Genomic DNA, 125550 nt, shown 5'->3' with positions numbered 1-125550 from the left:
TTTGGATAATTTTGTGTACTGTGAAAATCAGGTAATATTTAACTAACAAGGAAGGTTTCTTAACCTTTTTTTGTTATGCTTTCAAGGAACCTGAAATTTTAAGGAAAACCCAGCAGTATTTAATTGGCTGCCTTTTTGGTTGCAATCGAGAGCAACTACAAGCCATCCATTTCACTGGTGATCTACAATCATCCAAAGATTTATGGCAAGAAAAATTATGCAGCCCATGTTTTGTTCCATTTATCCATTAGATCAGAGCTGATATGTTAATGTATTCAATATATTTAGCTTTGACATATCAATTTATACATTCTGTTAGCGTTAGATTCAAAATTAGCAAATGATGTTGCATTGATTGTCTTTTTTTAGAAGAGGATTGATCACACTGAACTTGCAACATTGAAAGATATTCAGCCTTCCAAGCCCATGCTAGCTCTTGGATTTATCCCATCAATCCCATTCTCTGCTTATTCATGCTTACATCCATCAAATTGTGCCAGCTATCTATTCAAAGTAGCCAGTTAATTTACCAACCTGCATAGGGACACAGGGAGAGCATTCAACCTCCACACAGAAAGAACAAGAGGAGAGGGTTGAATCCGAGTCCCCTGGGACTGTGATGCCACTTTGCTTTCCAAAGCTAAATGTCTTGCACCTGCCACATGTATAAATGTTTCAAACTTTCACTCCTGAAAGGGCTTTAAAAGAAATCTAATTAAACCATCTATGTGCAACCAACCTCAAGAAGGCAACCAACATGACAAATAATCCCCATCTCCCTGGTGTCAAAAACTTCTAGAGGTGTACCGTGGAGAGCATTCTGGCTGGTTGCATCATTGTCTGGTTTGGAGGCACTAATTCTCAGACCAAGAATAAACTCCAGAGGGTTGTTAACTCAGCTTGAGACATCAAAGGTACCACATCATCAAGGACATCCACATGAGGCAGTGACTTAAAAAAGCAACCTTTATCCTCAAAGACCCCCACCACCCAGGCCATGCCCTCTTCACTCTGCTGCCATTGGGGAAAAGGTACAGGAGCCTAAAGATGAGCACTTAATAGCACAAGGACAGCTTCTCCACTGACATCAGATTCCTGAATGATCAATGAACCAAAGACACAGCCTTATTTCTTGTGCACTATTATTTTTGTTATATATTAGATGGTCATAATATGAAGGTTTGCCCTGAGATGCCTGCTGCAAAAACATCGAATTTCGTAACTTGTTCATGACAATAAATTCTGATTCTGACAAACTGTTCTCACTGGTACAGAAGCCGAAGCCCAACACTTCCAGGTTCAAGAACAGTTTAGTTGTCCTATAGCCATCAAATTCTTGAACCTTCTTGTAGTTCCCTAATCCTCATCACAAACTACTCTGGGATCACTTAAAGATTTGTCTGCACTACTGAAAGGACATATTCTTTTCGTGCACCAAATGCAGCTGTGAATATTAATTTATATAATTTTAAATTTAAATTTAGACATACGACATGGTGACAAGCCCTTCTGGCCCTTGGGACCATGCCGGGCAATTACACCCAATTAACCTACAACCCCGCAATACGTTTTGAATATCAGTCGTTAAAATTTATTATTTATTTATTTTTCTTACCCTCTTGTGATCATTTAAATTGATTCTATTTTCATCAGTGTTCCTTGTCTGTCTGTGTGGTTGCAGGAAGATAGAATTTCAGTGGATTTGTTTATTGTAATTATGCATATGACAATAAACTCTCACCTCAAACCTTGCAGATATAAAGGTGAGATTGTAACATGGTAAAATGGTCAAGTAATTTTCTAACCAGTAAGTAGCAGAAAAATAGAATGACAGCCACTACAGCCAATGTAGTGTCAATACATTCCTCAGGATTTCTATCTTCAGCTAAGTCTCAGCTAATCTCTTTCTCTCTCTCCCTCTCTCTCTCTCTCTTTCGCTTTGTCGTTCTGAATCTCCCCCTCCCCCCACCCTCCCCAGCAAGCAGGATGCAAAGTACAATAGCCATCTGAGTATGCTCAGTGTTGTGCACCCTTTCTGGATTATTGTGAGCTGGAAGAACATTGAATATGAAATTACCTTCAAGTTGTCTAGTTAGTTCGATAATACATCATTTTTTTTGCAGAATGTACTTTATGGACTTACATAAACACTTCTGATGGTCACTCACGTGAAATGTTTGGTTTTAAGTACATGTAACCAAACAATTTTATACATGAAGACACTAATATCAAGATTAAGGTTTGGGTATATTCTGAGAGGAACCAAACAGCTATTGATTCTTTGAACTAAGGAAGTCTGTTTTATGTATGTGACAACATCATTTGCTTGAAATCGTCTTTGAAGCCTTGAGATTCGATAACAATGTAATGTTTGAATCTTATCTGCATCTCATCATGGATTATAAAGTATCCTATTTTCAAGAATACTTATCACAGTGACATTGTTTAGTTGCTCTACATCTTTTGCTTTTTTCCTTAACCACTTCTTTAAATTAATTGTTTCCCCATCTGTATTGAAGTATATTCTTTACTAAACAATAGTGGTGTTTGGCATTTAAGAGAGAATTAATATCCTATCGAGCTCTCCACTGGCCACCGTGACAGAGGTGCACCAAGGAAAAGGTACAAGGACTGCCTAAAGAAATCTCTTGGTGCCTGCCACATTGACCACCGCCAGTGGGCTGATATCGCCTCAAACCGTGCATCTTGGCGCCTCACAGTTTGGCGGGCAGCAACCTCCTTTGAAGAAGACCACAGAGCCCACCTCACTGACAAAAGACAAAGGAGGAAAAACCCAACACCCAACCCCAACCAACCATTTTTCCCCTGCAGCCGCTGCAACCGTGTCTGCCTGTCCCGCATCGGACTTGTCAGCCACAAACGAGCCTGCAGCTGACGTGGACTTTTACCCCCTCCATAAATCTTCATCCGCGAAGTCAAGCCAAAGAAGAAAAAGAAGAATATCCTATCATGGATATTTGTTGTCTATATTTGTGATTGTAAATTGGATTATCTGCAGAAAAATTATAACATTCTGCAGTCCCTAAAGATCAATCATGTAACAGAAATAATTCTCCTTTTTAATTTTTTTTTGCCTTTGGAATCTGGACAGCTTGGGGATTGGGACAGTCAGATTTTTGGATTTTCCAGATTCTCGGGGAATAATTTTAAAATTCAAGTTTAAGGAGGAATAAAGAAGAGATGATCAGGTCAATTTTGATGGAAACATTAAAGTCTGCAGATGGTGCGATTGCAGTAAAACCACACTGAAATATTAGAGGAACTCAGCTGATCTTTTTGGCCACCATAAAAAGCAAAGTTATACTGCTGACATTTTGGGCCTGAGCCCTTCTCAAGGAATAAACAGAATGAGCCAGAAGCAGGAAATCTCAGAATTCAGACAGTGCTGGCTGGGGGAGGAATCCCGACTAACAAAAGGTGTTAATTGGATAGGATAAGGTGAGGTGTAATAATTGATCATGTTTGTGTGAAAGGAGACTGGGAAAAGGGAGAGACAGAGTTGGGGGAAGATGAGGGGTGGGGGGGAAAGAAGCTGGGCGGGGGGCAGGGTTTAACAGAAGCCAGAGAAGTCAATCAGTGGGAAGATGATGTGTTGTTCCTCCAATCTGCAGGTGGTCTCAATCTTGCAGGCATGTCAGCAAGGGAATGGGATGGGGAACTGAAATGGGTCACCACTGGGAGATACATGCTATTGTGGCGAGGTGTTCATCAAAATGATCTCCCTGTCTGCATCCAGTCTCTCTGATGTAGAAAAGACTACAATGGTAGAACCAGATGACCACCCCCCCACCCCCCGCAGATTCACTTGGAAGGACAGTTTGAGCCCCAAATGGTGGTGAGGGAGTAGGTGGGCAAAAGTGGAGTGTCTAGTGCAGTCACAGGGGTAGGTATCAAGGGTTCGATTGGTGGCGAAGGATGAATGGACAAGGGAGTCACGGTGGGAGTGGTACCTGCGGAAGGCAGAGAAGGGAGGCGAGGGGAATATGTGTCTAGTGGTGGGATCACAGAGTAAGTGCCAGAAATAGCGGAGGAGCATGTGTTTGATGTGGAGAACGATAGAGTGGTAGGTGAATTTATCAAAATGAGCAGTTTTTAAAAAGTTAAGAATGATGTTGTGCATCTGTGGCACTTACACATGCATACAAAAGCCCACTACATTAAAAAGTCTGAGAGTTTTTGAAAAGTTTGGATTCTCAGGTGGTCCAGATTTCTGCCATCCGGATTTATTTAATATATTTTAGAAATATTTTCACTCAAACTCTCTATAGGTTTAATGAAACAAAACAAATTTTGAAATTAACATGAATTGTGTTTCAGCTTTTATGCCAATGTTTCTAAAGGTAAATGCAAATAAACTCCCTGAAATAAAATTCTTGTTTAGAAGGAGACTAATTTTATTTTCTTTTTGATCGAGGGACTACCAGAAAGATATCTCTAAATTCTGAAAGAATTTCAAAATTAAACTACTTAAAAATTAGAACTTAGACAATTTCTGTTTTACTGATGTTTTTCAGACATACAGCCCAGCAACGGACACCCATGTTGCCCAATTACATCCAATTGTCCTACACCCCCAGGAAGTTTTGGAATGGCGGGAAGAAACCGGAGCACCTGGAGAAAACTCACACTGACACTGGGAGAACGTACAAACTCCTTACATAAGGAGCCAAATTTGAACTCACGTTGCTGCCGCTGTGACAGGGTTGTGTTAACAGTTACACTAGCTGTGCTTCTCTCAAGGATCCCTCCAAGCTTTGGTCTTCCCAATGTACAGTACATATGAAGAGCAAAATAATGTTGATACTGGAAATCTGGAATTAAAACAGAAAAAAAAAACCAATGGAATCATTCTTCAATGGAGATGCACAGGAGACTTGCAGATGCTGGATTCTCAAGCTGAATACAGTCTGCTGGAGGAGCATGGCAGATGGGAGAACTAGAATGGTCGGTGTTTCAGGCCGAAACCCTTGATCAGGACTCTGTGCCTCCAGATGGGCTATGATCCAGGGAGCAGATCTTCAGTTGCAGGGTGAAGTTGATTGAGCAGATCCCATGTGAAATCTCATCGCTTCAGAAATGATTTTCAGAGAAAGGATTCGTACTCAATCTGATCAATTCCAGTTCACGTGAAGGTAGTTCATTCTTAGAACCTTGCTCTGAAGTGAAGCCGAAGCCATTCAGTGTCTTCCATCACATCATGCCCTGTTCTAACTCTCTGACACTCTGTGGTGTGCACTGTGCGATGCACGAGTTGACTAGCTGGGTGCACACAAAACAGTTGATTTCACTGCACATTGGTACACACGACAAAAACTTGCCCTTGAAGTCGCACTCTCTCTGCACTGCAGCGCCAGTGATAACAAATCCCAAGAAAGAATTGTTTTGACTGCCCTCCCCTTCTTAAGGCAAAGTTTCAATTTTAATTTCCCTGGCACATATACCTCCTTCCTGAAGGCAGCAGCGAGAACAGAGTAGGGCCTAGCTGATGTAGATCCTTGATATAATTGATGCTGCTCTCCAACAGTAATGTTCCTTGCGGATGTTCTTGATGGTGGGGAGAGTTTTTCCTGTGATGTACTGGGCTGTGGATACCACCTGTAATGGTTCTTCTCGTGGTATTTGTACTCAGTAATGGCCTGATTAATAGTTAGGCTTAGTTATACTTACATTGGTGAGATCTATTCATGTGGATGTCAGCAATGTGAGTCACGGCTATAAAAGATAACAGTAATACTGATGGTTGAGAGCAAAGTGAAAGTGGGAGAATAATGCAAAAAGTGTGGCCTGATATTGGGAATGACTTTTGGAATGATGTTAATGAATAAATATTATAGTTTGGATTCAAAATTCTGAGGGAGGATCTCATATCTTCTGACCAATCAGGAATGCATTGCAAGGAGTAAATACACAGCAGGTCGAACAGCATACTTTATCTAGCAAAGATCAAGATACAGACAGTTCCCCGGGTTAAAAACGAGTTCCGTTACCTAGGTCTGTCCTTAATTTGAATTTGTATTTAAGTCAGTCCTTATTTAGCGTCAATTAGTCAAATGTTTACCTTAGTATATAGTATATATTTTACCTTTCTATGCATGAAAAACACTTAAGAAAGACTTCCAAATGCACGACAACATCTTAAACATAATAATACAGTACATAATTGGATGATGTAGGAGAAGATGGAGAGATGGCTACTGTTGGAGAGGATGGACCTGGCCTGGTGCTGGAGAGTCAGAGTTTGATTTTTGCCACATGAAACTTGGAGGTGGAATCAGTTGCAAAGAAGCATCTGTTCATTTCTAGCTGCCTTTAACCCAAGGAGGCAGTAAAAGTTACCAAACTGTTCGTTCACGAGTCACTTGTAAACCTGACACAAGAATTCAACACGGTTAATGCATTCTAAGCAAGTTCAGTGCTAATGAAAGCCACACTGTATAAAGTATTATTTCAATGCACTTTAACGTAATACATTCCAGTCCTAGAAAAGGGATATATAAAACTGATCTTTATTGGCAATGTGAATATCGATTATTTAAGAAAATATTTGTCTAATGTAGTCTACCGCTAACCCTAACTCTAATGCATTGTACAGTAGTTTGGAAACTTGCTGGTCTGCCGCATCAGAGGAGAGATGACGAGAAAATGGATTCTCATCAGGAGTAAAGAAACGTGCTGTGGAATAGTGCAGGGAGCCTGATCACAGTGGGGACACAGCCACTTAACTCCCTCTATTCCACAGCTCAGTGCTGATATTTCAAATATTTTAAACTAGAGTCTTGCAAAGTATTATAGCAACAACAATAAAACTTTAACCATATATAACCATATAACCGTCGGCCCTTCAAGTCCGTACCGTCATTGCAAGTTTAAAACTGCGGGTAAAAAAGGGTATCGTACAGCCTACTCTCTCATGATGATGACTCAACCACGTTGACGGCATTTTATGTCTGGTTGGCTTGTTGGTTCGTAAGTACGAATTGTTTGTAAATCGGATGTTTTTAACCAACATTTTGGACTTGAGCCCTTCATCAAGGTATGATAAAAATGCATTGTATGATTTCTCTTGGTCTCTTTCCATCTCTACTTGCCTCACAACAACAGCAGGGTTCTTCCACCCCATCGTTTCCCACATTTATTTACCTAATAATCCCCAGACATTTATATTGTGTTCTCACAATCAAGTATATGAGTAATTTCCACCCTTAATTTGGGGAGTAACCTGGCAGGGTGAAATCAGGAAACGCTTCTTCATTATCATTGATCTGTTTCTCTCCTTGGTGGTCCTGCTTGTACAAGTACAACCTGATGAAAGAATGTTCTCCGGTGCTCGGTGCAAAACTCACAACCAGATATAACACACATACAGACAAACAATACATATGCAGGACGAGTATTCATATATACAAATAAGTAAATAGATATTGTTTCGTAAACATAGAGTCTCGGAGGGTTCGTGTGAGCAGTTCCTTTGGTCGTTCAGCGTTCTCACTGCCCGTGGGAAGAAGCTGTTCCTCAGCCTGGTAGTGCTGGCTATGATACCCCTGTATCTCTTCCCTGAGGGGAGCAGCTGAAAGATGCTGTGTTCAGGGTGGAAGGGGTCCTCAGTGATTTAACATGCCCTTTTCAGACAACGATCCCGGTAGATCATGGTGATCCTCTCTGCCACTCTTATGGTCCTGTGGATTGACCTTTGATCCATTTCTCTATAGCAACTGTATCACACTGTGATGCAACCAATAGGCCAGCAACCTTATCCACTTCAGTCTTCTTCTAACGCCTTCCTGACAAGTGAGGAGATGTTGTGTGTCTGCCTTGGATCACTAATTAAGAGGACTCTAAGGAACTTGGTGCTCTCTACTCTCTCTCTTCTTTGGCTTGGCTTCGCGGACGAAGATTTATGGAGGGGGTAAATGTCCATGTCAGCTGCAGGCTCGTTTGTGGCTGACAAGTCCGATGCGGGACAGGCAGACACGGTTGCAGCGGTTGCAGTGGAAAATTGGTTGGTTGGGGTTGGGTGTTGGGTTTTTCCTCCTTTGTCTTTTGTCAGTGAGGTGGGCTCTGCGGTCTTCTTCAAAGGAGGTTGCTGCCCGCCGAACTGTGAGGCGCCAAGATGTACGGTTTGAGGCGATATCAGCCCACTGGCGGTGGTCAATGGGGCAGGCACCAAGAGATATCTTTAGGCAGTCCTTGTACCTCTTCTTTGGTGCACCTCTGTCACGGTGGCCAGTGGAGAGCTCGCCATATAGCACGATCTTGGGAAGGCGATGGTCCTCCATTCTGGAGACGTGACCCACCCAGCGCAGCTGGATCTTCAACAGCGTGGACTCGATGCTGTCGGCCTCTGCCATCTCGAGTACTTCGATGTTAGGGATGAAGGCACTCCAATGAATGTTAAGGATGGAGTGGAGACAACGCTGGTGGAAGCGTTAGGAGCCGTAGGTGATGCCGGTAGAGGACCCATGATTCGGAGCCGAACAGGAGTGTGGGTATGACAACGGCTCTGTATACGCTTATCTTTGTGTGGTTTTTCAGTTTTTCCAGACACTTTTGTGTAGTCTTCCAAAGGCGCTATTTGCCTTGGCGAGTCTGTTGTCTATCTCGTTGTCGATCCTTGCATCTGATGAAATGGTGCAGCCGAGATAGGTAAACTGGTTGACCGTTTTGAGTTTTGTGTGCCCGATGGAGATGTGGGGGGGCTGGTAGTCAAGGTGGGGAGCTGGCTGATGGAGGACCTCCATTTTCTTCAGGCTGACTTCCAGGCCAAACATTTTGGCAGTTTCCGCAAAACAGGACGTCAAGCGTTGAAGAGCTGGCTCTGAATGGGCAACTAAAGCAGCATCGTCTGCAAAGAGTAGTTCACGGACAAGTTTCTCTTGTGTCTTGGTGTGAGCTTGCAGGCGCCTCAGATTGAAGAGACTGCCATCTGTGCGGTACCGGATGTAAACAGTGTCTTCATTATTGAGGTCTTTCATGGCTTGGTTCAGCATCATGCTGAAGAAGACTGAAAAGAGGGTTGGTGCGAGAACGCAGCCTTGCTTCACGCCATTGTTGTTAACTAACCATATAACTGTTTACGGCGTGGAAACAGGCCTTCAAGTCCACGCCGGTTCACTTGAAAAATGCAACAGATTCACGTCAGCAGGATTTGGAAGTGACTGAGAATTACATTTTATATATTTTTTTAAAATTTTAGACATGCAGCAATAGTAACATTTGATGTGTAGTTGAGGGTGGTTATTCCTGGTCCTCCCGAAGTCCACGATCATCTCCTTCATCTTGTCCATGTTGAGACTTATGTTGTTATTCTTGCACCAGATTTTCCACCTCTCCTCTGCTGTGTGACTTATTGTTGTTGCTGATGAGGCCAACGACTGCTGTGTCATCTACACTGTTGGTGCTGGATCTGGCTATGTACTTATGCCCTCATAACTGTTCCCTTAAATAAGATTGGCATGAATGGAAATATACATGTGGTTATAAATCACAAGGATTCCCCATGGACAATGCCAAGTTTCTGGAAAGCACTCATGTCTCCTTAATCCTGAGGGAATCTGCTCCTCCAGTTACTTTTAGCAACCAGTTCTGACTGGGGATATCGATCCCAGGAGGAAAGGCGCTCCAAGAATAAAAGAGAGTTAGCCTTGTATAGTTTATAGAGTAAAAAAACTGTAATGATTTAGATACAACTTTACAGATCATTAATGAGACCATGTAGGGAGTAAAGTATGTAGTTTTGGTCTCCAAGAAAATTTGACATGTCATCTGTGTCCCTCAAAAGCTTCCACAGATGCACCGTCAAATGTATTCTGTCAGATGCATCATTGCGGGGTGCAGGAACTTCTCCACCCTGGACTGCAAGAGAAATGCAGAGAGTTGTGAATGCAGTTCAGACCTCCCTCCTTTCTGTTGACCCCCAAATACACCCTGAGAATAGCAGCCAACATATCAAAAGACTCATTTCACCTCTGTCCTCTCTCCCCAGCATTAGGGTAAAGATTCATGAATAAGAGATTATGCGCAGCCAGATTCAAGGACATTTTCTTTCCCCATTATTATCAGATACCTGAACACACTCGGAAAAAATGTTGGCTTTAACCAATCTCACTCTATAACTCTGCACTTTGCACTATTTTTAATTACTGTAAAATGCATGGGCTGACTTGCTAGATAGGATGCTAAGCAAAGTTTCTCACTGGAAGGTGGTGTTGTGCTCAAGACTGGATCAGTTAGGATCTCATTTAATGACAGAGCATGTTCAAGTGGCTAAATGACTGACTCCTTCTCCTGTTACAATGTTCATCTGTTCTCTGACTCCTCGTCAGTGGTCTCACCAACAAAAGCAACTAAACGCAGACATGCTAATGGTAAGGCAGACACCAGGATACCAGAGGGGAACATTAGGAGAGATTTCATAGCCTTCACCAGTCCCATGACAGGCTGCAATCAGAATCTAGCAAACCAAAGGCAGCAGACAGTGTCAGGGCAAGACCAGCAATGAGATGCAGAGGCGGAGACCCACCAGAGGGAAAATGAAGGTCAGCAGGAGGATCAGAAGGGAGAAATTCGTAACCGGGGAGACATTGTTGTCCGCCACCCTCATGCTCCTCTCCATGCTGGAGATCCCGGAGTATAGAGTATATATGATAACATTTCCCAATGCAAAATAAATGATCTCTCCCCACTGTAATTCTTAACACCAATGATGGTCTGGGGAACTGCATGTCCATGTGCACTGAATATAGTACTTGAATGAGTCAAATCACCCCAACGACTGGCTACACTTGTCCGTATTTCCTGATGGTACTTAAATACAATTTGCATTAAAACATTTTCTGTGAAAATCCCCATTTTTCTGATGTAAATGTTGATATAGAGCAATCATTCTCAACCTTTTATTTGGCTCTGGGTTCCTTAAGTCTCAGCTCAAAGTTTATGCCCCCTTCCCTGTGAAGCAGTCAGGTTTAGTTGGTTTCTTCCATACTTCTCTCCTACCGACAACATCAAAAACATAAAAAATATTTTATTATTTGATTCCTTGCTTCCCCCTCTTAAATGTCCCCATAGCCCCCGTTGAGAATGGCTGGTATTGAACGTCCTACATACTTGGAAAGGTTGTGGGACTTCTCTCACTGTTTGATCTTGATGGTGCAGATATTCTAACTTCAGGAGGGAAATATCAAACACTCCCAATGCAACCCTCTCCTTATGATGGCTCTGATGGATTCTGGAGCTGCTCGTTAACCAGAACGTGTTTGTCCCTTTGAGTGAATGTGGAAGCTGGTTTGGAGCCTCAAGTTTTCTCGGCCTGTGTGATAATCTGGCTGACGTTAATGGATATTTCTACATAATTGTGTCAGAATCTTTGTAAATTAAGCAATGTATCAGAATTGAGTGCAAAACTTCTGGGGCAGCGAGCAACATATGAATATTTGTGAGGTTGTGGAATTATTTGCAGGATGAATTGTCAGACCAGGAACTTTGTTAGTGTTCAAGATTGGATTCATAATTCAGCAGAGGTGAATGGGTCAAAAGAAATTAGGAAAGAGTGAGGAAATGTGATTGGAAGGCAAACATCAAAGGAGCTGGTTTGGCTAAAACAGTGGCTCTCAACCTTTTTTTCTGCACTTACATACCATCTTAAATAATCCCTTACTAACCACAGAGCACCTACTGTAGGGTATAGTTGCTCTGTGGTTAGTAAGGGATTGCTTAAGTTGGTACGTAAGTGGAAAAACAAGGTCGAGAACCACTGGGCTAAAGGGATTCATAGAGAAAAATCTATCTGCAGTGAACTGGGATTCACTGGTAGGGTTTTGTGCTGATGGCTGGCCCCGCCTCCTGGCTCCGCCCCCATGTGCTCACATATAACTCTGGTTTTCCGCCTAAACCCAGAACCTTTCTGAAGACTATTGTTGAACCCTACCCTTAGTTATAAGCTAATAAAAGCATTTGTTCTCCCTCCAGTTGTGAGAGCTTTTATTCACGCTACACTACCTAAAGAACAACATTATGCATTTTTTGAAGATGCACTCTTCAAGTGACTTTATGCAGTCACTTCATTCTGTGGAAAAAATAAATTCCTACTGCTCTTCTTCTCACATCCTTTGCATTCTATCTTCTCTTTAATGCAGATCACCTAACTGTTGCAAAGTCTGTTCTTCCTAAGCTGATCAGCAGAAAGTGCGACGGCAAAGGTTACAGGAATGCTGGAGGCGGAAATATCGGAGGAGATACATGGCCACTCCATGTCTCTGAGGGGATGCTCTTTTGCTTCCTTTTCTTGTTTGAATAATGGCACCGGACTAGTTGGCAACTTCAGTTTGCCTTTGCAGGGTGAAGGAAAGACTTTTGTGTGCACGACAATAAATGGAGTCCTGAATCTTGCATTTACACCACTGATGCATCACCTGGTAATTTCCTCTATCCTAACATAAGCAGCTTTGCCAATTTTTTTGGGTCTGTCTCTATTTTAGAGACATACTTCCTCACATACTATGCAACATTCTATTGACTGAAGCATTGCTTTCTTTATTCTCTTTATTGCCTCTCCAGCCTTCTGATGGCTTAGAGTTGAGCAACATACACTCTTGTCTTCTAGTCAGAACAGCAAAATTCATTTATGTATTTAATCACTGAGGCTGTAATTTTGTCAGATGTCAAGACTCAGTTCCCAAGGTTATCAAAGAATAGGGGGGGCAAAGCAAACTGAAAAACAGGCAGCTGAGAACTTTTTTTGCAGGAGATGATTTGATGATGACGTTACGTTTACTGTCATATACATTGTACAATGCACGCATACATGATAATTCGTACTTTCTGCAGCTGAACAGATACTTCATAAAAAAACAACCAACTACATCTGGTTGGCAAGGTTAATTTAACAGTTAGTGCAACACTGTTACTGCACCAGCGACATAGGCTTGAATCCAACACTGTCATGCAGAAGTCTGTACGTTCTCTCTGTCTTTGCGTAGTTTCTTCCAAGTGCTACAGTTTCCTCCCATCCTTCAAAATGTATCAGGGATTGTAGGTCAATTGGGTGTAATTGGGTGGCACGGGCTGGTGGGCTGGAAGGGCCTGTTACCGTGCTATAAGGTTAAATTTAAATGTAAATAGTAAGCATTAAATTAAAATGAAAAAGGGATAATAAATACAAAAAAATAGAGGATACTCACTGAATTAATGAATCATTGAAGTAGAAGAATTGCCAACTTTCAGGACTACATTTTCAGGGCAGCACAAATAAGTTGAAAAAGGACATTGGAAAAGGGCAGGTAAATCTGATTGGACTTATTTTCAAAGTAAGGGTGCAGGGTTGGCTAATTGGTTTATATTAGGTATTCTAACTCAGTGGTTTTCAAACTTTTTCTTTCCACTTAAGGTGAGATGTGAGTGGGAAGGAAAGATTGAGAATCCCTGCTCTAGACCCAATTGTTACTGAAATATTTTGCTTGAGAAAAATTGTCACTGACCCATTTCCTTTGGAGTGATGAAACCATGCACATAATGAGTCAATGAGGTACGATTAAAACAGTGGTTTTCAAACTTTTTCTTTCCGCTCACATCCCATCTTAAGTTATCCCTATGCCATCGGTGCTCTGTGATTAGTAAGGAATCACTTAAGGTGGGATGTGAGTGGGAAGGAAAGGTTGAGAATCCCTGCTCTAGACCCAATTGTTACTGAAATATTTGGCTTGAGAAAAATGGTCATTGACCCATTTCCTTTGGAGTTCTGAATCTGTGCACATAACAAGTCAATGAGGGACGATTAAAACAGTGGTTTTCAAACTTTTTCTTTCCACTCACATACCACCTTAAGTAATCCCTTACTAATTACAGGGCATCTATGGCATAGGGATTACTTAAAGTGGTATGTGAATGGAAAGAAAAGGTTTGAAAACTACTGTCTAACTGAAGAAGGTTTTCCACTATTGTTTGAATAAAAATGTTAGATTGCACAGCTTCACTTTGTTCTGTGGAAGTTAAGGATTCTCCTATTTTCAGGCTTGACTCACATTTTAAATCACATTATACAGAAAGGAACTGAAATGTCTTTTTATGCCAAGTACAATGAGACTGTAGAGCAATGAGGCTGGAGTTAGCCATTAAAGCAGCAACATGCTAACACATAATGGGTCAGATTGGTATTTAAGGCAAAAAAAAAGGTTTGGGGATTTGGATGACAGTTTGTAGGGGGATGAACACTAATCTGGACTGGTTGCGCCAGATACCTTTTTCCTTGTATTATTTATGTAATTCTGTGGCCATTATCTGAGTCTGAGCTGAGATTACAGCCTTGAAGACTCATTCCTTGTTCACATTCTGTTTAAACTGCTCAGAACATTAAGTTCTGCCATAGTTTCATTCATTTTTCTTTCCCGTTTCTTCCTATTTCTACATATTCCCAGCTCTAAGTCTAAGGTTGTCTCCTTTGTTATTTTAATTGCCTCGCCAAAGACGACACAAGTAATTCTCAAAGCGAATGGTAGATGAATGGGAATATTGATAAAACGGTGGAATGACATAATGTTGACAGAACGAGTGCAATGTTTCAATTGTGGAGTGGTGCATTTCACAGTACATTTTGAAAGGGGAAAATGCTTTTCCTAATCATTTGTTCCTGGGATGTGAGTGCCTGTGGCATGACTGGTAATTGTGGTCATCCTTGAGGAGAAGGAGGAAGCACTCTTTTTGAACCATACACTGAGCAGTTTGGTACAAGCAAGTAGCTTGGTGGTGTCTTCTGAGAACATTGAGCACCAGCTGTGGTGGATGTAAAGAGAGAGGGATTTGACTCTTTGATTTTTCTCTTTTGGGTGGATGGGGCCATAAAGAAAGTCATGGAATACTAGGTTTTATAGCAGGAGATATATAGAATACAAGCGTAAGGATAGAGTTCAAGGAGGAATATGTGGGGAAAAAAACAGTGAGGGCATGGAGGGACTCAAAAGGTCAGGCAGAAGGAACGGAGGGAAAAGGACAATCAATATTTCAGAGTGGGACCCTTTCTCGAACCTTATTTTTTAACATCGGGCTGCACCTCACCGAATGGATGTGAAAGCAGTAGGAGAGAATTTATCATTTTGTCTGGTGTGAAGAAAAGGTAGAAACTGTAGAAAAAAAAATCTGTGATTTGCTTGAGGTGCTAACATTGTGAAGGCTCCCAGAGCAGAATGTGATCAAGGAGTAATAGATGCAACATGAAATAGAAGAGATTTCAGACAAACAGCAACTGAAATCTTCTTAAAACAAATTAAAATGAGGCTGTTGTACACACAACTAGAATTAATAATTCAAGCAATAATGCAGCAGTATTAGATGGATTAGACAAGTGGTTGAAGGATATTGGAACAGTATTTTATATTAGAACAAGAATTGGTGTGGGGGTTAACACAACCTGGTTGAGCCAAGCCACCTTATCCTATGTTGTAATGTTAGTGTAATTCTGTCACTACCATCTGAACCTGAGCCATTATTCCTGCCTTGTAATCTTCCTATGTCTCCTTCCTAGTTTACATTCTGCCCAGCTGCTCTGTGGGTTTTTCTTTTCTCTGTTACAGATTTATTTCAGAGATGGTTCTGGCAAGCTCGTATCGCTGGAAGCCTTAAAGTCTGATGATGGGTGCTGTGAGCACACAGTAATTAACCACTATGATGTAAGAAAAATAACCAGCTACAGCTGACTTCTCAGAGCTGCACGGCTAATGCAAGCGCATGCGGGCACATAGTAGACTACTGTTTGCTGCACTCCTGTCTCCAGAAATCTGGTGGGTGGGCCGAGAATGTTGATCTGAGAAATTGTTTTGTTCAATGCCTGGTCTCTGTCTATAACTATAACCCGTTCAGCTGTCCAAAATGCTCTAAATCCTCAAAACATTCCTGTCCACGTACTTGCCTAAATGGCTCTCCAATGCCATGATTGTTACCACATCTACCATTGCCACTGGCAGCTTGTTTCAAATGCCTACCGCCCACTGTGTGAAAATGTATCCGCTCAGGTCCTGTTTAAGTATTTCCCCCTCTCACAAATCTATTCCCTCCTAGTCTTAGACTCCTCCTGATCTAGGAGAGAGACTGTGACTATTTACTTTGTCCATGCCCTTACTGATTTTGTAAACCTCTATCAGGCCTCCTGCACTCCAAGGTAAAAACTCCAAATTTATCCAGCCAAGATGGAGGCATCTTTGCATCCTTTCCAGTTTAATGGCATCCTTCCTATCACAAGGCGACCAGAACTGCACACTGTATAAATGTGACCTTAGAAACATCTTGTACATGTTATCTCTACTGAATGTCCTGAACAGGGTGTAAAGAGCTTTCTTCACCCTGTCTACTTATGTCACCACTTTCATGTCCCCAATTCATGGCTTTATTGGTGAGCAGGTGTTGGTCACCAAGTTGGATGAATGTTTCAATCTTTTTAAAAGTAAATTAATTTTAAAAAAAAATGTAAATTTTCGACATACAGCACAGAAACAGGCCCTTTCCGCCCACAAGCCCGTGCCGCCTAATTACACAAAATTGGACCTACAATCCTCGGTATATTTTGAACAGTGGGAGGAAACTGGAGCCCCCAGACATGGGGAGAATATAAGAACTGCTTACAGAAAGCGCGGGATTCAAATCCCCGTCGCTAGTGCTATAGCTGTGTTGCGTTAGCCAGCCTGCATTTGAATGGAGGATCATAACATAAACCCTTTAATTAAATTATAAACAGCAAAACCCAACCAACATTACTGATGGTCAGTGGTGCTCTTCCATCTCTGTGCTCCGCACTGGATGCTGGAGGCATTATGTTTGCTGGTGGTCCCTCTCCAGGGACATACAATCTCCGATTTAGCTCTGGACAAGGAGTGAACGGAAGAACAAGCATGCCCTTTGGTGGCTCATCATTCACTGTTTCTTGCTGGAAAGAAGCCAATATCTGTGCAGAGGTGTGGGTGAACTCCACAGTGATTCACACACCTGTCCCATTTGGTTTGGTCTGTCTAACAATGGGACTGAGCTTTGCTCCTTCTAATCCACAGTTATGAATAAAGACGTCAGCAAGAAGATAAAATGGGACATTTTGGAGACACCAGCGATTGGACTTCACTTGAAGTCTGTAAATTTAACATCCTAATAATTTAACATCCTAATAATTTCTGTGATCTGCAAAAGGTCTGTGATGTGTTTGGCTGTCAAGCTTGCATCAGGTATTAGAGGGCGCTGTTGTTCAGAGAAAAGGGTCTGCAATTTCTATTAAATTTATGAATTTTACTCCAGACAACAGGGGAAAGCAGTGAGTCATGTGTCTCCACTTATTGAATTTAATTTACACATACAGCAATATAACAGGCCATTTCGGCCCACAAGCCCAATTTACGCCCAATTAACCTGCAACCCCTGTACGTTTTGGAAGAGTGGGAGGAAACCGCAGCCCCTGGGGGAAACCCATGGGGAGAACGTACAAACTTCTTACAGACCCTAGTTCCAATCACTGGTGCTCTAACAGCATTGCGCTAACCACTATACCAACCATGCCACCCTACATTAATGATTTTTGTAAGCTGAGCACAAAGCTACATTTTGGGAAAGACCAGGTTTTCATATTGAAAGGCACATGTTGGAAGTGACCAAAGTAGCTGCTCACACTCTTCATCTGAGACTGTCATATTCTTGAAACAATATTTATTTGTATCTATGAATACTTGTCCTGCTATGTATGGTTGTACGTCCGGATGTTTGCACTGAGGATCGGAGAACGCCGTATTGTCAGGCTGTTCCTCTGCAATCAGACGACAATAAACTTTACTTGCCTTGATTTGATGTTTTGATGAGAGATCGTCAATCTGAGACATTAACTCTGTTTCTCTCTCCTTCGCTGCTATCTGTCTTCTTATATCCAATCACATTTGTTCTTATTTCAGATCTCCATCATCGATTACCATAGTTATATAGCTCCTTTCACCGCCAAAGACTTTGAGATCCAGTCAAATACACCCAGTGACCTGAAAGTGAATATCCCACCATAGCAGTCAGTTGCCTGACAAGATCATAGAGACAGGAGGCTATTTGGCCCTTCATTCATGGCACAGATTGTATCATAGACTGTATTTGCCTGCCTTGACATTCAAGTCAAAAATCTATCAATCTCAGAATTCATTTATGTTTCTAAGAATTGGACTTTGAGAGAGATTGCAGTACATTTCTATCTCCCTTTACTGGCTGACAGTTCCAATCTCTCCACATGACCTCGGTCCGATATTTAGAACTTTGGCATCTTGCATATACATGTCTCACTTTTGCTAGATCCCATATTGCACTGCTGGTCGGATCTGTGTCTGGACAGCATGGCAGCAGTTATTATGCCAGATACAGGTTGGTTCAATACAATTTCCTGTATCAACTGTACGTCTCACCACAAAAATTATATAAATCTAAAATAGAAATCTCGGATATGTGCTTTAGGTGTGGTGTGGCGATTAGAACCTTTATCCATTCAACCTGGCTCTGCACAGGTGCCCGATGCACAGATAACTATCTTTTGAGACAGTTTGTGCGAACCCTTTCTATTAGGATGTGTCCCCATGTTATCTCTCTTGTGGTTTCACCTCCTGATCGGACAAGAATGTTCAATGACTTGTGTTGACTCCTCTAAATAGCTATTCTTCACAAATAAATTTAGTTAATGAGTTCACAAGGCCAATTTAATAATGGGAGAACCTATTTGATATTCATTCAGTGCCTACAAATCATGTTTCGCAGGAGGAGCATTAAGAACATTTACGAGAGGCGGTGTCTCAAGAAAGCTGCCTCTATCCTTAAGGGCCCTCATCACCCAGGCCATGCCACCTTCTCACTGTTACCTTCAGGAAGGAGGTACAGGAGCCTGAAGACGAACACCCAGCGGCACATAAATGGCTTCTTCCCCTCCGCCATCAGATTTCTGAATGGACAATGATCCACAGACTCTATCTCACTATTTCTTCTTTTGCACTAATTTTTTAATTAAATGTAATTTGTAGCAATTTTGCCCCTGTGACGCTGATATGTTCATGACGATAAATTCTGATTCTGGACACTGACGAACAATGGCTGATTAATTCCCACTCCTTGCTGAGGTAAAGGTCTGTTAACTGCACTTGTTAAAATCAACAAATGCAGTACATAATGAACTCTGCATGCTCTAGCCCCTCTATAAACATTGACCCACCCACTGAGGGAGCTAACCTTAATTTGTAAAGTGAATAAATGCAAGATTAAGGGTGGCCTGGTTAGCGTAAGGGTGCCACAATTAGCGTTGGGTGGAAAGGTTGGTGTAGCGGCTAGCGCAACACTGTCACAGTCCTAATGACCAAGGATTGAATCCAGCACAGTCTATAAGGAGTTTGCACATTCTCCCCGTGTCTGCAAAGGTTTCCTCTGGGTGCTCCGGTTTCCTCCCACCCTTCAAAATGTACCGGGCGGTGATTGGGTGTAATTGGGCGGCAAGGGGTCATGGGCTGAAAGGGTCTGTTCCTGTGCTGTTATGTCTAAATTTAAATTTTAAAATGAATTGCTTCTCCAGATTTTGCAGGCTTCACTAGTACACTTATTTGTAAATTGGAATATTCAGTATGGCTGTCGGCAGCAGGGAAAGGAAAGGAAGGATTATCAGTAACTAATCTGAAACTTCCCACAATTCAATGTACAGAGGCCCCGAAATTCCTATTTGCTGCAGCCAAACACTTGCATAGATTCACCAGAGAATGACATAATACAGTAAAAGTCCCAAAATCCGGACTGCTCGGGATTGGGTTGGTCTGGATTTTTGGATTTTCTGGATTCTCGAGCAGTACTTTTAAAATTCAAATTTAAGGAGATTAATGAAGAGATGAACAGGTAAATTTTGATAGTTTATTAATGAATTTTTTTTCATATAAAACACAAAGTACAAAAATGCAAATAAATATTTATTCATCATTTCTGTGGCATGCGCATATGTACACAAAAGCCAACTAAATTTTAAAAGTTTGAGAGTTTTCGACAAGTCCGGATTCTTGGGTGGCCCAGATTTCTGGCATTCAGATTTTTTTGACTTTTACTGTAAATATCAAAGGATGGATATATATGTGTTCCCTGTTGGAGGAGGGTGAGACAAAAACATTAATGTTTCAGTCGGGAGTCAGATTTTTTTGGGTGTTCCAACTGTAGCTTATAGTTAGGGTTCGAGAAGTATGGGGAGATTGAAAAATGTGTTAGCTGTTGGATAAAGGCTGCTCTTGAACCTGGAGGTGCCCGAAGAGAAGCAAGAAGAGGTTGCGACCGGGGAGGTGGGGGTCTTTTATGCAGTTAGCTGTCCTCTTGAGGCCGTGCCTTGCATCGATTAAGTCTTAATGGAGGGTTCTGATCCAAAACGGCAACCATTCTTTTTTACCCACTGATGGTGCTTGAGAGTGGCACAATTAGCGTTGGGTGGAAAGGTTGGTGTAGCGGCTAGCACAACACTGTCACAGTCCTAATGACCAAGGATTGAATCCAGCACAGTCTATAAGGAGTTTGCGACCCTCCTGCAGATTAGTTTTATGCTCCAGGCACCAGCATCTGTAATCTTTTCTTTGAACCCAGCACACAGCACGCTTAGAGCAAAAAACAGGTGGTGAAGCCTGTTCCCGATGAATCGGGCAAAGAGGACACAAATCTCATTCCTTCTATTACATAGTCTTCTATCTCTGAAAATGAACAGTGAATGATATTTTTTTCAAATTTCACTGAGTCGGTGATGCATTCTAGATTGCGGCATCAGAACTTGGGGGTGGGGGTAGGAAGTTATTTCTTTAGAGATCAACTCCCTTTCCAGTGGTTAAAGGAACAGGCAGAAAGAGAGTCCTCAAAGATATGTTGTGGGAGCCTTTAGGGGCAAACAGACCACGACTGCAGGAAGAAGAATAGAGACAACGAAAGGTAATGTATCCACTAACAAGCAAATTTAAAAAGTGCGACGTAATTTAATTAATTTGGTTTCCTCTTAAAAGTGATGTTCAGCAACTGTATACAGCTGTGGAGAATGTTCAAAATGTAATGTGATAAACACAGAAAAATGATCAAAAGAGCATAATAATGGGACTGAACACAACGGAATATGGCCTCATGTTCTGCATCTGCTACTGTGGAGCAAAGTTAGAGAAACAGATGTTGGCAAATGCATTCTTAGACCACAAGCTCAAGAGCAGAAATAGGTTATTCAGCCGAACGAGTCTGCCCTGCTCTTCTGGGCAATCAAAGGACATTCAGATTTTAGCCTGACTGTGCATGAGCATAGGATGTGACTACCACACTTTTCTTTCTTTTTGAAGTGGAAGAAATTTGATCTGTCAAGATCGGAGGTCAGTGATAAAGGCACTACCGAGAACGGTTGATTTGACCACAGCAATCTTAAGTTTGCTTCCCAGCAAGAAATCTAATCATTTAAACATGTATGCAATGCTTTTCAAGATCTAATAAATCACATGATAATCGATGCAGGGTATTGCAAATAAGACCAGAAAGTGCTGGTATACTCAGTAGGTCAGGTAGCATCCGTAGAGAAAGAGAATTAACATTTGGGTCAATGACCTTTCACTGGAGCGGCAGAGTAAGTTAAATGGAAATTGGTTCCAATTGAAAAGCAAGTTGCAGTGTTTGCAATAAGATCAATGTTTCTTTGACTTTTTTTCCCCAAAATAATGCCATGTAATCAGTCACATACACTTAAGCAGGGTGGACAGAACATTTTATCTGAAAGCTGGCATGTCTGACAGTGAAGTGCCCCTCCAGCTTCATTTTAACAAGATTCAAGATTCCTTTATTGTCATGTAATAAAGTAAGTGTAAATATTACGCACAATTTGCAGATTCACCATCAACAGAGATTTTCCAGTGTTTCTTACAGTCAGAGAAGGAGAAGCAAAAGTGTGGGTTCTCCGCCAGCACTGCCACATCCTCCTGCAACCACATAGACTTCAGTCAAACCATCGGCAACCCAAGCTCCAGATCTAAACCTCCGATTTGATCAGGAAGCCTTCAGTGCCCCTGGCACCCTCTCTCATCCAATACCTGCCACCTCTTGAGCCAGTATCCAGCAGTCTGCAGCTTGCCATGAGTCCCCTGACTGCAGTCTCCAGCATTCCGCAGCCTGGTGGGTTCCTCTCCTTGAGTCACCAACAGCTTGCCATACAGCTGCAGAGCCCCTCTCTGGTCTGCTGCTGAGGTCACCTCCCAGTGGCCAACCATTTTAATTCTGTGTCCCATTCCCATATTCACATGTCTGTCCATGGCCTTATGGGCGATCCCACTGAGACCACCTGTAAATTGGAGGAACAACACCTGATTTTCCAGCTGGGCCCTCTCCAACCAGATGGCATTAACATCGATTTCTCCATTTTCTGCTAACCTGCTGTCCTTAACCCCTTCCTTCCCTTCCCCCTGTCAGCTCTCTTTACACTCAGCCATCCCTCCTCCCCTTGATCGCTGCTGTCCCTCCCTCCCTTCTCCACCTGTTACCCCTCGACCTATTACCTCCCTTCTCCACCTGTTACCTCCTGCCTTTGTGAACATGCTCCCCACCGGACCTTTCAATTCGGACCCCTGCCGACATTTTTCCATACCTTGATGAAGAGCACAAGCCTGAATTGTTGGCTACGTATTTTTTTTAATCTTTGCTATATAAAGTGCACTGTTTGACCTGCTGAGTTTCTCCAGCTGTGTTTTGACTGACCTGTAGGTTCATCTCCTTTTCTTTTCCTTTTCAAATGGGGGGATGTTTTCTCCATCCTCTGCTTTCCCAGAGCCTGCAATCCCTTGCAGCTGCTGCCAACACAGACACTCCCATCTTGGGGTCCAGAGCCCGTGGTTGTAGGATTTTAAAACAAAGCACCCTCAGCTCCTTTAACAGGGCCGTTTAAAGCCTGTATGGAGCCATCGGTAATTGGACTGGGCGGTAGAACCCTGCCAAACAGAGCGGTGTCTCCTCGCATCGCTCTCCGCGGTTCAGTATGATGAGCAGTGTAACGGTTACACCAGCTCCGGCAGCACCACCATTTTCTCTTTAATTACATGTTCAAGTCACTAACAAGGGGCAAAATCTTTCATATACTGTCCTAGTGCTCAGGGCTCAATTGACACCTTGATGGAGGAGGCGTGGAGAGAGCAGGCAAGGGATTTGTTTGGTGCCCTTTCTGACCCTGGATGACCATTGCTACAGGAACCTTGCTCAAGGCTACAACCGCGCTTGAGGAGAATTTCTCATGCCACGAAAGAGTCTTGTGACAGAGGGAAAATCTTGATTTTTAATCTTTGTTTTGAAATTCAAACACTAATAAATATGGTTAATGGTAACATCAGTGATGTAGAGACACAAACACACACTCCTAAAGGCATCATGCCTGCATTCAGCACTGCCTGGTTTTTCCTGCTGCCTTCGGACTTGAATGCATTTCTGCCAGATCAACATTCAAGTGAGTTTCAATGTCAGGTGTTCAGGATTAGCCCTGGGTCGAGTATTTTTTCTTCCTCCATGTATTTCCTTGGCCCAGAAAGCAGTAAAATAAACATATCATGATTTGGGACAGGATCTGTCATGTTCATTAAAAGAAAGATTGTCATAGAGCTACATCATAGAACCAAGATCCGTGGTTCCCATGTTTAGATATGCATGGAGCACCATTTCGACCCACGAGCCTGTGCCGCTCGATTAAACCCAATTAACCCAGTACGTTTTGAATGGTGGAAGGAAACCGAAGCCTTCAGCGAAAACCCATGCAGATACAGGGAGAGCGTACAAACTCCTTACAGACAGCATTCAAACCCCGTCCCGATCGTTGGCGCTGTAAAGACGTTGAGCTAACCACTGTTGTCAGGTGGTAAGTTTGTGTGAGTGTTATGTATGTTTCTAAATGATATCCTGCATACTTCTAGAAACTTACTCTGTGATGTCAAGTAAAGATCCTAAGCAGTCATAACTATCTCAAATCATTTATTAGCAGCAAGTAAGCCAAGTTATGTAGTTACAAACTGTTTTTAATATGTTCAGTAATTAAAACAGCATTCTCTAAATCACTCAATCTCAACTGTTTCCTGGCTATGGCCCCCCGAGGACTCTGCTCAAAGTTTTTGGACCCCCTCCCCCCCACCTTCCCTGTGAAACAGTCAAGTTTTGGTTTCTTCCTTACTTCTTTCTGTTTTGTTTGGTAATTTATCATTTTAAATATATTTAACAATCGACAATCATACCAAATACAAAGCGTCACGAGAACCCCTCCCTCCACCCCTTCTCCTCTATATAAGATCTATTAAATAGAGAAGGAATGAAGAAAAAGAAACAAAAAAAGATCATCCCATTGTCAGTGTGAACAGTAAAACGTGGAGACACGATAATACCATAATGTTAAAATCTTTGCAGAAGTCTACTGGGTAGCCAGTAGTGATTGTAACCCTATATCGGCCCCAGTGAGGTACCTATATGCTCTAAATGATGCTGCCAGATTTTTAGGAAGCTGTTATATCTCTTTGTGCAATTGTATGTGACCTTTTCAAGTGGGATGCACTTATTCATTTCTGAAGACCACCAATCCATGAGTAGATGGGAGTCAGGCTTCCATGTTACTTCTATGCATTTCCAGGCCACACATAAGGCAATTTCAATGAATTTAATTTGAGAACTAGTTAGTGATTTACCAACCGTGGTTCCATACTTCTTTCTGGCTGTAAGGGGTGCTGGGCAATGCTAATGGTGAATCTTTGTCTGTCTTATGGCAGTTTCGTGTAACATGGCATATAGTATCTGATTTGATTTCTTCTACTGACTACATAAAAAAAAAATTTATGATACATGAGGTGAAAAGAAAGCAAGGCTTTTACTTAAATGTGCTGTGGCTACCAGGGAGTCGTAGGGTCCCAATTGAGAATTGCTGCTCCAAATAAAGATGAAACATTGAATTTTGCTTCTCAATCAAAGCAAAATGAGATACCGCTAGACCACGACTTACAGCGGGGTTCGGTCCCGTGACTCAATTTTGTACTATTATACAATAACGGAATCTTGAATCAAGCCCAAAATGTTGGTAATCTATCTTTATCTTCGACACATAAAGAACACTGCATGACTTACTGAGTTTCTCCCGTGCTTTTGAGTAATTTACCTACTGTTTCCCAACGCTCTACTCCTGCCTACTGATCAGGTATGGTGTGATGCGCTGTGGTAGCAGCAAGCAGACACGAAACACAAAAGACTATACTATACGCTCTATTCTGCTAAAAGTCTGTACACACCAGTTTCAGCTGTGGTGGCTCCCAAGTGACTGGCTCAGGCTTATATTGGGGCCATTGACAGCTGGCCAGGTGGAGTCAGCCCCCAGGTGGTCCTTCCGCAGCTGCAGAGGTCGCCCCCTGCAGTAGGCTAGTGGTCGTATCACCACATATGGTTACCTATTTCAGATAGGAGATTGTCAGAATTCATAGCAATCAACCACAACTGTCAAATCTCGTAGGATTCATGCTGTTGAACATGGAAGGATTTTAATCCTTCCTCTACCCTTGCCTTTAGGCCACTGTCCATCCACTTAGCTCATTGCTGTATTTGGGAGCTGAGATAAAAAGAAAATCAATGGTTCATGGAATATTCTGAGATGCTATATAAATTAAGAAAAATTCTTCCTTTGAGACTATAGGCCAAGCTGAGTGCTGGTGAGGCCAAACTTCGTCCCATGTATAAATTAGTTTTCATATCCTTAAAAAGACTAACATTTCTTGTGTTTCTCTCCTAAGCTTCTTTCTTCAACAAAGTCTGTGCAAAAATTTTTATGGCACATTAAACAGTGCAGAAACAGGCAGTTTAATAAGCTCCAGATTCTATTCTACTTGATTAGTCAATTGCATGCAACTTACTGCACCAAACATAAAATGTTGACATTTTTTGTTTATCATGTCTACCTGAGAGCCTAGAAATAATTGTCAATATTTATGTTTTAAGACTGCAATGTCAGGAAAATCGCTGAAAAAAATTCACATAATTACTGCCCGCGTGGTCATTCACTCCGGGCGCCTTTTTAGACTGCAAGTGCCTGAGTGGTTGGACGTGCAGTAGAGAGGATGACCGTCAATGAATTCTTCCGGTACGATTTACACTGCAGGCTTCCTCCAAAAAAAGTTGTAGGGGTTCTGCAGGATAAATCGCGGGGCAGGAATTGACTCAATTCTTTTTAGACTGCCCGTGTAGCGGCAAAATTCCTTGATTGTGCCGTTACGTGCCTGCAGTCTAAACACCATAACTGATGTTTCCAGTGATAATTGTGATAGAACTTTGAGTGGTTCTCCTGCTAGGCCTTCTGAAGACATTCACTTTGGCCTTTTGAATGATGCCTTTGTTGGAACTTCCAGTGGTGATAATATTCACCTCTTCACTGGTGTTTCTGCTGAGGTTTTGAATGGGACTTCTTTCATGATTTTTAAAGCCAATCCTACTGGATTTTTGGAAAAGCATCCTTCTGTTTTTTTGAGTGATTTTCCTTCGGGGATATTGAATAGTAGTCATTTTGGATTTTTGATTAGGGCCTGAGTTGATGTTTCCACTGTAACTCCTGTTGGGTTTCAGAATTGCGTTCTTGTTGGGGTCCTGAATGGTGACAGTGTAATTGGTTTTAATAATGTCACTTTGGCTTCTGTTGGTAGAATTTTTAATGAGGAAAATTATTGGATTTTTCACGGCATTTGATGAGGAGTTGCTACTAACAGGCATCCATGGGTTTCTGGTGGCCATGCTCATAGGATGTTGATTGGTTGTTCTTGACATTGAAATGGAATTTTCCACAGGATTTATGGAGATAATTCTCCAAGGGTTCTTATTGACAATTGTTGAAAATCTCTTAGTGATGGTTAACCTCGGGTACTTAGCGACAGTTATTCGAGAACCATTAGCAGTCTTGGTCCACTTACTTCTTGTGGGAGGCACCGGAGAATTCCTAACAGTAGCCATCCTCAGCACCTCGTTGGTGTTTCTCATAATTGTTGCCCCAGGGTTATTTGTAATAATTGTTGAAATATTTCCAGTGATGCTTGATCTGTGCTTTTTCAGTACACTTCCCCACAGCTTTTTAGCAGCAGTGAGTAATTTATTTCCAACAAAGTGCCCAGGAAGCCTTTTAGGATGTTTATAAACATTAAAAGTGCTAGATAAATGCAAGTCATTATTTCTGGTGGTGAACATGGAAGGAAATTTCGTTGTTTTCATTCTAGGGCTTTTAGTGATTAGTACCCATTGTTTTAAAGGCATGGCTCTCCTAGATTTTCTAGCTGACATCCTAGAAATCCTGGCAATATTTCCTGTGCCTGTAAGTCCTTCAGTATTTGCACATAGCAATGTTTTTCTTTTGGTTGTTAAAGGATTCAAGTACTTTTGGTGATGTGTTCTCCATTCAGGCCGGATGCAGAAGGTCACTAGATCTTCTGGATCATGTTCAATCCCAATTATTTCACAAAGAGAGGATTTGATACCTGCATCAACTGAAGAGAGGCAGCAGAAAGATTTGTTAATTTCAGACAACCAAAGTAAGAATATTTTGCAAAAGAAACGTTTCATCCAGAAAGTCTATTGGCTGAACCAGAATCACTAAATGCCTTCAGTTCAGGTCTCTAAAAGAGGAAAACAGGCACTGAAAAAGTGCAAAAAGTGGGTGTAGGAGGCTGAGGGTTTACAGATGTACCTAAAATCATGAGTGGTGTAGATAAGGTGACAAGGTAACAGTACCTAAAACTAAAGGGATAGGTTTACGTTGGGGGGGGGGGGGGGGAGGGAGGAGAATTGAAAGGATTTTAAGGGGCTTCTTTTTCACATAGAAGGTATTTTGAATGAGTTGTCAGAGGAAAGTGTAGAAGATGAAAAACAAACAACATTGAAAAGACGTTTAGGGACATGAAAGGTATAAGTGTAGGGAGATATGGGGCAAAGACAGGCAGATGGGAGTAGCTCAGTTGGACAACTTGATTGGCATGGAGGAGTTGAGCTGTCGGCCTGTTTCTCGGCTGTTTAACTCTATGGATCATAAGGACTAAGAAGTCAGACTCATCAGGGGCATTTTCAAAAGGAGAAGGCTGCAGTGGAAGGTCTACATTGTGGAAGACTTTGATAGAATATTGCAGAGAAAATATAGGAGAATGGAGGAGAATAGAATTGTTTGCCAAAAACATAAGGAGGTCCCAAATAAGACAGAACTCAGGATAAACATTTTTCAATCAGAGAGTGGTGAGAACTTTCGACTTCGGGGAGTAGCTGAAACAGGTCTGAAAATACTCAGGCACAGCCAGGAAAACATAGAAGGTAAGGGATTAGAAATATATGCTGATAGGGCTGGATAAAAAGGCTGGGGAAAGGGATGTGGACAGAGTCAGTGGGGGAATCACGTGGAGCATAAAAACCAGAATGGATATTAAAAACAACTCGTACCAAATGTATTGGAAATGTTGCCCATCTGAATGTTGTGTTGGCTTAATCTCCTCCTTTCGTGAATAATTTCAGAACTCTAAGAAGGGAGAAAAAAATTTACAGTCGTAAATACCATGATGTCATTTTATTTTTTTAGTTTCCATTTATATTTCTGTTGCATTGTAAAGGTAGAAAATTATAAAGAGAATCTTTTTTGGGGGTATGATTTCCTCCATGTCTCCTGATATTCTTAGCCTGCAAACACCTATTGCCGAGCAATTACTTGAGGCTTGGAGCAGTTTGTGTGGCAGGCAAATTAATGTCTTCCAAGAGCCTTACCATGCACCACAAGGCCAAGCTGTAATGTGTAATGGAACCAATCTCCCTACTCAAGTCAAGTTTGTTGTCATCTGATTGCACAAGTATAATCTGACGAATTGCCATCAGTTGACAACAAGTGGCAGATGTGCACACAACCAGACCTAACCCACACACAAACAATATACTTGCAGGACAAGTATTCATATATACAAATAAATAAATCAATATTGTAGAGTGAGTATAAAAGGTTGCAAATTGCGGCATCATAAGCAAGGCCATTCTGGGATGAGCGTGGTGGTGACAGGCTCATGATTTACACCAGTGGTTTTCAAACTGCCTCTCTAACCTTACATTCCACTTCAAGTAATCCCTAGGCCATCGGTGCTCTGTGATTGGTAAGGGATGGCTTAAAGTGGGACATGAGTGGGAAGGGAAGGTTGAGAACCACTGCTCTAGACCCAATTGTTACTGAAATACTTTGCTTGAGAAAACTTGTCATTGGCCCATTTCCTTTGGAGTGATGAAACCGTGCACATAACGAGTCAATGAGGGACGATTAAAACAGGGGTTTTCAAGCTTTTTCTTTCCACTCACATCCCACCTTAAGCCATCCCTTACTAATCACAGAGCACCTCTGGCATAGGGATAACATAAGGTGGAATGTGATTTAGGGGGACAGTTTGAAAACCACTGATCTAGACGGTCATCTCAGGCAACCAATAGCAACCATCTAAAGGCACTGAAATAAAAACAATATTGTCTCTATAAAATACTCCAAATTTAACAACAAAATCAACAGCAGTATCCTAAGCCAACACCCCCAGTGTTGAGGCCCTCAGCTTTGTTGGCTGGATCACTTCCTTTGCATGCCAAACTCTTGATCCAAAACAGACATGCTATTCTGAGCTGTTGTCAAGGGAAGAGACGAGCAGGGGTACAGAGGGAAAGAGTCTAGGGTGCTCAAAGGTTCTCTGAAGAAATGCAACATTTTTACTGGCTGCTGGGAATCTCTGATGGAGAAGGAGCATTTGGTGTTGAGAACTCGAGGTTGTGCCTTTGGAGCCCACACAGGTTCTGAATAAAGGGGGGAAGGCGAGCATTAGGTTACAAGCTACCATCTGCCTGTCCCCTTCTGTGGAAAATTCTGCATGCTCTCCTTAGCCATTTCAGAACCCGCCAACAGAGGGTTAACTTAAAAGGGATCTGCCTTAGAAGTTTCCAAATTTTGGCAAGGCGTGGTTCTGCACGAATGGCCTGTGCCAACTACAGCAAATGCAGAATCTAATGAAGTTTATAGAATTAACATCCAATAAATTCCTTTAAATGCACTGTATAAATCAATTGCATCAACTTGAGAATACAACAATGGTACATAGAAATAAATAAATGTCTTCCATTAGAAAAAATAACATATAATTTAAAAAATAACATCACAATATTCGAACAAATATGGGAACCATACATGAAATACAATAGAGAAATCCTACCATGGACCTCCACCACCTAAAATGACAGAAGGAAAAGACAACAAAATGAACTGACTCAGTATATAAAAGAAAAAGACAAAAAAAATTCTTGTTTATTTTTATTAAGTGACGACATTGTTTAACGGGTTTAATGTATCTTATAGATTGAACTTCAAATAAATGGGAAAGGGGGTGAGGGAGGGAGGGAAGGGAGGAGGGAAAAAGGGGGAGAAAATGACACTGTTTTTATTCAAGAGAAAAATGTCTGTATGTATCTTGGTCAATATGGTTTATAATGTGAAAAATAAAAAATAAAAAATTTTTAAAAATGGGCAGCGAATTCTACAGATTTAATATCCTCTGGGAAAAGCAATTCCTCCTCATCCCTGTCCTAAACCTTGGACTCTGAGGCTATGTCCCCAAGTTCTGGTCTCCCCTACAAATGGAAACAACTTGCTTACCTATATGTTATCCATGCCTTTCATAATTTAATGTCTCTTTAAAATCCCCTCTCATTCTTCTAAATTCCAGCGAGAACAATCCTAGACGACTCAGTCTTTCACACTCATCATCCAACACACTGTTAACTAAAGATTTTCGCACCAGTTCCTTGTGATATTATCTTAACACACATGCCATAAACAGAACTGTACCTGTCAGAGTCACCATTAAGGGAGTCAGAAAGAGGTTCAGAATGTGGGTCACAGACAGAACACACTATTTGAAGAGAATATAGTTCCTCCCCCAAGCGATTGATTCACCACTTCAGCTTGCACTTTGTTACCAACCAGACACCCGGAATAATCTGTTAAACCTAATTTAGACACTTTGAAAATGATGCAATGTGTGGAATGGCGTTACTGTCACATATGCTCACTAATCACAAGCCGCATGAACAGAATGTTTTGGAATCAGTGATGGGAACATTCTTTGGGGAGGAATGCCAATGAGGCTTAGTCCATTAATTTTTACAACACATGCCTCTTTTAATTTTTGTTGTTTGAGTTGAAATGAAGCCTAGAGAGGGAGGTCTAAACTTTCAATGAAGACATCTTGATATTACTGCCTGGGTATCATTCAAGTGTCCGGAACTTCAACAGCAATATGTTACAGCAGCCATTCTCAACGGGATCTCCACGCAACCCCCCTCCCCCACCCAGTGGGAGACACAGCATATTTAAGTAAAAGCCTTGTTTTCTTTTAACTCCATGAGCATTTTTATATATGCTTTTTGTGTTGTAGGTAGAAGTACAGAAGAAACCAAAACTTGATTTCTTCACAGGGAAGGATCTCCATAAACTTTGAGCAGGGTCTTAAGTGGCGGAGGGGGTGGGGGGGGGGGGTGGTGGTAAGCAAAATAAAAGGTTCAGAATGGCTGTAGAGTATGAATGCTAGCCCTGACCTTGCTTCTTAGGTTAGAAGGTTGTGTTTCCACAGACTTGAGTACAACATCCTGGCTAATATTTCTGGCGATGGACTCAGCAGGTGCTGTTCACTGAGGGGTACAGTACTTGGATGACATTATACTTAATCCTTGCCTTTCAAGCTGATGCAAAGGTTTCCATTGCACCATTCTGGAAACCATTCTCTAGTTGGTCCACATGCGCCACTCAGCCAACTTCTTGTTGTTAACATTGTTGTTGGTGGGATGTTGTTAAGTCCAAATCTGACATTTATTTTTGGCAGAAGTACAGCTCGGTTACAGGCCCTTTCAGCCCACGAGCACCCGCTACTCATGTGTGATTAACCTGTTAACCCCATTTGTCTTTGGAAGGTGAGAGGAAACTGGAGCACCCTGAGGAAACCCACGCAGTCACAGAGAGAAGGCACCAACTGATCACAGACAGTGGGGGATTCCAACCCGGGGCACTGATGTTGTGCTAATTGCTACACTAACCGTGTCATCCACTTGCCTTTCCTTACTACATTGACCAAGCTTAAATTGATGGAAAGATCTTGGGAATAACCAAAATATCACACAAAAGCAGCTGAACAACACAATTTTTTTCATCTTCCAATATCATTATTTATTTTCAAGGTAAAAATTTGTGTTTTTAAATAATTACCAAAGAAGGCAGCATCGTGGAAAGTGAATGCATTTCACCAGAAATTATAACATGGCACAATAGGGACATTTAAAAGCTCTAAGAGAGGCAGATGGTGCTAAGAAAAGTAGAGGGTTAGGGGTGTGAGATAGGGAAGGATTAGATTTTTGTCAAGCAAGTTTACATAGGTCTGCACAACTTAAGGGCGTTCACTTAGAACAGAGAGGCAGAGGAATTTCAGGTAAATCTGTAGAATGTGTTGGCACAGGCAGTTATGGAGGCTAAGTCATTTGGGTGTATTTAGGGCAGAGATTGATAGGTTCTTGAGTAGTCAAAAGTTATGGGGAGAAGGCCGGGCAGTGGGAAAATGGATCGGCTCATGATTAAATGATGGGGCAGACTCAACGGGCTGAATAGCCTATTTCTGCTCCTATCTCTTTTGTGGTCAAGCTCGATGCTATGCTCTTTTGCATTGTGTGTTCGGTAAATAAATTTCACCTAGAACAGCAAGAATGTGTTTGCCTAATTTCAGTTTCATTATAAAACAAATGAGTGCTGGTGATCACTGACTAATACATTCATTCAAATGACTGAGCCCAACAACACCAGCTGGTTATTGAGACTGCACTAGACCAGCATAGCAAATCAGGAAGAGTCGCTTTAGTTGACTGAACTGATCTCCGCTAGTCTGCAGTGGTGCACTGTAACTGGTCAATGATGGAGGAATGTCTTCCCTTTCACATTTTCATATTTCATAGAATATTAAATAAAATTACAGAAAACAATATACCAAAGAATCCAGAGATCTTCCTCCTAAGTAACATAAAAAACAAAGAATTTGGACTTGATTTGGATGGTGCACAAAAAAGATTTGTTAAGATAGCTCTAGCCGTAGCAAAAAAATGTATTATGTCAACCTGGAAATTGGAAGATAATTTGAAAATACAACAATGGTATATAGAAATGAACAAATGTATTCCATTAGAAAAAATAACATATAGTTTAAGAAATAATATTGAAATATTTGAACAAATATGGGAGCCTTACATCAAACACAATAGAGAAAACCTACCGGGGACATTCACTACCTAAATTAACGAAAGGAGAAGGAAATGAAAAGAATTGACTCAGTGGAATTTCTTGTTTATATTTATTGAATGACAACATTGTTTGACTGGTTTAATGTATCTTAGATTTTGTACTTTAAATGGATGGGGGGGTGGTAGGGAGGGTGGGATGGGAGGAGGGAGGGGAGGGGAGAAAATGACACTATATATATTTGAAAAGGAAAATGTATGTTTCATGGTCAATGTGGTTTATGGTGTGAAAAATAAAAAAATTAAAAAAAAAAAGAATAGAGAAAAAGAAAACATCCAAGATTTGATCTCCCTACTTGGCATTCTTACAAATACCTAATAATATATTTTATCTGTTTCTTTGTCAAATAAAGAATTATTTTTAAATAAGGAACAATTGTAATTACAATTTTTACAATTCTTTCCTTCTATTTGGTATTTTTGATGTCCTTACATTATTAACATTGACTGTGCAGTAAAACCCCTGGTTTCCAGAATTTAAGACACTGGTTAAAAAAAAATCAAGGAAAATAAATTAAAAAAAGAATAAAATAATAGGATTAATTCTCTACAATGTCTTTCGGGCAGCTCTGTGGAAAGGGAGGAAACTTCATTTGCAGTGATGGCTTTCAAAGAATGTATCTGAAAATAAAGTAAAATACTTTAAGGCAAGAGAAGTTTGTTCAGTATATGTACAGCATAGTATTTTTGTCTTTGAACTGTTTATTCTTAATGCAGATGTATTAGTTAGGCATTGTCAGAGGAAGTCTCAAGTAACCGGAAAATGCACTTAACTGGCACCTACCATTTCCCCTAGGTACCAGATACCAGGGGTTTTACGGTACATCGTTTCAGTGACCACAAAGGAATAGATATTTTTTTGGGGGAATTTGAAATAATGCCAGATTAGGCAAAAGGACTGTTTCCTGTTCGCATCCCTTCTCCACACCAACGATCTCTCCACACACTTCATCCCAGACAGCTGGCAGCATCGCAGCATAAACAAACCATTCAGGAAATTGTTCGGATAAATTTATCGCAATTCTTTACTTTCGTTCTTCCAGAGCTTCGATCCTGAGACTCGCCCCAGTTCAATTGTGTGAGCTGTCCGGGATTCTGATGACCTTGGTAGTTTAACTGACAGTTTTAACTTGAAGGAGTTTCATTTCTGGGAACATCAACACAATGTCTGCTTTAAACTACAAGACATAATGCAATACTTGTCCCAAAAATGGCATATGTGTGAATCACCAAATACAGCATAGAGTTCGTCATCGTTTTTGTTTGGACGCTGGTCAATTTTAGTGACTTTTTTTGGCACCATCTAGAATTCCCTTTGGAACAAAAGAAATAACATTTCTACAGCACGTGTTCCACACAGTGGTGGTTCTCATTCTTTTCACACCGACAGAAGACTGTAATTATTCCTTCACTTACCGCAGACCACCTATAACAAACCCAGGGATCATTCATTGAGTTGGGTTGGAGGGAAGGAGGTCTGGCTGGCACACGAGTCTCTTTCCACAGCAATCACACAATTTTTGTTTTAATGGGACTTTTTTTGGAGAGTTTTTCATTTATCTGTTGACAAATTTGCAACCTTGATGTATGATTACCTGTTTATTATATCAGCAATATTTGTCTTTGCCATGAACCACCTAGAGTAAACTTATGGACCACTAGCCTTCTGTGCATCCCAGGTTGAGAACAACTGGGTTGTCAAAGGTGAGGCATCCAACCTCTAAGGTAGATGCTGCCTTGCCTTATGCAGATCATCATTGTTGTGTGGTTCGTGGAGGATCATGGGCCACTTCATCGGGAACCTTGTGAGAATGTGGATTGTGGAGGGTCATGTGGCCTCTACATCTAGAACCTGGTGAAACTATGGATTGCGGAGGGTCACGTGACCTCTGTCTGGAACCTAGTCGCAAGTCACATCACCTGCCAATCAAGGTTGGACTCCTGACCCTCTTTAAATCATATAATGATTTCCTGGGCCAGGATCCCCGTCTTACTGCATTATCATGTGCAGCCACTGATTCTCTTTGCTCCTTAGTCCTGACTACGAACGCTGTGGACGTCGCTGGAGGAGTCGTTGGTATGGTATGCACAACACGGAGAGTGGGGGCCATAGTATTGTGGGAGAATACTTACCATTGAGCCATACCCTGTTGGAAAAGGGAACCAGAAATACGCGTTGAAGACCCTGTATAGTTACTGCATGTGTCCGTGTGTGTGAGAGAGAGAGAGAGTAATGGAGATCGCTGTATCCGATGGGACTGCTTAATTTTTTTAAAGTACCAGGTGTTGTTTTGCGTCTTCTCCATTACTATTTCCCACTTTGTGCAATAAGGATTCATCCTTTGTTTAGCCTGTGTCTGGACTTGTTTCTGTGAACCCACTGAACCTGATTTAATCACGTAACCACTTCCTGACCAAAACCAAGCTGAGTGACTGGAGAGGCCGGGAGCATATAAATACTGTCATGGGCACTTTCTTTCATGTCATGAAGAGATGGGGTAAAAGTCAGAGGGGCGACATCTGGACAAGCTGCTCCCAAGCAGGAGGAACAATAACAAGGGATTAAATCACACACCAAGTTATGCAAATGGAAAATGAGAATCTTTTAATGATTTTAAGTAGGGGTAACCCTCCTTCTGCTCCTAGAAGAGCAGAAAGATTACAATAATCTTGTTACGGTGTATCAACACAATGTCATCTGCTGTAATTATTTTATATGGGGGGGGGCGGGGAGAGAGCAAATTTATCTTGAGAAAATAATGACGGGGCCCCAGTGTATTCTCTGCGAAATGGACCCCACTTGATATTTAATCTATTTTTGAATTGTAAACTATTTTTTTTATTACAGTACTGTGTTTTGGAATCACCATTTATCCAAGTGTAGGCCACTCATGTTATTTTCTTAATTGATGAATGGGTACAATTCAAAATTCCAATATATTTGGATATCTGTAAATACTTATCTCGGGATGGGAAGAGAGAGAGAGAGAGAGAGAGAGAGAGAGTGTTAGTGGTCCAGGCAATTACTTTTGAGAACTTTTATTCAGGATCCATTGGCAGTGCCCATTGCCATAGCGATATATCTTCCATGCTCAGCAGGGCTGTTCCTTGTTTTGATAGGCAGAGGAAATGTATAGGACCTACTATAATCCCTATTATAAGGTCATTTACTCCATTCAACCAAAACTTTCATTTGCCACTTTACAGTTTCCATTGTGGTTTGTAATTTACTGCATTTAAAATTTAGAAATTACTGCACTGCAGATTCTGACTGGAAGATCAATTCACTACAGCCAGAAGTGCAGAGTGAGGCCAGTTTGAGTATCCTTGACCTTGGTCTGTTGCCTGACAAACATTAACCACAGGAAACCACTTCCTTTAAAACAGAGACCGTCTGGAGTCATCCTGCTCCAGAACACTATACAATGAGGGAGGACTTGAATTTAGATACCACCTTCCATAAAACACAAGCACTACAAAGCCAATAAATTCCTTGTGGAATCCCCCCTTCTTGTTATAATATCGCATACTGTTCCGACAAATAACAATATCCTATAAACAATAGCGTGTTTGGTTTTAGTGATAAATACTGTCTGGGGAAGAAGAGGAATTCAATTTCCTGTCAGTAAAATAGTACCTTTGATATTTTACATTCACTTGAAATGGGAACCGGGACTTTGATTTAAAATCTCATCTGAAAGGCTGGTTCTTTCAACAGGGTTACAACCCGTTTTATATAGGATATTCAATAATCGCAGGAAAATAAGTGAATTATTTTCCAGCTTACATCAGAATAATTCAATATCAAAAATCTAATGTAGAGAGCAGGAAATCTGAAAAAAAAATGGTGCTGAGTTATTAGGAAAGGCCAATGGAGTGAATGAGAAATCAAGTGAGTGAGACGTCTGGAAGAGAGGGATTGGCAGGAATGGAGGGAGGCATGAAGACATGAAGGGACTGGTCCAAATCCTGAAAGGGAAGAGGAAGATGTGGTGGAATCTTGTTGGAGAAAGGATTGAGGAACATTAGAAACACTGCAAAGGAGAGTCACCAGCGTAATTCCTGGAATAAGAGGCTTGCACTATCAAGAGAGATTAGACTGTTTGGGTCTATTTTCTTGGCAGATTAGAAGGATCTAATCTGGATGAGGAGCCATCTTATATAAACATACATGGTTCTGAGGGATGTGAGACGTTTTCACACAAACCAAACTCCACCACCCCCACCCCTCCACTTGATTTGGGAAAGCTTAAAAAGGTTTAATATCCAAAAGTAATCAACCAAGTGAACCTCTGCACTCGAGGAACCAAGTGGAGACGGGTACTTTGAGAATACCTCCACTTAGTCTGAAAGGTGAACATTGCTGTCAGCCATTTTAAGTCTTCACCCCGCTCCACCTCTTATTATGGTCATAACAAAGAAACCAAATTCAAACTCTAGGATCCACTTTTGCATTGGAAGAATGATTGGGTGCTTGTCAATCATCTCTAGTAGATAGGTAACAATATTCTGTTTGACTTCCAAATCTTTTGTTGACTAGATAAAGTAAATAAGATGCAAGGCTTCACTGTACGAATCTTATTTTCTTTTATTATTGGTAATTACAATCAAATATGAACATATGCAATTCCTATGAATTCTTAAAATTTACAACATGCAGATTCAAAAGGCACTTAGAAGTTGCACTTTGAATTAGTTAAAATATCCCAGCAGTATAAACAAAGTCCTACTAGACAGCAGCTTTGGATTTAGAAGTTTGTCACTTCAATTCAAAAAGAATCATCCCTTTACATGCATTTCAGTTACACAGTACATTGAATGTCTGGGAACAAAATACAGATTCCATGGTATCAAAAACAGTTTTATAGCCTATAAATTATTAATATATAGTTATGAATGTTTTTAAAATCAGAATATTTATTGGTCCAATGAATCATGGTGTGAGATGCAAGCACTAGGCCGTGTTGCCCTCGTGTTACAATGAAGAAGGCAGCAACGTTAAAACACAATTTCAAAAGCCGATATAAAAGCCCAGTGATGCATATGAAGTGCAATCTGTACATTGGTTTATCATTGCCATACAGATGGACACATGGCCCACTTCCTTCTCCCAATCCCCGCCTCTCACGAGTATAATTTTTAGACTGATTTAATCAGTATCATGCCACATCATCCAAACTGGCTGGATGCTACAGACCAAATCCTATTGCAGTAATTGTCGAACACGTCGGATACTTAAATCCTGGCTGGTAACCTATTCTTTACGGAATTATTAGAAACTTGATCAATCAGATCATTTAGGGCAAGAGATAGGGATTCTTGGTCTCAGTTACTCTGGTCTTGACCAACTGTGCAAACATCTTGTGAGTTGGGTAGAGGAAAGCTGAGGTTAGTGATTCCTGAATGAAGCTGGTGGATGATCAGATTCACCCCTTTATTTAATACTCCCAAAAAACTTCCAATTTTTTGAATTATTCACAAACAATAATGCAAATAGTGAACACTACAGGGTCTTTAATCATCATTTCACAGATGCAGAAATTGATAAATATTAAGATTGTCAAGACCCTTACAGTGTTGCAAATAAACCTTGGCAATATCATTTAAAATGGAAAAGAGCAGAAAAAGATGAAGCACATTTCAAAAAAATACATATGCATCAAAAATTATTTCCTAAATCCATATGATTAACATATTACTTAGTAAATTAAGACTAAAAAATTGAATGCACGCCCCTCAAAGCAGGAGTAGTTCTAATTTACGAGAGCAAAGTAACTACTCCTAAAACAAATGCCCCAGCAGTTACAGTAGAAATCAAACACAAAGCAGCTAATATTAAATAAATGCATATGATAACGTTTCAGGTAGGATTCTGTGCTGTGGGTTTTGTATCAGTCTTGAATGCTGACGTGGTGCATACATCAATTAGCTGAGTTGTTTTGTGCCAGTAACAAATTTGATACAGAGGCCAAGATTAATCCACACAAGGGAAACCTACACAAGAGTATTTGGATGCAGTGTATATGATGCAGGTGTCAGTAAATTGGTGTATACATTTTTTTTTTGAGGTGGTACACACTACGTATCACAAAGAAACTGGCTTTTGTGGTGGGAACACAAAGGTTAGAACATTTCAAATAGTCATTTGTATTTATTTTTCTTTTAAAATAATATGTCAAACATGCCCATATGTCAATTGCTTGCTTTTTAATAAATGTATCAACTCACAAATACAAGATGCAGGAAATTGCAAAATCTCTTCTGCACTGTAGTTTTAACTTATCAAATGTGATTTTATTTCTGTCCATATATGAAACAATGACATACTCTTTAAAAAAAAAACTTTCATAATCTATTTTGGGAAGTACTGAGGTCAAAGAGGGGAACATTCTTTTCAATCTGGAGAATAATTATCAAAAGAACTTGGATAAACTTAGCTGACAAAGTGTAGGGGAGATAACATTGGAAGTTTTGTGTTTTCAGTGGGATGCGGTTGATGAGATAAACTGCAAGACTTGAAAATAACAGGTCAAGTTTAATCTGCTCTGATAGATTTTAAATCTAGTGTTGGGAGAAATAAGGAATCATGAATTAATATTAATTTTTTTTATTCAATTGAGCAGTCAATTTCTTCCTACTTATCAAAAATCAAGAATTATAATTCATGATTTATCTTAAATGAACTTCAAGCAATCTGTAATTATATGGTATTAATAAAGTAATTAGATTTACAAGAATCATAAAATCTTGCTACACAGATAGTGGAAGGAATTCACATTACCACCATAAACTTTACCCCTCAGAGTTGGATTTAATTAATTGGATGAATTAATTCAATTCATGAACCAACTTCACTGATTCATGTTAGCTCCTCATGTTCTGTTGCCCATGGACTTACCATAAATGAACGGCGGTCCTTTATGAATGACACGAGAATATTCAATTAACACAACACTGTTAATTTAACATTTAAAATGACTCAAAACAACAAGTAACAAGTCTCTGGCAAAACACAATCTGCTGGAGCAGACTCATTGGTCGAGCACATCGGTGGGAAGAAAAAGGTGGTCAGTGGTTTGGCTCACAACCCTTCATCCTGAAATGCTGATCATTCCTTTTCTCCCACTAATGCCTGCTGAACCTGTTGACTGCCTCCAACAGGTCTAGATTTCAGCATTTGCAGTCTCTCTCGTGTCCTCGAGTATCCTTTGCTTATTAAGTCCAAACTTTGAATAGTCCTAATATAATTGGGACAAGTCTCCCTATTGCAGAATTTTTAGCTGAATCGCATACTACTATTTAGCCAGCTTTCTGTCAATTGGTACAATTGTTTCTTTTGAATCATTATGAGTTCTCTTTCTCATTCTAATAAATGTGTGCATATAAATTGCTCTTTGTGAAAATCATTTGTTATAAAAAAGCTATAAATAACTATAAAGGATTATTATTTAAGCATAATGTTATGTAATTTATTGCAGAAAGCAACAAACACGTACATTATATCAGTCAAGATTCTTTCTTTCTCCCAAACCTACATTACTGCCAATACCACTCTTTCATTTACATCATGCCATCTGAATCTTTCCTCCCCCCCCCCCCCAAAAAATTCCTAAAGAGAAACAATTTCTTAACCACCGTAGGCACCTTTAAGGAAGCAATTAAAATAATTCCAAACACCTCCATAAACTGCACAATCTTTACCAGCTTGAAATATCAGAAGCATTCACTGTCCTGCAACTCATTTCCAGGCTCTACCTGTGAATAGACACATGGTTACTTTAGCCACTATATATACTATACTCAGAAATTAATTAACATTTCTATAAAATTAACATGATATTGCGGAAACAGCAGCACGTCCGCTGGTGCACACCTGGGAGAAACAGCGCTGGTCTGCAGTGTCCTATTGTTTGGTCCTGATCCTGACAGGATCAGAAATGGCCTGTTAAAGGAGTCGGTGTTTATTTAATTTTTTTTTGCCGCTGGGCCCAAAATGGTGGCGCCTGTACCATGAGGGGCTGAAGACTCTGGGGGAACAGCAGACTGGTGCAGGGGACCAGAAACGGGAAGAACATTCCCCCCCGTTGAAACGACCTCACAGGGTCATTGTCCACAGCAGCGATAGACTCAACAGCAGGCTGCTGGAGATTGGCTCATGGGAACTGTGATTTGAGAGGGTGCTGACAGTAAGAAGGGTTTCCAAAGGGCCTCAGGCACTGAAAGCGTCCTGATCATATTGGAGGTTTGGATCTGGAGCTTAGGTTGCTGATGGTTTGAACAGGAGTGTATGTGGCTGCAGGGGCTGTTGGGAGCACTAGAGGCGAACACTCAGTATATCTGAAGCAACTCTCTTTGCTTCTCTTTCTCCTATTGCTAGGTGTGCTGGGCAATGGACATGGTGACTGCCTTATGGCAGACAAAAGTTGAAGTATATTGTGTTTATTACATTTTCATTGTATTATTACATGACAAAATTTGAACTGTCAATTCTTCAATATGAAAACAAGCATGTATAACCTGCAGTTAACTAGTCTATAGTTCCTCAATCAATTATTTTCATTAAGACCTTAGTCCCAAGTATTCCTGAAATTGGTTCCAAATTTACTCAGCCTCTCTTTGTTCCACTATTAGTTAATATAGCTGAGATCTAGATTTACTGTTAATAGAATGTCTGCCTACCTAAAATCAGGCAAAACTTCAACCACTCCTTTGAAAGTTCCCTAACTTACAATTCATATACAAGATAAGTCAACTGTTTTAATTGGTGTTATTGACACTTCACAGTGATATCACCCTAATTTCACTATCATTATGTGACCACCACCCAACCTTTTGAAAAGAAGTACTTCAAAATTAATTTAAAAGGTGCCACTGAATTTTGAAAATACGCAACATATTGATATCTTAATGTTGACCATGCATTAAATAATAATGTGTTATTCGGTGACCTAAATCATCATTCAGGTGTAATTTACCTACAAAGCAGTTGTAGCACAGTTGCATGGTTGATGACCTGGAAGGGAGCAATTATGAGTGTAGTCAAATGGAAGTCACAAAAACACGATTCATTTAACATTGATTGAACTCATTCAAGAATGTTATTATAAAGTATTTATTTTCTCTCATTCACTTATCAATCCCTGAATTTGTCAACACGTCTCAGAAGCCGGCAAGTTAATTGAGAATATTAAGATACATCAAGCTTAGACCTAAGATGGTTCTGCAGCGAGGCAAGGCTGGAAGAACATGGATGTGGGTTTGGGATTTGGCTTTGTATCTCAATAGTGTTGATAAATGCTGCTATCAGAAGAGAGGCAGGGGGAAATCACCTACAATCCTTTCTTGTCCCCCACAAGTGTGCTAAGACGCTGGGGTCGAACTAATTAAGAAATGGTAGTTGCAGAACAGATTAAAAAAAAAGTCTTAGACTTTTGAAGAACTTATTCTTCTTTGGAAATATAATGTTTCGATGCTCGGATACGGGGAGAATGTACAAGCTCCTTACAGACAGGGTGGGATTAGAAGCCGGGCCTGCTGGTGCTGGAATAGTATTGTACTACCCACTACACTAACCATGTTGCTAGATGGTTAAAATGGATTAGTGAGTCTTCTGATAGTCTTATGTCCATAGCCTTTGCAATATTGAGTGTAGCAAATAATGCTATATCTGAAAATGTTAACAGAACATTTGTTTTACTACTGTCTGTGGGTCCCTGCTTTGCAAAATTAAAATGGTCATCATTTGCACCTTAATGACATTTATTGTATTTCAAGGTAATTCGATGCAGCTGAAGACCTTTGAGCAGTCTGCCAAAGATGTGAAAGGGACGCTGCACATTTTTCAAATATTCTATTTTAATAGCTGAACCAGACTGTTTCCCCTGAATTGCACATACTCAAGGAAGACTGGCAGGAAAAAGGAATGAGGAACAAAGATTGTGACTCAGAACTAGTTCAAAATATAAGTTCTCACTGGAATTTGTAAAGGCTCATCACATCTCTGTGCTGCAGCTTTCTAACCTATGGATTATCGAAGAGTACACAGGATGAAGATCAGGTAAAAATATAGGCAGAAGGCAGATGGAATTTAATCTGGACAAGTGCTCTTTGGGAGGTCAAACTTACACAGTTTATGGCAGGATTCTTAAAATCACTTATGTGCAGTAACATCTGAGGGTCCAGGTCCCAAGCTTGTTGAAACTGGCCAAGCAAAGTTTATAGTGTGGTAAAGAATGGGTATGGCATTCTTGTTTCCATTGGTTGGGGCACTGAGTTCAAGAATAAGGATGTTATGTTGCAGCTGTACAAGACTTTGGTGAGGCTGCACTTGGAGAATTCTGGTTACCTCATTACAGAAAATATATGGAGGCTTTGGAAAGGGGACAGAAAAAAATGACCATGATTATTCCTAAATTAGAGGGGATGAGGGAAAGGTTGGACAAACTTGGGGAGCTTTCTCTAAAATGTCAAAGGGAGGCCTAATAAGTTTGTCAAATTATGAAAGGCATTGATGGTGTAGTCAGAATTTTTCCCAGGGGAAAAATGTCAAGAGAGGGCATGCATTTAAGACAAGGATGGAAGTTTAAAGGAGATGTATAGGCCATATTTTTTATTACATAGAATGGTGGGTACTAGGAACAGGCTGCCAGAAGTAGAGGCACAAGCACATTTGATATTGGAACTTAAGGGCCTTCTAGATAAATACATAAATATGCTAATTGGGTATCATGTACAGCTCAGATATAGTGTGCTGAAGGGCCTAATCCTATTCTGTGCCCTATACATTCAAAATGACTGGATCTATTTATTTATTTATTTAGACATACAGCAGGGTAACAGGCCCTTTTGACCCACAAGCCTGTGCCTCTCAATTACACTCAATTGATCTACACCCTCCAGTACCTTTTGGAGGGTGGAAGGAAACTGGAGCACCCAGAGAAAACCAATGCAGTCATGGGGAGAACGTACAAACTCCTTACAGACAGCGCTGGATTCAAACCCGGGTCATTGGCGCTGTAATAATGTTGCACTAACCGCTGTGCCAACTGTGCCGCCCTATTGAATTTATAAATGGAACTAATTTCAGTAATCTAAATCAGCCATTCTCAACGGGGACCACAGCACATTTAAGTAAAAACCTTGTTTGCTTTTTGCCTCACTTAAAATACATTTTTTATGTAGCTTATGTAGGACTCGCTCCACCAGGTTCAGGAATAATTTATACCCCCTCCACCATCAGAATCCTCAACGACAAAGTCATTCAGAGACTCATTTAAGGACTCTATTGATTTTTGTTGTTCTCTCTGTATTCCACAGTTTGTTTACATTCATTATCTATTTACATGTTTATGCTGTGTAGTTTATTCTTTGCACTACCAATTAGTGGTAATTCTGCCGAGCCCGCAGGAAAAAGAATCTCGGGGTTTTCATGTATGTACTCTGACAATAAATCTGAAGTCTAATTTGGTAGGAGAGAAATATGGAAGAAAACATAACTTGACTGCTTCACAGGGAAGGGGGGGTGGGGGGGCATAAACTTTGAACAGAATCCTAAGAGGCCATAGCCAAAAAATGTTGAGAATAGGTGATCTAAATGACAGATTAAGTGTTAACACAGTCATTTTGAATGTATAGAACATGGAACAGGCCCTCCATCCATTAAACAACTTTCTGGACTGGGGTAATTTAACATGTACTATTAGGGATGTGTGTTTTTTTAAAAAACATAAATACTTGTTTTGCTGGAGCAAGAATTTAGGTGCATAGGTACATTGTATTACATGTATGAGAATAAACTCATTAGCATTATTTTATATTTACTGTCGAGTATGCCTAGTGTATACCATAGGTTTCACCTCACTATTGTACATTGGACATTGCTGTTTTCCAGCTGTATGGAACATTTATTTTAAACAAACCACTGGAATTTAGAAGCCTGTTATTACTGTGCAAAACTGCATATAATCTGTATGGCATAAAGTTTAATGATCCCTTAAAGCTTAGGCATACAACAGGACCATGTTGCTTTGATCACTGAGCAATCTATTTGACTGTGCTACTTGCAGCTCAAAGAAATATTTGAACCTATTGTTAAAAGTATTCACAACTCCCACTGACATGATATGCAGATACTGTACTTGACAATTAAGGAATCAAACAAGAGAAATAGAGCATTAAAATACATAAATCACCAATCTATTCTAGTAATTTAAATCCCAGATAAAATATAAAGACCAGTGACCTTTACAAATGCTCCTGAGGTCACTTGGGTAACTACAAAGATAATGTCGTATCATAAATATATAGTTTAATTGAAGTATTCACTAAACAGGTTATATTGCATTTAAAATGTACTCAATGCAGGAACAAAAATAGGACATTTCTTAATTACTAACACAGTAATTAATCAGAGCAATACAGTAATGAAGGCCCAAATAGTTTGTAATGCGACAAGAAACAAAGTTATCATAGGTTTCGCCCTATCCTCTACCATTACACATCCCATCCTGTTTACCATGATAACAACCGAAGTGGTTGTCAGAAAATGTTTCTCATGAACCAGTGGGAAACCCCACGACTCCTGGTGGATTTTTTTAAAAACACTGTCACCATTCCTGACATGCAAGCTGGCTAAAGCTAGAAAATGAATCTAAACAGATTTTCAAATTATAGACTTCTCAGATCAGCCATGATCGTATTGAATGGCGGAGCAGGCTCGATGGGCCATTTTTGGCCTATTCCTGTTCCTACTTCCTACGTTCCTATGTTTCTAGCCCCCTCCCATTTTAATTTCATCACATACAATTGCAACTTTGCAGGTTACAGATAGTGAAAACAAATACAAGTCATTGTCATTGGTTTATGGTGAATAGACAAAACACCATTTTAATATGAGGTGGAATTTCTCACCACTGTGGAATATCCATTTAATGTCTAATATTGAACATTATTTTATTAAATGGGATTAATTTAAAAAAAAATTCATTTAATTTCCCATTTAAGCAAAAATCAGTGTCTTTGACATAAGGACTGAAAGGTAAATATAAACACTAACTTGAAGTTAAAATTTACCATCTAAAGATTGTAAAATAATGCAGAGCCAAGTGGATATCATACTAGTACAAAATGCACTAAAAATAATAATTGCTGTTCAGAAACTGCAATTTTCTGGAATTAGAAGAAAAAGACATGAACTCACTTCTGATCTTTTCACAACTTAACTACTGGTTGGAAGAAGTATATCAATCTCTTTATTGGATGGTGCGATTAAACTGTTATCCATTCCACATGTGTTTGGCAGGTCGATTGTGGTGTTACAAACATCCGTGGAAACTGCTGAAAGCTTCATGGAGGCTGCAGGATTTGGTTCATTCAATTGTGTTGCCACTGGCCCAACAGGAACTGCACCCTCAGTATCATCCTCTGTGCTTACCACTGAACCATGGTCCAAAGGTGCTTTTGATGAAACATCCTCCTGATTCCCAGTTTCACGCCAGTTAAAGAAACGTTGAGGTTGTGGAGAGTTGGAGGCACTGGACTCATTTTTAGCAGCAAGCCCGATATGGGATGGTCCACCATCTGTGGATGGTCTCCCCAGAGGAGGTGGTGAAGCTGGAGATTGTGCAAGGCCAGGTTTTTTGGGAGGAATTGGTGGAGGATTTCCTCGATCCACCCTGGATGTCGTCGGCGATTTTATTCCAGGTATCAGTGGACTTTGTGGACTAGAGGCTTTGTTGGAGCTGGGTGAATGACTGGAATCACTGGTTGGAGTCTTTGTTGAAGTGCCCAATTGCCGATAGTCTGTTCCAAAGGGGGAATTATTTGTAGTTTTAAGAGTGGTGGTCTGGCTTGTAAACCTAGAAAGGACTTGGGTGACAGTGTTACGAGCCAACTGTTTGGCAGCTGAACTGTCCAAAGTAGTGGGTGATAGATCCCTTGGGGGGGGGCTCTGTAAGACACCAGTCTGTTGATCTTGCTCTACTTGAGTTTGGAATTTAAATCGAGCAGCATGAAATCTTTGATTTAGCCCAGCTTGGTAGGAGGACTGGAAACTGGTAGTAGGGGTTGCTGAACCAATTAGTCGTTTTGCTAACACAGGGGACGAGCACGGGGAGGAAGATACTGAGGAGGCGGCTGATGAGCTTACAGTGTTGCCCGGAGAAGGGGAATGCCCACCAGTAAAATGTGGTGCCAATCCAGTGGTCACGGCAGCAGTTCCATTTTCAACCACGTGATCTGGAGTGGGAGAAACAGGCTTGTTTTCATTTGAGGAAGGGACATCTGTTCCATTTTCATCAATAGATTGGTCATTATCATTATTACATTTAAGGGTCCCACAATGGCCATTGAGATGTGGAATAAGAGTTGATGATTTAGATGGTATGCCATGTCCTGATTTTGTATCACTTTTGTTTGTCACTTCCACATGGGGAAAATCTCCTTGGCTGGACTTGCTGTTATTAGACCCAGCCCCTAAGGATGAGCTGGCCAGGAAGCTTGCTTCATTCTCCACTGTTTTAAGCTCTTCAATAACTTGTTTCAAGCGTTCCACTTCTTCATTGAGAGCTTGCGTTTGGTTTTCTTCACGATTTAGTTTCGCCCTCAACTGCTCCTTCTCAATGTCCAACTCAGAGAGCTGTTTTTCCATTTGGGCTTCCTTCTGCAAGGCTCGTCTCTTCTCGGTGGCCAACTCCTCCTCCAATTTACTGTTCCTTGCCAACTCTTTCTCGAGCTTTAATTTTAGCTCTGCAACTTTCTGAACTTCCTCTACTGTCTTATTAGAGGCTTTTTTGCATTCCTTTACTAACACTGTGGTTAGCTGCTTGTGTCGCGATCGTTCTTCCTCCAATTGTGTGGACAGCCTCTTCTGCTCCTTTTCCACTTTCTTCACCTGTGATTTTTCAAATTCCAGCTACACAGGTTAGAGTAAGAAACAGAAGAAGAAAAATATTTTATGGCAATCATTTATTTCCCCCAATCTGAAGGCTAAATTATTAGTCAAATATCTGTAATTTAAAGTGAAGTTGCTTTCCTGTAACTTACCATGAGACTACAATTTAGCATCTAAAAAGATATGCAAGTCACAGCTGTTTCTGTTCATTTGCAATTGAGACAATTTCAGAGAAGTTTCAAATGTCGGTGGAAACAAAGTAAAACAAGGAGAGGGATAGGAACAGCTGGATTAGGAGTTTAGTAAAATGACAATAATAAAGTAGGATTTTCTAAATAAAAATAACTTATAAACTCAAGGATGTTACACATTTGCTTATTCGTATACAAAAGATACTTGCTGGTCTTTAAAAACAAAGCTGGATATCATAATTTTAAATTGAATACTTACAAGAAAGAAAAGTATGAAAATGAACAAGCTATAAAAGAGTTTTAACAGTGGGACATGTCCATACACTCTGTGACCAGGGTTCCTTTCAAGCATAGGACTGGAAGATTAGTTGTAGGATGCATGACAGATTATTATACATCTCAATGCATTATCGATAAAAGTTTTAAAACTTTATCAGATTCCTCCATTGCCCTTTTGCACTTCCATTAAATTATGCATTACTAAATATTTTTTTGGACATATGGGACGTTAACAGGCCCTTCTGGCCCATGAGCACATGCCATCCAACTAATCTACAACCTTCACATGTTTTAAAGGGTGGGAGGAAACCAGAGGAAACCCACTCAGACACAGAAAGAACATGCAAACTCTTTACAGACAGTGCTGGATTCGAACCCAGGTCACTAGTGTTGTCCAAACCACTAGACTAACCACCCTGCAGTTCTTTTGTATTCTCGGAGCTCATATTTTCTTATGGCCTAGAAGGAGGCCATATATTTCTCCAAAAATAGACTTCATCCACGATAAATTATTTACAAAAATAAAACAGTTCAAAGTTTCTTTGCACCCTTTAGTGTCGTATCCTTGTATTTCCAGCACTGTATATTGTTACATTAATTTTCTATTTAGCAGAATTGTGACACCTTGCCGACCATGCTGTCTGGTTTTTTAACAAAAGAGAAATCACTGCAATAATAAGTTCACCTGTAGTAGTATAGATAAAAACATGATTAGAATTTTGGAATCTTCATGAAAGTTATGTGATTTATTTCAAGTTAGAATGATGAAAAAAAATCAAGCCCACAGGTAAAGTTGCTTTGCTGGTACAGATTTTGAGTCTGTGCCATGCCAGCAGTTGGCTCCACATCAACCCAATTTATAAAAAATTGCCACAGATTCAGAGTTCCAGTTGCAGAGCAACCAATGAGATCCAAAACTATTAACTATGCTGGACAACGAAGATTTGGCTTCCTGAACACGTTTGGGTATATTTTATGGATTTTGCGCTGCTGATCACGTTAAATTTTTCTATCACATGCTGCCTTTTTTTTTAGATATAGTCTTTTTTTGTGATTTCCTGTCATATTTTTAACACGTTTCATGCATATGAAATCTTTAAATGTAGCATGTCATTGAAAACTCATTTTCTGCATTTGGACTTGGATGTCTTCCTGGCTGATCTTGGTGCAGTCAGAGACAAACGTGGTGAAAGGCTTCACCAGGACATGGAAAAGTGGTATCAGGGCAAACGGAATCCATCAGTGCTGGCTGACTATTGTTGGACCCTGACACGAGAGAGGTGTCAGATGCTGAGTACAAACGAAAAGCAGTGGCAAATATTTTTAGGTCGGTTGAACTAACACAATGTGCCAACATCATAATGCGATTAAACATGCTAAATTCAATTAAAGTTAATTTGCAGTTTCTCCAACTTTCTACGTGATTCAGTAAATCTGAATTATCTTTGTGTTCAGCTTGAAGTTGTCTTTCATAATCCCCATTTTTTTTAAAGGAAGCAAACCTTTTGAAAATATTTGTTGCCTAGAGCTATTAAATCAGGTTCATGAGAGTGAACCTACAAGTTATAACTACAAGTTTCCTCCAGGGGAATGAGTTTATTTTGAACAAAAGTACAATGTTTACCATCATGTGTTGTCATCCTTTATTTAAAGTGCTTTTCAAAGATCCGTGCCCTCTTCCTGTAATTATAAAGAGTCCAGGAGTTTAGACTCTCAAAGGATTTACTTGGCAGCGAGGGAGTGCAGTAAAAGGGAATGGCAGGTGATCCCAGAGCAACATTCAAAATTCTTGCATAGGCTTAACAACGTAGGTGCAGGAATCATATTTCCTGTTCCAACACTGATCCTGAGCCATTGAGTTTATTTAAAACAGAGATAGATAATTTTTTTTTGTATATTCAGGGAATGACAAGAGATGGGGTTAGTGTAGGAAAGAAAAATTCCTGGATCTGTTCTTGAGCCTGCCTCCATGTTGATGCAATCATAAAGAAGGCTCACCAGCAGCTATACTTTGTGAGGTATCTAAATTCCTGGATCTGTTCTTGAGCCTGCCTCCATGTTGATGCAATCATAAAGAAGGGTCACCAGCGGCTATACTTTGTGAGGTATTTGAGGAGATTCATAAACTTCTACAGGTGTATCATGGAGAGCCTCCTTGCTAGTTGTATCACCGTCTGGTATGGAGGCACCAACTCTCAGGACAAGAAAAAAAAACTCCAGAAGGTTGTTTACTTGGCCTGCGACATCACAGGCACCAGACTTCACTCCATCAAGGATACTACAAGAGGCAGTGTCTTAAAAAAGCAGCCTTTATCCTCAAAGACCCCCACCACCTAGGCCATGGCCTCTTCTCTCTGCGACCATTGGGAAAAAGGTACAGGAGCCTAAAGACGAGCACTCAGCAACACAAGGACGGCTTCTACTGCAATCAAATTCCTAAATAATCAATGAACCAAAGACACTGCCTTACTTTTTATGCATTTTAAAAAAATTATTGTTGTATGGTGGTTTATATGAATGTTTACATGGTGATGGTGCTACAAAACACTGAATTTCATGACTTGTTCATGACAATAAATTCTGATTCTGAAAGAGGCACACATGTTGGGAACATAAGATGCAGTGGTAATAGAAAATAAGGGGTGGGGGGAGGGGAAATGTGACTAATGGGATGGCTTTTGTTGGGAGTTAAAATGAACCAAATGCACCAAACAGCCTCTTGCGTTACATTGTTAGATGAGAATTTATACTTTCAAAGATGTCCTCTTGATAGCTCTACAGTCTTATTTGCCTTGTTAAGTAGCCATTTCTTTTTCTCTTGCCTCCCTCCACACTTCACACCTCTCCCATCTGATGGATTGTTATTAGCCTGATGCATTAAACATGTCTCTTTGCAGACACTGCCTGAGATAATAAATCTAGGAATTCCAGGACATCATAAATCAGCTGTTTGCAATGAATGGGAACACATACATTACTGGTTCAACAACAAAATACTAATTCTGTGAATTTTTGTTCGTAGAAATAAATGGGGATGTGTGTATTCAAAGGACTCAAAGGGGACAAAAAGGTTAAAATTTGTTGCACCTGTTGTGTGAGTCGCTCGCGTTCTTTCTCTAGCATATAGGTCACATCATCACCTTCTGCCGTGTCCTGGGCATGTCTTCGCCTCTCCTCTTCCAGGTCCAGGATAACCTAGAGAGAGAAAAAAAAGCATTTCAACTTTCAATTTTAATTCCTGCATTTTAGTCATTCCTTCTCGTCATGACAATAGATTCAACAGTTATTGTATGATCAATTCTGTACAGAAATCTCAAACAGTTATTGTATGATCAATTCTGTACAGAAATCTCAAACAGTTATTGTATGATCAATTCTGTACAGAAATCTCAAACAGTTATTGTATGATCAATTCTGTACAGAAATCTCAAACAGTTATTGTATGATCAATTCTGTACAGAAATCTCAAACAGTTATTGTATGATGAATTCTGTACAGAAATCTCAAACAGTTATTGTATGATCAATTCTGTACAGAAATCTCAAACAGTTATTGTATGATCAATTCTGTACAGAAATCTCAAACAGTTATTGTATGATCAATTCTGTACAGAAATCTCAAACAGTTATTGTATGATCAATTCTGTACAGAAATCTCAAACAGTTATTGTATGATCAATTCTGTACAGAAATCTCAAACAGTTATTGTATGATCAATTCTGTACAGAAATCTCAAACAGTTATTGTATGATCAATTCTGTACAGAAATCTCAAACAGTTATTGTATGATCAATTCTGTACAGAAATCTCAAACAGTTATTGTATGATCAATTCTGTACAGAAATCTCAAACAGTTATTGTATGATCAATTCTGTACAGAAATCTCAAACAGTTATTGTATGATCAATTCTGTACAGAAATCTCAAACAGTTATTGTATGATCAATTCTGTACAGAAATCTCAAACAGTTATTGTATGATCAATTCTGTACAGAAATCTCAAACAGTTATTGTATGATCAATTCTGTACAGAAATCTCAAACAGTTATTGTATGATCAATTCTGTACAGAAATCTCAAACAGTTATTGTATGATCAATTCTGTACAGAAATCTCAAACAGTTATTGTATGATCAATTCTGTACAGAAATCTCAAACAGTTATTGTATGATCAATTCTGTACAGAAATCTCAAACAGTTATTGTATGATCAATTCTGTACAGAAATCTCAAACAGTTATTGTATGATCAATTCTGTACAGAAATCTCAAACAGTTATTGTATGATCAATTCTGTACAGAAATCTCAAACAGTTATTGTATGATCAATTCTGTACAGAAATCTCAAACAGTTATTGTATGATCAATTCTGTACAGAAATCTCAAACAGTTATTGTATGATGAATTCTGTACAGAAATCTCAAACAGTTATTGTATGATCAATTCTGTACAGAAATCTCAAACAGTTATTGTATGATCAATTCTGTACAGAAATCTCAAACAGTTATTGTATGATCAATTCTGTACAGAAATCTCAAACAGTTATTGTATGATCAATTCTGTACAGAAATCTCAAACAGTTATTGTATGATCAATTCTGTACAGAAATCTCAAACAGTTATTGTATGATCAATTCTGTACAGAAATCTCAAACAGTTATTGTATGATCAATTCTGTACAGAAATCTCAAACAGTTATTGTATGATCAATTCTGTACAGAAATCTCAAACAGTTATTGTATGATCAATTCTGTACAGAAATCTCAAACAGTTATTGTATGATCAATTCTGTATAGAAATCTCGAACAGTGTAATTTGCCTTTGAGTACATTTTATAAAATTAAGCATTTAATCTCTAACTGTGATATGGCAGGGTGACTGTCAAATAGGATTTATATTCTTAAAGTGCCTTTCATGTCTTCAGGACTTTACAGTGCAGTACACTTTATAGTCAATTAAATGCCTTTGAAATTTTGGAAACATCAGCTAAATGCTTCGATCCAAATCCTACAGAGAATCTTGGCATAATTAGATATGTACTGGGCACTTTGATCCGGTTGGGTCAGGAATTGTGACTGCAATCATATTGAGTCCTATGGCTATGTCCAGTGAACAGTTAACAATCTCATAACCTGATCTTTTTCTTTTCAACTCCCTTCTATTGCTGAAAAAGTGGTTGAGGTTGCAGGGTATTTTTCTAAGTTTGTAAGAAGAAGCTGCCTTTATTCTGCTTCAGGTTTCAGTTGTCAGAGAGATACCTGCTGGTGCACCAGTGTGATATTTCACCTCACTGGATGCCATCACCATTCTGAGATAACGGACGTCACATCAAAATCAGGTAGATTTTTCACAGTTAAAAATATCTGTAGCAGATAAATTTCTACTCATTTGCTATTCCATTAGGGTTGCTTTCAGCATTGGTGGAACTGAGCAGAGTGTTTGTTTGGTCAGAAAAAATTGTTTCACAGATGTGGGACAGTGAATCTCACAATATTCTTATCCAATAGCTGTCAGACTCTAAAACTTCCCCTTTCTACACTAATCCTAAACCAGCCCAGGACCACCATAAGACTTATCTGCAGAATTGAAAGGCCACTAACTGCAAAAGTGAATGTTTATCTATCTTTTTATATTTATCATCGCTTTTTCTGTCTTGGCATAATGTGGTACTTTAATGTATAGTATTGAAGTGGGTGTACCTATGTACCTGTGTGGCTTCAGCAAGTAAGATTTTCTAATGTATTTATGGAGTTAACAATAAACTTATGCTACTCATTGGACTTGCTGCTGCTTTTGCTCATCCACTTGGGCTGAAGATTGTATCACCTCTGCTCAGTGAACATATCAAAATTCTATAATTATTATTGGCTATTTCAAATGATCTTCACAAATTTATGAATTGAGTGCAAGTATTGAAGAACAATGTGTTCAGTATTTATTCCATTGCAAATTCCAGCATTAAATGAACATTAAAATGCAAATCTAAAATAGAGTACTCTCAAAATATTACTGTCATATCTTATCTTCAGAACACATCAAATTAGCCGCTAACTTAATGTCAGATAAGGAGGCAGAATTTAAGTTTAGCAATAAAGTTACAAAAATTAAACCAGTTACTGTATCAGTTGATTGGCATTGGTCACTAAAAGACTCAATTAAAGTGTCACTAAAAGGCAAAATACAAAATTCTACTTGCCACAGAAATATCAGAACCTAATCAATAAAAAGTGAAAGCAACAATCAGATTTTACTTAACAGTCAGAGAAATATTGATACAATGGAGAAACACTAAAACTGCAGACGTTGGAATCTTGAGCAAGGCATGGGAGGTGGAGAGATAGGTAGAGGGAGAAACAAGTAGGAAGGGGGTGTTGACAAAAGTTAGAGAGAGAGAGAGAGAGAGAAAGAAAGAAGTAGAGGAGTCAGTAAAGAAGAGATGGAAACATTGGAATCAGATGGGGGTAGGGGTTACCTAAAATTAGAAATATCAATGTTCCTGCTGTTAGATTTCAGGCTGACCGAGTGGAATGAGCAAATGTCAATGAGAAAACGAATAGGGAAGGAGATAGATCAGTGGCGTCACATCAATAACCTTGTGCTAAACATTAACAAAACCAAGGAGATGATTGTCGACTTTAGGGATGAGTCAGGAGAACATGACCCAGTCCTCATCGAGGACTAGATGGCAAGAAGTGTGGCCAGAAGCCCTACACGCTATACGTTCTTTGTTGTGTACTGCCACTAACATGACCCTACATGACCGTATCTTTTCTTTCACAAGGAAAGCCACGACGGGCTCAGTGCTGCCTAAATGGATGATGACACTGGGACCTGTTCTCCTCCGGAAGCACTGCAGATCCCACAAAGCGGACCCGCTGGTGGATCAAGAGGAGTTGAGGCACGCGAACCCTCAGTATGCCTTCGCCACATTCCCAGATGGAAGAGAAGACGTGGTGCATAGTGGAGAGGGTCAAGAACTTCAAATTCCTGGGTGCCAACATCTCAGAGGATCTGTACTGTTCATGTTGATGTAATCACGAAGAAGATCCACCAGCAGCTATACTTTGTGAGGTGTAATACATCACTGAAGACTCTCGAAAACATCTATTGGTGTACAGTGGAGAGCATTCTGGCTGCTTGCATCACTGTCTGGTATGAATGCGCCAATTCTCAGGACAAGAAAAACACCCCAGTGGGTTGTTAACTCGGCCTGCAACATCATAGGCACTAGACTTCAGTCCATTGAGGACATCTACATGAGGTGATGTCTTACAAAAGCAGCCTCTATACCCAAAGATTCCCCCCCCACCCAGGCCACGGGAAGGAGGTTCAGGAGCTCAAAGACGAGCACTCAGCGGCACAGGGACAGCTTCTTCCCCGCTGCCATCAGATTCCTGAATGATCAATGAACCAAAGACATGGCCTTACTTTTTGTGCACTACTTTAAAAAAAATGAATGTAAATGTTTGCACTGTGTTGGTGCCGCAAAACATCGTAGTTCATGACTTATTCAGAATCACAAATTATTGTCGTGAACATGATGTGTTGTTCCTCAGGTTTACGATTTGCTTTGCCCTGACAATGGATGAGGCCGAGGGCAGACATGTCACACACAGCTTAAAATTCAGATATATTGTCAAAGTACGTACATGACATCACATGCAACCCTGAGATTCTTTTTCCTGCAGGCCAGACAGAATTACCACTTAATAGTAGTGCAAAAAAACTGTACACAGCGTACATGTAAACAAATGTACACAAACTGACTGTGCAATAGAGAGAAAGAAAATAAAGTGCGAAATTAAGAAAACTTAAATGATCCCTGATTGAGTTTGTTGTTGAGGAGTCTGATGGTGGAGGAGTAGCAGCTGTTCCTGAACCTGGTGATGCAAGTTTTGTGGCACCCATACTTCTTTCCTGATGGCAGCAGTGAGAACTATAGGGGAATGGGGAAGTTAAAATAGTTGGCTACAGGAACCTCAAGTTTAGACCCACAGAGAGTAGGTGTTCAGCGAAGCAGTCAGCCCATCTCTGTTTGTGCACTGAATGCAGTAGATCAGGCTGGGCAATACACATGTGAAGTTCTGCCTCACCTGGAAGGTCTATTTGTCATCCTGGATGGAAATGAGAGAGGAGATGTAGGGACAACCTTTGCACTCTGCAGTTACAGAGGGAAGTGGCTACAGGAATGTGAGGTTGGGTGAAGAGGGTATGATTCTCAAAGACAATGCAATACTATGCACAGATTTCTGAAATTAGTTACATTTATTTTTTTTACTTGTTGCAGACTAGGTTGTGTTTGGGCAAATAAAGAAGATTCTTTTTAAATGTAAAGAAAATGGGATGAAATAAATGTGTAACCACTAAGCAGGGATTTTTTTTAAACTAGAAAAAGATAGGAAATCTGAAGTAGCAGATAGTTTTAGGCATTTAAGTACAGAAGTGGACTGTAGAAGTTATGTAAAGTTGGTCCCTTATTTGAATCTTTTTCTATTTTGTAAGCTGTATAAAAGAATTGGTTAAGTTCCATTTAGAGTGCTCTGGGACAAAAGAATATCAAGACTTGGAAATCTGTGAAGTCTAAATGACTGCCCTAAACAAAAACTATTATAATAGGTCTCACAATGGGCTTGTATTTCAAGAGGATTAAAGGTTTAAGCAGAACGATTTAATGAGTTCATATGGGAGACAAAGATAAGTATTTTCCTGTGTTTGAAGACTCCAAATCAAAAATAAGCCATTACATATGAGAGGGGATGGCATACATTTCTTCAGACAGGGACAAACCTAAATACTACAAAAAAAAATTTAAACTGATGGCTGATAGATTTTATTTTAATTATGGAACCAGGCAGGAAGTGACATGCACAACTATAATCTAATTTAATTTTGGGCTGAATGGCCTACATCACATTTTTCTGTTTGAGCAAGCAGTTTTTTGGAGGGTAGAGAAGATTCTTCTATTGCTGCTAGACTGAAGAATATTTCATTCTGTTAGCCCTGGGCCAAACAGATGTCTTACGTTTCCTGACTATGCTTGAAAAAAAAATACACATCTTCACAAAATTACTTAAAAGAAAATGTGTCCACTGTTCTGCGATCATGATCTAGGACAGTTTTGCCTTGGAGCATATTGCGGCAAGTATTTAAACTTGAAATTCTATCTGGAGGTATTCTCCTTCGCATTAACAGTACCAACAGCTTGATTCCCAGATAACAGAATGCCTGATTATACATGAACGTGTGTACATTTTAGTGTTGCCTTCAGGATTAATCCACAACCTACAAATGCAATCTCCACCATCAATATTTTGCAGCAAATTGTGCCATTTTTGGGTTATGCTACTTACAGTAAATGTATGATGCACATAATTAAAGGAAAACAGCCATGAAAAATGAATTTTCAGTCTTAATAATTGAATGCAACTTTTTTCTCTTCCTTTGAACTTAAAATTATAGCAACATTCAAACTTATTATTAAGAGACTACCTACAGAAATCAGCATAGCTTACGCCACAGTAGGGGATTGCACAATTTGATTTAACTAGAGCTGGATGAATCTACATGTATAAAAGTTAGATAAAGTCCATGGATCCACAGGAGAAAATGTGAAGATAATGCTGGGAAGTTGTCCCAATGTTCCCAGCCAACTTTACTCTTTAATAATTCTAATTTAGAGTACAACATTACTGTCTGAAGAACATTGCTGGTGGCAAATTGGTTGATACCTTCCACTACAATGACTGCACTTCAAAAATACTTTCTTGTGCATTGCTTCAGTAAATTGCTAGGTCACAAAAAACTCAACATTCATCCTGCCAATTTTATACACGGAGAATTCAAGCTTTTTCCTTTATGACAGTCCAACTCTCCAGTGTGATTTCCTCCAGTTAGATATGACTGTGCATCTTTTTGCCAAGATGTTTTCAAAGGAAGAAGTTCAATGCACAAAAATTATTTGAGTTCTTTCAATTGCAATTTTATTTGTTTTGATTATGGTAACGATGTTCCAGTGCCAAATATATCAAGTGCCAATCCTGAATTAATACTGTCAAAACTGACAAGCCTCACTTAAGAAAACTATTTTCTGAAATTGCTTTTGTCTAATTTCTGCAACAGGAATAAGGAGGTTATTAGGGAGCAAATGTGCTAGCAATCAGGGATGTTACAAAAATAGCATACAAGAAGCACCATCCCCCATTATGCTATGCTTGCAGGCAAGTCTGCATGGAGTGATCAAGGCAAGCTGGGAGTAAGTTACTTGCTTACCAGAACGAAGACAAACCATGAAAATGCATGGTAAGAGGGTGGAAGAACATACATTTTATAGAAACATCGTTTCATGAGTAAAGGTCTTTTGTTAATTTTCATATGCATTTGACCTAGAATCAGATTCAATAAGATTAATTTCCATAAATAGGTGACAAAGAGATGCAGAAATCATAAATCATAATGATGTTACAACACTAATACAGTGCCAACGACCTTGGTTTGATTCCGGCACTGTCTGTAAGGAGTTTGCATGTTTTCCCTGCATCTACGTGGGTTTCCCCGGGTGCTCTGCTTCCCTCCCAGCCTTCAAAGAAAAACGTACGGGAATTGTAGGTTAATTGGTGTATTTGGGTATATGGGCTTGTGTGCCGGAAGGGCCCGTGGGCTCATAGTAGAAGAAGCTAATTCTGACTGTGCCAGCTCTTCAAAAAAGCAGTTGTGCTTGCTTAACACATCCTAATTTGTTTGTTGCACTAACCTGTGAAGTTTCTTGTACTGAGAATAACCTACAATATGCTGTAATACGTGACATAACAATTTGCAATACCTTCCTATGCCTGCTCTCTGCAGCAGCCAGCTGGGATAGCATTCGATCTTGCATCTTCTTACATTGTGCCATCACCACTTTGAGCACAGATAATGGATTTGTGCACACAGGCTGCTTATCAATAAGGTTTCCATCATGGATTGAATCACAGTCCCTTTGCAGAGCAAGGAATGGGTCACTGATGTCATATTTTCCATAGCGTTCTTGGATGAAACGATCTTTGTGTTGTGCCTATAAAAAAAGGAAAATACTTTAGTTAAACAACCACTTTAAACCCATTCCAAATATTTAGGATAATTACAAAAAAAACCTCCCTAAATAGGTTTCTACAAAATTTGTTTTCTGATCATTTACATCTAGTTTAAAGGACTCGAACTTCAGAGTAAACCACACTTTCTCTGATCAGCTGAACCCTATGTTCTCCCATTGGATTGTACATCAAGGGAAGAATGCCTGGACTGTAGTCATCTTGATCAGGTTGGCTACATATATATTTTGGCATATAAATTGAGTCTTGAAACCCTCAAAAATCTTTAAAAAAAATGGGGGTTGACTTATACGCTAAATATACTTGAGATCTTAATTTCAGCTAAAAAGAAAGCAGCTGGACGCTGACCCTTAAACCAAAAAAAACCCACAAATTTTCATTGAAAAACATTTAGAATCCTTCAAAATCACTATCACCGTCTGAGGCAAAGATGGCAGCTGGCATATCCATACTCTTGCTGTTTAAACAGTCAACATACGGGTCCCAGTCTGTATCTAATGAGGCAGCTTCAGCTTCGTTGTCAGTGTCCCACAATAAATCATCTTCCATACCATCAATTGCATAAGAGATACTACAACTTTTAAACAATTTTATTACAGTCTCTACTTACACTTTATTCCATGCTTTGAGCACAAAGTCACACAGCACATCAGGTGATGCAGTACATATTGTCCTGCCATTTTTAAACAATTTTTCTGCACTTGTCATCTATGGACAGATACTCCCCGACTTGCAACCTATGTGACTTACATCCATCAACACATACGACTGAAGTTAAAAAAAATATAATAAAATATAAAATTTACACAGTTTATGTAGTATTTGACAAACTAGAACAGGAATACAGGCCATGAAAGAGCCCAAATGTGCATACTTACTTTGTAAGTCGGCGTCCCAGGGTCCATAGAAGCCATCTTGATTCCTATGCGCACATTCGAGACTTTGGTTGATGAATGTGTGGTGGGTTCACGTATTGGAGTTTGGTTTAAGAGAGAATTAAGGGCTCGAAATCAATATCGTCAGGGCACTTAACTCTCACGCATACACCAAATGAACTCCAGTATGCCAACCCACCGTGCATGCGCCAACTGAAGACTCACGCATGTGCACAGATGTCAAAATGGCCACACACAGCCTAAAGACCCCGGGACACTGACTAGCAAAGTGTGCACATTTGGGCTCTTACATCCTCTGTATCCGTTATAGCTTGTCAAATACAACATTTGATTAAAAAGTTTGCTTTTGACTTGCGTCTATTTCGAGATATGACCAATCCTTCAGTCCCAAGTTGGGGAATACCTGTATTCCATTCTTCATGCACATGGTTTTTGAATGGCTTATTCAAGCAGGTGTCAAGAGTTTGCAATAAACACATCAAACCACCCGGGATTACAGCCATGTAAGAATTATTTAGTGCTAATCTACTTTTAGTCTTCTCAGATATGTGGCTATGCAACATATCCCAGACCAGCAAACTCCTTGCGTAAACCACCTGGCCAGCTGTTCCACCACCTGGTCTATCCATAGTTTTACACCATTTTCATCCATCCTTCCTTTTTCATGAAAATGTTCAAAAATACCTGCTAGGAATTTTATTTTAGGTTTAAGTTTGCATTTGAAGATTACCATGTGTTTTAACTTCGTCCTGTTGACCATGCACGATAACACCACAGTAAACCTGGTCCTTTCATGGCCTGTACTTGCAGTTTGCAGTTTTCATACCTTTACATTCCACTGTTCTACTGCCCATCATGTCAAAATTCATGGCTTTCGCCCATGTTTCCAATATTTGCCAATGCAAACTGGTGTTTCTGCTGGTTACGTATAATAAACTGGTGAAAAGTTACAACTTTATGATCAAGATCTTTTGGTAGTTTCTCTGCAAATTTTTTTTTGTTGAAAGACCAGATTTTTCCTGTTCGTGAAACATTTGCACCAGCCTACTGTAGCTTCAAAATCTTTACTGTGTTCCGGGTGCAACTTTGCTCACTTCAGAGCAAATGCTCTTATTTTATTTCATGTGATTGTTTTCAATATTGCCTCTGTTCAGGTACCCATGCTGCAACATGATTTTCCAACTCTGGCCAATGAGTGACTCCTTTTTTCAGCGAACATTGGCTTTCTGGTATTTTTCTTAGAGTCTCTTCCATCTTTCTCCAATCTCTTACCAACTTCTCGTATACATCAAATTTTCTTGCAGCAGTAAACTTGTTGGCTTTTTTGGCCATTTTTATTCTAGCTGAAATCTTGCTTCATATTTTCATCATTTCACTGGAGCCTCCACGATAACAAGCACCTTCAGCCAACACCCAACAGCTCAGTCATTGGGATTCTTGGGGGTTAACCTATACAACCGGCCAATGCCCAGCAGCTCAGTCAATGCTACTTTTAGGGGGTCGATATACGCCTGATATATGATAAAACCATTAAAAATGAGGCTGAAAAAGGGGAGGGGGTCGACTTATTTGCCGAAATATATGGGAAGTATTATGGTGCTAACATTTCAAGTCAATCAAGTTCACAATCAGACAATATTGAGAAATAATGCATAAAAGAACAAATGAGACTTCACTGTGCCAAATGTCTATTTCGAAGTACATAATGGAAGCACAATGTTTCAATCAGGTTGAAATAAGTGGATTTGATCATTGCGGTCTCACAGTTCCTACACTAATGTGCTCTTGTCTATTTCTCTCACTTCCAACTTGCGTGCCTTTTCACTTTTATCATATAGAATTTTAAACATGACTGAATAAAGTATATGGGGTCACTGAAGAAAGGTTAGTGAAGAGCTAAAAGATGGGCTGTCATGAATTACTGGATGGCAGAGCTGGCCTAAATGGTGAAGTACCCTGCTTCCATTTTTTTTTACAACTTGCATCTTCTTAACATTTCTGTAGCATGGAAAGCAAAACTTGGCAACAATTTTGCATGCAAATGATCCAAAAATCAGTGGGAAGGAAGTAGAAGTGACACAAGCAGAATGACAATGCTGCTAGTCCCATTAACAATTGGTATATTTTATTTCTGACCATATTTAGTAGAGAAGTAACGACATTACTACCAGCACTAATCATACAAACCTTTCAAACATCCAGAAAATTCCAAAGAAACTTGATAAAGAAAGTACAATAGCATATCTTTCAAAATATCAGATCATCCAAAAGTGCTTTAACGTCAGTCATCTTGACTCTGATAGATGCACAAAGAATGTTCTAAACAGCATCATAGATTTAACTCTATTCAAGATTCTATTTATTGTCATGTAATAAAGACTGCAATGTTACACGGAATTGGTACGGCAGGAGTTCCCTCAGAGACACCAAGTGGCCGTGGATTCACTTCCAGCGCTTTCGCAGCCCCCACGGCCATGCAAGAGTCCAGTCCAAGCCATCATCAGCTCAAGCCTCCCACATGATGAGGAAACCTTCCACACACACCCTTGGTACCCTCTCTGATTCTTGTTCCAACATCTTCAGCCAGTCTCCAACAGTCCACAACCCAGTTCTCTCTACCAGCTGAGGTGACCACATGTCTAAGAAATGACTTTAAACTCCTATTTTAAGCAACTTTATATTAGTGGATGCAATGCCGGAGTTTGAGCTATTGATTGCACATAACAGTGGACTGTAAAGAAGGAACTGAAGTTGGAACAAAATTTGTGAGGGATTACATGTTAGGCTGGAGGAGGCAACATCACTGAGGGCTTCTGATACAAGGGGAGGAGTTATACATTTAACCCACAGGAGCCATTGCAGGTCAACAACAGGGTTGGCCAGTGAGAAATGGAACGCAATAGAATACAGCAATAACCTTAATTGACTGAAACTTGTGAAAAATCAGAAGTGGAATATGTGATGTATAATCATTTGGGCTTCAAATCGAGTGATTGGGATGTGGGCAATATTATCATGGTAAAGGTGGCTTCTTTGCTGATGAAGGGGATTTGAAGAACATGGGAATTTTTCCTGGTCATCTGATCAAATTCCTATTTTATTGTGATGTTTTACTGGCTTCCCAAAGGTAACTGACTCAAATGATCTTCGAAAAAAAACTTAACAGGCTACACAGTTGTACCAAACCACATTGACAAAGACAGACGAACAGATTAAAAAACATGTCAATTCACATAAACCTAACTGGCCTTCAGGAGTCTTCTGTCTGGCCCAGAGGAAAAAGAAACTCCGGGTTGTATGTGATGTTGTGCATGCACTCCGACAATAAATCCAAACTTTGATTTCTTTTTCTCTTTACAGAGGTACATTTAAATTGGAAGAACAGTAAAGTAAACCTCACAAACCCATATAGGTGAAGTCCCAAATTCTTTCATCACTTTTGAGAAAAAGGTCTCGATTAGAAATAGAACAGTTGAGAAGAAATAGGTCCAGATCATGAAGTCTTGAGGACCCGAGGACAATAACTTTCCCCACGATCTCCATGCCTACACCTTCATTCTATACAACTCAATTTCAGATCAATACAGAGAACATATTGGGTTTCAGCCATAAAAACTGTACAGCTAGCTGAAATACAAGGTGTCATGGACAAATATACAAATTTATAAATATACTAAGTTGTGGCAGATGATGTTTGTGCTCATACCACCATCATGCTGAAATCATGAGACCACACCTGAAGTTGTCAGCCAGCAAAGAGAGAAGTGTTTCTTCTTTCTTTGGCTTGGCTTCGCAGATGAAGATTTATGGAGGGGTAATGTTCACGTCAGCTACAGGCTCGTTTGTGGCTGACAAGTCCGATGCGGGACAGGCAGACATGGTTGCAGCGGTTGCAAGGGAAAATTGGTTGGTTGGGGTTGGGTGTTGGGTTTTTCCTCCTTTGTCTTTTGACAGTGAGGTGGGCTCTGCGGTCTTCTTCAAAGGAGGTTGCTGCCCGCCGAACTGTGAGGCGCCAAGATGCACGGTTTGAGGCAACATCAGCCCTCTGGCGGTGGTCAATGTGGCAGGCACCGAGATTTCATTAGGCAGACCTTGTACCTCTTCTTTGGTGCACCTCTGTCTCAGTGGCCAGTGGAGAGCACGCCATATAACACGATCTTGGGAAGGCGATGGTCCTCCATTCTGGAGACGTGACCTACCCAGCGCAGTTTGATCTTCAGCAGCGTGGATTCGATGCTGTCGGCCTCTGCCATCTCAAGTACTTCGATGTTGGAGATGAAGTCGCTCCAATGAATGTTGAGGATGGAGCGGAGACAACGCTGGTGGAAATGTTCTAGATGCCGTAGGTGATGCCGGTAAAGGACCCATGATTCGGAGCCGAACAGGAGTGTGGGTATGACAACGGCTCAGTATACACTAATCTTTGTGAGGTTTTTCAGTTGGTTGTTTTTCCAGGCTCTTTTGTGTAGTCTTCCAAAGGTGCTATTTGCCTTGGCGAGTCTGTTGTCTATCTCGTTCTCGATCCTTGCATCCGATGAAATGGTGCAGCCGAGATAGGTAAACTGGTTGACCGTTTTGAGTTTTGTGTGCCCGATGGAGATGTGGGGGGGCTGGTAGTCATGGTGGGGAGCTGGCTGATGGAGGACCTCAGTTTTCTTCAGGCTGACTTCCAGGCCAAACATTTTGGCAGTCTCCACAAAACAGGACGTCAAGCGCTGAAGAGCTGGCTCTGAATGGGCAACTAAAGCGGCATCGTCTGCAAAGAGTAGTTCACGGACAAGTTGCTCTTGTGTCTTGGTGTGAGCTTGCAGGCGCCTCAGATTGAAGAGACTGCCATCCATGTTGTACCGGATGCAAACAGCGTCTTCATTGTTGAGGTCTTTCATGGCTTGTTTCAGCATCACGCTGAAGAAGATTGAAAATAGGGTTGGTGCGAGAACGCAGCCTTGCTTCACGCCATTGTTGATGGAGAAGGGTTCAGAGAGCTCATTGCTGTATATGACCCGGCCTTGTTGGTTTTCGTGCAGTTGGATAACCATGTTGAGGAACTTTGGGGGGCATCCGAGGCACTCTAGTATTTGCCAAAGCCCTTTCCTACTCACGGTGTCGAAGGCTTTGGAAGTGCTTATTACTGTGTTATCAGGCTTAAAACAGACTCACAACATTGACCTGGCATCATTGCAGTGCTATGTTGAGTAGGCCAGGGCTTCTGAGTAGACCTACAGGTGCTGCTGAGTCACTAGGCCTTGTGGCTGTGGTGGCTAGTTGCCAGCAGATAGGAGACTGTTGTGTCTAGCTGTCACAAGACAGGAGCTGCTAGCGCTGGTTCTGCCCACTCCCTCCAAGTGTACCGCTACAAAGTCACTATTTACGATTAAAAGGATGCTGCACCTTCTCGTATGCGATGAAAGAAATTTAGCAATAGGGAGAACATTTAATTACTTTCCCCATTGAAGGCAAAATATTGTAAATGTTAGTAAATTAGGGTAAAACAATGCAACAACTGTAAAAGGGGACAAATTCTGGGCAGAATTCTTTGCCAAAATGAGGTTTAAGGTTACACTTTCTGATAACACCGGACAACAAATGTTTTCAAAAGATTTGCTACCTGAAAAGAAAATTGGGATTATGATAGACAATGTCAAGCTGAACACACAGAATTTCCGATTTGCTGCATCACGTAGGAAGTTGGAAAAACATTAAATTAATGCTTATTGAAATGATCATGTTTAATCGTATAATGACGCTGACACATTGCATTAGTTCAACTGACCTAATAATGTTTTGCTGCTGATTTTCAGTTGTACTCAGCATCTGATGCCTCTCACATCAGTATCCAAAAACAGTTGGCAAGCATTGATGGATTCCAGTAGCCCGGATACCACTTTTCCATGCTCACAATGTCCTGGTGAAATCACTGATGGCACCAAGATCAGCCAGGAAAAAGTCCAAGTTCAATGCAGAAAATGAATTTTCAACGACATATGGCACATCCTGGTTTCGCATGCTTGAAGTACACTTAAAATATGACAGGAAATCACAAAAAAAGTTATATATAAAGGTGTGTGAGAGGAACATTTCAAAGCAATTTTAATGATCAACAGCCCAAAATCCACCCAAAAGTTTACAGGAAGAAAAATCTTCGTTGTCCAGTGTAATTGCATCACTCCAGAGAATAATGAGAGGAAGCGTCTTCACAGAAACAAGTGCATTTGGCCAAGGTTACTTCAGTGGGGAAAAGAAAGGTAAAATGGGGGCAACTACAATTATCCCACAATGCAAAGAGTACCTTCACAGCACGTGAATTAGAGTAAACTTTTCATTAAATTGATAAACCAGTGCAGTCCTGCGCAATATCATTATGTAAATAACTCAAAAATACCTGGTCGCGAGTGATCAGAATTGTGCTTTTGATTCAGTACTGTAGTTTCCTACTAAATAATTGTTGGATGACAAGTGGAAACATTCCTAAAACTTTAGGCAATGCAGTTTAAAACAAAGTAACAGGCTATTGGAATTTGACGATGGGAAATAATTCAACGCCTTGGCTGTATTTATCAGATTATAGCTTTTTAAAAAAGTATTCTTGCAGGAGCCAAATGATTAAATGTGTCGCGATTGGTCTTGGAATAATAAATCAACAAAAAATTCCAATGGGGCATAGACACAGAACTGTAATTATTGCGAAATTAATGAACCAAAAATTTCACATCAAAGTGAGTTTCAGCCTGCAATGGACACTTTTGCCCCAGCTAATCACCATCTGGAATACTGTTCCCAGTGAGGAAATAAATCTCACATTGGCCATCATGATCACCTGTTGGTCAGTTTGGTGCTTTGAGGCAATTTTTGTACATTTCCAAATTTATTATTCAACTTGCAGGCATTTAATTATAAAAGTACTGCACAATTTTTAACAAACATTTTTAACTCGCAGTATAGGATTAACATCCTCTTGCCATTTTATGAAAGTAGTTTTGATTTCACTTTTGAACACAATCAAGCTATTGAAATATATATGCATACATATATATATATTTCTCAAATAATTTTTTACAGGACTCTGTTATGGAAACATTCAGCAATGCCAACAACCTGCTGGCTATTAAGGAACCCCACAATATTTGCCAGATGTCTCACATTTCTATATGCTCCCAATGAATCAAGGTTGGTTTTCCAACTTGACAATTATGCAGGAGTAAAAGACAGAACGCAATATTAAATGGCAATAACATATCAATTTGATGCTGTTGGTGGTATTTTGCCCCTTCTTTGATTTTTAACATCAATTCATTCTTTGAAAGTGACGTATGAGGTTTCATTAGCTTGATTGATGCAAACCCAGCAGATTTATCCAATTCAGGGTTGTGATGACCAGCCAACCTTCAGAATCAGAATTTATTCCCATGGACACCACTACAGGTCCAACATTTTCTATAAATTACATTTAAAAAATTAGTTCAAAAGAAGAGAAAAAGTGAGGTAGGGAGCTATGAACCATGACAATTTGTGTATTTGGATACAAGAACCTGGAAGTAACCTAAAACACCCCTGGTTCAAAATATGTTAATTCCATTGATGAGTTTTTAATAAAATCCTGGACACTTGGTCATAGAGAGGGTCCAGGTATTATGAGCGGGGACAATTCATGACATTTGAGCAAATTAGGAATAAATATGGAGTTTTAAATACATATTTTTTTCTCCCATCTTCAGTTAAGATTTTATTTAAGAGAAAAATTAGGTCCAGCACTAATCTTACCCCTAGTGAAAGGGAAGCACAAAAAAATTCTTTCAAAAATATATTCTTTACTTCAGACGGGAACCCCTAAACAAGGGCTTGATTAATCTTTTTGATTGTTCTTCGCTTTGATTGAAACTTCTCACAATAAAATATTCAAAGAAAAAAATAGAACCTAGAAGTCTAATCGTAAAATCTGCCATAATTTTGTCAATCATGTCCATTCAGAAATGTGATGGCAGAGGGGAAGAAGCTGGTTTTCATCTTCAGGCTCCTGTACCTTCTTCCTGATGATAGCAGTGAGAAGAGGGCATGGCCTGGGTGGTAATAACAGAGGCTGATTTTTGAGACACCGCCTCTTTAGATGACCTTAATGGAGTGAAGACTAATAGCATTGGCTGAGTTCACGACTCTGCAGCCTTTTCCTATCCTGTGAACTGGCACCTCCAGACCAGACAGTTATGTTCTCCGCAGTAGACCTGCAGAAATTTGCAAGTCTTCGATGACGTACCAAATCTTCTCAAACTCCTAGCAAAGTATATGCTAATGAGCCTTCTTCGTGATTGTATGGGTGAATGAATGGATCTTCAGAGATGAGGACACCCAGGAATTTGAAATTACCCTTTACCAAACTGAACATAATCAAATCCCACTTCTGGACAATCTATTCTGCCAATAAGCTACATGCACTCAAAAATGGTGAAGGGGGGCCTGGGATAAAGATAATTCAGGATAAATTTGTGGTTTTGCAGCTCATTGGATTAATTCTCCGACCTTGCACATCTTTATCCAGGATGTAGAATCAACTGCTCCGCACAGCAGAGTTCTGAACTGATCCATTCGCATTTCCTTTAAATTCTGATCTGTCACTCAGTCATTTGCCAGAGGCCAAAGAAACTAAATCACAATAGCACTCAAGTCACATGCATGCAAGATTGCATTGAACCTGGTTGACTTCAGAGTTGACAAAATTATTGCAGCTTTTATTCGACTCCCAGGTTCTTGAATCCAAATACACAAATTGTCATGGTTCATAGGTTGGGGCTGAGGTGGTGGTTGGGTACGGGGAGGTCAATTGTCTAGCCCCAAAACAACTATTGCAGCATAATTGTCCTTTTGTTTGGGCCTTGGTCTCCTTTAGTGTGATTTTCGAAGTTTTGATAACATTAAATCATGGCTCTTCTCTCTGACTTTACATGACAGATATTTCCTTTGATCAGAAAGTCTAAATACATGATAGGAACTGATAACCACTTTTGTCTGTGCTAAGCCATAGAATGCTATTAGAAAACTAATTACTGAGTAAGTCGGTTTTGAAAGTAGGTTTTGGAAATGTATTGCTATATGCATGGCCAGTGGATGGACTTGGGCTCTATACCGAGATGGAACTGGTGAAATCCCACATGCGCGCCATCCGTTCCGTCCTTGGAATCCGCATCTACAACCTGTAGGTCTTAGGTCGTGTGAAGTCCACTAGTTTTGAGCCCAGATGTGGTTGGCGGGACACATCATCAGAATAGACGACCACCATATTCCTTGTCAGCTGCTCCATAGTGAACTGAAGACCAGAGGGAGACGTCATCCATGCAAGCGCTATAAAGATGCTGTTAAGGAAACCCTAAGCTACTGTGGCACCCTGCCAAGAGAACTAGAAGTTGCAGCTGCTGACAGGTCCTATCGGTGAGCCCTGTACGAAGAAACCTACACCAGTTTTGAAGACAGGCATTGCCAATAACTGGTGGGAGGCTGTGAACGACGTCGCAGAGCAGCAGGCACAGTTATTACAACAATGGACCTCCAGTGCCCCGACTGTGCTAGACTTTGCGCTTCCAGACTGGGACTGCAAAGCCACCTTCATGTCCACAGATGTACTGCACAACAATATGACTTCCTCAAACTGAAGGATGACCAATAAGCTTTATAATGAATCTGGTCATGTCCCAAACCTTGTCCTCAAACTGCTCTCTAACCACAAAATCTTGGCTTTCCTTGCTTCATATCCCTACAAGTATAATCTCAATTTACACAACCAAATCCTCACAATGATAATCCAGGTCTTTTGCCATTCTGCTGCTCCGATCTGATCAAAGCATTGGTAAGTGATCCATTAAAGTTCAGTGGTAACTATATTTCCGGTCTCCTTCCAATATCAGTCTGAATCAGATGAAGAATTGCAATTTGACTTGCCTTTCCATCTTCTGCCTTTCCCCAGCAGACAAGATGAGTGGAAGGGCCCGTTTATGTGCTAGGTAGTCTTCTATGGTTCTACATATCCATCACAATTTTGGCATGTGCTAACTGCAATTAATTGACCAGGTTTCTCTTGATTCACCAGAGCATACATCGATAAATTTACTGTATTTTATTTTGGTTTTTTGAATCATAAAAAATGAACTTTATTGTCACTTTTCAACAAAACTAATTTATCAAGAGACTTAAAAAGATATGAAATTGAAAAAAAAAACTTAAAAATTCATTTTTGTTGCTCAGTATCTACAGGCTTTTGGAAAAAATATCTGGTTAGACAGGAGACTAGTTTTAAAGATTTCACAATTGATTTTTAAGGCTTTTTTGACTGCGTAGAATTCTAAACATTTAATTTCCATTCCTCGGTTTCAACTGATTTAGCTATTCAGTGACTCATTTCCATGCAAAATGTGTAGATTATTTCTTAGTTATTTAGTTTTGATTATTATAGAATGCAGTCTGATGTTAATTATCCCTTAAATAGAATCTAATTTGATATACAAAACAGGGATTGTTTCAATCAAGTCTGTAAATATTCTAGAGACCACGGTACTAAATCCAATATAGTCTTCTTCACCATAGAAACTCAGAATTAAGGTAAGTGTATCATGTCATGCAGGTTTTTACAATTGTATCAATTGCCAACATCTCGAGATGGCAGAGGTCGACAGCATCGAGTCCACGCTGCTGAAGATCCAGCTGCGCTGGATGGGTCACGTCTCCAGAATGGAGGACCATCGCCTTCCCAAGATCGTATTATATGGCGAGCTCTCCACTGGCCACCGTGACAGAGGTGCACCAAAGAAAAGGTACAAGGACTGCCTAAAGAAATCTCTTGGTGCCTGCCACATTGACCACCGCCAGTGGGCTGATAACGCCTCAAACCGTGCATCTTGGCGCCTCACAGTTTGGCGGGCAGCAGCCTCCTTTGAAGAAGACCGCAGAGCCCACCTCACTGACAAAAGGCAAAGGAGGAAAAACCCAACACCCAACCCCAACCAACCAATTTTCCCTTGCAACCGCTGCAATCGTGTCTGCCTGTCCCGCATCGGACTGGTCAGCCACAAACGAGCCTGCAGCTGACGTGGACTTTTTACCCCCTCCATAAATCTTCGTCCGCGAAGCCAAGCCAAAGAAAGAAAGAATTGCCAACAGGTATGAAATAATTCTTTGAGAATGTGTGCTGTTGAACTAAAGTCATTTTAGATTTTTCTTCACATTGATATTCTGAAAAGCATTAAATAACAAAGAAAATGTGCACTTCGGTGTATAAATAAGCTACCATAGATCAATATATTTTAGTCTTTGTTTAAAACTCGTCAGAACTGCATTTTCACTGTTCATTGCAACTCAGAGAATGCACTCCTTACTAAGTCAAGTTATATATAAAAAATGTAAAACATTTATTATGTGCCTGCTAACGTTTTAATGGATGCCTCTTTAAGGACTGAAAATCCAAATCCTACTGCATAAACACTTGCTGAGTTCATACCTCGGTCAATCAACAAGCTAACTTCTGGCACTGTAACTTGGGAATTACTTTACTGATAAACCAAATTAGGAACAGAATTCTGCCCTTCAGTGCTAATCAACATTCGATTGAATCATGGTTGATTTAAAAAAAAAATCAACTGCTCCAACGTGCACGTGAAAGGGAAGGCAGTGGGTGGAATGAGTAGGGATGGAAGGGGATAGAGACAGTGGGCAGTGTTACAGATTTGTACCACCTTTTCTAATAAAAAGGCCCTTGTTGATGTCACCAATTTTAATTTTAACATTATGCCAAGGCCCCAGAGTCCATCAATGGAGGAAATAATTCATCTTTCGTGGCTCCGATAAATTCCTTTATAATTAAAAAAAACCCACAAACCCAAAAGGACCAACAAAAATAAATTTATTCTAACTGCCTACACAATACAACTCTGCTGAGTTCTTCAAAACTGTCCACATCTTCACAGAGGTATGCTTACAGACGAAGGTAGTTGACCAGATGGAGCCTGATTAATGTTTGGGACAAGAACACTTTTTTTCCCTTTACTTGCCCAAGCTCCAGAGTTTTAAATTTATAATCAAACAATTCAACTGTAATTAAAATGCTCATTTCAGATTTAATTCAAGGTTATTTACATACATTTTGGTTTTACCATGTCGAAATTACAACACTTTTTATACATCATCCCCTCAGTTCAGGGCACAGTTGGCTTCAGAAGTGTTTGTGAGCATGCCTAATTGCTTGATTGATGCAGGTATAAGAGAGCTAGACTTCCTTCTAACGAGGACCAGAATTGTGCCAAGCATGAGCTGTCTCAGACAAGTTCTCACCGGAGGCCACCTCTGTGGAAGCAATGCCCAGAGCATTGCCATGTGCCAAAGTATTAACTGGAAATGAAGAGTTCTTCATCAAGGTATGAGAAAAGGGCTCGTCCCAAACATTGGTTCTGTATCTTTATCTTTGCTGTATAAAGGACACTATCTGATCTGCTGAATTTCTCCAGCATGGTGTTTTTCCTTCAAACCAGGGTGACTTTCATGTTTTAGGGTTGTATGTAATGTCATGCATGTACTCAGACAATAAATCTGATCTTTGAACTTTGGCCCATTCTTGTGGCACAGTATTTTTGATTTTTTCTCCCAATCAAACCCAAGGACATTGCGAGCCATGGTAATTCCACTGAATGTTTTAGCCTGTCGAAGACACTCAATGACCAATACCTGCATGGCACCCATTCATGGTGTGCAGCCATGAATTGATTAATCTTCTCAACAGCTGTGTATGGAAATTGATATCATGCAGTAATCAGGAAACAGTTCCACTTCTGACCTGATGATAAAGATCAGTCATTAATAAATCAGTTAATTATTGTTTCATTCTAAGAGAAATATCTTGAAATTAGAATAACTAGTCTTCAGCAAGTAAAATTGGCTTCTTTGTGTGACACATATACCTGGAAGCATCTAATATTTGCTGGGCCAAGTTCTTGGAACCTAATTTTCCAATTGTTTACCACCAGCCAAGACTTGATGTGGGAACGTTTGCAGCAAAAGCAAATGAACATTTACTTGACAAAATTTTCATGTGTCCTGTCTCTTACACCCTTGTATTAGTGTTCAAATGACTTGCCAAACTTGGCAATTTATCAGTGACTATGGGTCTGATCACAGTATATCAAATGACACCAAGATATTAAACCCAATATCAGATGAGCTTCACAGATGTATTCTCGTAATTTAAGTGCCAGATCAAGTATACAGATCAAGTGGAGACAAAGTATTTTCTTGAAGCGGAGTCAAATTAATCATATTGGAGATTAGATCGAAAGGAACTGTATGGAGAGCAACAATCACTTTGAATATACAATTTTGACTAGGGAGTTATTCATGGAGTTCATGTTGAGTATCTTTGGCTTGGCTTCGCGGACGAAGATTTATGGAGGGGGTAAAAAGTCCACGTCAGCTGCAGGCTCGTTTGTGGCTGACCAGTCCGATGCGGGACAGGCAGACACGATTGCAGCGGTTGCAAGGGAAAATTGGTGGGTTGGGGTTGGGTGTTGGGTTTTTCCTCCTTTGCCTTTTGTCAGTGAGGTGGGCTCTGCGGTCTTCTTCAAAGGAGGCTGCTGCCCGCCAAACTGTGAGGCGCCAAGATGCACGGTTTGAGGCGTTATCAGCCCACTGGCGGTGGTCAATGTGGCAGGCACCAAGAGATTTCTTTAGGCAGTCCTTGTACCTTTTCTTTGGTGCACCTCTGTCACGGTGGCCAGTGGAGAGCTCGCCATATAATACGATCTTGGGAAGGCGATGGTCCTCCATTCTGGAGACGTGACCCATCCAGCGCAGCTGGATCTTCAGCAGCGTGGACTCGATGCTGTCGACCTCTGCCATCTCGAGTACCTCGACGTTAGGGGTGTGAGCGCTCCAATGGATGTTGAGGATGGAGCGGAGACAACGCTGGTGGAAGCGTTCTAGGAGCCGTAGGTGGTGCCGGTAAAGGACCTTGAGTAACATCTACATAACTCCTTGAAATATAAAATGCTAGAAAATTTCAGAATTTTTGGATTTTAGTTACAATATTGATTTAGATATGTAAAGAATCAAAATCCTGATTTTACAATCCAATGCAAAACTTATTCTGGGATTGGGGACATTAATGATGAAACAAAATGATGTGGAAATGGGAGCTATTGAGAAGGCCAAGAAGTACAACACGAGGATGATATCAATATGTCAGAGAGAATATTGGAAATACTAAAGATGGTAGTTACGAGGAGATTGTGGGAGGGAAGCTTAGAACAGAAGATTATGCAGTGCTGATGAGGTCCAAATTGCCACGCTGAACATCAACAGGTGTTGGAATAAAATGGGAATATCAAGAGATTGCTCATTTAAGATCATTATGCCAAGCCGGTTAATAGTGGATCAGAAAGTGCTAGTTCTTTAAGTGAAGCAGGATCAATTTTAAAAGCACCCATTGAAACCCACTTTTCAGTCAGATTTCAGATGTATTATCAGAATATATACATGGCATCACATACAACCCTAAGATCCTGTTTCCTGCGAGACAGAATTACCACTCATTGGTAGTTTGACAGGTTAAAACATATCTATTTACAAATAAAATATAACATAAAGGAGATAAATTGTGGCAGGTTTTAGCATAGGACATACAACAAAACAGATCTTATTTAAAATACTGGAGTTCTGCTCAAGCTTGACAGGCCGGCTCAGAATTCCTCTGCAAAAGCTTTGGAGAGTGACTATAGAGACTTCACTAATGGACTGTTGATTTGAAAAGCAATGGATGAAAGAACTCGGAGGATTAGGTTTGGAGCTACATGCTGTCTGAGTGCCGTTTTGGTGTTCTAAAAGAGTCATGTGGTTTTGCAAGCAGAGAAAGACAACCTTGTCAAAGTCTTTGTGGTCCATATAAGAGGAGAGGATTGCCTGCCTAATGTTTTACTTGAAATAAGAGAAAGAAAAAGGAACTCTGTGGTGACCTGAAAGATGTTATCATCTGGAAAACCCTGATGGGGCAAATTTCTTCTGACGTGGATGATTAGAAGGAATTAATTTGTGTCCAGCGAACAAATCTCTCTCTGAAAACTCGACAAGAACCTTCCTGAGCAGGAACCATTTATCTTTCAAGCAACCAGTGAACTTGGAGGAATGAGAAGTGAGATTGGAGTGTGAATTAAATAACTTTTCTGAACTTACTCACACATTACATACATGTGTGCTTAGAATTAGAAGGGGGTTAAGTTAATAGCAATAAGGTAAAGTTTGATCCTGTTTTCATGTTTAAAGATAATTAAAAGCAACTTTTCTTTAACTAACCATTTGTCTTGAATTTCTGTGGTTGCTGGGTTTTAGGGTCCTCTGGGCTCATAATAGTAGCGCAAAAAAAAAACCACAAGATACATATACATGTGAACAAATAAACAAACTGACTTTTTTTCTCTCTGTATTGCACAAATTGCAAAAGTAAGAGTCCTTAAACGAGTCCCTGATTGAGTTTATTGTTGAGGAGTCAGATGGTGGAGGAGTAGCAGCTATTCCTGAACCTGGTGGTGCATTCCTTTGGCAGCTATACCTTTTTCCTGATGGTAGCATTGAAAACAGAGCATGCGCTGGGTGGAATTGATCCTTGATGATTGTTGCTAATCTCCGATGGCAGCATTCCCTGTAGATGTTCTCGATGGTGGGGAGCATTTTGCCTGTGATGTCCTGGGCTGTGTCCACTACCTTTTGCAGGACTTTATGCTCAGGGGTGTTGGTCTCCCTATACCAGACTGTGATGGAGCTGGTCAGCACACTTTCGACCAAACATCTGTAGAAATTTGCAAGGGTTTCGAATGTCATAGCATACCACAAACTCCTGAGAAAGTAGAGGTGATAACGTGCTTTCTTCACAATGCCGCTAGTGTGCTGGATCAGGAAAGATCACATCTGAGTTTATTAATCCCAGTTTAAAAATATCAAGCAGGAATATCAACCATGCTTAATGTCATAATGGCAGGTACACAATGTTCTCTTTGTGTTTCTTTGTCATATGCATGGACAATTATTCTGCAGTTCAAAGAAGAAAACCACATAGATACAAGTTACCCAACTGTTGTGCTCTGTAATACAAATTCTAGGTCTCACCGGCCACACTTTCTGACAATTATTTGTCCAGATTGGGAGTCAAGTTTCTATTAAAACTTTACTCAAGTTCTGTTGGTCTCAGACTGGCTGAGATCTTCATTCAAATATTGCACAATGAAAATAAAATTGAAAGGATTTAGGTAGGGACAAGATCAATTAGAAGACTTATCCAGGAAGGTACCTATTGTACCTTGGAATAGTGAATTGTTCTACAAAAGGAGATATAAATGAATACATTTCTGATGAAAGAGATGAAAAATTCTTTTGATCTTTTCCATGGAAAATAAAATTAATCATAATCAATTATTAGTTTCATTGGGCCTTCCCATCATCCTTTAAGTCAAATGTTTTTATTTAGCACTTCTGAAAAAATGTTCACATGGTGCCAGTAGTAAAACAAAGAAAGCTCAGTGCAGAATTTCCTCCTATTTATTACACAGACAGTACAGCAGCAAGATATTTAGCCACTCCTTTTTGTGGCTCCACAGTAAATGACCTTTACAAGTTTGACTGAACCATTGGAATTCTACCACTCTAACCATCTCTTAACCTCTTGATTAAGCGTGTTCATGAAAATCCAAAGGAAGACAGAATGAAAAAAAAATCCACAAACAGAATTATTTTCAAGAGTCAAAACTTTTCATGTAGAATAGGAATAACATGCGGCTCCAGCATTTCCAAACGAGTCAGCTGATACAATACCATCATAGGAGTCGTGCAAAGAATTGCACAGCTCAACTATACTGGGCATATTTGTTGTATACTGCTTCGTGATATGGCTTTTTTAAAAAACATTTTAAAATGGTTTTGTTTTACACAAAATTTACTTCCATTAAAGGAGAACCTCATGGTAGAAAAAACATTTAGCAGGACAAGAGGCGAGGAAACAAAGGTCAACTTTGAAGAACATATTAAAAGCAAATCCAAGGAAAGTACAAATTCTCCAGGTGCAGAAATAGCAGGAGAGGCTTTGAGTCATCCCTAACCCTAATGCCTTCCAGTATCTTTCCCCCCCCTCCCCCCCCATTCCACTCTTACTTAGCCATCTGTGTTCCCCTGCACTACTTAGATGAAAACCAAGGCAAGCTTCAGAAATAACATTTGTCATCATTGTGTGTATTTTTCTCTTTCCTCTGATGTACTGTAGCCGGCTGGGCATTCCCCATAGCCTTACTATGAGCAATGAACAGCGACAAACAAGTAAATCTGATTTAACTGCTAAATTTACTTATCTGGTCTTACTCTATTAAATATATGGTTTTCGTTCTGCTCATTCCTTCCTCACCTTCTCCAATACTCAAAACTAACCAGTTTCCTCTCCCAGTTTTGATGAAAGGTATCGGACTTGGAACTTTTCTCTTTCAAAAATGATGCCTGGTATGCTGGATGTTTTTTTTTGCATTTGTTTTTATTGTATTAAATGTCTGCTCTCAACTTCATTGTCCTCTGATCAGGAGTCCATACCATTCATCTCTTTTGTGAAGAGAGGTTAAAGAGAACTTGTTCTGTAATTCAATACAACAGCAAAAGATTCAGCCATACCTATATGCTAACATCCAAAGAAAATGCTATTATTTGAAAACTTACTGAATATAGCAAGAAACTAAATTCCATGGTGGATGCCATTATTTCAAGCAAGCATTATCGTTCAAACAAAAATGATCCATTGATGGTTAAAACAAAAATTGTATGTTCTCCAGTGTCTGCATGGGGACTCCAGTTTCTTCACACTCTTCAAAAACGTACCAGGGTGTAAGTTAATTGGGTGTAAATTGGGCAGCATAGACTCGTGGGCCGAAATGACCTGTTACCGTGTTTGTATGTCCAAATTAACCACTAAATTAAATCAGCGCTTTGCCCTTTTCCTGGCCAGGTTATTTGTTACCCCCTGCCTGACAGATACAAATATCCATTAAACAAGTTTATGACAATCATCAATTCCATCAACCTGACACATGCCCCTTGAAACAATAAATATTATTGCTTTATCCACTGAGTCTACTAAAATGGAATATTTTTAAATCATTTTTGGGAATTCATATCCTCAAAAATCTTAAGCAGTTATCAGGCTCCTTTGATTTACTGTCGCTTAAATAGAGTCATCTCAAAAGCTCAAGATGAAGATTTGTTTCAGCTGAAATGCCTGAGGACAAGGCAAACTTTATAAAGCACGTCATCAGATCACATTGTACATTTAATTTATTATGCACTGATGTTCCCGGAAATACATCCTCAGAAATTTATCAATTCAGTTTTAGCACATACAATATCTTGAACTTAACTGCACAATATGCTGGCATTTAAATAAATGTATGGGCTTAAGTTTGACACAGCTCAAAAACGAAGTAACATTTTTAAATGGAAATGACTTTTCCAAAGTTTCAAGTGGCAGCACTGCAATTAAAACAAAGATGATTTATGAAAAAGATGGCATCTTTCCAGTACATATTAGGTACCGACCGGTACATTCATACTCCTTTATTTTACACTTGTTCTCAGGAGCCAAGCTTCCTGCTCATGTTAAGTGTGCATTTTTAGTCCTTCAATATTGAGCAAAGCAGAAAACACAAAAAAAAACCGCAGAACACGCATGGTCCATTAATTCCATCTCATATTTATTTCTTTGAAAATTTCATGACCCAAGGACACCCTGAAGCACTTTACAGCTGAAATACAGAAATGTAGGAAATGCACATGCTGGAAAATCTGTAGCTAATTTGCAAGAAGCAAACTCCTATAGACAGTCATGAGAAGAATGACAGGAAAATATTTTAGTGACATTCAATGAAAGATAAACACGCCAAGATACCAATCCTATTCTTCCTTTTTTTAAAATAGACACGAAATGGAGTTAGCAGGCAGCATAAAGGAAAATCCCAAGAGATGCCACAGGTATATTAAAAAGGTGCCCAGGAAGAGAAGGGATTCCATTAAAAATCAATAGGTTATCTTTGTGTGGAGTCATAGGAGATTTTTTTTTTAAAAAAAATCAGTCTTTATCACAATGATCATGGAAGCCAAAAAATTGACAGAAATGAATGGACTGTCAAAGGAGGATGTATTGATAGCCCTGGAGCATCTTAAAGTGGATACATTCCCAGAGCCTGATGAAGTGGATCCGTGCACCATGTGGAAAGGAATTGCAAGAGTTCCTTTCCAAGATATTTACATAACATTTGGCCTCAATCCAAGTGCCAGAAGAACAAAAATGCCAGAAGTGGAGATTCCAGCTGAAAATGGAAAAAAAAATCAGCTGTGGCAGGGCCAAAATGCCACAACCTGGTACAAGATCAAATCTGGTGAAGTAGCAGATGGGAAAGCTTGGCTCCCAAAGGAGTTCAATCCCTTCTACACCCGATTTGAAAGTAACAAAGAACGATCCCTCTGCATCCCCTGATGATCCCTTCTTGTCTGCATCTATGGATGACTTTAGGAGAGAGAATCCGAGGAAAACACCTGGCCCAGATGAAGTACCTGGCTGAGTATTAAAAATCTGTGCTGACCAATCTTCCACTCACTCCAGCAGAGCATGGCACCTACCGGTTTCCAACAGGCGTCAATCATACCAGTGCCCAAGAAGAGTGCAGTAACCTGCCTTAATGACTATTGACCAGTAGCACTTACATCAACAGTGATGAAGTGTTCTGAAAGGCTGGTGTTGAAGCTTATCAGCTCCTGTCTCAGCGGTGACATGGATCCGCTCCAGTTTGTCTATCATAGCAACAGAAATATGCCAGATACCATCTCACTGGCTCTACACAAAGCTCTGGAACTCCTGGACAGTAAAGATGCATACATCAGGTTGCTCTTTATCAGCTACAGTTCGGCATTTAACATCATCAGGCCCTCAAAACTGATCAGCAAATTCCAAGACCTGGGAGTCAACACCCCACTGTACAATATGATCATGGATTTCCACAACTCCAGACCATATCTCCTCCACAATCTCCATCAGTACCGGAGCACCACAGGGCTGCGTTCTTGGTCCCCTGCTCTGCTCACTTTACCCCTACGACTGTGTGGCTTGGTAAGACAATAACACCATCTACAAATCTGTCGACAATACCACGGTAGTGGAATGTATAAAGAAAGGTGATGACTCAGCATACAAGAGGGAGATTGAAAACTCGCTGAATGGTGCACCAACAACAACCTTGCACTCAATGTCACCAAAACCAATTAACTGATTGTTGACTTTAGGAAGGGAAAACCAGAGGATCAGAGGTGGAGAGGGTTAGCAAATTTAAGTTCTTGGGAGTCTGCCTTACCTGCAAAATAAAGAACCTCAGGGATATATGTATATGTCATATATGTACTTTGACAATAAATCAGAAACCTGAACAAAATGAAACCACTGTTGTGCTGTGATTTAATAGAAATGACATGGCAGGAAATCACAAGCCAATGAGCTTGATGTCAATGGTCAGAAATTTATTTATTGGAGGTGATGCTGGTGTATTCAGAGAACCAGAAACTGAGGGCAAGTAGTTGTAATGGAGGATTAAAACCATGTACCCAGATGCTTTTTGCTTATGTGGAACTGACGACACTGGGTCCACACGCAGGTCACCTTACTTTCAGAACTAGCAGATGTAATTAAACTCAGCCATGGGGACTTATCTGAAGATACACTTTGAAATGGAATTCCACTGTGAGGCCCAGGGAAAGCAGTTGTCAAATGCAACACTCTGAAATTGACGAATTGGTCACAACCTGTCTTGCTCGAGAAGTTTTAATAAGTCTTTGTATCTACGAGATAAACCAGGAAATTATAACATCCTGGTTCCATAATAATTAATCTTCTAAATTGTAGAATGTAATGTTCAGTTTTGATTTTGACTGACAAATATTAGGAGTAGGTGCATGATTAATTGTTTTTGGGGTATATAAGCCTGTGGTCCTGCTGCTGAAGTTTAGATTCTCCGAGGGGTGGGAACATCCCTTGTCAAGAAGGAAGAACAGCCAGAGTCCAAGCAACGTCCCGGTCGGGGGAGGTGGAGAAGCTGCTACCAGCGCCCTGACAACCTACTACAAGTGTGCAGTCGTTGCCTCGCTTCGGCAGTTGGGACCAGTCCAAGCGTTGATAAGTATAGTTGGGAAGGGCTTGCATATTGTAGTGTGAAATCAGCTTTTGAATTAGTAATAAACATTTGTATAAACTGAACTGCTCTCGGTGTGTGTGCCTATTTTCTTTCGGTAGCTCAAACACTGTGACCAATCTAAAATGAACAAAATGAGAGGTATAAGTTTACCCAAGACAATTGGCGCAGCGAGCAGGGTTGGTCTCAAGATGTTTCGCCGAAAGAAAGAGGTGAGCCCTGAGCAGTTCTTGATTCCTGGATGGACTTCCAAAGACGATGGGTTTGGCATGTTGGCCAATACCCTGTCTTTGTTGGGACCACCCATTAGTTGGGATGAGAAGTTAGACTCATCAAGTGCACCTCTGGGAGAGCGGGTTGCCACTCTCCTTCGAGAAAGTAAATTTCCTGATAAAAAGGGAATGCTGACGAATGGTTTTTGGTTGCTGGCCACAGCATTACGCCACTCCGTTCAGCGTGAAGCAGAATTAATTCAAAGAGAAGTAGAATCTCAGTGCAAAAGAAAGCAATTAGAGGAGGAGCTAGAAGTCCTGCGACAATGCTGTTCCATGATGAGCGAGATTGTTCGCACCAGTCAGGACAGAGCCAAAGAATGGGAAGATAAGCATGTCCAAATGATTTGCCGTAATATTAAACTCCGGCAGCAGCTCTGTGCAGATAAGGAAAGGCATGGAGTAGAACCCGATCCATATCGTATTCATGCCATGATAAGGAATGGTAACGATCCTGATGTAATTGAGGATTGGGATGGGAATATCTGGAATGACAATGGTAATAATGCAGATACTCCTCAGCATGTGTCTAACATACTACCCTCTCCATCTGCTGTTCACGCCCGCCCTATAAGGCAGCAGATTTCCCAAACAGACAGAAGGGGGGATGATGTAAGGGTAGAGATGGAAGGGATAGATACCCCGGTTTCCCATGTGGACCCAGGGGAAAATACCCAAACCCCTGCTTATGCTCTATGGCCTACTCCCTCTGTTGGATGGCCTCCACCTCCTCCCCTAGACTGGGTGGAGGACCCTGTGAGTCAAAGTGGGAACAGGGGTCAGAAGGAGTCAATGATCCGTGATTTCTCTGTAAAAGAGTTGGCTGCCATTGGAGATCGATTTAGGCAAAAAGCAGGGGAACATCATCCCCAGCTGCTGAGTCCTCCTGGCCCAGCTGTGCTTTCTGCTCCCACTGCTGCTTCTATCGAGCTGGCTTCTCCTGCTCCAGTTACTCATGATGAGGTAAAACAATGGGTTAAACAGGCTCTTAAAGATAACAATAGCATGTGGTCCTGGAAGCCCCCGAACCCTTCTGAAGCCTCAAGGTGTGGGCAGGATTCCCGTGTCTACTCCATCGAGACACGGCGCACACACGGGGATCCGCGGCCCTACATACCGTTAACAATCCACTGGGGTGGGGGTAATGATCGCCAATACTTGGCTTTGGTCGACACCGGTGCAGAGCACTCGGTGATTCCTGGTAATCCCGACCTCTGGACTAGACCGGCCTTTCAAATAGAGGGGTTGGGAGGAGCGGTCACCCTGGCAAAGGAAATAAAAGTCTGTGCCATGGTGGGTGATAGCCCTTCCCCTGTCTGGTTACATGCCCTGGTGGCTGCTACTGACGAGTGTATCCTGGGTATTAATATGTTGGCCGGTATGGCCCTTAATACTAGCCAAGGGGGATTTGAATTTGGAATTCGAACTATTACAAAAAAACTAGTAGTGGGTCAGGTTAAGTGGGATCCTGTGATGGTGCCAGCCCCCATGAAACCAGTGTGCATTCCACAATATCGTCTCCCTGGGGGGCAGGAAGAGATTACTGCCACCATCGATGCTCTGCAAGAAGAAGGGGTAGTGAGGCCCGCAACGTCGCCCTTTAATAGCCCTGTTTGGCCGGTCCAGAAGCCAGATGGCTCCTGGAGAATGACAGTTGATTATCGTTTTTTGAACAAACATGCCCCACCACTTGCTTCAGCAGTTCCGGACATTGTCACCCTTATTGAAAACATTGCTACTGGGAACTCAGGAACATGGTATGCTGTCATTGATCTCTCTAACGCCTTCTTCAGTATTCTTATAGCTGAGGATTCACAGGATCAGTTCGCCTTTACCTGGAAGGGGCGCCAGTATACCTTCATCCACCTTCCAGTATCGCCTTCCCTCTCAATTCACCATTATATTGATGATGTGGCCTCCTGGAGCCTCTGGCAGAAACAAGAGGGTCGCCGAGTCCCACTGGGATTCTGGTCACGTACCATGCCCGAGGCTGCCACTCGTTATTCTGTTTTTGAACAACAGTTACTAGCCTGTTACTGGGCCCTGCTAGAGACTGAAAGAATGACAGGTGATGCAGATGTTCAATTGCGACCTGCACTCCCTATAATGAATTGGGTCCTGGCTAATGATGCTAATCTAAAGATCGGGCGGGCTCAGCAGTCTTCTATTGTTAAATGGAAGTGGTATATTCAGAGTCATGCGACCAGAGGGCCTGAAGGGGTGGGCCACGTACACGAACAAGTGGCTTACCATCCCAGGTCAGGAACTCACTTATCGGAGGAGGGGGATGGTGGCTCCAGTCAGTATGCTGAGTTGAAGGCAGTCACTTTACCACTAGATCCCCATGATCACCCTCTTCGCCTGTTTACTGATTCCTGGGCTTTGGCTAATGGACTTGTGGTATGGATGCCTGATTTGCAAAAGAACAACTGGATGATACATGACCGCCCAGTATGGGGCAAAGAGTTGTGGCAGCTGTTGTGGGATGCTTCCCACCATCGTGAGATAACCGTTTATCACGTTGATGCCCATACCAATATGGCGACTAACATGGCTCAACATAATGCAGTAGCAGATCAGCTTGCCACTATCAGCTGTGCTGATACCGTCCCCCTGGCTCGATGGGCACATGAACAGAGTGGTCATTTGGGGGAGAAGGGATCAGCTATGTGGTCCCGTACACATGCTTTATCCGTCCATCAGGATGATGTCCGCATGGTCGTACGTACATGCCCAGAATGTCAGCTTGTGAAGTTCCATACCATTCCACCTGGTCCACATGGCCGAATAAAATGGGGTGCTCACTCAGCTGCGGTCTGGCAAATTGATTACATAGGCCCCATGCTAGACTGTATGGGTAAATATTATATCCTAGTAATGGTTGACACCTTTTCGGGCCTGGTTTTTACTTTTCCCACCAAGACGGCTGACCAAGCTAGCACTATCCAAGGACTAAACCATTTGATTTATCGTTATGATGTTCCAGAGGAGATTCACTCTGATAATGGCTCGCACTTCTCCAGGAAAGCAATCTGTGATTGGGCAAATGACAACGGTATTTTATGGATCCACCATATTCCTTATTACCCGCAGGCTGCCGGGTTAGTTGAACAAATGAACGGCTTACTGAAGGAACAAATTCGTTTGGAAACATCACTGGGGACCCAGAAGGGATGGTGCCATGTGCTGCAGCAGGCAGTCGACAATTTGAATCATCGCCCTTTAAAAGGAGGTACACCTTTCCACCGACTTCTTCACGCTCCTGAATTACAGCCTATTCCAGAGGAAAAACAGTCATTGCCCCCCATCCCCGAACTAGAGAATGTTGGACAAAAGGTATGGGTGGCACCACCAGGTAGTGGCCCTCCTGTAAAAGGGGAAATAGTGACACCTGCCCAGGGTAACACTCGGTGGGTAGCTATTGAGGGACAGGATGATTTAGTCTGTTTAAACACTGAACGCTTATGGTATCGTGAGTGACATGTGTCAGGCTTCTTTGTTCCAGGTTCTCCATTTTACACTCCTGGTGATCTGGCTTAACAGCTGCTTTGATGCCAGCAATTGGATTTGTAATGTCGAGGATGTTCCAAGGGAGTTACCCGTGGGAAACACGGTCCGATGCATTACACCAAGGAAGTCCTCGGTCACCAGCCTCAAGTGCAGCTTATATAAATATGTTATTGTTCAGCATGTTTCAAAATCTGTTCGTGAGCTCCAGTACCTGGGTATTGTGGCCAACAAGGATAATTTGAGCCTTGGTTGGAATCCTTTCTCATGGCTAACTGCTACATTTGGGGGGGTGGGCCACACTATCCTCCGTTGGTGGCTCGCGTCATTGCTTATCTTTGTAATTGTTGTTTTGATTTCTCTTTTTTCGCTCCCTCTGTACTCAAATACTGGTTAGGCCTCGCAAATGACAGATTGTGACCAAGGGGTGGGATGTAATGGAGGATTAAAACCATGTACCCAGATGCTTTTTGCTTATGTGGAACTGACGACACTGGGTCCACACGCAGGTCACCTTACTTTCAGAACTAGCAGATGTAATTAAACTCAGCCATGGGGACTTATCTGAAGATACACTTTGAAATGGAATTCCACTGTGAGGCCCAGGGAAAGCAGTTGTCAAATGCAACACTCTGAAATTGACGAATTGGTCACAACCTGTCTTGCTCGAGAAGTTTTAATAAGTCTTTGTATCTACGAGATAAACCAGGAAATTATAACATCCTGGTTCCATAATAATTAATCTTCTAAATTGTAGAATGTAATGTTCAGTTTTGATTTTGACTGACAAATATTAGGAGTAGGTGCATGATTAATTGTTTTTGGGGTATATAAGCCTGTGGTCCTGCTGCTGAAGTTTAGATTCTCCGAGGGGTGGGAACATCCCTTGTCAAGAAGGAAGAACAGCCAGAGTCCAAGCAACGTCCCGGTCGGGGGAGGTGGAGAAGCTGCTACCAGCGCCCTGACAACCTACTACAAGTGTGCAGTCGTTGCCTCGCTTCGGCAGTTGGGACCAGTCCAAGCGTTGATAAGTATAGTTGGGAAGGGCTTGCATATTGTAGTGTGAAATCAGCTTTTGAATTAGTAATAAACATTTGTATAAACTGAACTGCTCTCGGTGTGTGTGCCTATTTTCTTTCGGTAGCTCAAACACTGTGACCAATCTAAAATGAACAAAATGAGAGGTATAAGTTTACCCAAGACAGTAGTTTGCATAGCTTTGTGTGTGTGTGGAAGATCGTGTCCTTTTTCGAGGTAAAGGAGGATTGATGAAGGTAGGGCAGTGGATGCTGAAACAGGCCTTTTGTGCACGGAGTTCGCATTAAACATAGTTGACAGTAATCCTGCCCTAATCCATTTTTATATGAAGGACTAGTTGAACTCCTTCAAAGAACTTGACACCTATTTGCATCATGTTTTATGATTATGAATTAATGATGTGCCAGGATTATGTATGTAATAAATAGGTTAGGCTACCAGTACAACGTTCCAGTAGCCACAACAACCTTGTGAAAAATGGTTTCTAATAGTGAACTTCACATATACATTGTTTTGTGTTTATCAGTTTGCAAACTTGTATGGTAAACCTCTAAAAAACAAAATCCACTGTGATACTAACATCTAGTACTAGTGATATATGCTTTCAATCGTATTTTTTCTTAATAAAAAGAACAATTTAATCGCAAATATTCAACATCCATTGAAGAGGGATGAAATTTGTTAATAATTAAAATGAAAATTGTCAAGTTCGGCCAATGTGGCAGTAATTATTTCTGTAGCTTTTGAAGAGGAAACAACACAATTACCAGGATGGTCAAATTATTACTTTAACTGAAGAAATGAGTTAATATCCATTTTTTTTGCACATTATACATGAATAATGTTTTTAATAACTATTTTATTGTATAGACACCCAAGCACTCAATTGCTTACCTAACATAATTAGCACGATTTTAGTCTACCCAGTTCCAAAATGAAATTTGAGTTTTTTTTGGGGAGGGGGTTAGAAGAGATGGTATCACAGCTATAGGGGAGGGGGTGCAGAGCTACTGAAGTGTCCACTGAGTTGATGTGGGTGAAAGTCAAAAATAGGAAGGAAGGTAGGAGGTAATAGGTGGAAAAGGGAGGGAAGGAGGTAGGGTATAGCAGCAAGGGGAGGAGGATGACTAGGTGAATAGAGAGAGAAAGGGAGCTGGAAGAGGAGAGTAGGTCAGCAGAACCCAGAAAAGTCAATGTTAATCTGGCAGGAGAGTGTCCAGAAAGAAAATCAGGTGTTCCCCCAATTTACAGGTGATCTTGGTGGGGAAAGTATGGGAGTGTGATGCAGAATTGAAATGGTTGGCTCCTGGGAAGTCTCAAAACAACAATGGAGAAACTCAGCAGGTCAAAGAGTGTCCTTTATTATAGCAAAGGTAAAAAATATAGAACTGACATTTCAGCCTTGAGCACTTCCCTCAACATTACCTGTTTGGGTAAATAAAAAAAAATTCACAGCATTAATCAAAGAGCAGAGACTTCTGTCATTCTACTTGACACATTTTGTTACAGCAATATCAGAAAAGAAAATCAAGTTGTCCATAATTTGCTGATTTCCAGCATCACTGAGATCAAACTTTTGATGCTAAGCATTTAAGATGCATTTCGCACGCAGGCACGCAGGCACGCAGGCACGCAGGCACAACATAGGATTTAACTGATAACAGAATGACCATCATAATACAAGGCGTGCCACATCTTTTTATTCTGTGTGTCAATTATAGGCCATGCTGCAATCCACAAGGTCCGAGGTCCTCATCTTGATATAGATTTGTTGGTTGAAGGTGGATCAAGTACCTGTCAGGTTGTGAACAAATTCCTGCTATTTCTCATTTTACCTGGTCTTAGTATCTCCAACTTAATTTAAAAAAAACATTCCCAAAGTTAAAATTTAAATTTAAGCAGGACCTTTCAGCTCCGTTCCAACTAATTACTCCCAAATGACCTAGAGCCCAGTACATTCTTTTTTGAAGAGTACAGGAAAACCACCCTGAAATAGAGAGAACAAACTCCCTCCAGACAAACTCTAAGCTGTTGATGTAACAGTGTTGTGCCAACCATGCTACCCAGTTGCTTGATAATTATGAGAATATCCTTCATTCCCATGCATCTCTTCTCAGCCACGTTTTCTTCAAACTCTATATTCTTCATTGGATTACAAAAATGCAACTTGGGTCAAAATTGTTTGCAAATGGATTTGAGGTTTAATAGATATGAGGTTTAATAGATTGGGTTGGTCAGCCTATAAACAGTTAATTATCAATCGCCATAAAGAGACAAGATTATTGTGGTACTTTCTTTTTTACAATTTTAGAAAAATCCCAAAGGATTGGGAACAAGAACATAGGTCAGTATGGAGTGAGGGCCAGGGTCCCCAAGTTTATACTTGCTCTGTTCACTTTTTCTATACAATATACATCAATAATGGACAAGCAGCTGTTTCAGTTTTAATCACAGTAACATCCAATAGTCCAGAAAATCTACTGGTCCAGCACAACCTGGCATCCTTGGGACTTTGGAAGGTAGCACCCATGCTGCCTCCACAAGATTCTCCAAATCCATCAGCAGGAAAAACAGTTCTCCCAGTGCAACATCCTTGGCACCAACTTGACCTGGACAGCTCCAGTGAACACTTCATATCATTACCAATCTGACGTGACTCCAGAAACAGGTCATCCACTCCAAGCTTGATCATGCCCCGAGGTTGTTAACAAGACAGAGGAAATGATTCAAGGGGCACTCAAAGTTTCCTTGAAAAATGCAACATCTTCAGCAAACTTGTGCAAATTGTTGCCTCAAGTCCAGTCAGCATCATATGGTTTGATACAGAGAACTAAGTTTCTTCATTTGAATAATGCACAGTCCAAAAAACAATAGCAGCAGCACAGCTATACCAGCCTGCAAGGGTAAGCACTTCCTCTATTAACTGTGGCAGAGTCTGCAGATCCCACATGGATTCTGATAACTCGAAGCTTGATCCATGTCACTGAGGGACTAGAAAAGAAAGACCTTGTGCAAAAGACAACACATGATTTCCTCCAAACTACCGAGACCAGCATCATGGATAAATCAGTTTCATTTATAAATACTCAATCAAAATTTAAAAATATCCCTTTAGGTATTGGCTTATTAAAAAATTGTATAGTCTTTTTAACAATTATGACAAACACCAAGTAATTCAAATTTAAATGTTCTTCTTCAAATCAAATTCTTTCAAAACATGTGAGCCTCATGCCCTTTTTATTCTGGGATATGCTCCAATTCGAATGACTCAGGAAATGACTTATTGAAGTATTGATTGGAGCTTTGTAATGAGAGGTTCCTCAGATAGGTCTTACATCAGCATTTTATCCTTTAGTTCAATGACATGGTCATGTCTAGACAAACTGTACAAACAGGATATCACCACAAAATTTTCACACATGAATTTCTAGCTCATTTTGAACTATGATGTTATAAGAATCATCGAAAAAGGAATTTATTTTATTTATTTTTGCCTCATCTGTTCTTTGGTGCATCAAAAATGACCATTGCAAGATTATACACAAGGGCAGCATGGTTGGCGTAGCAAATAGCACAACGCCTTTACAGTACCAGCGACTGGGACTGGAACAGGGTTCGAATCCTGCACTGTCTGTAAGGAGTTTGTACGTTCTCCCAGCGTCTGTGTGAGTTTTCCCCAGGGGATCCCCTACCATGGGTCTAATCTGGACGGTACGCATTCCTGGGCTGAGATGGCCTGTAGGTTAAATTTTAAATTTAGACATATTGAATACAGAAATACCAGTCAACTTCTCATTCAATGTCTATCTATTTATTTATTATTATTATTTATTTATTTTTTTTTTTTAAAAACACATTTACCTTGAGATGGGAATATAACCATATATAACCACTTACAGCACAGAACAGGTCAGTTCTGCCCTACTAGTCCTCCATACCGTAACAAATCTCCACTCTCCGAGTCCCTCTGACCAGCACCTGGTCCATACCCCTCCAGTCCTCTCCTCTCCATGTAACTATCCAGTCTTTTCTTAAATGTAACCAATGATCCCACCTCAACCACGTCTGCCGGAAGCTCATTCCACATCCCTACCACCCTTTGCGTAAATAAATTTCCCCTCTTGTTCACCTTATAATTTTCCCCTTCAATCTTAAACCATGCCCTCTCGTTTGAATCTCCCCCACTCTTCATTGAAAAAGCCTATCCATATTTACTCTGTCTGTCCCTTTTAAAATCTTAAACACCTCTTATCAAGTCCCCCCTCAATCTTCTACGCTCCAGAGAAAAATGCCCCAGTCTGCACAACCTTTCCCTGTAACTCAAACCTTGAAATCCTGTCAACATCCTCGTGAACCTTCTCTGCACTCTCTCTATTTTGTTTATATCTTTCCTAAAATTTGGTGACCAAAACTGTACACAGTACTCCAAATTTGGCCTCACCAATGCCTTGTACAATTTCATCATAACTTCCCTACTCTTGAATTCAATACTCCGATTTATGAAGGCCAACATTCCACATGCCTTCTTCACCACACCATGTGCAAGATAATGAAAAAATGGTCTGATTAACCACCTTTTCTTCCCAAATTTCTTGCTTTAAAAAGTATGAGCAACTTATTGATGAGGAAATAACCAGCTATCAAGTTCTTGCCAGCACCATCTTTCTTTGGCTTGGTTTCGCGGACGAAGATTTATGGAGGGGGTAAAAGTCCACGTCAGCTGCAGGCTCGTTTGTGGCTGACAAGTCCTATGCGGGACAGGCAGACACGGTCGCAGCGGCTGCAGGGGAAAATTGGTGGGTTGGGGTTGGGTGTTGGGTTTTTCCTCCTTTGTCTTTTGTCAGTGAGGTGGGCTCTGTGGTCTTCTTCAAAGGAGGTTGCTGCCCGCCGAACTGTGAGGCGCCAAGATGCACGGTTTGAGGCGATATCAGCCCACTGGCGGTGGTCAATGTGGCAGGCACCATACATTTAGCATATATGCACGCAAGCAAAGCACAGCACAGGGCTCAGCATGACTTGCCAATTTTCCCCCAAGACAGATTCTGATATACTCCTGCATTTTACAATTTAGATAATCTTTGTCTCACTTAAAGCAGCACACTGCTAATTTTGGGAGTAAACACAATTTTAAATCAAAGATGTTCACCCTTTTCAAAACATTGCATGAAAGTTTCATGCTTTCCATTTATATGGCTTGATTTAAAATATTAGATTACTCCCCTTTTTACTGAGGGAGCAACTGCTGACGACCAAGAATTAAAATTATTTACATGAACAGTGTACGCTTAAAGTAAATATGTTAACATAGAGTTAACGTGCAGTCATAAAAGAATACAATGCAGACGGAAATGGGTCATCATCTTGCTTCCTTTTTACGTTTCCTTGAAGTTTGCCAATACCATGCACCATAAATGGTCAAACAACCAAAGCTATATGGTTCTCTCGTTGCAAAGAATTGTTCTTCGCATGGAATGTTCTCAGCACAAATTCAATTTGTAAGAATCAAGTCACACAGCAGAGAGTGGAGCTGTTCAGCCCAGTATATCTACATCAACAAACACCCATTGACACCAATTCTATTTTTCTATTCATATCTCCCTGTACTGAAGGCAATTTACAGTAGTTAATCAACCTAACAACCAATGCACACTTGTTACATGGGAGGAAATCAACACAGACAGCACCCAAGGTCAGGATTGTACCCAGAATTTGAAAGCCACTGTGTGGGCTTATGACTGCCAACAGATTATTAAAGCATTTGGAGGAACTTGTAACGGCAAGCAAGAGCCCCAGTCCTCTCACATCCCTTGTGGATGGAACTGCTTGTAAACAATGCCTTAATCTCCCTTTTATTCACTAGAACAGTGCTGAAGAGGACCAAGAAGAAGATTTCTACAAAACAATAAAATTAAAATTTCAGTCATGGCAGGCGAGGAGAAGGCAAGGCCTTAGGTAGAACACAGATTCAAGTTAGCTTTTCAATGTTCCATAAGGTGTATACCACTAAGAGGCAAATTAGCTTAAAATTTAATAGCCGCCTATTTTCCTCAAATGTTGAGGAAAATTAGATGCTTCATAAAGATTGCCTTCTTATGTTGCATTAACTATGAATATAATCACAGATGAGTGAATTTAAAAATGAGTGACTGATACTTCTATCTATGTGTGTGCACTGTTGTCTGGTGTTTTGTCAGGATGTACAAGTACAGTCAGATGATAATGAACCTGAACTTCAGTATGTGCTTTTAAAGGGATGTTATAACTAACTATAAATAACTCCTCAGAAAATTGTAATATTATATGTGCGGGACATCAGAAACTAGAAATTACACTTTTTAAATGTGGGTTTCACAGGCTAAGACAGCATTAAATTACCCATCTGATGGCCTTTGAGAAGATTTTGGGGAGCTGTCCTTTTGACCTAGAGTTGAATCTAGAAAAAAAAGTTGTAAATGGGTACAAGGGTGGCCTCATACACATTTAAGTTATTTTCACATTTTAAATTTAGACGTACAGCTCAGTAACAGGCCCTTTTAGCCTATGTCACCCAATTATACCTAATTGAATTACAATCCCTGGTATGTTTTGAATTGTGGGAGGTAACTGGATCACCCGGAGGAAACCCATGCAGACATGGGGAGAATTTATAAATTCCTTGACCGACAGCACTGGATTCAAATCCTGGTCACTGGTGCTGTAACAGCATTGCGCTAATCGCTATGTTAACTGTTCCGCCATATTTACTTCAAGGATGTCTGCAGAACGATTTGACAGCTTTCAACATTTCAGGAAAGGCAAAAAATAAAAATGGGACAGTGATAAAATTTTGCATCGAATTTGAAGGTGATGGAGGTGAAACCAAACTAGGATTTTGGATCTAAACAAAGGGAATTACAAAAATTTGAGTGGTCGAGTTTGTAGTGGTTGAGAAATTACATTAAAAGGTCTGTGGGTGGGAATCACTGACTAGCAATTAAGAAATAATATGGGACAAAATGAAGAATAAATATCCTATCAGTTGTAATTTCCTTTCACTAGAAATCACTTATTCCAAGCCTCTGGTCTTGTCGGAACATCTCTGTAACCAAGATTCAAGATTCTTTTGTCACATAATAATAAAGACCATGTAATATGACATGAAATTGTCTTCTACCTATTGTAAATCAGTCACTATTAGTATCACCTGGCACCCCTTACAGCAAGAGAGAAAGAAGCAAAAGAGTCCCTTCAGAGTCAATAAGTCTTCAAGGATTCACCTTCAGTGCTCCCACAGTCTCTGCGCTTGCAGACTCCTGTTTGATCCATTGGCAACCTGAGCTCCAGATCCAAACCTCTGACATCAGAAAGCCTCCAGTTCTTGAGGCCCTCCAGGAGCCCTTCTAGACCTCAGCACCCTCTTGAATTCCGATACCTGGTTCTCACAAGCCAGTTTCCAGCATCCTTGCAGATCCCCCGACTGTGCTGTCACCAACTTGTGCCCAGTGTGGGTCCGTCAGCTGCTGAGCCCCTTGCTGGTCTGCTGCCTTGGCCACATTCCTTCTTGCGTCATCTCCAATGCTTTTTCACTGGGGGTGGGTGGGGGTAGGAGTCTTTTACCCCATTTCTGCTCCCCAAAGTCTGCAACTCCTTGTGGTCACTGCCGAGCATAGGCACACACCTCTGTGGAAGAGGGATTTTCCTTACATTGATGCTCCTTTAACGGGCTGTTTAAAGCCTGTATAGTGCCACTGGCATTAGGACTGGGTGGTTGAACCCTTTGGAGCAGCGGTGTGTCTCCGCTCTCCCAGGTCTGCATCAGTGCTGCTGTTACATTTTTCCCTTCTCCACGTAAGATCTTTTGTGGAAAGACAGTGAATAATGAAGTGGGACAAGCAGAAGGCTTACCTGCAATATTTGTGATCAAATACTGTAATATTTGCAAGGGTCATTGGTCCTCAAAAGCCAGTTACTTTACGTGGCAACACATTAATTGCAACAAAAGCACTTTTCGCACTTGCACCTTGTCCCACCAATTAACGGCCAATTGGTTGGTTAAGGGTCAAGTGTGAAAGCAAAAATCACCTGAACGCCAGCAGGAAATGACAATTTTATGCCAGGGATAGACAGCCTCAACCCCTACTGCAATCCCCAGCATCACCCGATGCCGGCATGCAGATTAGCCTACGGTCAAAGTGAGAATTGCATTTTAGGACAGAAATGACATGATTGTGTGAATGCAGGGACATGAAGAAAAAAAATTAAAATAAAGGTATAAACTTTGCCATGGGAAAGTTGCAGTGCGAGAGAGAGTGGAAAGTGCCAGTAATAAATAGCAACAGTGGACAATTTATAAACACCGTGGGAAAGTTGGTAGTGTTATTGCGGACAATTTATGAAGACCGTGGGAAAGAGCGATGGTGGACCTGCCCTCCCAGAATTCCATGCAGAAGAGAAACCCCTCCATGAGTGCTCCATGCAGCCGTGCATACAATCCTTTCTCTGCAGTATGGAATTCTGGGAGGGCAGTTTGTCATCGTTTTTTCCCATGATCTTTATAAATTGTGCATGATAACACTATCAACTTTCCCACGCTGTTTAAAAATTGTCCGCTATTGCTATTTATTGCTAGCACTTTCCTACCGTCCCTTATAAAGATTTGTATAGGTCAGCACAACAATGGGGCTCATACTGTGTTGTACATAATTAAGCTGTATTTTATAATTACATATGATCAATTTTGTTTAAATACAAAGACCATGATACATTGATCAGCATTTCGGGCAGGTCCACCATCGCTCGATGCATCATGACATCACCGGTAGAAGGCAGAATACTCCTATCCCCGGGATGAAAGCATGCAGTGCTCTGGCCAAGTGTGAAGAACAAAAACGCTATTCCTAACTGGGACTCTGAACGGCCGATTTACTGCGACACAACTGTAAAAAGGACTATTGTAGCTAGACTATCAGTAACCAAAAACATGGATTCTTTCAGATGACTACCCTTTTATTTAAAATTCTTATACAGTACAACTCCGATTATCAAAAATGGTTAGGACCAGGCCTATTTTGGATAAATGTTTCCTCCCCTCCCCCCCCCCAATCCCTCCCTCCCTCCCTTCCTCCCTCCCTCCCTCCCTCCCTCCCTCCCTCCCTCCCTGAGAACTGGTCATCTTTTAAAAACAGCCCATTAGCAACAACAAATTACTTATAACAGTGTTTAAGCAACAAGGCAAAGGCTTTTTAAGTATCAAAATAATGTGAATTCTCAAAAAAAAATGCTGACCACGCCATGCCGATCACCAACACCTTCCCACCGAGGCCCCGCTTGTGCCAGGGGCCTAAGGTCGCTGCTGTCGGAGAATCTGATTTTGGAGATGTACTGTATCTGAATTAGTTATTGGCTAAAAAATCAAATAGACATTGTTCACTCTTCTCTCTCTACAAACAACTACCACCCCCCCCCCACCCCCCTTAGCAGCTACATACTATGCAACACCTACATTGCACCTTTGAGAGAAACCAAACCCAGACCACATAATGGTTTTGCAGAACACGGTCTACGAGAGCAACCATGAATTTTTAACCATCTTTCACTTACTCTCCATCCCATTCTCACTGACAGGTTTTGACCTCTTAAAGGAATAGAATTTCATCATGAGGCATGCAGGCATGTAATAGCCCTCAGAACTTGATGGTGAACCGAGCAATTTTAGATAACTAGGCTTTCTAGTTTGTGATAGTACGGATTCCTTTTGGTGCAAGCTCAATGTTAACAGTTGTTGGGAACCAGGTATTAGAACTAGGATTCAAGAGGGCAAGTGCTTCGGTAGGGCCTCGGGTGGAGGATTCCTGATCGTATTGCAGGTTTGGATTGGAGCTCAGGTTGCCACTGGGCCAAACAGGAGTCCATGTAGCAGCAAAGGCCGTGGGAGCACTGGAGGTGAATCCATGGACACCAAGTGACGAAGCTGAAGGAACTCTTTTTTTTGCTTCCCTTTCTCTCATACTGCAAGGAGTGCCGGGCAATACTAATGGTGACTTTCCTACAGCAAACAGTGCAATATTATATTTCTGTACTACTGCATGACAACAAAAGCATCTTGAAATATTTCCCTCTATACATGCTGTCTGACCGACTGAATATTTCCAGTATCTAAAAAAACACAATTATTTACCAACTCACTGCACATCAGCTAACCACCAAAGCAGATTGGAATTTCACCCAAGCAGTCACCCTAGAATAGTAGAAGAGAGAAACTACAAATCCCAACATATGATTCTTGCCAATGGTGACGTGATGAACTCCTTTAAAAGGGTCATAGCAATTGTGTAGCAGCACAAAATAATGGAAAAATGATGATTAATTCTTAAAATTAATCTTTAGTAATTTAGATCAATATACCTGTATTGCTTTTCAAGAAGCTAAAGAATAATGCCACATTTATGAGAATCGCTACTAATATAACCACACATTACTTACCTGGAGTGCTTCAATCACCATATCTCTTGCTTCAAGTTCTCCCTCAAGAACACTGAAGAACATCAGTATCTCCGCCTTGCTGAAATTTTCCAGGTTCATGTTGGCGCTGAGAAATAAAAGTTCAAGATGTGATTATTGTTAAGTCTTGCTTTTCACCCCTTTACCTGATGCAAAGTTTAAGAAAAAAAAACTGCAAATGCATACAAGATTCTAGATAGGATGAATCATTTTAAGACAGATCAATTATGAAATATTCTTTCGTACAATGAAGTTTTCCATGTTCAAAAACCTTGTCTGCAAACCACTGCGTCCATCTTTAAACTTTAGTTTGAGCCTGTCTAGCCAGCGATATATTTAAATATAATTAATTTAAGTTGTCTTATTAAAAGTGTAATGCTCATCCTTCACTGTTTTATTAGTCATAATGTTCTCGAGCATGTCCCTACACATTCATGCCCTTAGTCCCATCTGCTTGCATTGGACTCATAGTCCTGAACTTTTCTAACCATGTACCCATTTAAACGTCTTAAGTGATGTTATTGTACCCACCTCTACCACTTACTCTTGTAGACCATTCCACATACCCATCACCTTTTAAAACTGATCCCTCTCATTTTAAATCTATGTCCTCAAGTTTTAGACTCCCCTATCGTGGGGAAAAAAAAACCATTTACCTTATCTATGCCCTTCATGATGTTGTCTACCTCCACAAGGTCCCCTCTCAGCTTCCAATGGTCCAGGAGAAAAGTCCTAGCTTACCCATTCTCTCTTTACGGCTCAAGTCCTGATAACATTCTCACACATCTTTTCTAAACTCTATCCAGCTTGATGCCATCTTTCCTGTACCTGGGCACAAGACTGCACACAATACTCCAAATGTGGTTAATTGAAGTATTTAAAATTATAGCAAGATACCAAAGATTTTTTTTTTTGGTCTTTCTTCATATGCTCCCTGACTTGTTGAGTATTTCCAGCATTGTGTGTTTTTATTTCAATTTTTAATTTTGTCACCCAAAGAGGCATAATAAATTAAGAGAGGAGTTCTGGCCTATCCAGTTAACAAATTGAAGGAACAAGGGTCTTCTATTCAACATTCTTCTTTGGCTTGGCTTCGCGGACGAAGATTTATGGAGGGGGTAAAAAGTCCACGTCAGCTGCAGGCTCGTTTGTGGCTGACAAGTCCGATGCGGGACAGGCAGACACGATTGCAGTGGTTGCAAGGGAAAATTGGTTGGTTGGGGTTGGGTGTTGGGTTTTTCCTCCTTTGCCTTTTGTCAGTGAGGTGGGCTCTGCGGTCTTCTTCAAAGGAGGTTGCTGCCCGCCAAACTGTGAGGCGCCAAGATGCACGGTTTGAGGCGTTATCAGCCCACTGGCGGTGGTCAATGTGGCAGGCACCAAGAGATTTCTTTAGGCAGTCCTTGTACCTTTTCTTTGGTGCACCTCTGTCACGGTGGCCAGTGGAGAGCTCGCCATATAACACGATCTTGGGAAGGCGATGGTCCTCCATTCTGGAGACGTGACCCATCCAGCGCAGCTGGATCTTCAGCAGCATAGACTCGATGCTGTCGACCTCTGCCATCTCGAGTACTTCGACGTTAGGGGTATAAGCGCTCCAATGGATGTTGAGGATGGAGCGGAGACAACGCTGGTGGAAGCGTTCTAGGAGCCGTAGGTGGTGCCAGTAGAGGACCCATGATTCGGAGCCGAACAGGAGTGTGGGTATGACAACGGCTCTGTATACGCTTAAATGGCGTGAAGCAAGGCTGTGTTCTCGCACCAACCCTCTTTTCAATCTTCTTCAGCATGATGCTGAACCAAGCCATGAAAGACCCCAACAATGAAGACGCTGTTTACATCCGGTACCGCACGGATGGCAGTCTCTTCAATCTGACGCGCCTGCAAGCTCACACCAAGACACAAGAGAAACTTGTCCGTGAACTACTCTTTGCAGATGATGCCACTTTAGTTGCCCATTCAGAGCCAGCTCTTCAGCGCTTGACGTCCTGCTTTGCGGAAACTGCCAAAATGTTTGGCCTGGAAGTCAGCCTGAAGAAAACTGAGGTCCTCCATCAGCCAGCTCCCCACCATGACTACCAGCCCCCCCACATCTCCATCGGGCACACAAAACTCAAAACGGTCAACCAGTTTACCTATCTCGGCTGCACCATTTCATCAGATGCAAGGATCGACAATGAGATAGACAACAGACTCGCCAAGGCAAATAGCGCCTTTGGAAGACTACACAAAAGAGTCTGGAAAAACAACCAACTGAAAAACCTCACAAAGATAAGCGTATTCAACATTATCCAACACTATATTGGTGCACAAGATGTGTACAAGGAGCAACAAGTTCCTAGAGAATGAGAGTCGTCTTACAGTAATGATCCTGTGCCTTCAGCAGATTTTTAAAATCTATTTTTAAAAATAGACTGAAAAGTTATTGTATTGCTTGCCGGAAGACTGCCACTGATGCAAGCAATTAACCTCATTTGCAATGAAGAAGTCATTTTACCTTTTCAACCACCTTTAAATGTGCATTCCTTTTTTATAGGTCAACAGTCATATCTTTTGTTACCCATTCACCTTTCCCATCTTTTTTTCTGATTGCCTGCAACATCACTTTTGTTATGCAGCCTCCTCTCTTCCATTCTATGATGGGGATAATCACAGGGTAGATGAGGGTAGGATGCTTTCCTTAGTTTAGAAGTACAGTAAAACCCCTGTTGTCCAGAATTCATGCAACCGGGAAAAAAAAAAATCTGGGAGTTTAAAATTGGCAAGTCTCACTGTTAGTTCACCAATCACACAATCTCAAGCAATGGAAAAATATATTTATCCAGCATCTAACAATCTCCATAGGTGCTGGATACTAGATGTTTTATATACAAGGGTTGCCCTTTACTACTGAGATTGAAATTTCTTCACTCAAAATCTTTAGAATTCACCACATCAGTGTGCTGTGTAGTTCAGTTGATTGCTTTCAAGAACAGATTGGACAACTTCTGTACATTAAAGGAATCAGGGTTGAGGGGATAGGACAGGAAAGAGCACTGAAGTGGATAACCATCCATTGTGACCAAGGAGTCATAAGGGGCTAAATGACCTCTAATTTTAAACTGTTTTGCTTTTGTTTTCTCTCTCTCCTTCACCCCATTAATTTGTCCATAAACTCAATACTCCTCTCCAAATATTTCAAGTAATGATCACAGGTTAATTGTTCCTCACTCTGCTCATGTTAAGAATTTCCAGCATTTTTAATTTTGATCCAATTTTGGCACATTTGCCAAATTGTAGCACACGTCATCATCCTTTATGTGGAAATCTTAGAATCACCATTCCCAACTCTGACTTGTTTTCATTCAAGGTATTTATTCATTTTGTTCACGGGACACAAGAATTCTGGGTGCATTATCACCTAATCCTAATAGGTGGGCTGTGCTTGTTATAGAAAATTCAATAAAAAGATTGAAAGAGAGATTATCTAAAGCAATTACTTTTTTAAAAAATCCACAGGGGTGTACAAATATATGGATGCCAAGAATATATAGAAAATTATAGAAACAGCTCAGCCAACATTTTTTTGGACAGATAAAAACAGTGATAGCTTTTCAGATCAACGACCTCAAAACAGAACAAGTTAGGATAGGTTAACGCAAAAGGGGATGGTCTAAGTTAGTTCCAGCTAAACTTGACATGAATCATAATAAAGGCAGTTCTGTGCTAAACCTGACATGAATAGTATTGAAGTTTAGGTTAAAAATTGGTAACAATTCCAATTTTTGGTGATGTGACAGCAGTGGTGGTCAAAAGGATAGAAGTTGGAAAATTTCTGTTTGGAAAGCAAGGGGTATTCAGAATAAAGAAACTCAAAACATTCTGCACAGTAGGAAGCCACCCATGCATGTCTGTGGACGAGTCATGTCCACTCCCCTCCCTAAACTGCAACCCCCTTTCTTTACACCCTATGAAAGGTATTTTCTTGAGCACAGAAAGTTTTCCCCATCTCACAAGATGGAGTGCAGAATGTCAGATTTTGAAATTTGTATAGAAAAAAAGCAGAGAATAGCCAAAAACCCAATAAGACAAATCCCACACCAGTGTTTTGGTCAATTCTGAGGAGAGGTGGAACTAAATTAAACAAGTATGCATCTATGGGATAATTAAATATTTTCTTGAATGGCAATGAACTCTAGTGCAAGTATAATTTTTACTTTTGTAAAAATTGCTTTCTTTTCCAAAGGAAGTGTTGTGGGATTTGTGCTTCACAAGACCCAAAATCTCACTTCCTTTCTTGTTTAGCACCACTTCTGTTGCAAACCACCTTCCTGCTGCAATACTCATGGCTAATTAGAAATTAACAGGCAGTGTTAGAACCCATGCCAACAAGCAAGGATCCAACAGAGGCTGAAATGAGATTTACAATTTTCCTCATAAAATGCATCTTTAAAAAAAGTAAGGGCATTATTCTGAAACAAATCAGTGCACAAAAACATGAGTAAGATTGTTTTGATTGAAGTTGTCCAACAGAATAGTTAATACATCAAAGAGATTATTCCTTCTTTGAGAACAAATTAATAATTTGACTTTTGATATTTTACAGCACACCACACAAGTTACTGTAACAAAGAAACTAACTCAGCTTAAATGTCTGGGCCAACATCATCTTTTCCAGTTTTGACACAGGGGGACAACTAAAAACTCACATTCTGTTGTTGGTTTTTGATATGGTTTCAGATGTGCAGCTCTTTAACTTCTGTAATAGACTGCCTGGGGTGTTTTGACCATGTGAAAAGGAAAACACAATTTCCATGAGGAGCCATCAATCGAAGACAGATATAACCTTTTTTTAAAAATTAGCAATTTGTTGGAACATAACATTTCTATTTCACAGGGTGAATGAGATTCAATTATTGCATTCATTCTTCAGTGGAAAACTGAAGAATTATTCAAACCAGAAGAAACTACATGGTTTTCTGACAGAAATTAGGGGGGGGGGGGGGAGGTGTAGATAACAACAATCATTCAATCAGTTCTGCTCCCTGTAAACGATGGTGATCAATAATTTGCATTTGGATAAATACTGCTGACTCGAAAACCGAACACAAAGGAAAAACAATAAGCAGGAAAAAGTCATCAGTGATAGAGCAGATACCGGATAGATGCAATAAAAGTAGGTTTATCATACTGGGGGATTTCTCAAAGAGTAACCGGAATTGACGGCATTAAAACCTCTGAGGGGACAGACTTTTTGAGATGCTCAAGGAGATCTTATTGATGCACCTTGCAGATGAAGTGGGAAGCAGCATTATCTTAGGGAATGTAGCTGGAGGGAGTCCAGAAGAATTTCAATCTCAAAAACTCAGATCATCATCTCCCACATATGCCATGAAGGAGATATGGCAGGGGCATAGATGACGTGATTATGACCATCTTCCAAAACAGGATTCTGGTAATCACAGAACATTTGCTATTTAACACCGGGAATGTCATCAAGATTCTGCTCACTACTGGTTCCCATCTCTATCACAGTGTAACTGTTGCAAGCGGGAATTGTACTTGTGTATTATGACACTCACATGTACATGTGTAGATTTCATCCATCTAGTGCAGGAGGGTCAGTGCTGGGGTCACTTCCTTTTGTGCTGTATATCAATGATCTGGATTGTGCAATAAATAGCTTTGTGGCTAAATTTATAGATGATACAAAGCTAGGTGGAGGAGCAGGCAGCGATGTGAAAATGGAGAAACTTGGATTAAGAGAGTAAGCAAAAATGACAATGTTGGAAAGTGTACAGTCATGCACTAGGATAGAAGGAATAAAACTGCAGACTTTTGGAAGGAGAGAAAATTCAAAGTTTGGAGGTGCAAAGGGACGGGATACTCTAAAGGTTAACCAGGTTGAATCAGTTAAGGTGGTGAATGCATTATTGGCATTTAAATCCAGAATAATAAGATATACAAGCAGGGATGTGATGTTGATGCTTTACAAGACACTCAGTTGGAGTATGGAGTATAGTTCTGGGGAAAGAGTTCGGAGAAGATCGACAAGAATGATTCCTGAAATGAAGAGATTAGCATATGAGAAGCATTTAATGGCTCTTGGACTGTCCTTGGAGTTCAAAAGAAGGAGGGGGAACTTAATAGATTTTGAATGTTAAAAGGCCTGGACAGAGTAGATGTTGCAAAGTGGTTTCCCATGGCCAGGAAGTCAAGGACAAAAGGGCACAACTTCAGGATTGAAGGGTCCCCATTTAAATCAGAGATGGGAAGCAATTTATTTAGTCCAAGAATGGCAAACCTCTGGAAATTGCTACAGCAGGAGACTGAGGAGGCCAGATTGTTGAATGTATTTAAGGCAAGATTGCTCAGTATCTGAAGAGTCAGGGTACCAAAGATTAAGAGAGAAGGCAGGGGAGTGGGGTTGAGTGGGAGAGTGGACCAGCTCATGAGTGAATGGAAGAGCAGACTCGATAGGTCAAGTGACATACTTATGGCCCTAATGGCAAGAGCATTGTCAACTCCAGCATATCAAGTCCAAATGAGGGATCAGCAAGAAATCATTGTTTATTATCCATTTTGAACCACAAAAGCTTTCAACTTCAAGAGAATGAAAACCATGTGGAACAACCTTCTCAAACCTGCCCAAAGAAATACATTTCTGCTTGCATCAGCTACATGGTTACTATACAAACCACTGCCAAGAAAGACTGCATCATTGGGGGTGGGGGATGTCAATCTTTCTTTATTCTCTGGTGCAAATCATCTCCATTTTCAAGGTTTTGATTAGCGACAGAATAAATAGAAAACAACATACTTTTTAAACCCAAAACCTAAATTGGGTTCTTCCGTTAGCACCTTTGCAACAGTGATACCAGGCTTCAGTGTGTTAATTGCTGTAGTAATTATGGTACTTGTATAATATTGCACTTCACCTGGAAATTGCACCTTTGAATACAAACTATTTCAAAGTATAAAGCTCTAAAATGAAAAAAATTATCCAACATGTCCTCAATCAGATGGCCACCTTTCTGTGGAAATATCAAATAGGAGGATGAGAGGAGACATGATAGTGGTATACAAGATATTAAGAGAAATAGAGTGGACAGCCAGCACCTCCTTCCCGGGGCACCACTGCTCAATACAAGAGGGCATAGCTTTAAGGTAATGGGTGGGAAGTTCAAGGGCAATATTAGAGAAAATATTTTTTTTTAAAAAACAAAACCTAGAGAGTGCCTGGTATGTCGAATGCACTCACTACCTGGATCAGTGAAGGCAGGTATATTGGTGAATTTCAAGAGACCACTTGACAAGTGTATGGCTTGTGCATGAATCGCAAAAAGTTAGGTTGCAGGTGCAGCAGGTTATTAAGAAGGCAAATGGAATGTTGGCCTTCATCACTAGAGGAATTGAATTCAGGAGTAGGGAGGTAATGTTGCAACCATATAAGGTACTGGTGAGACCGCACCTGGAGTACTGTGTCCAGTTCTGGTCTCCACATTTGTGGAAAAATATACTTACTGGCTTTGGAGATGGTCCAGAGGAGGTTTAATAGGTTGATCCCTGGGATGAAGGGGTTGACTTATGATGAAAGATTAAATCATCTAGGATTGTATTCGCTCAAGTTCAGAAGAATGAGAGGAGATCTTATAGAAACATATAGGATTATGAAGGGTATGGATAGGATAGATGTAGGAAGGTTTTTTGAGCTGGCTGGGGAAACTAAAATGAGAGGACACAGTCTCAAGATTCAGGGGAGTAGATTTAGGACAGAGATGAGGAAAAATAGTTTTTCCCAGAGAGTAGTGAATGTTTGGAATTCTCTAACCAGGGAAGTGGTTGAGACTGCCTCATTAAACATATTTAAAATTCGGTTAGATCAATTTTTTTACATGATAGAGAAATTAGGGGATCTGGGGAGAAGGTAGGTAGGTGGAGTTAGGTCCTAAATTAGATCAGCCATGATCGTATTGAATGGCGGAGCAGGCTCGATGGGCCATTTTTGGCCTACTCCTGTTCCTACTTCCTATGTTACCTATGATTCTATCTTTGGTGTTGGACTATAAAATAGTACATCAAGAACAGGCCCTTCAGTCCACAATGTTTTTAAATTAAATTTGATATACAGCACTGTAACAGGCCAATTCAGTCCAATGAGTTCATGCTGCCCGAATTACACCCCATTAACCTAAACCCCAGTAGATTTTTGAAGGGTGAGAAAACTGGAGCCCCCAGAGAAAGCCCACACAGACACAGGGAGAATGTACAAACTCCTTATTGACAGAGTGGGATTCAAATCCAGGTCCAGTCCCAATCACTGGAACTGTAAAAGTGTTACGCTAACTGCTAGGGCAACCATGCCACCCCAATATTGTGCTGACCTTTATAAACCCTCTCCCACTAAATTCAACTCTTCCCTCCTTCACATTACATTAACCCTTCATTTTTTTTTACATCCATGTGCCTAAGAGTTTTAAAAAAATCTCCTTATTCCATCACCTTCTACACCAGTACCGGCAATGAGTTCTAGGCACCCACCACTCTGTCAGAAGGAGTTTTTTATTTTTATTTTATAGATCTCCCCTAAACTTAACTCCATCCACTTTAAACAGATGTTGCCTGGTATTGGTCATTGCTGCTCTGTGAATAAAGATGCTGGATGTCCACTTTATCAATGCTACTCATCCTTCATACCTCTATTAAGACACCTCTCATTACCATCACTCAAGAGAAAAAGCCGAAGTTTGCTCAACCTTTCCTCATCAGATACCATCTCTAAAGCTTCAACATCCTTCCTAAAATGAGGTTAGCAAAACTTAACTAAAAACTGTGGTCCAATCAGAGTTTTACAGATTTGCAACATTATCTTGCAGATCTTGAACTCAATCCCCCTACAATGAGGTCCAGCACACCATACAACTTATTAACCACTCTATCAGTTCATGGTGGACTCCAAGATCGCTCTGTTCCTCCACACTGCTAAGAATCCTGCCATTAACCTTGCACTCTGCCATCAAGTTTGATCTTTTAAAGTGGACCACTTCACTTTTCTGGATTGAACTCCCATCTTCCATTTCTCCACCAAAATCTGCATTCTGTTGTAACCTATGGCAACCTTCTACACTAACCACACCTCCAACCAATCTACAAATTTATTCATCCACCCTTCTTCCTTACCCAAGACATTTAGAAAATTCACAAAGAGCTATAGTCCCAGAACAGATCCTTGTCAAACCCCTCTAATTACTGACCTCCCTCTGCTTTTTGTGGGCAACCCAATTTCAAATTCATCCAACCAAGTTACTATAGATCCCATGTCACATGACTTTCTGTATGAGCCTACCAAGGCAACCTTGTCAAATGCCTTACTGAAATCCATATACACCAGATCCACCACTACCCTCAATTTATTTTGTCACCACCCTGAAAAACTCAATTGGGCTCAATAGTCAGCATGGCTGTCCTTCACAAAGCCATGCTGACCATCCCTGATAAGTATGCTTCTACAAGGGCTCATGAATCTTGTCCTCAAGAATCCTCTCCAATAGCTTGCCAAACCACTGATGCAAATCTGTAATTCCCAGGATTAGCCCCATTATCTTTGGTTCGCCATCCAATTCTCTGATATCACCCCGTGGCCAGTGAGGACTCAAAAATCATCAATGCCTTTGAAATGTTAGTGCTAAAGAGTTCCTTTGACTAAAATTCAATTAGGTAGTGCTTTTTTGAGATCCTGCAGAAAAAGGAAATAGTGGACTCAACTGTTTCCTTGAGCAGACGGTCAAAAGCCAATTGGCAGAATGCCTCATCACCAGAACTTTCAATCAAGCACCTGGTTGATTGGTGATCACGAAGAAATTCCCTCAGAGCCCTCATTCACACACAGAATTTAATTGCCAGCACAAACTGCCCTCAATAGCAATGGGGAGAATGAAATCACCTCTTAGAATGGGAGGGAAATTGGCACAGTAACATTGGGTGGCATTGCCAAGATATCTCAACATTGGCCTCTTGCACTTCATTGACAAACAGGCACACAAGTACAAAATATTTGTGCAAATTTAAAATGAGACAAATGTCACAAGTTTACTGTAGCACAAGTTACCAATTTTAAATTAAACACCATTTTAAAGCTTTTTAAAATAGTGACATTCTAAAACTTACATTTGTATTACTTTCATGCACAGGTGGATGGAGAGGACAGTGCTGTTACTCAAGTCTATTATCCAGTTTCTTTTTCTCAATCTTCCCTTGGTCACCATGATTTCAGGACATAAAATGTAGGAATTTAATAAACTGTAAAAGTAGGGGGCCAGCTGCGTATGGTTATTTGCCATGAGATAATAGGTTACCTCAACAACTGTTTCATTGATTCTATTTCTTTGGATGTTATTCATTTCATGAACATCAAGCTGCTTTAAACAAAGTATCCAGCTAGCGAGAGGCCAAATAGCACACCTACACACCTGTAATCTAAAGTGGATCTATCGTGTTCATTATTTAAAAAAATCTTGTTGCCGTGAGAATAATTAAAAAGGTTTACCAGACACACTACAAATAGTTCAAAGGGAAGAATATACATAGCTGTTATGCCCCGCAATATTTATTGCCTTACAACTGAAAACATTATTTCCCTATTTGGAAAACTCAAGTATATTTAAAAACAGAAAATCCAATTAACTAATCAGAAAACATTAATCTTCAGAATTTGTAGCTGGAAACAACAGAATACTTAATCTCTTTATTTCAGATTATTGTTCTGTTCTCTGCTTTCCTGTCACATCTGATATTTTGCAACCTTGCTGCAGCTGTTCCTGACTGAACACACCAGCTCTTTGTTTATCCCATAGTATGAGTTCATTGCTTTCCAGATTTAATTTCTTCTGCTTCAAGCACATTTAATGGAAGTAACAGTTAATTAAAATTCAACAGCCCAATTGTGCAATGCGTGCTTAAACTTAAAAAAAAAATGAGCACAAGATCTGAATTTAAACTATTTTTCATATCAGGTTGTTATAAACACAACATTTGTATTCACTTTCAAAACCAGATCAATAAAACATGTACATAAACCAAATGTTAATGTTTAAATTTATATTAAACTAAATTTACTGAGTAAAAAGTTGCTTGAATGGTATTACCTAATGCTAAGTTCCTTTACACTGACAATTTCCTTACAAGCTAACTTTAAGGCTTATAAAGGAGACAGTTTGATAATTTCTGATCGAATGGCCCTTCACTACCTCCTCTTCACTCTGGACATCTAATTTTCATAAAAACACACAGAAATGCAGGGGAAACTCAGCTGGTCTCATAGGAGGTAAAGATACATGACTGACATTTCAGAATGGAACCCTTCTTCAAGGTCCAAGCAGGCAGGCATCTGAATAAAGACTGGGGAGAGAAAGGGGGAAGCCCAGACCAACTGACAAAAGGTGTTAATTGGATATGATGAAAGGAAAGGTAGGAATTGATTTTGGCTCTGTGAAAGGAGATAGAGGGAAAAGGGAAGAGAGAGAGAACGAACTAGAGGAAAGGAGGTAGAAGGAAGGTGATGGAGGGGTGCTTTAACAGAAACTGGTCGAGGTTAATGCCATCTGATTAGAGGTTGTCCAGATGGAAAAGGAGGCTTTCATACACCTTCATCCCCCACTCGTGTTTCTGCTTCTTTCCAATCAATTCCCTCTACTAACACTCATTCACTTGGAGAACTTGTTCTTACTTGAACAACCTGTCCTTTGACTACTCTTACTTTGTACAAGTCAAACGTGTAGCCACAGGCACATGCATGGACCCCAGCTATGTCTGTCCTTTTAAAAACCACATAAGCACAGTCCTTATTGCAAACATTTGCTCTGTTACGTTGATTATTGCATTGATGTTGTACCCTGCACCCATGTGGAACTGGTCAATTTAATCACCTTCACGACCAATTTCCCTTTCTGCTCTCAAATTCACTTAAACCATTCCTGACACCTGTTACAAGCCCAAAAGACAAAAACTAACAACAGGAGTTCACCAAGACAATGGCTACTTAAACAAAAATGGATTTATTTTCTTAATACACAAGAATAAGATCAATATTTAACTTATTACTATTAACTTAACCCACCCCCCCTTCTAATTCGAAGCACACATGTATGTAATGTGTTCAGGAAAATTCTTTTTCATTGTCTAATCATTCACTTTTCACTTCTCCAAGTTCACTGGTATCAGGCAATTTTCTATATTGTGCACAGAATTAAGGCTCTGGTGCCTTAACTTAAATTGTTACCGCTCAGGAAGGTCTTTGTTGGTTTCAGAGAGATTTTAGTTATTCGTTGGACACACACAAACTGATCTCCTTCAATCAGCCACTGAAGTGTCTTGCTGAAGAAACTTGCCTCTCAGCTTTTTCTAAAAGATAACCTCCTCTTTCAGGTTACCACAGGAGTTCTTCTTTTTCCCTTACTTCAGGAGAAACACAATAACCAGCCACAGCCTCTACAGTTGACTACAGATTTATAATACGCTGAACTCAGAACTCAAAACCAAACTTGCAGTCTTCAACACCAACAGTTGCTGAATCTCCCAGTCTTTCTCTCTTTTCCAAATTAAGAATGTTTTCTCTCTGTTTGCAAAGCCACATGACCCCTCTCAGAACAGCAACTTAAACTTCTGGCACCAGTCTTAATAGCAAAAGATTCTCAGTTCTTGAGACTAGGGCCCGTACAAACATCTACTTGTAAAACTCTCAAGTCCCCTCCATTGTCTCAGCAAAGCCAATTGGAGACATGAAGTGCCTGCATGGCACTTGAGGTGAGGAAAATATGATTTAACAACTAAACCTCACAAACTTACCCTTTTAAAGATACATTTTATCATAACTTTATTAACCCATTCAGTAACACACCTGTCTCCCTTTTCTGGATCTTTGTGCCTCTATCTCAAAAGACACAGATATTTACAAAAATCCACAAACTCCAACAGCGACCTAGATACAAGTCTCTCCATCCTGTCCCTTGTAAGGATACCCTCCCCTTTTCCTAGTTTCTCCATCTCCACCAAATTTGCACTTGACACAAGACCTTACATTGCATGACATCCAAAATGTCTTCCTTCTTCAGGAAATGTGGAACCCATCCAACCACATCTTCTACATTTTTACATTCCACAGTTTTCTGATCTTGACCCACTACATTACACAGCTCCCCTAATCCATGTCAAATAGCCCATGCATCCAGCACATCATCTCCACCAGCTACTACATCTTCTACCCCCATCCCTTTCTGCAGAGATGACTCCCTTCTTGACTCTCTGGTCCACTCATCCTTCCCATCCACCTCTTCATAATCCCTGGCACTTTTTTCTGGAACATTTGTCCCTACAACTCAAGGCCTCTATGTCATTGAGACCAAGCACAGAATGAATTTGCTCTATCAGCAATAACCACCTCAAATTCCCAGTTTACAACCCAATTGTATGAACATTGAAAGTTCCAATTTCAGGTAAGCATTTTCATTCTCCTCATTCCATCCCCCCTACTACCCACATATTTTATCCACCCACTTCCTTCTTCCATCTGCCCTTCAACTCTCCCATAATGCTTCCCATGCTCACCTTCCTTGTTCATCAGATTCCAGAACTCGATGCCTTTGTGCTATTTATCCACCTCCTACCTCCCAACCTCATCTGCTTTTTTTTCTTTTGTTGTCTGCCTGCCTCTGCCCATCACCCATCTCCTAACTCTACTCCTCTCACATGGCAGACTCCAACTGTCTGTCATCTTTCACTGCTCCGAGGTTCACCCATCACCTACTTGCCTCCATCTCACACCCTTCCCATTCTTCAAAATGGCCCACTCCCTTCAGTCCCAATGCAGGGTCCTGATGCGAGATATTGACAATTCCTTTCTCCCTACAGCTGCTGCTCAACCTGCTGAGTTGCTCCAGGAATTTGGTTTTTGCTTATAATGAAGAGCATGCTTTTTTCCAAGTAAAGGGCCTAAATGGCAAAGGGAATTCATGAATGAGGTAATCCATCAGCAAGCAAAATAATACACAATTATTTTGAAATACAAGAGCACATGGAGCTTGGTGAAAAAACTATAGACATCAGTTCATCCTTTGACTTAAGCTGGTAAAGTAATTTACAGTGCGCTAAAGGCTAGAGTCAAAAGCCTGAATATTAAGCAGCCTAAAATTTATAGGGATGCTTTAAAAGATCTTTATGCAAAATAGAACACCTCCCAACAAAGAAATCCTTCCCTTATTCACAGATTACCTTGCCCTCCCCTGTCCCCAGCCACCCCCACCACCCCCCCCCCTCCCCACCATCATTTGAGTCAGGCCCCCTGCCTACATTTTGCTCATACCTTGATGAAGGGCTCAAGCCCAAAACATTGTTTATGTAGCTTTATCTTTGGTGCACAAAATCTGCTGTTTGACCTGCTGAGTTTCTCCAGCACTGTTTTACTTCCTCTCCACAGATGTCAAGCATCTTGAAGAGGCCTTTAACTATAAAGTGTGAATTTTTAGTGGACCGATGATCAACAGAACTACTAGAAAGAGTTGAGCATTATTCCACATCAGACTCCACCCTTGTACATACTTGTAGCTTGGTTTGGAGTCACTCAACAGTGACTGGGGAGATTTCCATATGCATCAGTATCAGATGAGCATATAATAAAACAAAGTGCACACAGACTTATAAATTGAAAATGTTGCCATGGTCCCCAAAATTTTAATGTTAAAGTGTCATTTAGCAAAGTGTAAAAATGGCAAGCACAATTGGGTTCATTTTGGCTTTCAGCTAGTTAGCACTTGGAAAATGGTCTTGAATTTGCTCGATCTGTGATTCCTGCAACATTTACCACGAGCTTGCTTATTTCCTTCCATTATCAGCCAGATATTTTTGGATTGCAAATTGTTGGAAAAGCGAACTGCCAATGTCTTGGAAAGTTCAGGAGGGATAAAGAAGGTACAGAAAATATTGCATGTCATTCACAGAAAAAGAAAGACAATATAATTGGCTCAAATAAGAAATATAAAAGTAAAATCCGATTAAAATGTAAATGTACTTAGGAACTACTTCCCACCTGTAGGAGTGAGTTTAGTTCCAATTCTTCCCTTTGTTTAGAACAACAAAGTACAGGTTAACCCCACTTTACGAAAATTCGCTTGTACCAAGAAACCTGTGTTCACTTTTATGAAAATTGCCTCTAATAGTAGTTCATGGGTCTTTGTTTTCAGTTTACGAACTGTTTCTCAGGAATGCCCTACCTTCATAAAGATGGGTACTGCATGTCATTCATCCTATCTCGTCTAAACTTCTATGGCAAGTTTAATTCACGTTACTGGGTCAATTGCCACAAGTGTTTGCAGTTCAGAGGCAAATTGAAAAATCAGATTTTGCTTTGCAAGGATGCTGCTTAATCTCCTGAGTTTCTCTTGCTCTTCTGTGTACCTGATTAAAGTGACCTAGCTTTTTGGGAGGCTAACAACAGAGGGCACAAATCATCTAGCAAATTGTAGCAATTGGCAAACTATTGCCATAACTCAAGTTACTTTTATTTTATTTTTGCAAAACAATTTTGCAAAGCAAATAAAACCATGATACACAAAAAATTGTTATTATGCCCACCAGGTTGTTTACTTTAAGTCACTTCTGGTGAAGAAAGCAATTACTGTTACTTTTAGGTTTAACTATTCAGTACTTCTGAACAAAATCAAATGATTTCCAAACATAAGCAATCACACTCAAAATATTCGAGACGTAACATTCCAAATTCACTGGTAACACTCCACAGTATTAATTGATGGATTATATTACGTTATCCTTGATAGGGTTGGATAATTCACATACTATAACAATATCATTTCTTTCAAAACTAAAATATAATTGTGGCAACAACATGCAAATCAAATAGCTGCAATATTTAAATGTTAATGATGTTTTCTTTCAAATGATAGAAACCGAGGGGAAACAAAACTGGCTTTTGAAGCAGGATGCATGACAGGTCAATTCCAATGTCTCACATTGCTTGGTTTAACTATTTATCCACAAACTGCACTCAATTTGTTAGCTGCTGATTTAAACAAAAGTCTTGTCAAAAAATACTTTCCACCATGAATTAAACAAAAAAAAAGCACGTTACTTGTAATTCTTCCATTTCAAGATTGCTCCAGATGGTTTGTCCTTCCAAATGTATATTCATGAGATTATAGAAAGTGTGATTCAGTGCCAGCTACTATACAGCATCATAATAAATCAATAACTCGATGTAACTCGATAGAGAATACACCTTAAAGATGTAAAACAAGCAATGAAAGATTACAAGACAAAAGAAACAAGTCAATAAAATTCAGTCCATCAGTCATTCGTACAATTATAAATTAGGTATGTAAATTTAAAGTTTTAAAAAAAAATCAAGATTCCTTGTAATTAATGGCCCTAAGGAAATTTCAAACACATGCCATTGGTTCTTCAGTAAACTGTAATTGTTTCCTTCATTCATTACAACAAAAAAAATTCTTCCTGATGAGGAAAACATCAGTAACAAAATGGTTTACTTCTTTTTGAAGTGCTTGTGTTCTGCTTTATTAAAAAAAACATGAACCATTTTGATTTTGTTAAGGATGTGTCTCTTCCGCCACCCACCCCTCTCCTCCACTCCAAAAAAAAAACAGTCTAATCTTTCATGGCCTTAGGGTGACTCAAAGTGAAGCACAAGAAAGAAAGAAAATATGCTTAAATGACACATGCCATGAATTCGAGTCACTTAAAAAAAGACTTCTCAGCCAGTTAGATACTTTTTACAATATTACTGATTGCTCCATAGCTTCAAAATGATGGACACCACCTTTCACTCTTTAAGTATTGAAAGTTGGAGACTAAATAACTATTAGAAATAAAGTGCAAAACACAGGATGGTGTTGACACCGTGGTTAAGTGTAAAAAAAACCACACAGCAAAGGTGAAGATACATCACCGACGTTTCAGGCTGGGACCCTTCGTCAAGGTGTTGGGAGGGGTCCCAACAAAAGGGGGGGGGGGAAAGAAGGTGGTGGTCAGCTCAGAATCCTCCCAACATCATGAACCCACATCGAATAATCCAGATGAAATCACTTTATGGGATGATTGCACTGAACGCTCCCTTCTTTTTTTCTCTCTGCTGGTCTGTCTTTAGGGCTTTTACTCAAGCCCCCCCCCCCCCCCCATCCCCCTTGGCCCAAATGCCTCAACTAGTACAAACCTTAACCCAGACTTTGGGGTGGGGGAAGGGGGTGGGGGGGGAAGAATCAAATTCAGGATGAAGTTGGAGTGCAGTGGTTCAGAATTTTATTTTATTGGGGGTGGGTGGGTGGATGGGGTGCGGGGGGCACCCAATGGTTTAATTTCAGCTTGCAAACATTAAACCCACTCCTTTAGATATGAAGAAGGTCTCCAGAGTCCAGAACTAAGAGGGTCTGAACGATTTAAAAAAAAAGTGCATTTAAAAGAGGAAACTGATTGTCCAAGTAAATTCATAACTTGGTTGCAATTGGTGACTTTTCTTTAAAATCTACCCCTCTTAAAATAAAACTAGTGACAGGCTTTTTTCAACGTGAATTGAGTGGAAAAGAAATTTAAACTATAAATTAAAGGACGAATATGTCCCCCCCCCCCCCCCCCCCCAAGGATTCAAAGCACCCAGCTCAGAATTCTCCCAAAGGGAATCGACCTCGAATAATCTCGATGATCTTATTTTGCGGGATGATGTTTAAAACTTACATTGAACGCTCCTTTTCTTCCCCCCCCCACTCCAGCTCTCCGCGTTGACGAGCCGACTCAATCTCAGCTTCTTTCTTTCTCTCACTCACTCACTTTTTTTTTCCGCCCGCCTCTTCGGGGCGCAGGGAGGCCATCGACGTTGACTGGCAACGCAGCCAGCCAATGGAGAGCCCGGCTCGCCGCGTCCGTTCTCCAATGGGCCAGAGGCGTCCCAGAGCGAGCGAGCGAGCGGACGGACGGGCGGGGCAGGCGCCCGCGTCCCGCCCCCTGCTCGCCGGCCGCTCGCTGACGAAGTGGGCGGGGACGGCCGAGCGTCCTTTGTTCTTCCGCAGCGGGGGCGGGGCGCAACGTCACTTCCGGCGGGCGAAGGTTTGCCGCCTCACAAGCGATTCAAACTCTGGCTCCGACTGTTGTCAGGTAGTTATTTATCGAGTTAAAATATGTTTATTTACAGGGAATTCGAGTATTTTTAAACTGATTTAAAATGTATTAATATTTGGGAGGAAATGTTAACTTGTTTGTTTTCTGTCCTGGTTTCAAGTGCCCCTGTAATCAGGTAACTTCAGGTGCCTCCTCCTCGACTGATGAGTCTTGACCACTGATGATGACGCTCGTTAGATACAGTTACCATTTCATTTACAGGTGTTTCCTGGAAGGGTCAGGATCTTTTCGATGACGGCTTGAGCAACAAAACTCGAGCAATCCAAATTCACTGTTTGTTTACTTGGGTGTGAAAGTTTCAGGATGTCGTAATGAAGTGGTTTAAAGCAAGACTCAAAGTCTTTTTTAGCCGAAATTGAAAAATAGTTTGTTACTACTATAGGACTCTTCCTATTACAGACAAACAAATCTACTCCAACTTTGAAGTACAGTCTGTCTGATACAGGGTATGGTGTAAGCTGCTTGTCTATAGATAAGGCATATTTCACATGGAGCATTCTTGGCCAGTACATCACCTCTTGAGGGCTATGTTTGCATTTTTCCTCACCAAAATATCCTGGAGCACTTCCTTGCATAGCAACAGTAGAAATCAAACCTGTTCCCTTTGAAGACCATATCTTTCACAACCGACAGTTCATCTCTGCATGCCCAATAATCCCAAATAACAAGTTCTTATTTGTTTAAGGGTTCCCTTTATTGTCGTGTAAAGATGCATTTAAATATTAACATGTATTTAACTTTGTCATGTAATGCGGTTTTGAATGTAGTAATACACAATATTCTTCAAATTTCTGTGACAGTTGGAATGGGATCAGATAAGAGTTGTACTGTCATTCTTGTGGCAGCTAAATGCCAACTGCAATAGTATATATATATATATTTAAAACCCACACAATGTCAAGACTGCCTCTGTTTTTGGAGAACGTGTTGCTACTTCCCAGCACCTTCTTGCACTTTGTTAAATGTACAGTTTGTGATCAAAGCAAACGAGTCGTGCCAGACATGCGTTTTCCCCCCCCCCCCCCCACCCCCACCATCTGCTCTGGTCACCTGGACCTTGGATTGGGGTCTGAGTTTTGAACAATGAGTTATTCAGTTTCATTTATTTATATCTTCTGTGGCTATAGAGGAGCCATTTGGCCTCTCAAGTCTCAACAAACCTGAAGCAATGACTATTTCTATGCACAGATGATGTCTAGGAAGCCAAGTCCCTTCAGTCTTTCTATTAACTCTTTCAAGCTTCCCAATCACCCTAATGGCTATTGTTGTTTCCCCCCTCCCCCCAATTCTCCTTCACCTACCCACATTTGTGGCAATTTAGAATGCCCAATTGTGATGAGGGATACAACTTGTAGTGTCAGAGAAGCAACAAGTCTGAACACAATTCGATCACGGCGAAGATCTTTATTTACTTGTGGGGAAAGTCACCACAGGGATCACACACATGTACACTCGCAAAATCAGACAAGGCACTCACAATACACTTGCATCAAACACAACGAACAACCAGCACTCGCTACCAAGCATCCACAGTTACGTACAGTGAAAAGGTGCAACAAATGGTACCACCACGCCTTAATTTGGTGCAGGCACGGCACCCTGATTAGTTAGGAAAAGTATTTGCAGTGATCGTTGTGTTTGTTCCTTGAAAAAGAACAACCTTGTGTTGTTTTAACATTTAAACAACTTTATTTTTTTAGAGCTGCTTGAACCAATTATGCACTCAACTTCTGTTATGGTCTACTCTCAGAATCCTCAAACCATGTGCATTGTCTACTGGGAAGTGTAGTTCTTTTTTAAATATGCTTAATAACATATCTTTTCCCTTTTTAAAAAAAAACATAAACACAATACTATATCTACATAGCAAAGGCCAGTCTTTTTCCACTCAGCAACTTTTAATCAGTCTCTCGGGTGGTTTAACAGTCCTTTTTGGTCTATGTGTTTCAACTGGTGTATTGCTTGCATTTGTTGCATTAGTATTTATGTTTTTCTGTGAACTCTGAACAACATGTTTCTTTTCTTCATGAGCTGGACCCTTTTGTACACTGACAGGTGATGCGTCACGACCATGGTTTGGAGCTTGTGGTTGTAGATCTATGTGGTTCCTTCTCAGAGGTGTCCCTCCCTCTGTCTGGATCTGGTAGGAATGTGGATCTTTTTCCTCTTCCACATATCCTTGCGTAGTCCATGAGCCAGAATTGTGATCTCGGATTCGCACTTGAATTCCAGGCTTCAGGACTGGTCAGCTTTTTGCAGTCTTACCATATTGTTTCTGTTTTACTTTCTCTTCCACTTTAGCCTGTTTGACCTGGTGTGCTCCTTTAGGTTGAACGGATTTTCATGCATTGGAAGGTTGGTACATATGCGTTGACCCATCAGCATTTGGGCAGGAGAAAGGCCATTCCGTATTGGTCCACTTCTGTGTAAATCCTCTTGAACATCATGCACTTTCTTCATGAGGCTGTTCACCACCTTGACAGAACTTTCTGCTAAGTCATTAGACTTTGGGTGATAGGGTTTGAAGTTGTATGTCGAAACTCCTAAATATTCACTGCTCAAAAATTATGGACCATTATCTGATACTACTTCACAAGGAACTCTATGCCTTGCAAACACATATTTCATTAAAAGTGATAACTGCTTTGCTGGATGTTGACTGAAGTGTTGCTACTTCTGGGTAATGGGAAAAATAGTTTGTTACTACTATAGGACTCTTCTACTACTGTCAAACAAATCTCCAACTTTGAAGTACAGTCTGTCTGGTACAGGGTGTGCTGTAAGCTGTTTGTCTATAGATAAGGCATATTTCACGGAGCAGTGGTCTGTGTCATTCTTGGCCAGTACATCACCTCTTGAGTGCTATGTTTGCATTTTTCCTCACCATGATATCCTTGAGCACTTCCTTGTATAGCAACAGTAGAAATCAAACCTGTTCCCTTTGAAGACCATATCTTTCACAACCGTCAGTTCATCTCTGCATGCCCAATAATCCCAAATACCCATTGGACAGCCATTCTTAGCTGCTGGCCATTCTTTCTGTATTGTTTCTTTGAGCTGTTTCATCTGTCTCTGTTACTTTCCTGATCTGCCCTGTTCTATCCCGGAATACTTGAGGTGATAATCATGTCAACATAGGCCTGTATCTCCGCATTAACCTCTTGGTCGTTCTTTTCTTTCTTGTCAACTGCTCAAGACAGTGCATCAGCTGCAAACATGTATTTTCCTGGTGCGTAGATAATTTTCACTGCAGTCTTATCAGCATGTGCAAAACTCTCATGGGACAGTCATTCAGTAGCTTGGTCATAATTGAGACCAGTGGTTTATGGTCTGTCTCCACTTCAAGAGGTTGTCCATTAATGTATTGATGTAACCTTTCGCATGCATAAGTGCTGGCAAGAAGCTTTTCCTCTATCTGGGCATTGTTGGCTTCTTCACTTGTTAAAGCCCTTGATGCATAGGTCCTCATGCTGCTGCACTAGTACTGCTCAGGATGCATCAGCCAAAATCTTGATGCGCCTATCCAGATCATAAAATTTTAGTACAGGCTTTTCTTTTAAGACTTTTTTTGAGTGCCTGAAAGTACTCTTCTTGCTCGTGCGACCAGATCCACTCATTTTTCTGCTCAAGGAGTGCCCTAAGTGGTGCTGACACAGTCAGCAGACGAGGGATGAACTTACCCAGGTAAGTCACCATCCCCAAGAAATGTCTCACCTCCTCTTTGTTTTGGGGTATCACAAAATTATCAATGGCTGATGTCTTTCTTGGATCAGGGTTCACTCTCTGTTTAGATATGACATCTCCTATGAAGGTCAGTGTCTTTACGCCAAACTCACATTTCTCTTTATTTAATTTCAAATTGACATTCTGTGTCATGTCAACCACTTGGCTTAGTCGCATATCATGTTCATTCTAGTGGACCCCATACAATGACGTCATCCACCCTCCAGGTATTCTTTCAAAGATCGTGTGGATAGTTTTAATGGTAGACTTCTGGTGTGGACAAGATCCCACATGATAGCCGATGAAAATGGCATCTTTCTTTTGGAGTATTGAAAGTGCGCAGTCTTGAACTTGCTTCATCAAGCTCCATCTCCCGAAACCCCGATGACGCGTTGAGCTTGCTAAACCACTGGGCACCTGCAAAGGAGGACATGATTTCCTCCTGTGTTGACAATTTAAAATGCTCTCTCGATAGCTTTATTGAGATCTCTTGGGTTCAGACATGTATGTAATTCTCCATTTTCCTTTTGCATGATGACCAGTGAGCTCACCCAATCTGTAGGTTCTTCATATTCACCACCTTTTCCAGTGTCAAATCTTTTTCACGCAACTGTCTCTCTCTAAGCGGTTCCACAAACTATTCTGTCACTGATGAGTGAGTTTTTCAAATCTCCAAATTCACAGGACTTAGTGCGTGAAGATCAGCTAAGAATTGGTTGAAGCTCATACCTTGTTTCTGTTCACAGGAGAAGAACTCGAATCTCTCAAATGTTATGTTTTTACTTGGAACAAATACTCCTCAAATTTTGTCATCAGAATGTCCAACGAGAAAGCTGTCTTGTCAACTTGAAAACAGTTATAGATGTCCAAGGCATCTTCACCCATCACGTGTAGAGATATAAATGTTTTCTGTTTTTCTTCTGTCTGTCCAGCTCCAGCAGCCTCGAAGTGTTTCCAATTATTGGTTAGATTGCCGGTAAACTGTATTGGTGGGGAGGACTTGACTTAACCATGATGGGAACCTTTGTTTTTTCTTACTCGTGCCCTTCTGACACAATGTTATGTTTGGTTTTTTTTTTCACGATTTTAATGCTTAAACAACTATTTTCGAACTGCTTGAATCAACAACACATTCGACTTCTGTCATGATAAACCACGCGCATTGCCTACTGGGAAATATAGTTCTTTATTAAACATGCTTAATAAACACAATTGTTACAAAACAGGCACAATACGGATTCTGGGCATGCATCACAATAAGATCCTAAACCATTACCAGCACACACCTTGCAAATGATTTTCCAGAGCCGCCCATGGCTTGCTACCTGGAATGGGGCTCGGGTTCATTCCCAGGGTAAAAGAGAACCAGTAGCTCCATGTGTTGGGTTTTATGCAGGAGCCAGCCAGTGGGGCCAGTTCAGGTATTCCCAGAGTACGTCAAGTGACTAAAGGAGCCAGTGACAAGGAATGTATACATTCAAAGAAGCCAATCACAAAGTGTGAAAGGACTTGGTTTCTGCTGGAAGGGTCACATGACCCTCCATACCGCACCAATGAACCTGCAAGTTCATCTTTGGGATGCAGGAAAAAAAACTTACTCACAAGAAGAACGTGCAACCTCCACATCTTCAGCACCTGGCATCAGGATCAAACCGTAGAGCACACAATCCATCCAGTCCATGGCAAACTATTATTTTGCCAAGTTCCATTGACCTGCACTTGGATCAAAGCCCTCTGTACCCCTCCCATCCACCATCCACTGAACCACTCTGTCGCCACGGGCAACTCATCCAGGACCTTACCAAGCTGAGTTAATTGTTCAGCTGATAAGAGTATATACAACGTAAAAAATAAGTGGTCCTAACACTGACCGCTCCCCCAGAACATCACTAGTAACTGGCAACCAAGAATAGGATCTCCTTATACCCACTCTCTGTTTCCTTCCCATTAACCAATGCTCAACTCATGCTATTATCCTTCCTGTAATTCCAAGACCTCTCATCCTATTCCACTGGTTCATACGATATGTGGCACCTTGTCGAAGGCCTTTTGAAAGTTCAAGTACATAACATCCACTGCTTCTCCCCTGTCTATCCAGTTTGTTATCTCCTCAAAACATATTAGTACATTTGTCAGTAATGGTTTTCCATTAAAGAAACCATTCCACTTAGATGCTCCTCTAAGTACTCCGTAACCTTATCTTTGTTAATTGATTCCATCATCTTCCCAACCACTGACATCAGACTAATAGGTCTATCGTTTTCTTTCTGCTGCTTCTTTCCCTTCCTAATGACATTGGTGATTCTCTGTTGAGTCCATTAATTCCTGGAAGATCATTATCAATGTTTCTACAATTTGCAGCAACCTCCTTTATAACTCGAGAATGCATTCCATCCATCCACTCCAGGAGACATCCACCTTTAGACCATTTAGCTTCCCAAGTACCTTCTCTCTTGTGATCCTCACAGCACTCACTTCACTTCCCAGACACCCTTGAGGGGCCGGAAAGCTACTTGTATCTTCTACCATGAAGACTAATCCAAAATATTAATTCAGTTCTTCTGCTATCTCATTGTCTCCAATTACAATCTCTCCAGTGTAATTTTCTTACAGTCCTATGTCTATTGTTTTCTCTCTTTTGCTCTTTATAATACTTAAAAGGTATTTAGAATCCTCTTTCATATTATTTCCTTTCATAATTTTTCTTTTCCTTCCTAATCACCTTCTTAGTTACCTGCTCTTAAGTTTTTAAAAAGTTTCCCAGTCCTCTATCTTCCCATTAATTTTTGCTTCCTTGTATGCCCTCTCCTTTGGCTTTTTACTTTTCTTGTCAGCCAATGATTGTCTCATTTTTTCCATTCACAACTTTCTTTCCTTTTGGACTGTACTTATTTCCTCATTTTTGTTGTTGTTGCAGAAACTCTAGCCATTGCCGATCTGCTGTCTTCCCTAATAGTATGCTTTTCCAATTGACTTTGGCCAGATCCTTTGGTAATGCCCTAAGTTTGGCTGGCTTACTTGGAAACTTAGGATCATAGAACATTATCGAACCAGGTGGGGGTTAGTGGCCCTTCTAATCAGTGCCGAACTATTATTCTGTTTTGTTCCACTGACTTGCACCCAGACCATATCCCTCCATACCCCTCCCATCCATGTACCTGTCCAAATTTTTCTTAAATGTTAAAATTGAGTCCACATTTGTCTCTTCAGCTGGCAGCTCGTTCCACAATCCCACCACTCTTTGGGTGAAGAATTTCTCTCTAATGTTCCCCCTAAACATTTCCCCTTTCATCCTTAATCCATGTCCTCGGTGTTGTATCTCACCTAACCTTGGTGGAAAAAGCTGACTTGCTCTTGGCAGGCTTCTTGTATGAAAAAAAAAATGCAGTTAAGTCAATCAGAGCTCCTTCTCTTGCTCCTGTCTGTCTTGTCCACTGAGCTTGCCTGCTTTAACATTTGCCTCAACATTCTCATCTGCTAGTGTCCCATCATCATGCCAAACTAGTTTAAACCCTCCTGATTAGCACTAGGTAAAATCCCTGTCAGTTCAAGTACAACACATCCCTCAACATTCTCATCTGCCAGTGTTCCATCATCTTGCCGAACTAGTTTAAACCCTCCTGACTGACACTAGGTAAAATTCCCGTCAGTTCAGGTACAACACATCCTTTTTGTACAGGTTATCTCTGCCCCAGATGAGATCCTGGTGGTCCAAGAACCTGAATCTCCCCAACCCCTCCTGCACCAGCTCCTCAGCCAAACATTAATTTGCTTTATCCACTGACTGCTCCTCTCACTAGTACATGGCATCTTGTCGTTAATTTTTTCACTCCCACCTTTGGTAGGAACAGATTTCTTGACCCTAAAGTTTTTTGCTTCCCTCCTTTTAGAAAAATGAATATTACTTTGAATAAACTGTCCCAATAGTTCCATGTTTGGAGTTAATTCTTTTCAGCTTAAATGTATTAAGTAAATATTGGTGATCTTGGTAGTTCTATTCCCCACCTGGAAAGATTTGACCTTTTAAGAATGTGTCATGCTGTGAGAGATTTATAACTAATTTCTGTGACATTTTTGTGTACATTTTGAAACAAGCCCTCAGGGAATTATTCTCTGAAGCACCATTTATATCCCTGTTTGCAAGGGTGACCTTTTTAGTTATTGGATCCATTTTTATTACAAGGACACTTAAACAGAATTTCTGGACCTCTTCACAAAGCCATGTTAAGTTCCTCTACAAAGAAACATGTTCAGAAAGTTACCCAATTTAGAATATTTTTGGTATGTAGCTTTCCAAATGTAACATTCTAAATGTGAGGGGGAGTAATGTTAGATGCGTGGGTCATTTTTTAAAAAAAACCAAAAGAGTGGTGGGTGCCTACAACAGGCTGCCAGGGATAGTGGTGGAAGCAGATAGAAGTAGCATTTAAAAGGTTTCTAAGTAGACATGAAATCAAGGGGGATGTCTATCGAATGCAACTTTAGTTTGGTCTGGAGCTGACGAAGAAAAAAGAGACTCGTGAAAGAAGAGATGGGAACTGTGGAACCAGGTGGGGGTTAGTGGAATGGTAAAAGTCAAGTTGACCCTCCCCCCCCCCCCCCCTAATTTTGGCCTCAGAGTCTGGTATTTTCTATATATAAGCCGCCCCCCCCTCCCCATTTTTTTGCCCTGGCTGCCCACCTATCTGTGCTCCCAATGCCCCGATCGCAGACTTTTGCTTAGGCCCTGGCCACCCATCCGAGCTCCCGACACCCGAATGTGGACTTACCACCCGGTTGCAGCCACCGGCCTGCCCATCCGAGCTCCTGACGCCCTGACCGATGCAGGTACTTACCGTAGTCAAAAGTAGTATGGGTGTAATAGTTGACCCTCTAAATTTTACCTTAAAAATTGTTAATCGAAATTTGAGTATTGCATGTGTACATATGGTACCTAAAATTATAAAAATCATGTTCATGCTATGTTTAAAGCTGCCCAGGAGATATATGATGTGTTGTTCCACAGTTTACATTTGACATCACCCTGACAATGGTTGAGGCCAAGAACAGAGATTGTTGGAATGGTTTGGGGGAGTTAAAATATCTGGCTACAGGAAGTTCAAGTTTCGATCCAGATAGAACATAGGTGTTTGACAAAGTAGTCACCTACCTTATCTGCGTTTGGTCTCACCAAAGTGAAGGAGGCCCCTCCAAATGCAGTAGGACAATATGCCTCACCTGCAAGATATGTTTGTGGCTTTGGATGGAGGTGAGAGGGGAGATGGAGGGATAGGTTTTGCAGTTACTGTGGAATAAGGTTGGGATTAGCAAGGGAAGAGCAGACAAGACTGGGGTGTCTCAGAGAGACTTATCCCTGTGAAAAGTGGAAAAGGTTGGAGGGGAGAAGATGTGGCTGGTATCAAGACCACTGGAAAGGGGATGAGATTGATTGACTGACCATTTCCACCCATGATGCCGTCTGACCTGCTGAGGTCCTCCAGCAATTCTTTGCTCAAGTTTCCAGCATCTGATGATTTTGTGTTTCTCTTCTGGTGAAAGGGACTCTGCTACTGCTGTTGGCCAAGATAAATGTGTTTGATATTAAGGTGTAAATACTGGTCGTCTCTGAAATACAGCAGGGAAATACTACCCTCTACTGGGAAAGGAGCTTGCTGCAGTCTAAAACCACAGATCAGAGTCAACAAATTGGGGGAACCAGTGTGTATCATATTCCTTCCATCTCTCATTGAATTACATTTTTGGATCATCTTGGTCTTTCAATGTTCCCACAGCATATATAGGTGAGTGTTTTGTGCGTGCGTGCGTGCGTGCGTGTTGATGCTGAGGTCAGAACAGAGCATCTGACCTCTTACTCTGGCTCAGCCATTCCATGAGATCACAGTTGATCTTTTACAGCTGTGCCATTTACTGAATTAATTCCAGGTCCTACTTTAGAAGCAATTTCCTAATCCTTTGGGGTCATGTAAAGGAGAGCATTTCCAGTGGTTCGTCTGTCCTTGCTGAACAATTTTTTTCTAGCAGGGATTGAGTTTCCAATGCACCTAGAAATGCAACAAAGGAGAGAGCTGTAAAAGTTTGCTGTTTGAGCAATGATTGTTTTTGTTTTCTTCCAGCTGAAGTTCTGCCAAGATGAAATCGGCATCTGTTGAAGTTACAACCATCAACAAATGCAGGGCTCTATCTCTCACTGATCCAAGGTAGGTGTAGTGTGGACTTGAAGCACAATGGATCCAACAGCTTCCTCTTGTGGCTGGTTGTGTTATTTTTTGCTTTATTGGCTTGTCACATGTGGGGAATAGTTATTGGATGGACACTTCACCATGAGTCACTTCTGCGAGTTTTCCTTTTCCACAAATAAAGACTGAGGGGAGGTGGTAAGGGTGCAGCTCATGGAGCACTGCCAGTCACCTGGCTCTTGGGTTTTTTTTTGTGT

The 125550-nt window shown here is 40.6% G+C and overlaps 1 protein-coding gene across 10 annotated transcripts; it reads right to left on the bottom strand.

The window, feature by feature from the left end:
- Positions 1-22528: 22528 nt before the first annotated feature.
- Positions 22529-115283, bottom strand: cttnbp2nlb (CTTNBP2 N-terminal like b). Of its 10 annotated transcripts, none has more exons than XR_011358495.1 (7): positions 115047-115273; positions 97206-97311; positions 59540-59770; positions 51814-51921; positions 46565-48277; positions 42342-42379; positions 37935-41121 (listed from the first exon to the last, which is right to left on the bottom strand). XR_011358495.1 is itself a non-coding variant. In XM_069941967.1 (7 exons), exons 3-6 carry the CDS (start codon positions 97302-97304, stop codon positions 46583-46585), a joined length of 2133 nt encoding a protein of 710 aa, XP_069798068.1. In that variant the 5' UTR covers positions 97305-97311; positions 101909-101972; positions 114954-115273; the 3' UTR covers positions 37935-41121; positions 46565-46582. The 10 variants fall into 10 exon arrangements, 6 of the variants coding, with proteins under 6 accessions (XP_069798070.1, XP_069798066.1, XP_069798068.1 ...); XR_011358496.1 differs by having other exon boundaries at positions 42346-42379; XM_069941967.1 differs by lacking the exon at positions 42342-42379 and adding an exon at positions 101909-101972 and having other exon boundaries at positions 114954-115273.
- Positions 115284-125550: the final 10267 nt, after the last annotated feature.

The sequence above is a fragment of the Narcine bancroftii genome, chromosome 5 (genome assembly GCF_036971445.1).
Source record: "Narcine bancroftii isolate sNarBan1 chromosome 5, sNarBan1.hap1, whole genome shotgun sequence".
In the NCBI taxonomy this organism is placed as follows: Eukaryota; Metazoa; Chordata; class Chondrichthyes; order Torpediniformes; family Narcinidae; genus Narcine; species Narcine bancroftii.
The sequence above is the reverse complement of the archived record's forward strand: the minus strand, read 5'-3'. Positions and strand labels throughout refer to the sequence as shown.

Bases quoted from the DNA above. Each gene is read 5' to 3' on its own strand.
- cttnbp2nlb (XM_069941965.1), bottom strand. From the start codon at position 115,087: ATGGCCTCCCTGCGCCCCGAAGAGGCGGGCGGAAAAAAAAA. The intron at 59,771-97,205 runs GTAAGTAATGTG...CTTTTTTTATAG, and splicing joins TGGTGATTGAAGCACTCCAG to GCACAACACAAAGATCGTTT. The intron at 51,922-59,539 runs GTATTGCAAATT...TTCTCTCTCTAG, and splicing joins CAGAGAGCAGGCATAGGAAG to GTTATCCTGGACCTGGAAGA.